This window comes from Aethalodelphis obliquidens, unplaced genomic scaffold (assembly GCF_003676395.1).
Source record: "Aethalodelphis obliquidens isolate GAN/ISIS:26980383/991018 unplaced genomic scaffold, ASM367639v1 scaffold4, whole genome shotgun sequence".
NCBI classification, from domain to species: Eukaryota; Metazoa; Chordata; class Mammalia; order Artiodactyla; family Delphinidae; genus Aethalodelphis; species Aethalodelphis obliquidens.
The window spans coordinates 28,381,388-28,525,566 of record NW_020837948.1 but is presented as its reverse complement, the minus strand read 5'-3'; the positions used below and the strand labels follow the sequence as shown (position 1 = coordinate 28,525,566).

The 144,179-nt window shown below is 41.4% G+C and overlaps 2 protein-coding genes and 1 long non-coding RNA gene across 12 annotated transcripts in view; 1 reads left to right on the top strand and 2 right to left on the bottom strand.

Annotated features, from left to right (window-relative positions):
• The window catches only part of FER (FER tyrosine kinase), a 457,443-nt gene extending 454,046 nt beyond the window's left edge, over positions 1-3,397 (top strand). For all 9 annotated transcript variants that reach the window (XM_027100276.1, XM_027100269.1, XM_027100299.1 and 6 more), the window contains one exon: positions 1-3,397. This exon is cut by the window's left edge and continues 872 nt beyond it. The gene's annotated coding sequence lies outside the window, so the exon portion shown is untranslated.
• A 75,243-nt stretch (positions 3,398-78,640) lies between these two features.
• On the bottom strand, positions 78,641-128,274 carry LOC113616901 (uncharacterized). Its single transcript, XR_003431448.1, has 4 exons — positions 126,880-128,274; positions 93,033-93,200; positions 83,734-83,835; positions 78,641-82,993 (listed from the first exon to the last, which is right to left on the bottom strand). It is a non-coding gene; the product is annotated as an uncharacterized LOC113616901 (long non-coding RNA).
• Positions 128,275-136,741: 8,467 nt separating this feature from the next.
• Positions 136,742-144,179, bottom strand: part of PJA2 (praja ring finger ubiquitin ligase 2) — a 79,085-nt gene continuing 71,647 nt past the window's right edge. For both annotated transcript variants that reach the window (XM_027100257.1, XM_027100263.1), the window contains 3 exons: positions 143,394-143,508; positions 142,899-143,020; positions 136,742-139,908 (listed from right to left, as the gene is read on the bottom strand). In XM_027100257.1, coding sequence (XP_026956058.1) covers positions 139,783-139,908; positions 142,899-143,020; positions 143,394-143,508 — 363 coding nt within the window. In that variant the 3' untranslated portion in view covers positions 136,742-139,782. The remainder of the gene's footprint in view (positions 139,909-142,898; positions 143,021-143,393; positions 143,509-144,179) is intronic.

Here is a 144,179-nt window from a genome sequence, read left to right as displayed (position 1 = left end):
GGTCTGGAGAAAGGGGCAGCTAAAGTCATCATCAAAGAGAAGGAAAGGAAAATAGAAAATCTGCCTTCTTACCAGAGTTATGCCTTTACACACACACACGCTTTATTTTAAGGTCTGATTCATGAAAAAGGTTCTAAGAAATGTTTTCAGGAGTACACAGATAGAGCCTTCTTGTCAACAAAAAATTCTTTAGAGAAATTCCAAAGCACGAGGCTACAGAAATAACAGCATAATTTTAAGTACCTTCATTTGAGAGGAGACATCCCAGAATTTAATTCTGTTCATTTGTGCCAGTTTCCAGAGCTGTCAGAATTTCATGATTCTAGTTCATAAACACGTCCATGTGTGTACACACATGGGCCTGTGCCCCCCACACAGACACACAGACACACACACACACACATAATACCGAGAAACCTGGCAGGTATGAATGGAGTAAATTGGTTAAGAAGTCAAATGAACATTATTAAGGAAAAAGCTATAGAGATAGCCCTCCTTTGTCCACCTTCCCCCTTCATGTACTCTTATACTGCTACCTGAAAATTCTTATCATTAGCCGACCCATATATGAGCACAGTCTGGAGATGCTTCATATGAATAAAATGGAACAGAGTTTAAACTAAGATTGTCTTTAGCTGAATCTTAGCTTCATCCAGGGAACTTACCCCATGGTCTGTATATAGTTGCCTCTCAGGATAAATATGTGTGTAAGAGATGGTCACGCTCAGGGGTAAATGTGGCCTGGGAGCTTTTAATAAGTGCTCAGGCCTGTGTCCAAATAGCACAGTAGTGATTATTTGGTCTACAGTCATTGGAAGAGCTTATGGGATAGAAAATTCCTCCTGCCCCCTCCACCTATTTGCTGCCTAGGAATATCACTGCACACAACTCACACCCAGTACTACTTTCAAGAGTAAACAGGATAATACTGAGGAGAAAACTGGCTTGTGTCTACCACTTCAATCTCCTTGAAGTTTCATACACATTTAATGATTACCACATCCAGACGAAAATGAAAGCGTAATAAACTTGCCCGCAAAAATATTGCAATATACAAAGTAACTCTTTTTTAATCAGCATTGTTTCCCTTCTGTCAAATATTATGAGTAAAAGGAAACCTTCTTTTGATGGCATATACTGTGGTAAATCAAAGCACAGACTCATGAATTAAGATTAAGAGCTCTGGTCTTCAGGCACTTGTCAGCCTTCAAAAGCAAGAATAAAATGGGGACATTTCCACCCTTTGCCAGTATTTCCAAGTGCATCTCTCTGTAATATTCTTTGTTTAAAGAAAACAGCCTCCCATCACTTAGCAGCCGCACTGCTAAGCTCTCAGCAAAGAGAGAGAATGATAGTTTGGGCTTTAATTTTGTGAACAAGACCTGAAGCTTAATCATTGCATTCTGGTGTAAAGAACGAACATGGCATTGATATTTCACTCACCCAGGCTGTTAGAATTTGCAGTTCACATCGTAACTGTGTGCTTAAAGAAGCTTTTCAAAACATCGTGACATCTGCAGCATTTAAATTCTGTCTTATTCTTTGTCCCAAAGCAGGCAGTGGTACAGTTCAGGATTAATAACTCATCGGGAGTCTTTCAGGATCATATCAGTTATATAGAATATTAAATTTAATATAGGCACATGCATTAAGAAAAACTTATGCAGACTGTTTTTTACTGTTAACTTTGTTGTGCTTGAAGCATAATTTATTCATCCTTTCTGTCACAGATAATTATTGGAATTATGTACTTTAGGAGGCTAATCCGTACCCAGAAAGCATACACACAAATTCTCCTCTGAATTTGCAAGTTGATATAGGGAAAGAAGGATTCGGAAACACATAAAATCCTATGACTTGTTTAGTAAGAAAACAGTAACCAAAATTTGAGTAACCAAAATTTGAGTAACCAAAATTGCCACTGGTCTGAATGTAATTCAGCCAGGTCACAAATCTTTGTGTTGTTAATAGATTTTTTCACGTGTTGCATCTGTTACTCCTATGTAGTTTCTGTCATAATTCCTTAAATTTATGAATATGGAGTCGCGGGGGGGGGCAGGTAAGCCCAGGCAGCCTGACTCTCACTTGCATTTTTCTATCTTGAATCACCAAGGAGCCTTTATGAGAAGTATTTAAGCAGCTCATCATTTTTCAAGGAATCTTTTATTGTCAAATTAACATTTATTACCGACATGTGAAACCTAAAATTATTTTGCACTCCATATAATCTAAGGTTACTTTCCAAAGCCAACATATTCTTTCTCTTCTAGGAGATAATAATAAAGGATGAATAGGTTTTGTTTAGACTTTCAAAACCAGAGGTTTCGTTTTAGTCCATCCTGCCACTAGGTCCCCAGTGCAAGGTCTTATGTAATCATTTCTCTCTTATCTCCCAAATTTAATATAGTCAATAAAATTCTTCATCCATAATTCACCATTTTATCACAGATACGATATTACTGAAACCTGTTACTGGCACACCAGTGTAGAGCATGAGTCTGATTGCTTCAGCCAATTTTCAGCACACATTTCACAACTGTTTTTCATTTGAGGGTTGTTTTAAAAGAAAAGAAAATGTTTAGTCATTGAAATAGTCTTAATTTCCTTTAAACCATGGTATGGTTTTCTTGTCTGTGTTATACTCATTGTTTCAGTTTTGCCATATAGTTTTATATAAAGTTTGGCTAATACCACTAAAATAACCGTGGCTTCACAATACTGGTATGACTTGTGTCAAGAAGAAAGTGTTTTAATTATAATATACGCCACACACTGAGGATCTTGTAGTGGGATAAACATAAAAATGAGAACGCAAAAATACATGTCTAGGTCGTATGTTACTGTCGTTCGGTTACCTCAGTCACACTACTTTCCAGTTCACTCATCAGATGTTCTAAAAATGTACCTGAAAACCTTCCTTAGGATACCCTATGGACACTGTTCTGTGGCTGTGTGTCTTTTGACGTGAGATCAGTTGATAACTTTCTGAAAAGAGGGTTTGTTTGTTTGCCTCAACCCTCTTTTTACATACACGTACCACCCCCCCCAGCACACCACTGGTATTTTAGTTGTTTCTTATCAACAGAATTGATTGTCCATAAACACTATTCTGAGTCATGTAAAGACTGACTTTTGTATTTAGGAGGTCAGAGCCCTCACACAAAACAGAATAATGCAAAATACAAAGAACAAAAATGGACAATTGAAAAAGACATGGTTTATGTATTAATGTTAATTAAAACAAAGATTTTATATGAAAATGAGTGTATATTACAGTTCCATTACTCTATTAAGTTAGCATGAAAGTTTACCATTAAAATAAAGTGTTACCTCTTTTATTACTAACTCTGATTTGCTTATACGTACCAGAAATTTTTTATTAAATATTTTAGTTTTATTTAGTTTTCTCTGTTTTGATTAGTTTCATATCAAGTCTGAATAATATATTATTTGGGAAGATCCAGAACTACATATTAATTTCTGCCAAAGAAAATATTCTAATTAAGTCAATATTTCATGTACCAAGATGACCTACTTGAAGGAGATACTGCTACAGTTGTAGAGTCCCATAAAATTCTCCTTTAAAAAATAATGCTATAATACAGAAGGTGTAAAACTATATATCTTAGTCATAATTCAATTTAAGGAAATATTTGTAACCCCTTGAAGACCATCCTACTGCCTCATACTGATTCAAAGATTAAATTCTGAATTGTTAAGTGTAGACATTAAAGACTGCCTAATAAAGACTGAGATTCTTAGGTGGTAGAAAAATCCTACTGAACTAAATTCCTAGTCACTTTAAACTGGGGAGATATAATGAGCATAGGCTTCACACATCTGTTAATAAGGCACTGAGGCAAACGTCTACCAAGGCAAAAGAGGAGAGCACCAGTTATTCTAAGGCAGGATGATGCAGCCCCTACAGAGAGTGTAGGATAATTAAAGTGGAACGAAGACTTGGACAACGTCACTAGGAGGCCTGAGGAGAACAGTGCCACCAGGCCAGATCCTTTCCTACAGAAAATGTAAAAGGTATTGGAGTCAAAAGAAGCAAAAGAGGTCACCTGCCAGTGTGTGGGCCTTCCTGTGAGCAAACCAAAGACCTCTCCCTTGCATGTGTAGCAGTCTCTTATCCCCAGCTCAGAGGCGATGCTGTGCTGGGCGACACATGCTCATCGTCCTCCCAACTAATGGGTTTGGCCATATATGCTTAGACTTTTAACAGAGACTTCTCTAAGTCTCTTTGTATTTGAGTTAGTGATACTATTTCTTAAACTAAATCACTGATTATTCACACCTCATTAGAAATCTGGTTGCAATGGGGCTGGTCTCCTAAGTGAGAGCACGCTGAGATCAGCCATTTCACCTTTTGACTGATGTTGACTAACTGGCTCCTAGAGGTACCCCAGAGGGACCTTCCTCTGATGAGCTCAGCTCTGGGGAAACATGGAATCCAGCAGGGAAGGAGGGGAATACCAATTAAATAGCAATGCTCCTTGTCTTTATACTAATAACATGTGAGGGAAAGGAATCATAGAAGCATCCTAAAGCCAGTCACAGTGCAGCATGGCTAAGGTCAGACATGGAAGGTAGAGAAAGAGACATCCAAAAAGGAAGACTGAAGGACAGGAAGGGCAAAAACAAAGTACCGATGCAAAGTGACTCAAGGGCTCACCTTCCAACAAATAAATGCGGTATCAATGAGGGAAAGCGAATCCTCAAAAGGGAATTTTGAGGTGCTTCCCGCTGCATGGTATTAAACATTACGTACCTCTCAAGTTTCTACAACACTTCTTAAAGGGCATTGAGTGGGGTATCGATTTGATTTTCTTTATGCTCCCTATAATCTCAAGAGGAAGCCACTGTTGAATGAGAATTACTCTTGCTTGGTTTTTCTGGAAGGCTGCAGGTATGACAGTGGTTCAGCCCACTTCCTAAGCAGTAAGGAACTGAGGGTGGCACACATATGTCTGGGGCAGCCAGCATTGGAGGAAAACTGCTGTGAAATTTCCTTCTTCTTATTTTATGAAAGAAAAGATACCTTGCGGGCGTCTCTGCCTGCAACATAAAGACAGATTGAGCTTCCCTCCTTGCCAGCAAACTTTGCAAGGGCTCCCAAAGAAGAATATTTAGAATTCACTCTAAAAAGATTCAAATCTTGAATTTCTAAATTATCTTCCCAAACATTACCACTGAAGTCAGAAGAGGTGAGTGTTCTACAAAGTAATAAAATGTTCTAAGTGATGGTAATGACCCTGGTAGCAGGATTTTGTAATGCTTGCCCTCAGCTCTATTCATTCAGAAGCTTTTTCTCGATATCTGCCATGTCAGGTTCAGGGAACCCTACTGGGTGCTAGTTTTTCTGGATTTTTTTTTTTTTTTTTTCTGGTTGGTATTTCTTTTTCTCATGTTGTTTCTTAATCTTTACCAAAACAGAAACGCCTTTTCTCATCAGCTTTTATCAGACAGTGTCTTAACTGGCCTAGACCAAACAGTTTCTCCTCACGTGCTCAGGAGGCCCTTGCCTTATAGAGAGCTCCCAGGCATCCATTTACCAGGCCAGCTGCATACCCTCTGTGTGAGAGGCCCCGTGGCTTAGAACACAGAGAGGCCTCATTGTAGTCTTTGTGGTGAGGATAGGACGACTAGGTGGCAGATGTGTCTGATGAGTTATACTATCAATAGAGGTTCTTGGGAGATTTTGCCAGGATGGAAAGATCATTGTGAGCAGATGTGCCCAGGGAAGCAGCCTGTTGACTTGGCCGAGTAAGCTCACTAGGTGACCTGCCTCCAAAGAAATGTTAAAACACTAACAATGATTATCTTAAAACCCCGGACATTTTCAATTTTTCCATTCCACTCTTCTCTACCAGTATTTTTTATTGTTTCCTTCACACTCCTCTTGTCAGTAAATGTCTAAAAGTATTTCAGTTGCACAATGTCAAAGTTTTTCCACAGCTTCAGAAAAGAGGGTAGCAAATACAAAGACTCAAGTTTAAAATAAGGCAATCTACCTAGAGACACAGACCCCAAAGCACTACTGTGCTGAAACACAAACTCTACTCTACAGTTTCCCCCAGAGCGGTACCCTGCCTACAAAGCCAAACATCACTCTTTCTCCTGTCTGTTAAGAACATCTTTAGTGTCAGAATAAGCACCTTCTAGATGCTATCCAAAGCAGATTCTAAAATGACATACGAAGAAGCCAGATTTCAACCATTAAAGCAACAACAGAAACACTACTTTCGTCCCTTTGTACTCAGTTAAAACATCCATGCAAAAACTATCAATAGGGCTTCCCTGGTGGCACAGTGGTTGAGAGTCCGCCTGCCGATGCAGGGGACAGGGGTTCGTGCCCCAGTCCGGGAAGATCCCACATGCCGCAGAGCAGCTGGGCCCGTGAGCCATGGCCGCTGAGCCTGTGCGTCCAGAACCTGTGCTCCGCGACGGGAGAGACCACAACAGTGAGAGGCCAGTGTACCGCGAAAAAAAAAAAAAACCTATCAATAGAACCATCCAGGCAGTTCATCTAATGAGGAGCTAGTACCTTATTTTGAAAGCATAGGATGGATGTCAATGGGAAATAGCAATGTTTTGAGCAACACAGGGTAAGTATAAGAAGGCCAATAAAAAAAAAAATCCCAATTCCCACATTGAAGCAGCAAAAATCTGAGAATGAAAACTGGAGTTGTATATGAGTCCAAACTTAATATTTTCTTCATGCAGCTCTTGTCAAATTGTACAACCTTGGGGGTCCTCTTTTGAGTTGCCTGAAAAATCCTTATGAAGCAAAAAACTAAATCCACCCCCCAACCCCCAATGGGAGCTTGAATTTCTAAGTGCCCTGGATTCAGAAACTTAGCGGCTGAGAGGGAATCTGTAATGTTATTACCGAGATCCCAGGCAAAAGGCCCATCTTGGCAGTCTTTGCAAGCTTGCTAATCCATGCTTTTGTTAATTTTTAAACATGGAAGATGGCAGAGTGGTGGGGGTGAGGAAAACACCCTATTATCTAGAAATTTTTTACAAATAATTTTACTTAGTAGAAATAAACTTGCCTCCTTGCTCTTAAGAAATGCCAGACTGTTGTAAGCAAATGCAGAGGGCATGGTGCCCAGAGCCATGCTTAATATACCGTGAAGTTTTCTCCTAACCCAAAGCATAACGGTTCTTATATTTAGATGATAGGTTGCTAGGGAGGCCCATCCCCTGCCGGTCTAATTGCTTTGCTTCAGCTGCAAGTGGAAGACCAATTCCAACAGAAATGAACTTATTTGCCATAATTCCTCCTCAGATGCTAGGCCTTTCACACTTGGAATGCACGGAAAATATACATGTTTTAATGGAATTCACTATTTTTGGCTTTAGTGTCAAAGAGATTGGTTCCACAAGGTTCACCTGATTCCCCATAACAAGTATATGTTATAACCCTATGATTCTAAATCCAATCCCAGCTATAGGTTCTGAGCATCAAGTCAAAATCAAAGATAAAGGGGAACTGGTAGAGAGGGGTTTTGTTTGTTTCAGACTCATGACCAAAGTGGCCAAAAACGTGAAACTCCCTTTCACTTGACGAACATTTCACCATATGAAATGCCAGTCACCCCACAGCATCCTGTGACATAATCAGACTCTCGACATGGACCAGTGGCCAGGAGCACACTTTTCATGGGCCACTTCTGTTTATCATTTTCCTTCATAAATCATTGAGATTTCTCACTAAGACAGCTTTATTAGAGGTGTATAGGTTTTATGTTTAATTTATGTTAAATACATTAAATCACATGGCCTACTTAAGCAACATATGAGTATAGCAGGGGTTGGTGGCAGTATGAGTTCTGCTGACTTTATGTTATGGTTTCTTTGTGTTTCTCTTGGTATGGTCTGGTGAGTGCCCTAAAAGATTAGAACTCTCTGAAGTCGTAGCCATACAACCACATAGGGTTAGGAAAAGCCAGATAAATGCAGGAGAATAAAATCAAGTTGTCAAAGTTCCGGGAACAGCCCTGACTTTTTCAGGAACGCAAGCAAATGGAAAGCAAAGACAAAATGTACAAATGGCGCCCAAGCCATTTGACGGTGGGCAGCCCACTGGCCTAAGGCACTGCATGCTCCTGGCACAGACCCACGGTGAGTGGTTGCAGAAATGTGACTTTCTGGGTTGCCTCCACTTCCCTTTGTTAGAAGATGAGTGTGGGATGATGGGGTGGGAATGGGGTGTGCCCTCAGCCCCCCATGGTCCAGATGTTCCATCTGCAAGCCTCATGTTGAGCGAAGCACTCCTGTGGTTTACAGTTTCCTTTTAGTGCCAATATTGTCAGGTTAAAGCACCTTTAATCTTCTTTTGTTGTTATTTTAAGATAATATATTTGTTAAGTGGATTAAAGAAACACTGGAAATAGGGTGCTTCTTATAAAAAGCTAAAGTGTAAAACACAGAAGCAAGTCCTTTGGTGAGTTTATCTGGCTTTGTAAACAAGTCTGAAAATGAATGAGAGAGAAATATCTAAGCAGTTAGTTGTCTGTCTTTTACCATTTTTAACTCGGATCTGTATTTAACACTTATTTATTTGTTAGTTTTACATTCAGAAGAAATACACTTTGAACTTCAGCTAACATTGTAGGATGTTTTTAAATTGTTTTCTACTTTTTTAAAACATGATTTCATCATTTTTGTAAACTTAGATCATTTTTGAATAGCCCTTTTTTCTTTCCCAATAGACCGATTACCATGCATAGGTCTGTGGAACTTTTTTTTTTAACTGTATTCTTATAATAAATGTAAATATTTGTAGCAAACTGTGTCTTGTCTTGTTTAATCTTTCTATCGTGTTTATATTGCTTTCTTTTCCATATAAATATTCTCTAAGCAGAAGAAAAGGAAGGAGAGATTTCCATGGTAACTGGCCTCCTAGGGATGTAACAGTGTATAAAACATCATTAGCTTTCAGTTTCTCTGTAATTAAGCTTCTAAGTTCTGATGATAATGGGTGTGTGTTGCTTACAGTCCAATCACTGCTTCCTCTGTTTAGAAATCAAAACTGAAATATAGTTCAAAACGGAAATACAGTTCAAGTCCCATTTCTCTGTGCGGACTGCCTGTTTGCCAGGGTTTCTGTTGTTGTTGTTTCATAACAGGATTTGTTTAGACATAACAAAAGGATTTAGGGGAGAAAGGTGGCTGAGAGGGATGTTTAGAAAGAGAAGCTGAAAGCTGCTGTTGCACGGCAGTTACAGGCATGCATCCTTGCCTGGCTGGTGTACAGGGCTGAGCTGGTCACAGAGCCAAGATGCTGCTGGACTACTGTTTACCCTTCAGTCAGCAAATCGATAACATTTCTAAAACGGCATGCTGTTATTTACACAGTTTCCCCTGCGTCAAACCAAGCCCTCTCCCCCTCCCCGATCTTGGATTGGAAGAGGTAACCACTCCCCTCTCAAAAACATGTTTCCTGTTTGTGGGGCAGCCGCCAAGCTTCTTAGGACAAGCAAAATGCATCCATAGAACTCTTTCCAACCTTCCTGCTCCTGCAGCACTCTGGCTGACCAGAGCTGGGTGTTTCTGGCCCTTGGTGAATCCTTTCACCATAACTCTTAATTGTCTGTCTGAGATTGCATCCTCATCTCTGGCAGTTTTGATTTCTGATACAGCATCCCAGACAACCTGTGCTTTTACTGACTTCAATTAATTAGGACCAGGCGCCTCCAGCCAACCAGGGAAGGTTGGCTATTGGACTGAAGTTCCAGTCCCCAGGATGGATGAACAGCATCTCTGAAATTCCCTGGAGTTCTCGTGGCATTTAAAGTCCTAGACTTCACTGTACATCCCCCTCTGGCTAGTGATTTCTTTAGGCAGACGGCAGTGATGTTGCTTGCAAAAAACCATGGATGTAAGAACTAGTTTCCATTAATTAAAAGCATCAGTGGTTGTTCCTGCAGGTAAAAACAGTGTAAATGCAGTGTATTTTGAAACTCCCCAAATCTGCTACAATTGGACTGACCCAGCACACTTAGGCCAAAGTCGTGACTACAACTGAATCAGGCTGTTGGTGCTACTTCCAAAGGCATCTGATATCGAAACAAGCATCAAACTGGGAGCTAGGAAACCTATGTTCTCATCCCTGGTTGGACTCTCACTAGTTCGTAAACTTGAACAAGCCACCTCACTATCTAGGCCACAGTTTCCTCAACTGTAAACGGGTTGGACTAAATAATTAACTAGTATTAAAACTTTTTTTTAAAATTTTGCTTCTCTAAAAGCATCCTGATTCCTTCTTCAGTATTTAATGTAGTCCAGGTGGTGCCCTCCCACTATGGAAGCCAAAGGACCAATCCGTAATCTTTATTTACCCAATTGGATACTTCCTCCCAAAACTGAGTCTTGAAGGACAGAAGAAAGAGTTGGAAGGCACTGTTCCTAGGAGAATACTGCTGTAAATTTACCCTAGTCCTCCAGAGCACCCTTGGTGTCTTCCCATCCCCAAGCCTCATTCTCTAGCCTCCTATGGACCTTGGAGCCTCCAGCTCATTCCCTTTTACTAAGCTATCCATAGAGCGGTTCTGTTGCCTGCAGCCAAGGATCCTGGCTGATGCAGTGATCTCTACGGCGAGGCCCCCTTCCAGCCTTGGGATTCTGTGATCTCTCAAGTCTTCTCGGGGTCACTTTAGAATCTCTGAACACCAGCACTGTGCAGGATGGGTTCTGTTCTCTTGCTTTCACAGTGTAGCTGTCAGAATTCCAAAGTGATGAGAAAAAGGAAAATTCCTTAAAGGTTCAGTCATCTAACGTGCTGATTATCTAAACTCAGCCTTTTAACGTCTCCCCGGCTCGGGACCCAGGTAATTCAAAATTATAAATGTTTCTTTTGCAGCCTCCCTGTGGTGACAGTTGGCACCATAGGGTAGTTAAATGATAAGGTCAATGGACTAGAACATTGCGAGAGGCTAATTGATCTATCACAGCAATACAAATGCCAAGAATTAATAGAAAAATAAATGTCATAGGAAGTGGAGATATTGACAACCTTAGAAGCTAGTCTCTCCTGGCCTCTTCCCACCTTTCATTAGGGCTTGGTCTTGTTCCATATTCAGAGGATCTTTCCCTTTCATGCAAACACATCCAGCCCCCAAACGTTTTGTTCTAGCCCTGGGTAAAAGCCAATGAATAATTTAAGCCTGTTGGGTTTTTATCCCAATTTAATTTTCCAAGCAGCCTCTGGAAGCCTTCCCTCTGCCCCCCTGCCAAATGTCAAGGAATGAGTATGACACAGTAATACAGCACAGCAGGACTCGAAGGAACACACTGAGGATGTATGTGCGTTATGAAAGGGAGTGAGTGGGCAAAGTGGGAGGATTTACTCACTGATGTCCCTCACTGAAGCTCCTGTTGCAGCAGCCAAAATCCCAGAAACCAGGCTTTTTCTATTCCAGAACTGTATACTTCATTAGTCTTCCAGGGAATACCAATCAGAGACGGGAACATCTCATCTGCTATGGTTGAACCTTTAATCTCAATCAAATCAGGGGACAGGCAGCCATCTGCCCCAGCCAGTTTCACTCCTGAATTTCTTTTTATATCAAACTAAGTCCAGCCTCTCTTCTACATCACTCTGATGCATATAGAAAGTTAGAAATGGGAGACCAGCAGATTCACAAGAGCATATCTCCTCTCTTTGCTTCATTGTTCTCTTTCTCAAACCCTTTCTTGTGGCTTGAAATCAGTCCTATATCAGGATACCCTCAGTTTTTTACCCCAAAGTAGATGTTCCATAAATAATCATTGGTGTATATTAAAGTATATTCCTCAAGTACAAATTTGGGAAGACCAGAAGTCATCTACAAGGTTAAACATATGGTAAAAGAGGAAAATTATAAATAAGAACAAAGTCCAATTATAAAGAGAAAAGAGAGGAAACCAGATATCTAAAATCTGTTAATTACAACGAGGCAATAAATTTTACTGAATTTCCTGACAACCAAAAAAAAAAAAAAAAGGCTGAAAATTCATGCACTAAGCATTCAACTTAAAAGATTAGAAATAAAGTGATTCTAGAACTTTGTTTTCTAAGATTAAACATAAGAGTCATGGCAGTGGTTTTCAACTGGAAGCAATATTGCCCCCCAGGGGATATTTAACAATGTCTGCAGATATTTTTGGTTCGTCACAACTGGTAAGTGCTACTGGCATCCCATAGGTAGAGGCCAGGGTGTTGCTAACCATCCTACAATGCCCAAGACAGACCTTCACACTAAAGAATTCTCTGGCCCCAAATGTTAATAGTGCCATGGGTGAGACACCCTGAGTTATGAGGCTTCTCTGCATTTCCATCCAGTGGAAATGGAAGGCTTTCTTTAACTGGATAAATTTTAAAGGAACAATGAAAGACAAAAATGAAAGCTGCTTTTTAATTTCTTTCCCTACGCTGATATGTTTGAAATACAGCTTACATAGAAAAACAAAGCCAAGACTTTGTTCTTCAATGAGATTCACCAAGAAAAAAAGAATAAACTATCTTAGGAGTGAAATAGTAGACATACATAACTACAGAAACAGCAGGGATTGAAAAGGTAATAAGTGAATACTGTGAACTCTCTGATAATAAATTTGAAAATAACCTAAATTAAACAAACTTGATGAATTCCTAGAAACAATATAACTTGCCAAATCTTACTCAAGAAAAAATAGCATTCAAAATAGTTCTGTAACTATTAAAGAGCTGAAATCAGTAATTTAAAATCGTCTTGTAGCATTTAACCCAGATAACTGAAGGTTTATTTCATGCATAAACTTTTACATACATGTTCATAGCAGCTTTTTTGGTTTGTTTTTTGGTTTTTTACTATTTTAAATGAAGCTGGAGGAATTTAATAATGATACCCTTTAATATGATTCAGTTCACTGCAGGGCTGTTAGAAAATCAGAGGTGAAGTTCTTAGGCTTAGGAGAGAGATGTTAGAAGTACATTAGCAAGATATATTATTACATCTTTAAAACCATTTACTTTAAAACTTGTAAGGTCACAAAAGCATTTAAAATAACTTTTAGATGAGATCATGTGTGTTCAGGGTGGTACAGCTGTAGACTACAGCCAACATCATACTCAATGCTGAAAAGCTGAAAGCATTTCCTCTAAGATCAGGAACAAGACAAGGATGTCCACTCTCACCACTTTTATTCAACACTTTTTAGGAAGTCCTAGCTACAGCAATAAGAGAAGAAAAAAAATAAATAAAAGGAATCCAAATTGGAAAAGAAGAAGTAAAACTGTCACTGTTTCCAGATGACATGATACTATACATAGAAAATCCTAAAGATGCTACCAGAAAACTACTAGAGCTCATCAATGAATCTGGTAAAGTTGCAGGACTTTGTTGCAGGACAAAATTAATACACAGAAGTCTGTTGCATTTCTATATACTAACAACAAAAGATCAGAAAGAGAAATTAAAGAAACAATCCCATTTACCATCGTATCAAAAAGAATAAAATACCTAGGGATAAACCTACCTAAGGAGGCAAAAGACCTGTACTCAGAAAACTATAAGATGCTGATTAAAGAAATCAAAAATGACACAAACAGATGGAAAGATATACCATGTTCTTGGATTGGAAGAATCAACATCGTGCAAATGACTATAGGCAATCTACAGATGCAATGCAATCCCTATCAAATTACCAATGGCATTTTTCACAGAACTAGACAAAAAAAAATCTTTAAATTTGTATGGAGACACAAAAGACCCCAAATAGCTAAAACAATCCTGAGAAAGAAAAATGGAGCTGGAGGAATCAGGCTCCCAAACTTCAGACTATACTACAAAGCTACACTTATCAAAACACTATGGTCCTACACAAAAGCAGACATTTAGATCAATGGAACAGGATAGAAAGCCCAGAAATAAACCCCTACACCTATGGTCAATTAATCTACAACAAAGGAGGCCTAGAATACACAATGGATAAAAGACAGTCTCTTCAGTAAGTGGTGCTGGGAAAACTGGACAGCTACATGTAAAAGAATGAATTAGAACATTCTCTAACACCATACACAAAAATAAACTCAAAATGGATTAAGGACCTAAATGTAAGACCAGGTACTATAAAACTCTTAGGGGAAAACATAGGCAGAACACACTTCGACATAAATTGCAGCAGTATCTTTTGGATCCATCTCCTAGGGTAATGAAAATAAAAACAAAAATAAACAAGTGGGACCTAATTAAACTAAAAAGCTTTTGTACAGCAAAGGAAACTGTAAACAAAATGAAAAGACAACCCACAGTATGGGAAAAAATATTTGCAAATGATGTGACCGACAAGGGATTATTCTCCAAAATTTACAAACAGCTCATGAGGCTCAGTATCAAAAAAACAACCCAATCAAAAAAATAGGCAGAAGACCTAAATAAACATTTCTGCAAAGAAGACATACAGATGGCCAAGCAGCACATAAAAAGATTCTCAACATTGCTAATTATTTATTAGAGGAATGAAAATCATAACTACAGTGAGATATCACCTCACACCAGTCAAAATGGCTATCATCAAAAAATCCATAAATAATAAATCCTGGAGAGGGTGTGGAGAGAAGGGAACCCTCCTACGCTGTTGGTGGGAATGTAAATTGGTGCAGCCACTATGTAGAACAGTATGGAGGTTCCTTAAAAAACTAAAACTAGACACTACCATATGATCCAGCAATCCCACTCCTGGGCATATATCCAGAGAAAACCATAATTTGAAAAGATACATGCACCCCAATATTCACTGCAACACCGTCTACAAGAGCCAGGACATGGAAACAACCTAAATGTCCATTGATAGATGAATGGATAAATAGGATGTGGTACATATCTACAATGGAATATTACTCAGCCATAAAAAAGAGTGAAATAATGGCATTTGCAGCAACATGGATGGACCTAGAGATTGCCATACTGACTGAAGTCAGTCAGACAAAGACAAATATCATATGATATCACTTATATGTGGAATCTAAAAAAAATGGTACAAATAAACTTATTTACAAAACAGAAATAGAGGGCTTCCCTGGTGGCACAGTGGTTGAGAGTCTGCCTGCTGATGCAGGGGACACGGGTTCCTGCCCCAGTCCGGGAAGATCCCACATGCCACGGAGCGGCTGGGCCCATGAGCCAAGGCCGCTGAGCCTGTGTGTCCAGAGCCTGTGCTCCATAACGGGAGAGGCCACAACAGTGAGAGGCCCGAATACCACAAAAAAAAACAGAAATAGAGTCATAGTTGTAGAAAACAAACTTATGGTTACCAGAGGGGAAAGGGGCAGGAGAGGGATATATTGGGAGTTCAGGATTGATATATACACACTACTATATTTAAAATAGATAACCAAAAAGGACCTACTGTATAGCACAGGGAACTCTGCTCAACATTCTGTAATAACCTAAATGGGAAAAGAATTTGAAAACGAATAGATATATGTATAACTGAATCGCTTTGCTGTACACCTGAAACACAATGTTGTAAATCAACTATACTCCAATTAAAAATTTTTAAAAAATAACTTTTAACCATGTGCAGTTAATTTGATAGCAGCTTTTGTCTAACAGCCCAAAACTGGAAAATACCCAAATGTTCTTCAATAGGAAACTGTGGTACACCCATACCATGAAATACTACTCAGCAATAAAAATGAGTGAACTATTTTTTCTTCTTGAAAACGTCTAATTACTTTTTTCTTTTTTTAGCCACGAGCAACAACTAAAACAATAGGCAAAGATTTTCTTTTTTTTTTAAACTTTTTATTTTATATGGCCAATTAACAATGTTGTGATAGTTTCAGGTGCACAGCAAAGGGGCTCAGCCATACATATACATGTATCCATTCTCCCCCAAATTCCCCTCCCATCCAGGCTGCTACATAACACTGATCAGAGTTCCCTGTGCTATACAGTAGGTCCTTGTTGGTTATCCATTTTAAATATGGCAGTGTGTACATGTTGATCCCAAACCCCCTGACTATCCCTTCCCCCCGTCCTTCCCCCTGGTAACCAAAAGTTCGTTCTCTAAGCCTGTGAGTCTGTTTCTGTTTTGTAAATAAGTTCATTTGTATCATTTCTTTTTAAATTCCGCATATAAGGGATATCATACAATATTTCTCTTTCTCTGTCTGACTTACTTCACTCAGTATGACAATCTCTAGGTGTATCCATGTTGCTGCAAATGGCATTATTTCATCCTTTTTAATGGCTGAGTAATATTCCACTGTATATATGTACCACATCTTCCTTAACCATTCCTCTGTCGATGGACGTTTAGGTTGCTTCCATGTCTTGGCTATTGTAAACAGTGCTACAATGAACATTGGGATGCATGTATCCTTTCGGACCATGTTTTTCTCCAGATATATGCCCAGCAGTGGGATTGCAGGGTCATATGGTAACTCTGTTTTTAGTTTTTTAAGGAACTTCCATACTGTTCTCCATAGTGGCTGTAACAGTTTACTTTCCCACCGACACTGCAGGAGGGTTCCCTTCTTCTCCACAACCCTCTCCAGCATTTATTGTTTATGGATTTTTTGATGATGGCCATTTTGACTGGTGTGAGGTGGTATCAAAAATGAGTGAACTGGACTTCCCTGGTGGCACAGTGGTTAAGAATCCACCTGCCCTTCCCTGGTGGCGCAGTGGTTGAGAATCTGCCTGCCAATGCAGGGGACACGGGTTCGAGCCCTGGTCTGGGAAGATCCCACATGCTGTGGAGCAACTAGGCCCGTGAGCCACAATTACTGAGCCTGCACATCTGGAGACTGTGCTCTGCAACAAGAGAGGCCGCGACAGTGAGAGGCCCGCGCACCACGATGAAGAGTGGCCCCCACTAGCCACAACTAGAGAAAGCCCTCGCACAGAAACAAAGACCCAACACAGCCAAAAATAAATAAATTAAAAAAAAAAATAGAATCTGCCTGCCAATGCAGGGGACACAGCTTGGAGCCCTGGTCCGGGAAGATCCCACATGCCATGGAGCAACTAAGCCCATGTGCCACAACTACTGAGCCTGTGCTCTAGAGCCTGTGAGCCACAACTACTGAAACCTGCGTGCCTAGAGCCTGTGCTCCACAACAAAGATAAACCACCACAATGAGAAGCCCATGCACCACAATGAAGAGTAGCCCCTGCTCGCCACAACTAGAGAAAGCCTGCGCGCAGCTACGAAGATCCAACGCAGCCAAAAAATAAAATAAAACAAACAAACAAAAAATGAGTGAACTATTGATTCACACAACTTGAATGAACCTCAAGAAAATTATGCTGAGTGAAAAACTTCAATCTTAAAAGGATACACACTGCCTGATTTCATTTGTGTTGCATTCATTAAATAACATCACAGAGAGAAAACAGATCAGTGATTGCCAGGAGCTCGGGATAGAGAAAGGGGATGGATGTGGCTATAAAGGAGAAACATAAGGGAGACTTGTGGTTACACAAGGCTACACACATGATAAAACTGCATAGAGCTACACACACACAAACATGAACGTGTATATAGATAACTGGTGAAATCTGAGTAAACCCTATGGATTGTACCAATGTCAAAATTGTGGGAAAGGCTGGGGAAACATGCTCAGGATTTCCCTGTACAGTTCCTGGTAAACTCTTCTATATCTATAATTATTCAAAGTTAAAAGTTAAGAAAATAAATATAACAAAATAAAAATCTTTTCACAAAGACAATACCAGGCCTAGAGGTATAGGGTTTAGAGGGGATCAACCAAGCTTTCAAGGAACAGATAATTCCTTCTTACAAACTCCTCCAGAGAGAGGAAAATAAAGTAATAAGACTCTCCAATACATTTAATGAACTAATATAACTTTGAAAACAAAGAGCAAAAAACTACAAGACAAGAAAATTTCAAGCCAATCTTCATCATGAATATGGACAAACCTCCTCCAAAGTAAAGGCAAACTTAATCCAGCAATGAATAAAATATTTAAAATATCAATTTTGAATTAGATTTATTCCAAGAATGAAATAATGGTTTGATTTTATAAGATCTTTTTAATGCAAGTTACCATACAAAAAGAGAAAATAGGAAAAAAAAGAACACATAAAATTCTATGAGACAGTCAAAAATCCAGTAAACTGGGCTTCCCTGGTGGCACAGTGGTTGAGAGTTCTCCTGCCGATGCAGGGGACACGGGTTCGTGCCCTGGTCCGGGAAGATCCCACATGCCGCGGAGCGGCTGGGCCCGTGAGCCATGGCTGCTGAGCCTGCACGTCCGGAGCCTGTACTCCACAACAGGAGACGCCACAGCAGTGAGAGGCCCGCGTATCGCAAAAAAAAAAAAAACAAAAACAAAAAAAACAATCCAGTAAACTGGGGAGAATAATATAACTTCTTTAAAATCAGAATGGAATCTTCAAAAAACCCTACAGTAAACATTGGTAAAACATTAGCAGCTTTAAAAAAAACTCCTTTAAAAATCAGGAATAAATCAAGAGAACATCTATCACCATTTCTATTCAACCTTGTACTGGATGCCCTAACAGAAAGTTAAGAAAAAGAAATATACAGTGCTATTCATAGATGATATATGATTGTTTACATTCTAAACCCAAACACATTGTTTTAATGAATAAGAGAACTACCTAAATTTCGATATATAAGATCAACATGAAAAAATATCAACTACATTTCTTCACCAGTCAAAGAATTAGAGTAAGAACAATATTTTTTAAATACTATTACAACAGCAACAAAAACTATAAAACACCCAGGAGTAAACAAATGAGAGATGTGTAAGCCCTTTATGGAGAGTGTTTTCAAAGCATCCACTAAGACAACTAAATAAATGGAGAGTTACGTCTTTTAATGGAAAGGGGCACTCAGTATTGTAAACATATCAATACTTTCTAAATTATTTACTACAATCAAATCCAATTCTTATTTAATATTCAATAGAAATCCTTATACAAATTAACAAGATGAATCTAAAGGTATGTGAAAAAAGGGTCAAGAACAGCAAAGATATTTTTAAAGAAAGATCAAGGATTACAAGGTATAGAGGTTTCTCCTATTATACAAGACTTATCTTAATGCTATAATATGGTATTAGCACAGAGAAACAAACAGAAAAATAGACCAGAATAACGAGACTGAAAATAAACCCAAAAACAAACAACTGATACATTGCAAAGGTGGTACTGCAGATGAGTGGGGGAAAGATGGACTAGTCATTATATGGTACAGGGAGATTAGGTTATACACATGGGGGGAAAATGATAATAAATCCCTACTTCACACTTTATGTACAAAAATTTTTAAAAATTTAAAAACTGACAAGTGGATTAAAAACTTAAATGTAAAAAGCAAAACATTAAAAATTTTAGAAGAAAACACTGGAGATATCTTTACAACTTTGGAGCCCAAAAATGCTCCTTAAACAAGACATAAAAGGAAAAAATTACTAAATGCAATTATATTAAAATTAAACACTTCAATTCAGCAAAGGACATCATAAAAGACAAATTATAAACTGTAAGACAATATTTATAATACATGTAACTTACAAAGAATAATCAACAATACATAAAACACTCCTACTACAGATCAAAAAGAAAGGACAACCCAAAAGAAAAATGGAACCCATTCTACAAAAGAAGAAAGATGAATGACCCATAAACACATGGAAAAAGAAAACCTCATTAGTAATCAGGGAAATGTAGACTGAAACTATGATTACATATAACTTCATACCTACAAAGCTGGTAAAATTTTAAAGGTGGATAATCCCAAGCATAGGTGAAGATGTAAAGAGTAATAGTATCTGTACATGGCATCTTACCCAGTAACCTAGCAATTCCTTTCCTAGGTACATGTCTGAGAGAAATACTTGTGCTGGTGTACCAGGAGACATTTTTTTAAAACATTTATAATAGCATCACTTGTAATAGAAAAAAAAAACCCTGAAAAGTTCATCAATAGGAAAGTGGAAAATGAACTGTGCTATGTTCTTACCATGAAATACTATGCAGCAGCCAAAATTAATGAGCTGCGTTCACTAGCATCTACATGAATGAATCTCAAAAATAAAATTCAGGATGCTTCTACTTCTGCTTAGGATGTAGAAAGTCACAGAAAAATGTCACTCCCACCCTAAACAATGAGAAAGAAAGCTGAATAATCTACAAAATCATAATTTTTTTTAACCATCAGAGAGCTGATGTCACAAGATAACCAAGTAAAGTAAACTGCAAAGAGTGACAAGTCCTTTGAGGAGACACGGGGCACACAAATTGTTTCACCATTGACTGAGCACAGGAAAGAGTGACAGCCACCATAAAAGCAGTTAAATAGAAAACTACAGAAAATAACAAATTAAAGCCTAAGTGGGAGAGAGTGTAACAGCGAGACATCGGCACCCACTTGCCATCTCTCTTCCATGGGTATCCACCACATACTCATGAGGGTGGGAAACCTGAAAATGTCCTTCTTGGTGGCTGAGACATGAGGAAACTGCCAAGATTTGAGAGTGCAGCAAGAGTATTATGAGGAGTCTTAGCCCTGCAATCTTAGCCCAGCTGAGGTGCAGGGTAACCGTTGGTTGCTGCTAGAGGACAAACAAGAAGCCAGCCCATGCCCTTGATTCAAGCGTTTCTGTGCTAAGAAACAAAAACCATCTGCCTCTGAGGCAGAAAATCCTCTGAGCCCTAGAACCTACACACTGATTAAGAGGATGTAGAAGTGGTCTGCCATCAGGGTGGGGACAGGTATGCTGAGAAAACCCCATCTCTAAACTCAAAGAAAATAGAAAAATAAAATAATAAATTTTCTGGAACGCAGCTAAAGCAATGCTTAGAAGGAAACTTATACCATCCAAAGCTTTTACTAAAAAAGAAGAAAGGTTTCAAATTAATGACCTAAAGAAGTTACAAAAAGAAGAGCAAATTAAACCCAAAATAAAAAGATGGAAGGAAATAATAAAAAGCAGAACTCAATGAAATAGATAACAGGAAAACAAAAGAGAAAAATTAGTGAGCGTAAATACTAATTTCTTGAAAAAAATCAATAAAAACAACAAAGTTCTACCAGGTTGATCAAGGGGAAAAAAAAGAAAGAAGTTACAGATGACTAATATCAAGAATGAAATAGGGTGACAATCAGACTGACTCTGCATACAGTAAAAGGAAAATAAAGAAATATCATTAATAACTTTATGCCAATAAGTTTGCCAACTTACTAAAATCAACAGATTCTTCAAAAGACACAACGTACAAAAACTCAGTCAAGAAGAAATAGATAACCTGAATAGCAAAACTGTTTTTGACCCTTGAACAACATGGAGGTTAGGGATGCTGACCCTCCGTGCAGTGGAAAATTTGCGTATAATGTGTAGTTGGCCCTCTGTATAGGAGGTTCCTCCATATCCGCAGTACCCCTGCACCCATGGTTCTGCATCTGTAGATTCAACCAGCCAGGGTAGTACTACTGTATTTACTATTGAAAAAAATCCACCTATAAGTGAACCTGCTTTGTTCAAACCCATATTGTTCAAGGGTCAATTAAATAAAGTGAATTTGTAGTTAAAAACCCAACCACAAAGAAAACTGCAGGACCATATGGTTCCATTGATGAATTCTACCAGTGATGGTTGAAATAACAATGATATTACACACTTCTAGAATGTAGAAAGGAGGAAATACTTCAAGACATCTTATGAGACCAGCATCACACTAATACCAAAACCACACAAGGACATCTTAAGAAAAGAAAACTCCAGACCAATATGACTCAAGAACATAGATACAAAAATCTGTAACAAAATATTAAGAAATCAAATCCACTAATATGTAAAAAGGAAAATAAAGCATGAACAAATGGGTTTAAATCCAGGACTGTAAGGGTTGGTTCAACAATCAAAATAATAATAGTAATAACAAACCATGTCAACAGACTAATAAAGAAAATTTATATGATCATCTTATTGGGTGGAGAAAAACATTTGACAAAATTCAATAGCTTCTGATGATTGAAATTCTTAACACAACAGAAATAGAAAGGAATATCCTCAAATGATAAAAGGTTATCTGTGAAAGATCTATAGCTAGGAGTTTGGGATTAACATATATGCACTATTATATATAAAATAGATAAAAAAACAAGGACATATGGTATAGCACAGGGAATTATATTCAATATCTTGTAATAAACTATAATGGAAAAGAATCTGAAAAAGAATAGGTATATAGATAGATAGATATGTATGGCTGAATCACTTTGCTGTACACCTGAAACTAGCACAACACTATAAATTAGCTACATTTCAATAAAAAAGATAGATGTATAGTTGTCATATTTAATGATTTTTAAAAGTAATGTTTTTTCCCCTAAAACTGGGAACAAGGCAAGGATATCCACTCTCATCGTGTTTATTCAGCACTGCCCTGGAGGTTATAGCAAGTATAATATTGTAAGAAAAAGAAAAAAAAGTAATAAAATCTGAGAAGAACAAAGTAAACTCATCTTTATTTGCAGCAACATGACCCTCCATGTAAAATACCCTAAGGAATTACCAAAAAAGCTGCTAGAACTCAATAAGTGAGTTTATTTAGCAAGGTCACAGGATAAAATGTCAACATACAAAATCAGTCTGGTTCTATATACTAGCAACAAACAACTGAAAACTGAAATTTCAAAAAACCATTTACAATAGTATCCAAAAAATGTAATATTTAGGATAAATTTAATAAAAGGTATGTAAAATCTGTACACTAAAAAATACAAATGATTGATAACAGAAATTAGTGAAGAGAGACATCACGGTCACGGATTGAAAAACTCAGTATTAACTTTTCAATTCTCCCCAGATGATGCACAGATTTGACGTAATTCCAATCAAAATTCCAGCAGGCCACTTTTAAATACTGCTGAGTCGATTCTATAATTTATGTGTAAAGGCCAAAATTTTTGAAAAAAACAGAGAAAGAAAACACCACCTAATTCACTATAAAAGCTACTGAAATCAAACAGCATAGTATTTGCATAAAAATAGACATAGAGATCAATGAAACCAAATTGTGATTCCAGAATAGATCCATACATGGTATATAAGATCAATTGATTTTCACCAGAGTGCCAAAACATTAAATATCTCTATGCAAAAAAGAACCTTTGCATTACCTCTCACCAAATAAAAATTAACTCTAAATGGATCATAAACATGAACATAAAAAATAAAACTACAAAACTTCTAAAAGAAAACACAGGAGAAAATCTTTATGACCTTAAGTTAGGCAAAGAATTTTTAAATAGAATATAAAAGGCACAAACCGTAAAAGAAAATGATAATAAATTGGACTTTCTCAAAATTTTTTAAAAATTGCTCTATAAAAGATACTCTTGTCTCGGGACCTTGAAGATGGCGGAAGAGTAAGACGCGGAGATCACCTTCCTCCCCACAGATACACCAGAAATACATCTACACGTGGAACAACTCCTACAGAACACCTACTGAACGCTGGCAGAAGACCTCAGACCTCTCAAAGGCAAGAAACTCCCCACGTACCTGGGCAGGGCAAAAGAAAAAAAAGAAAAAACAGAGACAAAAGAATAGGGACGGCACCTGCACCAGTGGGAGGGAGCTGTGAAGGAGGAAAAGTTTCCACACACTAGGAAGCCCCTTCGCGGGCGGAGACTGCGGGGGGCGGAGGGGGGAGCTTCGAAGCCGCGGAGGAGTGCGCAGCAACGGGTGCGGAGGGCAAAGCGGGGAGATTCCCGCACAGAGGATCGGTGCCGACCGGCACTCACCAGCCCGAGAGGCTTGTCTGCTCACCCGCCGCCGGGGCGGGCGGGGCTGCGAGCTGAGGCCGGAGCGCGGGGAGAGGACTGGGGTTGGCGGCTTGAACATAGCCTGAAGGGGTTAGTGCACCACGGCTAGCTGGGAGGGAGTCCGGGGAAAAGTCTGCACCTGCCGAAGAGGCAAGAGACTTTTTCTTCCCTCTTTGTTTCCTGGTGCGTAAGGAGAGGGGTTTAAGAACGCTGCTTAAAGGAGCTCCAGAGACGGGCGCGAGCCGCGGCTAAAAGCGCGAACCCCAGAGACGGGCGCGAGCCGCGGCTGAAAGCGCGGACCTCAGAGACGGGCGGGAGACGATAAGGCTGCTGCTGCCGCCACCAAGGGGCTTGTGTGCGAGCACAGGTCACTCTCCACACCCCTCTTCCGCGGAGCCTGTGCAGCCCGCCACTGCCAGGTTCCCGGGATCCAGGGACAACTTCCCCGGGAGAACGCACAGCGGGCCTCAGGCTGGTGCAAAGTCACGCCGGCCTTTGCCGCCGCAGGCCCGCCCCGCACGCCGTGCCCCTCCCGCCCCACCGGCCTGAGTGCGCCAGAGCCCCCGAATCAGCGGCTCTTTTAACCCCGCCCTGTCTGAGCAAAAAACAGACGCCCTCCAGCGACCTACACGCAGAGGCAGGGCCAAATCCAAAGCTGAGCCCCTGGAAGCTGTGAGAACAAAGAAGAGAAAGGGAAATCTCTCCCAGCAGCCTCAGAAGCAGCGGATTAAAGCTCCACAATCAACTTGATATACCCTGCATCTGTGGAATACCTGAATAGACAACCAATCATCCCAAATTAAGGAAGTGGACTTTAGGAGCAAGATCTATGATTTTTTTCCCTTTTCCTCTTTTTGTGAATGTATATGTGTATACTTCTGTGTGAGATCTTGTCTGTATAGTCTTGCTTCCACCATTTGTCCTAGGGTTCTATCCGTCCATGGTTTTTAAAAAAAATTTTTTTTCTTAATAATCAATTTTAATAACGTTATTATACTTTACCTTCGTTCTTTCTTTCTTTCCTTCCTTCCTTCCCTCCTTTAGACAACGAATCATCCCAAATTGAGGAGGTGGTCTCTGACAGCAAGATTTATGATTTTTCCCCCTTTACCTCTTTTAGTGAGGGTGTATGTGTATGCTTCTGTGTAAGATTTTGTCTGTATAGCTTTGCTTCCAACATTTGTCCTAAGGTTCTATCCGTCCCTTTTTTTTTTCTAAATAAGAATTTTTTAATTCAATAATTTTATTATACTTTATTCTATTTTTACTGTATCTTCTTTCTTTCTGTCTTTTTTCCTTCTTTCCCTCCTTCCTTCCTTCCTCCCTCCCTCCCTCCTTTCTTTCCTTCTTTGCTTCTTTCTTTCTTTCTTCCTTCCTTCCTTCCCTCCTTTCCTTCTTTCTTTCCTCATACTTCTACTAATTCCCTCTACTTTTTCTCCCTTTTATTCTGAGCCGTGTGGATGAAAAGCTCTTGGTGCTCCAGCCAGGAGTCAGGGCTCTGCCTCTGAGGTAGGAGAGCCAACTTCAGGACACTGGTCAACAAGAGACCTCCCAGCTCCACATAATATCAAACGGCGAAAATCTCCCAGAGACCTCCATCTTAACACCAGAACCCAGCTTCACTCAACGACCAGCAAGCCACAGTGCTGGACAACCTATGCCAAACAACTAGCAAGACAGGAACACAACCCCACCCATTAGCAGAGAGGCTGCCTAAAATCATAATAAGGCCACAGACACCCCAAACACACCACCAGACGTGAACCTGCCCACTAGAGAGACAAGATCCAGCCTCATCCACCACAACACAGGCACTAGTCCCCTCCACCAGGAAACCTACACAACCCACTGAACCAACCTTAGCCACTGGGGACAGACATCAAAAACAGCAGGAACTACGAACCTGCAGCCTGCAAAAAGGAGACCCCAAACACAGTAAGATAAGCAAAATGAGAAGACAGAAAAACACACAGCAGATAAAGGAGCAAGATAAAAATGCACCAGACCTAACAAATGAAGAGGAAATAGGCAGCTTACCTGAAAAAGAATTCAGAATAATGATAGTAAGGATGATCCGAAATCTTGGAGATAGAATGGACAATAGAATGGACAAAATGCAAGAATCAGTTAACAAGGACCTAGAAGAACTAAAGATGAAACAAGCAATGATGAACAACACAATAAATGAAATTAAAAGTACTCTAGATGGGATCAATAGCAGAATAACTGAGGCAGAAGAACGGATAAGTGACCTGGAAGATAAAATAGTGGAAATAACTACTGCAGAGCAGAATAAAGAAAAAAGAATGAAAAGAACTGAGGACAGTCTCAGAGACCTCTGGGACAACATTAAACGCACCAACATTCGAATTATAGGGGTTCCAGAAGAAGAAGAGAAAAAGAAAGGGACTGAGAAGATATTTGAAGAGATTATAGTTGAAAACTTCCCTAATATGGGAAAGGAAATAGTTAATCAAGTCCAGGAAGCACAGAGAGTCCCATACAGGATAAATACAAGGAGAAATACGCCAAGACACATATTAATCAAACTGTCAAAAATTAAATACAAAGAAAGCATATTAAAAGCAGCAAGGGAAAAACAACAAATAACACACAAGGGAATCCCCATAAGGTTAACACCTGATCTCTCAGCAGAAACCCTACAAGCCCGAAGGGAGTGGCAGGACATACTGAAAGTGATGAAGGAGAAAAACCTGCAGCCAAGACTACTCTACCCAGCAAGGATCTCATTCAGATTTGATGGGGAAATTAAAACCTTTACAGACAAGCAAAAGCTGAGAGAGTTCAGCACCACCAAACCAGCTTTACAACAAATGCTAAAGGATCTTCTCTAGGCAAGAAACACAAGAGAAGGAAAAGACCTACAATAACGAACCCAAAACAATTAAGAAAATGGGAATAGGAACATACATATCAATAATTACCTGAAATGTAAATGGATTAAATGCTCCCACCAAAAGACACAGATTAGCTGAATGGATACAAAAACAAGACCCATATATATGCTGTCTACAAGAGACCCACTTCAGACCTAGAGACACATACAGACTGAAAGTAAGGGGATGGAAAAAGATATTCCATGCAAATGGAAACCAAAAGAAAGCTGGAGTAGCAATTCTCATATCAGACAAAATAGACTTTAAAATAAGGACTATTAAAAGAGACAAAGAAAGACACTACATAATGATCAAGAGATCGATCCAAGAAGAAGATATAACAATTGTAAATATTTATGCACCCAACATAGGAGCACTGCACTACATATGCTAACAGCCATAAAAGGGGAAATCAACAGTAACACATTCATAGTAGGGGACTTAAACACTCCACTTTCACCTATGGACAGATCATCCAAAATGAAAATAAATAAGGAAACACAAGCTTTAAATGATACATTAAACAAGATGGACTTAATTAATATTTATAGGACACTCCATCCAAAAACAACAGAATACACATTTTTCTCAAGTGCTTATGGAACATTCTCCAGGATAGATCATATCTTGGGTCACAAATCAAGCCTTGGTAAATTTAAGAAAATTGAAATTGTATCAAATATCTTTTCTGACCACAATGCCATGAGACTAGATATCAATTACAGGAAAAGATCTGTAAAAAATACAAACACATGGAGGCTAAACAATACACTACTTAATAATGAAGTGATCACTGAAGAAATCAAAGAGGAAATCAAAAAATACCTAGAAACAAATGACAATGGAGACACAACGACCCAAAACTTGTGGGATGCAGCAAAAGCAGTTCTAAGGGGGAAGTTTATAGCAATACAAGCCCACCTTAAGAAGCAGGAAACATCTAGAATAAACAACCTAACCTTGCACCTCAAGCAATTAGAGAAAGAAGAACAAAAAAACCCCAAAGCTAGCAGAAGGAAAGAAATCATAAAAATCAGATCAGAAATAAATGAAAAAGAAATGAAGGAAACAATAGCAAAGATCAATAAAACTAAAAGCTGGTTCTTTGAGAAGATAAACAAAATAGATAAACCACTAGCCAGACTCATCAAGAAAAAAAGGGAGAAGACTCAAATCAATAGAATTAGAAATGTAAAAGGAGAGGTAACAACTGACACTGCAGAAATAAAAGAGATCATGTGAGATTACTACAAGCAACTCTATGCCAATAAAATGGACAACCTGGAAGAAATGGACAAATTCTTAGAAATGCACAACCTGCCAAGACTGAATCAGGAAGAAATAGAAAATATGAACAGACCAATCACAAGCACTGAAATTGAAACTGTGATTAAAAATCTTCCAACAAAGAAAAACCCAGGACCAGATGGCTTCACAGGCGAATTCTATCAAACATTTAGAGAAGAGCTAACACCTATCCTTCTCAAACTCTTCCAAAATATAGCAGAGGGAGGAACACTCCCAAACTCCTTCTACGAGGCCACCATCACCTTGATACCAAAACCAGACAAGGATGTCACAAAGAAAGAAAACTACAGGCCAATATCACTGATGAACACAGATGCAAAAATCCTCAACAAAATACTAGCAAACAGAATCCAACAGCACATTAAAAGGATCATACACCATGATCAAGTGGGGTTTATTCCAGGAATGCAAGGATTCTTCAATATACGCAAATCTATCTTGTGATAAACCATATTAACAAACTGAAGAAGAAAAACCACATGATCATCTCAATAGATGCAGAGAAAGCTTTTGACAAAATTCAACACCCATTTATGATAAAAACCCTGCAGAAAGTAGGCATAGAGGGAACTTTCCTCAACATAATAAAGGCCATATATGACAAGCCCATAGCAAACATCATCCTCAATGGTGAAAAACTGAAAGCATTTCCACTAAGATCAGGAACAAGACAAGGTTGCCCACTCTCACCACTCTTATTCAACATAGTTTTGGAAGTTTTAGCCACAGCAATCAGAGAAGAAAAGGAAATAAAAGGAATCCAAATCGGAAAAGAAGAAGTAAAGCTGTCACTGTTTGCAGATGACATGATCCTATACATAGAGAATCCTAAAGATGCTACCAGAAAACTACTAGAGCTAATCAATGAATTTGGTAAAGTGGCAGGATACAAAATTAATGCAAAGAAATCTCTGGCATTCCTATATACTAATGATGAAAAATATGAAAGTGAAATCAAGAAAACACTCCCATTTACCATTGCAACAAAAAGAATAAAATATCTAGGAATAAACCTACCTAAGGAGACAAAAGACCTGTATGCAGAAAATTATAAGACACTGATGAAAGAAATTAAAGATGATACAAATAGATGGAGAGATATACCATGTTCTTGGATTGGAAGAATCAACATTGTGAAAATGACTCTACTACCCAAAGCAATCTATAGATTCAATGCAATCCCTATCAAACTACCACTGGCATTTTTCACAGAACTAGAACAAAAAATTTTGCAATTTGTATGGAAACACAAAAGACCCCGAATAGCCAAAGCAATCTTGAGAACGAAAAAAGGAACTGGAGGAATCAGGCTCCCTGACTTCAGACTATACTACAAAGCTACAGTTATCAAGACGGTATGGTACTGGCACAAAAACAGAAAGATAGATCAATGGAACAGGATAGAAAGCCCAGAGATAAACCCATGCACATATGGACACCTTATCTTTGATAAAGGTGGCAGGAATGTACAGTGGAGAAAGGACAGCCTCTTCAATAAGTGGTGCTGGGAAAACTGGACTGCTACATGTAAAAGTATGAGATTAGATCACTCCCTAACACCATGCACAAAAATAAACTCAAAATGGATTAAAGACCTAAATATAAGGCCAGAAACTATCAAACTCTTAGAGGAAAACATAGGCAGAACACTCTATGACATAAATCACAGCAAGATCCTTTCTGACCCACCTCCTAGAGTAATGGAAATAAAAACAAAAATAAAAAAATGGACCTAATGAAACTTCAAAGCTTTTGCACAGCAAAGGAAACCATAAACAAGACCAAAAGACAACCCTCAGAATGGGAGAAAATATTTGCAAATGAAGTAACCGACAAAGGATTAATCTCCAAAATTTACAAGCAGCTCATGCAGCTGAATAACAAAAAAACAAACAAGCCAATCCAAAAATGGGCAGAAGCCCTAAATAGACATTTCTCCAAAGAAGATATACAGACTGCCAACAAACACATGAAAGAATGCTCAACATCATTAATCATTAGAGAAATGCAAATCAAAACTACAATGAGATATCATCTCACACCAGTCAGAATGGCCATCATCAAAAAATCTACAAACAATAAATGCTGGAGAGGGTGTGGAGAAAAGGGAACACTCTTGCACTGCTGGTGGGAATGTGAATTGGTTTAGCCACTATGGAGAACAGTATGGAGGTTCCTTAAAAAGCTACAAATAGAACTACCATATGACCCAGCAATCCCACTACTGGGCATATACCCTGAGAAAACCGAAATTCAAAAAGAGTTATGTACCAAAATGTTCATTGCAGCTCTATTTACAATAGCCTGGAGATGGAAACAACCTAAGTGCCCATCATCGGACGAATGGATAAAGAAGATGTGGCACATATATACAATGGAATATTACTCAGCCATAAAAAGGAATGAAATTGAGCTATTTGTAATGAGGTGGATAGACCTAGAGTCTGTCATACAGAGTGAAGTAAGTCAGAAAGGAAAAGACAGATACCATATGCTAACACATATATATGGAATTTAAGAAAAAAAAAATGTCATGAAGAACCTAGGGGTAAGGCAGGAATAAAGACGCAGACCTCCTAGAGAACGGACTTGAGGTTATGGGGAGGGGGAAGGGTGAGCTGTGACAGGGCGAGAGAGAGTCATGGACATATACACACTAACAAACGTAGTAAGGTAGATAGCTAGTTGGAAGCAGCCGCATGGCACAGGGAGATTGGCTTGGTGCTTTGTGACAGCCTGGAGGGGTGGGATAGGGAGGGAGGGAGGGAGGGAGACGCAAGAGGGAAGAGATATGGGAACATATGTATATGTATAACTGATTCACTTTGTTATAAAGCAGAAACTAACACACCATTGTAAAGCAATTATACCCCAATAAAGATGTTAAAAAAAAAAAAAAGATACTCTTAATAAAATGAAAAGACAAGTGAAACCTAGGTGAAAATAAAATATTTGAACCACCATTTTACCAAAGAAAAATGAAAAATAACACATAAAAAGATGTTTAATGTTGTCATCATGTAAATAAAAATTAAAACCTATACCACTGCACAGCCAGCAGAATGGCTAAGCCTATAAAGATTGACATTACCACCACTGGCAAGGTTGTTGAACAAGTGAAAAATCTCATATATTACTGGCAGGGATGCAAAATGGCATAGAAAACACTTTGGCCTCTTCTTTTCTTTCTTTTTTTTTTCTTTTGGCTGTACAGCTTCCAGGATCTTAGTTCTCCGACCAGGAATTGAACCGGGTCCCCTGCAGTGGAAGCACAGAGTCCTAACCACTGGACCACCTGGGAAGTCCTGGCCTTTTCTTATAAATTTAAACATATACCTATCATATCAAGTGGAAAAAAAAAACCACTTCTAGGTATTTACCCAACAGAAAGGAAAGCAAAAGACCACACAAAAACCTGTTTTCAAAAGCCTTTATGCTAAGTGAAAAAAAAAAAAAGCCTAATACAAAACACTTTATAGTGAAGGACTGATATCACCAAGATGTTGACAAAGGTTGTTCCTGACTTTTCTCTCCCTCACAAGAACAACTAACAACTGCTCATGGACAAGACACCAATGAGAGAATCCTAGAACACAGGGGTGAGGCTGAAGCACCCTCTGCACGACAGGGAGCAAGACAGACTGCATTTAGAAGAGTGGGGAGAGGCCTGCCCCAGGCCAGTGCAGCACCATGCTGAGAGGCCTCCCCTGAGCCCATGGGTTCCTCCAGGGGGGAAAGAGAGCTTACGGTGGATATCTAACTCCCCCAGCCTTGAGGGTCACTTCTTGGGAGCCCCATTCCCTCCAGTCTTGCCCCATGGGGATTGCAGGGGAAATCTGTGGGGCTTGACCACTAGGAAACTGATTTTGAAGGAGAAGGGGGTAGGGACTTGCAACAACTGGCACTCTGACCTTGGCAGATCAAGTAAGTTCCTACCTGCAGTATCCAAGTAGTAGTCCCAACCAGCTGCTTTGCTTATCTGCAGAGCCAGGACGGTGGCACAGTTTGACCAGAGAACTTGGTGAGGTACACATCTGCCTGATTCAGGTCTTCTTCCTGGCCCTGAAGCCTGTTCTTCCCCCACCAAGGCAGGAGGGCTGAGTGATAGCTCCCCGCCACACCTGGCCAGAAAGCCAGGCTAGAACACCTGGAAGCTGCAGAGCCCGGCAACACTCAGGAACAAAATACGGCAGGTAGAGCTGATCTTCTGCAAAGCAAAACCAGTGGCTCTGTTTGGCCAAGAAAATTGGGGAGTGGGTCAGCTTGAGTCAAAACCACAGAAAGCCTTACTGGACTTACAGAATTCCCTTGCTTCACACAGGCATGTGAGCTAATTCATAGCCTGGCCCACTGTTGAGTGTAGCTTGTGGCCCCTCCTGACCAGAAAGCCTGATTGGGAATACTTGGAAAGCTTCTTGGAGCAGGCCTTCCTGATCTTCCCAAACAAGAGACCTGATTCAGAGCCTGACCCGTTGCCGAGTGTAGCTCCTGGCTCCTCCCAGCCAGAAAGCCTGATTGGGAATACCTGGAAGGCGCACAGCCCAGCAACACTCAAGCAGAGAGTATGGCAGGCAGAGCTGATCATCCACAGAGCAAAACTAGTGGCACTGTTCAGCCAGGGAACTTGGGCATGAGTCAACTTGAGTCAAGACTACAAACAGCCTTGCCAGCCCTGGAGCTGGTTCTCCCACTACACCTTTGCAGGAAAACTAATTCATAGTTCTGCCTATTGCTTCAATCCACTCAACCAGGGAACCTAACCACAGCATGCAGGAAGTTGCATGACCCATCCAACAGCGTGGTTTACGATAGAACTTGAACAAAGAGCATAGCCCGTGACTTTCCACTTCTGCAGAGCAAAACCAGTGGCTCCATCTGGGCAAGGAATTCAGCACACAGTCTTGACTGATTGGTTCCCCAAGCAATGAGCCATGCAAGCCCTGGGTCCTATGCTGCTGTCCTGGAATGGCAGGGAAGGTTTCATAGCCTCACCTACTGCTCAGTATAGTACCCAGTCCCAGGCATCTGGTAAGCTTGACCAGAGAACTCGGGTACTGTGGAGCTCATCCTACAGCCTTACTTGGGCAGGGAACCAAGCCAGCAGTCCTATCCAACTGATCTCAGCCAGCAGCATCCCATCCCTACTTGACCTCAGAGCTCAGGCAATGGCTTCTCACAAAAACAGACCCTAATAGCAAGCCCCACTGCCCAAGGACATGACTAGCAGACAGGTCCAGAAACCCAGACTGAGATGACGGGTGAAGAACTATTTCTGCCAGCATGAACCTGTAAAGTCTGGAAGAAGAGACTGCTTACTCAAATGTGCAGATGCCAATATAAGGAATAAAGAATCACACACAAAAAAGGTATACATGATACCACCAAATGAAACTAATAAAGCTCCCATGACTGACCCTAAAGAAATGGATCTCTCTGAAATGTTAGAAAAGGAATCCAGAATAATCCTCTTAAAGAAGTTTGTTGAACTACAAGAACACACATATAAGCAGCTAAACAAAATTGGGAAAACAACAAATTAACAAAACAAGTTCAACAAAAAAATATAGAAACCATAAAAAAAAAAACCCAGATGTCCTAGAACTCAAAAATACAATGACAGAACTAAAAAAACCAAGGAAAAAAGTGAGAGAACCCAAATCAACACTATTTTCGATGAAAAAGGAGACATTATAACTAATACCACAGATATATAAAGGATCGTAAGATGGTACTATGAACAGCTATATACCAAACAAACTGGAAAACCTAGAAGAAATGGAAAAATTCTTAGAAACATACAACCTACCAAGATTGAATCAGGAAAAAAGAGAAAATTTGAACAGGCTAATTACTAGTAAGGAGATTGAATCAATAAGAAAAAAAATTTCCCAATGGAGAAAAGCCTAGGAACAGAGGGCTTCACTGGTGAATTTTACTAAACATTTAAAGAAGAATTAATGCCAATCCTTCCTAAACTCTTCCAAAAAATCAAAGAGGAGGGAATGCTCCCAAACTTATAAGGTCAGCATTACCCTGATACCAAAGCCAGAAAAGGACACCACCAGAAAAGAAAACTACCAATATTCTTGATGAATAGAGATGCAACAATTTTCAGTAAAGTACTAGCAAACTGAATTCAGCAGCATATTAAAAGGAGAATTTATCCCTAAGATGCAAGGATGGTTCAATATACACAAATCAATCAATGTGATACATCACATTAATAGAATGACAGAAAAAATATATAATCATCTCAATAGATGCTGAAAATGCATTTGACCAAATTCAACATTTAATTATGATAAAGTCTTAAATTAGGCATAGAAGGAACATACCTCAACATCATAAAGGCCATATATGACAAGCCCACAGCTAACATCATATTTAATGGTGAAAGGCTGAAAGCTTTGACTCTAAGATCAGGAACAAAACAAGGGTGCCCACTCTCACCAGTGCTATTAAACATAGTACTGGAAGTCCTAGCCAGAACAAACAGACAAGAAAATAAGTAAAAGGTATCAGAATTGGAAAGGAAGAAGTAAAATTGTCTCTATTTGCAGATGACACAATTCTACATGTAGAAAACCCCAAAGACTCCACCAAAAGCTGTTAGATCTAATCAACAAATTCAATAAAGTTGCAGGATACAAAATTCACATACAAAAAATTAGTAGCATTTCCAGAGATTGGTTCAAGATGGCGGAGTAGAAGGATGTGCTCTACTCCCTCTTGCGAGAACACTGGAATCACAACTAACTGCTGAACAGTCACTGACAGGAAGACACTGGAACTCACCAAAAAAAATGCCCACATCCAAAGACAAAGGAGAAGGCACAATGAGGTGGTAGGAGGGGCACAATCACAATAAAATCAAATCCCGTAACTGCTGGGTGGGTGACTCACAAACTGGAGAACACTTATACCACAGAAGTCCACCCACTGGAGTGAAGGTTCTGAGCTCCACGTCAGGCTTCCTAACCAGGGGTCTGGCAACGGTAGGAGGAATTCCTAGAGAATCACACTTTGAAGGCTAGCGGGATTTGATTGCAGGACTTCGACAGGACTGGGAGAAACAGAGACTCCATTCTTGAAGGGCACACACAAAGTAGTGTGCGCATCAGGACCCAGGGGAAGGAGCAGTGACCCTATAAGAGACTGAACCAGACCCACCTGTTAGTGTTGGAGGGTCTCCTGCAGAGGCAGGGGGTGGCTGTGTCTCATAATGAGGACAAGGACACTGGCAGCAGAAGTTCTGGAAGTACTCTTGGCATGAGCCCTCCCAGAGTCTGCCATTAGGCTCACCAAAGAGCCTGGGTAGGATCCAGTGTTGGATCACCTCAGACCAAACAACCAACAGGGAGAGAACCCAGCCCCACCCATCAGCAGACAAGCGGATTAAAGTTCTACTGAGCTCTGCCGAACAGAGCAACAGCCAGCTCTACCCATCACCAGTCCCTCCCATCAGGAAACATGCATAAGCCTCTTAGATAGCCTCATCCACCAGAGGGCAGACAGCAGAAGCAAGAAGAACTACAATCCTGCAGCCTGTGGAACACAAACTACATTCACAGAAAAACAGACAAGATAAAGAGGCAGAGAGCTATGTATCAGATGAAGGAACAACAAAAAACCCCGAAAAAAAACTAAATGAAGTGGAGGTAGGCAACCTTCCAGAAAAAGAATTCATAATAATGATAGTGAAGATGATCTAGGACATCGGATAAAAAAAGGAGGCAAATATCAAGAAGATGTAAGAAATGTTTAACAAAGACCTAGAAGAATTAAAGAACAAACAAACAGAGTTTAACAATACAATAACTGAAATGAAAACTACACTAGAAGGAATCAATAGCAGAATAACTGAGGCAGAAAAATGGATAAATGACCTGGAAGACAGAATGGGGGAATTCTCTGCTGTGGAACAGAATAAAGAAAAAAGAATGAAAAGAAATGAAGACAGCCTAAGAGACCTCTGGGACAACATTAAATGCAACAACATTCGCATTATAGGGGTCCCAGAAGGAGAAGAGAGAAAGGACCAGAGAAAATATTTGAAGAGATTATAGTTGAAAACTTCCCTAACATGGGAAAGGAAATAGCCACCCAAGTCCAGGAAGTGCAGTGAGTCCCATACACGATAAACCCAAGGAGAAACACACCAACATAGTAATCAAATTGGCAAAAAAATAAAAACAAAGATAAATTATTGAAAGCTGCAAGGGAAAAACGATAAATAACATACAAGAGAACTCCCATAAGGTTAAAAGCTGATTTCTCAGCAGAAACTCTACAAGCCAGAAGGGAGTGGCATGATATACTTAAAGTGATGAAAGGGAAGAACATACAACCAAGATTACTCTACCGGGAGAGAATCTCATTCAGATTTGATGGAGAAATCAAAAGCTTTACAGACAACCAAAAGCTAAGAGAATTCAGTACCACCAAACCAGCTCCACAACAAATGCTAAAGGAACTTCCCTAAGTGGGAAACACAAGAGAAGAAAAGGACCTACAAAAACAAACCCAAAACAATTAAGAAAATGGTAATAGGAACATATGTATCAATAATTACCTTAAACGTGAATGGATTAAATGTTCCAACCAAAAGACACAGGCTCGCTGAATGGATAGAAAAACAAGGCCCATATATATGCTGTCTACAAGAGACCCACTTCAGACCTAGGGACACATACAGACTGAAAGTGAGGGGATGGAAAAAGATATTCCATGCAAATGGAAATCAAAAGAAAGCTGGAGTAGCAATATTCATATCAGAGACAATAGATTTTAAAATAAAGAATGTTACAAGAGACAAGGAAGGACACTACATAATGATCAAGCGATAAATCCAAGAAGAAGATATAACAATTATAAATACATATGTACTCAATATAGGAGCACCTCCATACATAAGGCAACTGCTAACAGCTATAAAAGAGGAAATCAACAACAGCACAATAATAGTGGGGGACCTCAATACCTCACTTACACCAATGGACAGATCATCCAGACAGAATATTAACAAGGAAACACAAGCTTTGAATGACACAATAGACCAGATAGATTTAACTGATATTTATAGGACATTCCATCCAAAAATATCATTTTCCACTTTCTTCTCAAGTGCACATGGAACATTCTCCAGGACTGATCATATCTTGGGTCACAGATGAAGCCTCAGTAAATTTAAGAAAACTGAAATCATATCCAGCATCTTTTCTGACCACAACACTATGAGATTAGATACCAATTACAGGGGAATAAAATGTAAAAAACAAAAACACATGGAGGGTAACCAATACATTACTAAATAACCAAGAGGTCACTGAGGAAATCTAAAAATACCTAGAGACAAATGACAATGAAAATACGACAATCCAAAACGTATGGGATGCAGCAAAAGCAGTTCTAAGAGGGAAGTTTATAGCTATTCAAGCCTACCTCAAGAAACAAGAAAAACCCCAAATAAACAATCTAGCCTTACACCGAAAGGAACTAGAGAAAGAAGAACAAACAAAACCCCAAGTTAGCAGAAGGAAAGAAATCATAAAGATCAGAGCAGAAATAAATGAAATAGATACAAAGAAAACAATAGCAAAGATCAATAAAACTAAAAGCTGGTTCTTTGAGAAGATAAACAAAACTGAGAAACCATTAGCCAGACTCATCAAGAAAAAGAGGGAGAGGACTCAAATCAATAAAATTAGAAATGAAAAAGGAGAAGTTACAACAGACACCACAGCAATACAAAGCATCCTAAGAGATTACTACAAGCAACTCTATGCCAATAAAATGGATAACCTGGAAGAAATGGAAAAATTCTTAGAAAGGTATAACCTTCTAAGACTGAACCAGGAAGAAATGTAAAATATGAACAGACAAACCACAAGTAATGAAATTGAAACTGTGATTTAAAATCTTCCAACAAATAAAAGAAGAGGACCAGATGGCTTCACAAGTGAATTCTATCAAACACTTAAAGAAGAGCTAACACCCATCCTTCTCAAACTCTTCCAAAAAATTGTAGAGGAAGGAAAACTTCCCAACTCATTCTATGAGGCCACCATCACCCTGATACCAAAACCAGACAAAGATACTACAAAAAAAAAAAAAAAAAAGAAAAGAAAATTACAGACCAATATCACTGATGAACATAGATGCAAAAATCCTCAACAAAATACTAGCAAACAGAATCCAACAACACACTAAAAGGATCATACACCATGATCCAGTAGGATTTATCCCAGGGATGCAAGGATTCTTCAATATAAGGAGATAAATCAATGGGATACACCATATTAACAAAACGAAGAATAAAAACCACATTATCATCTCAATAGATGTGGAAAAAACTTTTGACAACATTCAACACCCATTTATGATAAAAACTCTCCACAAAGTGGGCATAGAGGGAAACTACCTCAACATACTAAAGGCCATATACGACAAACCCACAGCAAACATCATTCTCAATGGTGAAAAACTGAAAGCATTTCCTCTAAGATCAGGAACAAGACAAGGATGCCCACTCTCATCTCTGTTAATCAACATAGTTGCTGAAGTCCCAGCCACAGCAATCAGAGAAGGGAGAGAAATAAAAGGAATCCAAATTGGAAAAGAAGAAGTAAAACTGTTACTGTTTGCAAATGACATGAGACTATACATAGTAAATCCTAAAGATGCCACCAGAATACTAGAGCCAATCAATGAATTTGGTAAAATTGCAGGATACAAAATTAATGCACAGAAATGTCTTGCATTCCTATATACTAACAATGAAAGAACAGAAAGAGAAATTAAAGAAACAATCTCATGTACCATTGCAGCAAAAAGAATAAAATACCTAGGAATAAACCTACCTAAGGAGGTAAAACACCTGTACTCAGAAAACTATAAGACACTGATGAAAGAAATCAGAGATGACACAAACAGATGGAGAGATATACCATGTTCTTGGATTGGAAGAATCAATAATGTGAAAATGAATATACTACCAAAGCAATCTACAGATTCAATACAATCCCCATCAAGTTACCAATGGCATTTTTTACAGAACTAGAACAAAAAAATCTTAAAATTTGTATGGAGACACAAAAGACTCGGAATAGCCAAAGCAGTCTTGAGGGAAAAAAACGGAGCTGGAGGAATCAGATGCCCTGACTTCAAACTATACTACAAAGCTACAGTCATCAAGACAATATGGTACTGGCACAAAAACAGAAACATAGATCAGTGGAACATGATAGAAAGCCCAGAGATAAACCCACACACCTATGGTCAACTAATCTATGACAAAGGAGGCAAGGATATACAATGGAGAAAAGACAGTCTCTTCAATAAGTGATGCTGGGAAAACTGGACAGCTACATGTAAAAGAATGAAATTAGAACACTCCCTAACACCATACACAAAAATAAACTCAAAATAGATTAGAGACCTAAATGTAAGACTGGACATTATAAAACTCTTAGAGGAAAACATAGGAAGAACACTCTGACATAAATCACAGCAAGATCTTTTTTGATCTACCTCCTAGAGTAATGGAAATAAAAACAAAGATAAACAATGGCAACCTAATGAAACGTAAAAGCTTTTGCAAAGCAAAGGAAACTACAAACAAGACGAAAAGACAACCCTCAGAATGGGAGAAAATATTTGCAACTGAGTCAACGGACAAAGGATTAATCTCCAAAATATATAAACAGCTCATGCAGTAAAAAAACAAACAACCCAATCCAAAAATGGGCCAAAGACCTAAATAGACATTTCTCCTAAGAGGACATACAGATGGCCAATAAGCACATGAAAAGCTTCTCAACATCACTAATTATTAGGGAAATGCAAATCAAAACTACAATGAGGTATCACCTCACACCAGTTAGAATAGGCATCATCAGAAATTCTACAAACAACAAATTCTGGAGAGGATGTGGAGAAAATGGAACCCTCTTGCACTGCTGATGGGAATGTAAATTGATGCAGCCACTATGGAGAATAGTATGGAGGTTCCTTAAAAAACTAAAAATAGAATTATCATATGACCCAGCAATCCCACTGCTGGGCATATACCCAGAGAAAACCATAAATTAAAAAGACACATGCACCCCAATGTTCCTTGCAGAACTATTTACAATAGCCAGGTCATGGAAGCAACCTAAATGCCCATCAACAGACGAATGGATAAACAAGATGTGGTACATATATACAGTGGAATATTACTCAGCCATAAAAAGGAACGAAACTGGGTCATTTGTAGAGACGTGGATGTATCTAGAGACTGTCATACAGAGTGCAGTAAGTCAGAAAAAGAAAAACAAATATCGTATATTAGCACATATATGTGGAACCCAGCAAAATGGTACAGATGAACTGGTTTGCAGGGCAGAAATTGAGACACAGATGTAGAGAACGTATGGACACCAAGGGGGGAAAGTGGCAGGGGGGGGGGGGGGGATTGACATGTATACACTGATGTGTATAAAATGGATGAGTAATAAGAACCTGTTGTATAAAAAATAAATAAAATTCAAAGAAAAATTAGTAGCATTTCTATACACCAACAATAAATTATCTGAAAAAGAAAATGATCCCTTTTACAATTGCATCAAAAACAATAAAACACTTAGGAATCAATTTAGCCAAGGAGGTAAAAGATCTCTACACCGAAAACTACAAGATATTGATGCACGAAATTGAAGAAGACACAAATAAATGGAAAGTTATCCTACATTCACGTATCGGAAGAATATTATTAAAATGTCCATACTACCCAATGCCATTCACAGATTCAATGCGATCCCTATCAAAATTCCAATGGCATTTTTTACAGAAGTAGAAAAATCAATCCTAAAATGTATATGGGAACACAAAAGACCCTGAACAGCCAAAGAAAAACTGAAAAAGAACAACAAATCAGGAGGCATCATGATTCCAGATTTCAAGCTATATTATAAAGCTGTAGTAACCAAAATAGTAAGGTACTGGCATAAAAACACACACACAGACCCACAGAACAGAATTGAGGGCCCAGAAATAAACCAATGCATATATGGTCAACTAATATTTGACAGTGGGGCAAGAATACTCAAATAGAGAAAAGAACATCTCTTCAATAAGTGGTGCTGGGAAATTGAATATGTAAAAGAATGAAACTAGACCCCTATCTTACACCTCACAAAAATTAACTTGAAATGGATTAAAGAGGTAAATGTAAGATTGGAAACCATAAAACTCCTAGAAGGAAACATCGGGAAAAGCTTCTTGACATAGGTCTTGGGAATGATTTTTTGGACATGAGATACAACTCCTAAATCACAAGCAACAAAATAAAAAATGAACAAGTTGACTATGTCAAAGTATTTTAAATTCTTCTGTACAGCAAAAGAAATGAAAAATACAATTAAAAGACAACCTACAGAATGCCAAAAAATAGGTGTAAACCGTATATCTGATAAGGAGTTAATACCTAAAATATACAAAGAACTCATACAACTCAATAGCAAAACCACAACCCAAATAATCCAGTTTCAAAATAGAGAAAGGACCAAACTCATAGAAAAAGATATCAGACTTGCGGTTATTAGAGGTGGGAATTGGGGGGAGGTGATATTAGATGAAGGTGGTTAAAAAGCACAAACTTCCAGTTATAAGATAAATAAGTACTAGGAATGTAATATACAACATCATGACTATAGTAGTTAATACCACTGTACATTATATATGAAAACTGTTAAGTGAATAAATCCTAAGAGTTCTCATCACAAGGAAAAACAAAACATTTCTTCATTCTTTTTTGTATGTATGAGATGACGGGTGTTAACTAAACTTATTGTGGGTAATCACTTCACAATAAATGTGAATCAAATTATGCTGTTCACCTTAAACTCAGACAGTGCTGTATGTCAATTATATCTCAATAAAACTAGAAAAAAAAAAGACTTTATACTGTAACATTCCATTTCTTTGATATTCTGGAAAAGGAAAAAAATCATAGTGACAGAAAACAGATCATTGGTTGCCAGAGGGAGGGACTGACTATTAGGGATAAGAGGAAACTTTATGATGTGATGGAAATACTATTTATCTTGGTTGTGGGGGGGGTTATTATGCAGCTATATACATTTATCAGAACATTTCAACTGTGCTTTTAAAAGGTGAAATTTATTGTATGTAAATATACCTCAGTAAACCTAACTTAAAAAAATTTGAGTGTGAAAGCAAATCATAGAAGAATCTATATAGTATGAGCCCATTTACATAAAGATCAAAACTTTATATACAATTTATATTGTTTTGAGATAAATAAGTATTCAGTTAACATTATAACATAATAAACACAAAATTCTAAATAGCGCTTTTCTATGGGGGAAGAGAAGAGGTATAGGATCAGGAGAGGTAGGTAAGGTCTTCAAAAGTCTTCTTCATCCTCTATGTCTCAGGGTGGATGATCTCTACATTATATCTATATTATTATTCTTTATTTCTTGTATACTATATATATATATCTGTATATAACATAATAAAAATTTATTGGTTTAATATTTCTCCTATAGGGAAAAAATGCTTGTAGTATCTTGTTTCTCTAATAAATGTGTCATATGTGCAGACAGCAGAGTTTTCTGCTGAAATGGGACAGCGGACCCATGGAATCACATGCTCTAGTTCTAAAATGTCTTTCAGGAAATCATCTCAAGACTTCCATCCATGTTAAAGAGGACGATCTCTACCTGGCAGGCCTGGGGGACAGAGAGGACACTTGGAAAGGCTGTCCTCTAATTTGAAAATAATTCCATCTTCTTGTTTTCTCTCAATAATGGCCAGAACTTTGCTTAAACATCTAGGTTCGGGAAAGATGATGGAAGAGTAAGACGGGGAGATCACCTTCCTCCCCACAGATACATCAGAAATACATCTACATGTGGAACAACTCCTACAGAACACCTACTGAACGCTGGCAGAAGACCTCAGACCTCCCAAAAGGCAAGAAAGTCCCCACGTACCTGGGTAGGGCAAAAGAAAAAAGAATAAACAGAGACAAAAGGATAGGGACGGGACCTGCACCAGTGGGAGGGAGCTGTGAAGGAGGAAAGGTTTCCACACACTAGGAAGCCCCTTTGCAGGTGGAGACTGCGGGTGGCGGAGGGGGAAAGCTTCAGAGCTGCGGAGGAGAGCACAGCAACAGGGGTGCGCAGGGCAAAATGGCGAGATTCCCGCAAAGAGGATCGGTGCTGACGGGCGGGGCTGGGAGCTGAGGCTCGGGCTTCAGTCAGATCCCAGGAAGAGGACTGGGGTTGGAAGCGAGAACACAGCCTGCAGGGGGTTAGTGTACAACGGCTAGCCGGGAGGGAGTCCGGGGAAAAGTCTGGACCTGCCAAAGAGGCAAGAGACTTTTTCTTCCCTCTTTGTTTCCTGGTGCACGAGGAGAGGGGATTAAGAGTGCTCCTTAAAGGAGCTCCAGAGACGGGCGCAAGCCGCGGCTAAAAGCACGGACCCCAGAGACGGGCATAAGATGCTAAAGCTCTTGCTGCCGCCACCAAGAAGCCTGTGTGCGAGCACAGGTCACTCTCCACACCTCCCTTCTGGGGAGCCTGTGCAGCCCGCCACTGCCAGGGTCCCGGGATCCAGGGACAACTTCCCCAGGAGAACGCACGGCGCGTCTCAGGCTGGTGCAACGTCACGCCGGCCTCTGCCGCTGCAGGTTCATCTTACACTCCATACCCCTCCCTCCCCCCGGCCTGAGTAGGCCAGAGCCCCCGAAGCAGCTGCTTCTTTAACCCCGTCCTGTCTGAGCAAAGAACAGATACCCTCCGGTGACCTACATGCAGAGGCGGGGCCAAATGCAAAGATGAGCCCCGGGAGCTGTGAGAACAAAGAAGAGAAGGGGAAATCTCTCCCAGCAGCCTCAGAAGCATCGGATTAAAGCTCCACAATCAACTTGATGTACCCTGCAACTGTGGAATACATGAATAGACAACGAATCATCCCAAATTGAAGAGGTGGACGTTGAAAGCAAGATTTATGATTTTTTCCCCTTTTCTTCTTTTTGTGAGTGTGTATGTGTATGCTTCTGTGCGAGATTCTGTCTGTATAGCTTTGCTTCCACCATTTGTCCTAGAGTTCTGTCTGTTTTTTTTTAATAATTATTTTTTTATTTTAATAATTTTATTATATTTTATCTTACTTTATCTTCTTTCTTTCTTTCTTTCCATCCTTCCCTCCATCCTTCCTTCTTCCCTCCCTTCTTTCTCTCTTTCTTTCTACTTCAACTAATTCTTTCATTCTACTTTTTCTCCCTTTTATTCTGAGCCGTGTGGATGAAAGGCTCTTGGTGCACCAGCCAGGAGTCAGTGCTGTGCCTCTGAGGTGGGAGAGACAACTTCACGACACTGGTCCACAAGAGACCTCCCAGCTCCACATAATATCAAATGGCAAAAATCTCCCAGAGATCTCCATCTCAACACCAGCACCCAGCTTCACTCAATGACCAGCAAGCTACAGTGCTGGACACCCTATGCCAAACAACTAGCAAGACAGGAACACAACCCCACCCATTAGCAGAGAGGCTGCCTAAAATCATAATAAGTCCACAGACACCCCAGAACACACCACCAGACGTGGACCTGCCCACCAGAAAGACAAGATGCAGCCTCATCCACCAGAACACAGGCACTAGTCCCCTCCACCAGGAAGCCTACACAACCCACTGAACCAACCTTAGCCACTGGGGACAGACACCAAGAACAGCGGGAACTACAAACCTGCAGCCTGCAAAGAGGAGACCCCAAACACAGTAAGATAAGCAAAATGAGAAGACAGAAAAACACACAGCAGATGAAGGAGCAAAATAAAAACCCACCAGAGCTAACAAATGAGGAGGAAATAGGCAGTCTACCTGAAAAAGAATTCAGAATAATGATAGTAAAGATGATCCAAAATCTTGGAAATAGAATAGACAAAATGCAAGAAACATTTAACAAGGACCAAGAAGAAATAAAGATGAAACAAACAACGATGAACAACACAATAAATGAAATTAAAAATACTCTAGAAGGGATCAATAGCAGAATAACTGAGGCAGAACAGCGGATAAGTGACCTGGGAGATAAAATAGTGGAAATAACTACTGCAGAGCAGAATAAAGGAAAAAGAATGAAAAGAACTGAGGACTCTCTCAGAGAGCTCTGGGATGATATTAAATGCACCAACATTCAAATTATAGGGTTTCCAGAAGAAAAAGAGAAACAGAAACGGACTAAGAAAATATTTGAAGAGATTATAGTTGAAAACTTCCCTAATATGGGAAAGGAAATAGTTAATCAAGTCCAGGAAGCACAGAGAGTCCCATATAGGATAAATCCAAGGAGAAATACGCCAAGACACATATTAATCAAACTGTCAAAAATTAAATACAAAGAAAACATATTAAAAGCAGGAAGGGAAAAACAACAAATAACACACAAGGGAATCCCCATAAGGTTAACAGCTGATCTTTCAGCAGAAACTCTGCAAGCCAGAAGGGACTGGCAGGACATATTTAAAGTGATAAAGGAGAAAAACCTGCAACCAAGGTTACTCTACCCAGCAAGGATCTCATTCAGATTTGTTGAAGAAATTAAAACCTTTACCGACAAGCAAAAGCTGAGAGAGTTCAGCACCACCAAGCTTTACAACAAATGCTAAAGGAACTTCTCTAGGCAAGAAACACAAGAGAAGGAAAAGGCCTACAATAACGAAGCCAAAACAATTAAGAAAATGGGAATAGGAACATACATATTGATAATTACCTTAAATGTAAATGGACTAAATGCTCCCACCAAAAGACACAGATTGGCTAAATGGATACAAAAACAAGACCCATATATATGCTGTCTACAAGAGACCCACTTCAGACCTAGAGACACATACAGACTGAAAGTAAGGGGATGGAAAAAGATATTCCATGCAAATGGATATCAAAAGAAAGCTGGAGTAGCAATTCTCATATCAGACAAAATAGACTTTAAAATAAAGACTATTAGAAGAGACAAAGAAAGACACTACATAATGATCAAGGGATCGATCCAAGAAGAAGATATAACAATTGTAAATATTTATGCACCCAACATAGGAGCACCTCAGTACATAAGGCAAATACTAACAGCCATAAAAAGGGAAATCGACAGTAACACATTCATAGTAGGGGACTTTACACTTTCACCAATGGACAGATCATCCAAAATGAAAATAAATAAGGAAACACAAGCTTTAAATGATACATTAAACAAGATGGACTTAATTAATATTTATAGGACATTCCATCCAAAAACAACAGAATACACTCTCTTCTCAAGTGCTCATGAAACATTCTCCAAGATAGATCATATCTTGGGTCACAGATCAAGCCTTGGTAAATGTAAGAATATTGAAATCATGTCAAGTATCCTTTCCAACCACAACACTATGAGACTAGATATCAATTACAGGAAAAGATCTGTAAAAAAATACAAACACATGGAGGCTAAGAAATACACTACTTAATAATGACGTGATCACTGAAGAAATCAAAGAGGTAATTAAAAAAATACCTAGAAGCAAATGACAATGGAGACACAACGACCCCAAACCTATGGGATGCAGCAAAAGCAGTTCTAAGAGGGAAGTTTATAGCAATAAAATCCTACCTTAAGAAACACGAAACATCTCGAATAAACAACCTAACCTTGCACCTAAAGCAATTAGAGAAAGAAGAACAACAAAACCCCAAAGTTAGCAGAAGGAAAGAGATCATAAAAATCAGATCAGAAATAAATGAAAAAGAAATGAGGGAAATGTTACCAAAGATCAATAAAACGAAAAGCTGGTTCTTTGAGAAGATAAACAATATTGATAAACTATTAGCCAGACTCATCAAGAAAAAAAGGGAAAAGAGTCAAATCAATAGAATTAGAAATGAAAAAGGAGAAGTAACAACTGACACTGCAGAAATACAAAAGATCATAAGAGATTACAACAAGCAACTCTATGCCAATAAAATGGACAACCTGGAAGAAATGGACAAATTCTTAGAAATGCACAACCTGCCAAGACTGAATCAGGAAGAAATAGAAAATATGAACAGACCAATCACAAGCACTGAAATTGAAACTGTGATTAAAAATCTTCCAACAAAGAAAAGCCCAGGACCAGATGGCTTCACAGGCAAATTCTATCAAACATTTAGAGAAGAGCTAACACCTATCCTTCTCAAACTCTTCCAAAATATAGCAGAGGGAGGAACACTCCCAAACTCCTTCTACGAGGCCACCATAACCCTGACACCAAAACCAGAGAAGGATGTCACAAAGAAAGAAAACTACAGGCCAATATCACTGATGCACATAGATGCAAAAAACCTCAACAATATACTAGCAAACAGAATCCAACAGCACATTAAAAGGATCAAACACCACGATCAAGTGGAGTTTATTCCAGGAATGCAAGGATTCTTCAATATACACAAATCAACCAACGTGATACACCATATTAACAAATTGAAGGAGAAAAACCATATGATCATCTCAATAGATGCAGAGAAAGCTTTTGACAAAATTCAATACCCATTTATATAAAAACCCAGCAGAAAGTAGGCATAGAGGGAACTTTCCTTAACATAATAAATGCCATATATGACAAACCCACAGCCGACATCATTCTCTATGGTGAAAAACTGAAAGTATTTCCACTAAGATCAGGAACAAGACAAGGTTGCCCACTCTCACAAATCTTATTCAACATAGTTTTGGAAGTTTTAGCCACAGCAATCAGAGAAGAAAAGGAAATAAAAGGAATCCAAATCGGAAAAGAAGAAGTAAAGCTGTCACTGTTTGTAAATGACATGATACTTTACATAGAGAATCCTAAAGATACTACCAGAAAACTACTACAGCTAATCAATAAATTTGGTAAAGTAGCAGGATACAAAATTAATGCACAGAAATCTGGCATTCCTACACACTAATGATGAAAAATATGAAAGTGAAGTTAAGAAAACACTCCCATTTACCATTGCAACAAAAGGAATAAAATATCTAGGAATAAACCTACCTAAGGAGACAAAAGACCTGTATGCAGAAAATTATAAGATACTGATGAAAGTAATTAAAGATGATACAAATAGATGGAGAGATATACCATGTTCTTGGATTGGAAGAATCAACATTGTGAAAATGACTCTACTACCCAAAGCAATCTACAGATTCAATGCATCCCTATCAAACTACCACTGGTGTTTTTCACAGAACTAGAACAAGAAATTTCACAATTTGTATGGAAACATAAAAGACCCCGAATAGCCAAAGCAATCTTGAGAACGAGAAACGGAGCTGTAGGAATCAGGCTCCCTGACTTCAGACTATAGTACAAAGCTACAGTAATCAAGACAGTATGGTACTGGCACAAAAACAGATATATAGATCAATGGAACAGGATAGAAAGCCCAGAGATAAACCCATGCACATATGGCCACCTTATCTTTGACAAAGGAGGCAGGAATGTACAGTGGAGAATGGACAGCCTCTTCAATAAGTGGTGCTGGGAAAACTGGACAGGTACATGTAAAAGTATGAGATTAGATCATTCCCTAACACCATACACAAAAATAAACTCAAAATGGATTAAAGACCTAAATGTAAGGCCAGACACTATCAAACTCTTAGAGGAAAATATAGGCAGAACACTCTATGACATAAACCACAGCAAGATCCTTTTTGACCCACCTCCTAGAGAAATGGAAATAAAAAACAAAAATAAACAAATGGGACCTAATGAAACTTCAAAGCTTTTGCACAGTGAAAGAAACCATAAACAAGACGAAAAGACATCCCTCAGAATGGGAGAAAGTATTTGCAAATGAAGCAACTGACAAAGGATTAATTTCCAAAATTTACAAGCAGCTCATGCAGCTGAATAACAAAAAAACAAACAACCCAATCCAAAAATGGGCAGAAGACCTAAATAGACATTTCTCCAAAGAAGATATAGACTGCCAACAAACACATGAAAGAATGCTCAACATCATTAATCATTAGAGAAATGCAAATCAAAACTACAATGAGATATCATCTCACAACAGTCAGAATGGCCATCATCAAAAAATCTAGAAACAATAAATGCTGGAGAGGGTGTGGAGAAAAGGGAACCCTCTTGCACTGTTGGTGGGAATGTAAATTGATACAGCCACTATGTAGAACAGTATGGAGGTTCCTTAGAAAACTACAAATAGAACTACCATATGACCCAGCAATCCCACTACTGGGCATATACCCTGAGAAAACCATAATTCAGAAAGAGTCATGTACCAAAATGTTCATTGCAGCTCTATTTACAATAGCCCGGAGATGGAAACAACCTAAGTGTCCATCATCGGATGAATGGATAAAGATGATGTGGCACATATATACAATGGAATATTACTCAGCCATAAAAAGAAACAAAATTGAGCTATTTGTAATGAGGTGGATAGACCTAGAGTCTGTCATACAGAGTGAAGTAAGTCAGAAAGAGAAAGACAAATACCGTATGCCAACACATATATATGGAATTTAAGAAAAAAAAATGTCATGAAGAACCTAGGGGTAAGACAGGAATAAAGACATAGACCTCCTAGAGAACGGACTTGAGGATATGGGGAGGGGGAAGGGTGAGCTGTGACAAAGCGAGAGAGAGGCATGAACATATATATACTACCAAACGTAAGGTAGATAGCTAGTGGGAAGCAGCCGCATAGCACAGGGAGATCAGCTCGGTGCTTTGTGACCACCTGGAGGGGTGGGATAGGGAGGGAGGGAGGGAGGGAGACGCAAGAGGGAAGAGATATGGGAACATATGTATATGTGTAACTGATTCACTTTGTTATAAAGCAGAAACTAACACACCATTGTAAAGCAATTATACCCCAATAAAGATGTTAAAAAAAAATAAAAACATCTAGGTTCAAAGTGTTGAGCATGATACTTTGTTGACCTTAATTCCAGCACTTAGGCTACAACATGCTTGGCTACCTTGGTCCAGGCAAATCGAGGGACCAAAGGAGCTGTTGAGAGAGTGCACAGAGCACTGGGGAGTACTAAGCAGATGTCCCAGCTTGGACAGCTTGTAGGGAAGTTTTGGCATGGAGCTTTCGTTCCCACTTCCAAATCCCCTGCCCAAAAGTCTGGACTGTGTCACCTGCTCAATCCTCCTGAATTTGTCAATCTTTCTACATTTATTCTTTTTTTTTTTTTTTTTTGCGGTACACAGGCCTCTCACTCTTGTGGCCTCTCCCGTCGTGGAGCACAGGCTCCGGACGCACAGGCTCAGCGGCCATGGCTCACGGGCCAGCCGCTCCGCGGCATGTGGGATCTTCCCGGACCAGGGCATGAACTCGTGTCCCCTGCATCGGCAGGCGGACTCTCAACCACTGCGCCACCAGGGAAGCCTTCCACATTTATTCTTAAACTGCCTGTTGGCTGAGCTATCATACAGCCTCCTCTGTCCCTTGGAATAGATCAGATGCTTCATAAGTGTGGACTATGACAGCACAAACAGAAATGAAAGTCATGAAAATGGTCCAGTGACCTCAGGACTGGCCAGGCAACAGAGTGGAAGCTGGGCAGTCACTGGTCCTCTCATAAATACTTCTGTCATGAGTTTGTCTGACCCAGCTCTCTTCCCTCTATTGAAGCATTAGGCCACTGCTGTTAAAAACGTCTGTGCAATACTCAAACTCCCGCCTAATAAGAGAAATGAAAATGAAGGCTACATTGAAATACCATTTCTTTCCTTTCAGATCAGCAAAATTCAACACTTCAAAACCATTTAAAGAAGAAACAAGCAGATTCTAAAATATATATGAAAGTTTAAATGGCCTAGAATATCCAAAGCAATCCTATAAAAGAACAAAAGTAGGAGGACTTATACTAAGATGTCTATACTGGCATAAGGACTGACAAAAAGATAAATGGAACATAATGGAACCCAGAAATTGACCTCAAATTATATACTCAATTGTTGACAAAGGCATCAAAGTAATACAACGGGAGAAAGAAAGTGTTCTCAACAAACTGCCCTGAACTAGCAGGATACGGAAAAACAAAGAACTTCTACCCCTACCTCAAATGATACTCAAAAATTGAGATGATACATAGACCCAAAATAATAGCTAAAGCCATAAACTTTTTAGAGGAAAATGTAAGAGTTTGTGACTCAGTGAGGAGGTAGTCAAAAGTTTCTAGGACAGAAAAAGCAAAAACCTTAAAAAAGTTTGTTAACTTGACTTCAAAATTAAAAACTTACACTCATCAAAAAGAGATAATGGGGCTTCCCTGGTGGCGCAGTGGTTGAGAGTCCGCCTGCCGATGCAGGGGACATGGGTTCGTGTCCCGGTCCGGGAAGATCCCACATGCCGCGGAGCGGCTGGGCCCGTGAGCCATGGCCGCTGAGCGTGCGCATCCGGAGCCTGTGCTCCGCAACGGGAGAGGCCACAACAGTGAGAGGCCCGCGTACCGCAAAAAAAAAAAAAAAAAAGAGAGAGAGATAATGAATAGGCAAACCTCAAACCAAGAGAAAATAATCACAAAACACTTATCTAACAGAACTTCTGCAACTCAATAATAAAAGACAACTCAATTTTTTTAATGGGTAAAAGATCTTTTTAAAATAAAAATCTTTTTGTTTATAAATGGGCAAAAGAAACAGACCATTCACAAAAGAAGATGTGTGAATGGTGAATAGGTACTGAAAAGGCACCCAACATCATTAGTTATCAGGAAAATCAAAGTTAAAGTTGTAATTAAATACCAGAACACATCTACCAGAATGACTAAAATTATAGGCTGACTATACCAACTATTGACAAAGATGTGAAGCAACTGGAATTCTCATACACTGCTGGTAGCATGTAAAATGGTGCAACATACCCCTACCCTACAACCTGCCAATTCTACTCCTAAGTATTCACGCAAGAGAAATGAAAACATATGTCATAGGTTAACAAAAAATAGAATATTTATAGAGTGTTAGTAACCAAACACTAGAAAGAGACTAGGTGTCCATCAATAGGAGAATGAATAAACTGTCGTCTTTGGGGTAAGATATCCCAATACAAAGGGATCCTATTCAGCAATAAAAAAGAATGAATTACTGATCAACACAACATGAATGAACCTTAAGAGCATTATGCTACATGGAGAAAGCTTTATATAAGGAGTATATACTATATGATTCCATTTATGTGAAGTTAAGCAAAACTTCTCTATGGTAGAAAAAAAAAATCAGAACAGTGGCTGCCTCTGGGGTGGGAACAGGGATTGACTAAAAGTCATGTAGGAACATGGTTGGGAAATCATAATGTTCTATATCGTGGTAGGGGGTTGGGTTTCACAGGGACATCCATTGCTCACAATCAGTAGGTGTACACTTAAGCTTTGTGCACTTCACTGTTTGTAAATTTTATATCAAAAGAGAAAAGTCAACAAATACTGAACTCTAATAATATTCATGCTGAACTATACAGGAGTGTGATGATGTCTGTGGTTTATTTTGAAATATTTTTTTTAAAGATGAACTGAAGGGTAGAGGAATGAAAAAAGGAATAGGTATGTGATAAAACAAGTATAGAAAAGTGTTAATTATAGAATATAAATGATGGGCATACGGTTGATCTTACAACTGTTAAAAATCTTCCAACTTTGCTGTTTGTTAGAAATCTGTCATAATAAATGTTTTCTTAAAAGCAAGATGAAGAACTTTAGATATAGTATGTGGTCTTTTATTTCAGAAAGAGGAAGAAATAAGAATACATATAGTCTCTCCTTGCCTATATTTGTCTAGAGTAACACTAGAAAGATAAATGAGGAGGTTGACGAGGGCATGTCAGTGCACACCTTTAATATTATTTCACTGTTTGAAACATGAAAATATATAACCTATTCAAGACAATGAAACTTTTAAAAAGAAGACAGTTTGTCCATAGAAGGAATAAAGGCTTCGGGGATCTAGCTGATCAGCTCCTCATTTCTCCTGCCCTCACATGTTTGAAATCCACTCCTAAGGTCTTTAGGAGGAAAGAGAAAAGGCAGGTGGTTGAATTCTTGGACGTTCACCTTGAAATTTGGAAAGAGTGAGATTTCTGTCTTAGCTACACCTTTATCCTCCCTTCTGCCCTACATATACACTCACATCCACTCACACATACCCAAACACACACACTCACCCACACTCACTCACTCATCGAGGAGTGTGCATGAATAGTACCAAGGAGCCATCTCCAGTGTCCCTGTGGCCTTCTCCCCCTGCCCATCCCCACACACCCCCGTTCTTTTCCTCCCCGCTCCCCACCCGCCAGCCTCCTCTCCTCGGGGCAAAGTTTTTCAGCCAGGCACACAGGCTGGCGATGGTGGAGAAGAAGGGGTGCTGCTGTGAAATGCTTGGCTCAGAAATGTGCCTGAGCTGAAGTGATAACACGACCCTGGGGAAAGGAATCCCCAGCTCCTACCAGAGTTTTCCGAAGGCTCAGTAACCTAAAATTGATACACTGTTCAGCTGAATCCTGCCGCACATTTTCCCTCCCCTTCAAAAGTAAGTGCAGGGGACACGGGTTCGAGCCCTGGTCCAGGAAAATCCCACATGCCGCAGAGCAACTAAGCCCGTGCGCCACAACTACTGCGCCTGCGCTCTAGAGCTCGCGAGCCACAACTACTGAAGCCCACACGCCTAGAGCCCGTGCTCCGCAACAAGAGAAGCCACCACAATGAGAAGCCCGCGCACCACAATGAAGAGTAGACCCCGCTCGCCGCAACTAGAGAAAGCCCGCGTACAGCAACAAAGATCCAAGGCAGCCAAAAATAAATAAATACATTTATTTTTTTAAAAAAAAAAGTAAGCGCCTTGTCCAGCTGGCCCCAAACTGCCAGAGGAAAGAGAACACCCACCAGCAGGACAAGGAACTCGAGAGCAACCACCTCCTGTGCAGGTGGCTCTATACGCAGGGCCCTGGTCTACCAGATGCCAGCAGCAAAGTGAACCAGAGGGGTAAGGAATTTATGAGAGGACAGAATATTTGGAGAGATGAGAGAGAGAAAGCATTTTTCTTTGGTAGGTAGAACGCTTGTTAAGACTGATTATTCTGGGGAAAGGCCAGGGAAGGGCAAATACGTCGACCCCAGAGCTAAAAATTAGGACTGTGAACAGCCGCCAAGAAAACCCAGCTGATTACACTGCCTCTAAAGGAGACGCATCAGAGAAGAGATTAAGCTCGAGCCGCGAATTTTAAATCGTGGATGGGCTGTCTGTCAGGATCGGCTGACACCGCTAATGAAATCCGAATCTCTGTGGAAAGCCGCGGGGGATAATACAGAAGTAGAAAGAACGTCAAGAGGAGGCTGGCTTGAGAAACGAGTGTCCTGGGAGAAGCGAGATGTTAATTAATCAGCGAGCCTGCGGGAACCACCCGTGATCTTCCGCTTCCCCTTCCTGGAGCTGAGCCCGGCTCTGGGAGAGCCTGAGCCCTGAGGGCTAAATCTGGGGGAAGAGAAATCGCCGGAAGGAAAGAAAGGAATTAAAGAACGCAAACAAAAATAAAAGGGGCTGCTCTGGAGATCATTTTGCACACAAGGGGCGTGGCCTCAGACGCTGCGGACAAGCTGCCCAGTGCAGTGCCCAGGACGCACCTGGGGGCGCGTACGCCCTGCAGGGCCTCCACCTTTGGGTCCTCTCTGGCTTTCAGCCCGGGCTTTGCCTGTTGTGGGGTACACAATCCTACACTAGATGGGGCTGGCAAGATGCTGGCTCTCCGGCACGTACAGCCAAGCCTCAGTGGGATTCCCCTCCCCCTGCATTCGGGAACTAGGAATGATCCCATTTGCGCCAGAACAGGAGACATGTCCATCCTTACTTCTGCCAAGAAGACACTGCTCAGTGGGGCTCAGCAATATTATAGCCCCAGAGAGTGGTTATTTACCCAGTTCCCCATAGGCTGTCCTTGGAAGTGGCTACAGGGGCCTTCTTGACATAACCAGAACATCATGGAAAGGAACAGAAGAGACCGCAGGAACCCTACCCACTTTGCTCTGGTAAGTCTCCTCTTCCACCTCCCAAGCAGGCCAGCTCTGGGCAAAATTACTATGGGGAAGAGTGGGGCGACAGGGTGATCAGCGTTTCACTCTCCTGAAACCTTCCCCTGAGCTCTAGAAGCCTGGCACTCTCTTTCTTCATCTTGGCAATGGCTTGTGTTAGGGGAAGTTCTGCTATCAATTATTGTCACCTCAAAGTAAATGAGACAGTGGAGTCTCTTAACAATTACGTGAGCTTTGGCATCAAATGATCTAGGTTCAAATCCCGGTGCCACCACACACTGTGAAGCGCTAAACAGATAACAGTCTCTTTAAACCTTGGGTCCTCCACCTGCAAAATAAAGATAATAACACCCACACCCCGTTGGTGTGCACTTTAATTAAGAGCAGTATGTGTAAAGGGGCCTAAAGTAGCACTTACTACCCAGAAGGGCTCCATAAAGGGCTCCCTTTACCTTTCCTCAACGTTCTCCAAAGATCTCCACTTCAAAATGCTTATAGAGATAACAGTAACTTACAGGTAAAAAAATCCATTGTATTCCAACTAGATTTAAAAATGTCTTGAGTTAGGATGAGTTTTGGTGGACTCTGTGTTCTCTAAGTATACTAGAGCCCATTTTCTTAAGCACCTCTATCTAACTGCTCTGACCTAACGACACCTCACAAAGGCGCCTTAGGACATCCTCTGCCTCTCATTTCTTCATCTTAAATCTGCTCTGTGACCAGTACAGCCCCGGTATCTGTGAGGCCTTGGCCTTTTTGGAAGGCTGAGAATTGCCTTTCAACATATGTTATGGGCTGAATTCTGTCCCACCGAATTCACATGTTAAAGTCCCAACCCCCAGACCCTCCAAATATGACTGTATTTGGAGAAAGTGTCTTTAAAAGGGCAATTAAATTAAAATGAGAGTATTAGGGTGAACCCTACTCCAATAGGACTGGTGTCCTTATAGGAAGAGGAAACTTGGACATAGATATGCTTGGAGGGAGAATGCTGTGTGAACATGAAGAAAACTCAGAAGAAGCCAAGCCTGCCAACACTTTGATTTTGGACTTCTAGCTTCCAGAACTGTGAGAAAATAAATTTCTGTTGTTTAAGCCACTCAGTCCTGTGGAACTTTGTCATGACAGCCCTAGCAGACTAATACAGTATCTATTCTCCCCTTCTTCATTTTAGAAATAGAGTTCCTCTAGTTTTAGCTAAACATATGGCTGCCCAGCTAGCGACTACATTTCCCAGCCTTCCTTGCAGCAAGGTTGAGCCTTATGATTAAGTCTGAGCCTGTGGGATGTGACTAGAAGTGATGTGGCAACTTCCAGGTCCCGACTTTAAAGGGAAAGCTGCTTGCACTCCACTTCCATTTGTCCACTTCCTGTTGGCAGGGGGATAGCTACAAGCAGAGCAGCTTCCGTGGTCAAAGAGATGGAAAGCACAGCTAAGCTGTCCTCCAGTACTAGACCACCCCCCATCTATCCCCAGAACTTGATAGAGAAATACATTGCTACCTTATCCATGCCTCTGTTGGGTACTTTGGGCCACCTGATCATGGCAGCTTAGCCTGCCTTTGGGCTAATATGGCTGTTCTCCTTCCAACACCCAGATGCTCTAGTTCCCAGGTTCCCTAGAAACACCCGGCTGTAGGAAGAACAGAGACCACTAGTGCTGCTCAAAGTAGAGACTCTCAGAAATCAGGTGGATGGAGGCCCGGGATCCCCGGATCTTAGAGGGACCTTGGTAACCCTCTGGCTTCCCTTCCCACCTAAGGCAGGTATAGAAATCTCCTCATCTGTGTGGCCCACAAGTTCTTATCCAGCCTTTGTTGGAATGAGTCCCTCGACACAGATCTCACCCCCTAGGAGGCCACCTTTAACACAGGTGTGGTCCAAGTGGGTGTGGGACCACACCTGTAGTCAGACAGTCCATCCTTCTGTGATCTGAAATCAGCCTCCTATAACTTTGCCCTCTGCTTCTAGTCCCAGCCTCTAGGGTGAAATGGAATTAGCCCTGCAAGCATCTAGAAGACCGGATTGCTGAACATAGGGCTTCCCAATTCTCAGGGTCCTGAGAGTCATAGGTAACTTTATTCACAACATCTAGGCCAAAAGAAATACTAGGAAGTTCCATTTAATAAGGAGTTACTCCAAACTAACTTAATAAGTATATCTTAACAACTTAGTAGCTTGAAATAGTACACATAAACTGAAAGAAAAAAAAATTTTGATTTTGTTCTTAAATAACCACAATTACTTACTAATGGGACATGTGCCCTGTTGGGCACTGCACAGCTTCTCAGACCTTGGAATCAGATTGGACTTAACCACCCCTCATTCTCTGTTCCACACCAATTTTTATTCAGTACTTGCTTTTTCTTGTAGCAACCACTGGAAATCCAGCTTCACAAAGATATGACATCATCAAATAGACTGTAATATGATCTAATGTTGAAAATGTAAGGTACATGGAGCTGGTAATTAACCTAATAGTCAAAAGATGTTTCCCTCAAATTTTTAAAATATCCTGTGGGGTGCCTGTGAATTTCTATGGTACTTTGGGGTGCCTCAGTGCACAGTTTGGGAACCATGGGCCTAGTCATAATTATTTAGTTATTGGAAGTCTACTTGGGTTTAAATCTTGTCAGTTTCCACATCTATAACATTTGTAAAATTATGGTGCCTACTTCATATGGGTCTTGTGAAAATTAAATGTGAGTATACATTTGAAAATGGCTAGCATAGGATCTGACAAAGAGAAGTCCTTTGTATTCAGTTTCTATTGCTGCATAACAAATTATCGTAAACTTAGAGGCTTTAAACAATACGTATTTATCATCTCACAGTTTCCATCAGGAGACATGGCTTAGCTGGGTCCTTTGCACCAGGACCTTACCAGACTGCAGTCAGGCATTGGCCAGGGCACAGTGTCGTTAGAGATTCAAATGAAAAAAGCATCACTTCCAAGCTCCTTCAGGTTGGTGGCAGAATTCATGTCCTCAAAACTGTAGGACTGAGGTCCCCGTTTTATTACTGGCTGTTGGCCAGGGGCTGATTTCAGCTTTTTATGGCTATACTCAGTTTCCTGTCATGTGACCCCCTTCACAGGTAGTTTTATGTGACAGCAGCTTGCTTCTTCAAGGCCAATGGAAGAATTTCTCTTTCCAGTCTTCAAAGACAAGAGTCTTATGTAATGAAACATAATCACGGGAGCAGCATTTGCCATGTAAATAATCTCATCAAGAGAGTGACCTATCATCACTTTTGCATCACATGTTCTGTTCAACAGAAGAAACCCACAGGTTCCGCCCACACTCACGGAAAGTTACCCTAAGAGGGAATGACTCATTGGGGGCCACCTTAGGTTAGGTCTACCGCAGCCTTGAAAATACTGTCATGCCCCCTTCTTTTCTCCAGGCTCAATAGGCACAAGTGCGTCAACTCTACCCTGCGTGGCTCTACCCCCCGTGCTGACATCAAAAGACTTGCCTTGGGAGGAAACTGGCTGGGGGGGTGGTGTCCAGCACCACTTTGTTGTGTAGGGGAACTGGGTCCCATGAAGAGTGGTAGACGACACAGTGGAGGCGCTTTCCATTTCCATTTAATTTACTCACCCTTCCACTCATTTATTCAACCATTTTGGGGGAACAATTTCTATGATACAGGCCCCGGTCTGGCACTGAAGGCAAACAAGGATTAAGGAAAATCCTCATGGTCCTTGTACACAGGGTCCCATCCCCCCATATTGGACACAGACCCCACCGTTTGAATCCATTCAAATGGTACCTTTAGCACATTTCCTAGCCTTGTGACTCCTTTGAGGTCACGGAATTGATACTCCCTGGGAAGAGCTGTGGCCATTCGTTTAATACAGATGTGGTCGAGAGCCATTGGCCCTGGGGAGAAAGAGAGGGAAGTGGCAGAGGTGGGTGACACAGAGCAAAGAGAATATGACCAGGTCAGGGTACTTGAGTTTCAGGGCCCTCTCGTTGTGTGTTCCTGGAGTTCCCCAGAGCTCAGTTTCTTCATCTAAACAGAGTAGGGGTGATCTGAACCAGTGTCTACTGAACTTTCCACCACTAAACACTCACCTTTATTATCCTCCCAACATGCACATCTTGAAAAATTGTGTCTATCCAGATCAGTTGCACACATTAAAAAGTAGTCACTAGGTTTTCCCATGAAGTCAGCAGTGCTATGCCTGAGGTGCTATCATTCCAGTCAAACACTGAGAAGCTAATGCTTTTGGAAGACACAGATAGCCAGGGGGCATGCAACTAACTGCAAGACGTTAGAAACTGAAAAATGCTCGTAGCACCCAATATTACTGCTGTGGCCCTCTGTGCATACAGGGGCCCAGCCTACCTGATATTTCCTCAGAGTGGTATGTGAGCCACTAGGTAATCCTAGAGATGATTTAGGTGGCATATCATATTTATAGGTACATATTTATTTTAATATGCAAATATAAAAATTATAAGTAGCCCATCAAACCAATGAGATAACATCCATTTTAAATAAACCAAGTGAAAAAAAAATTATACAGAATAAAATAAGTACCAATCCAGGTGGTACATGACTCAGTAACACCACGTGCAAATGACCAGCATTTGAGAAACTGGCTTCCCTCACTCCCAAGAACCCTCACCCCACGTTGTGTGATGCTGTTTGAGTGCACTTCCTTTCTCAGGGCAGCTCCCACATACCACCCCAACTCCTCTCAGCCTCTACAAGAATGGGGCTCGTAGACACACTAGGAAGATGGTGCTCCGAATAGCCAAACTGGCTAGCCAGCTCTCTGGTTTCTGTGTTTTGAACTGCTGATCAGTTGTTTTACAAGAGCCCTAGCTTTTCCATCCCTATAATTTGCTGTCAAATATCAGACAGCAAAGCAAAACATGACAACGGTCAGGGATGTTTCTGTCTTGAGATTTAAAAAAATAATGGTATCGTTCCCACTAAAGATCAAATGCAAGGCTGTTTCACTCAGAAGCACATCAAGAATTGTGTTGCCTTGATGCTTCCCCTGACCCTCCTCTGTGTGATACATTAGGAGGCCTGCTTTAAAAATCCTTTTCTTTTTTCTTTTTATTCCCCAGCATTTTTCCTGGCAAGAAGTTGACAGTGAAGAGGTGAAAACTAAGCCTAGAGCCTCGACACTGGAGATTACCAGGAGACTAAATGAGAGGTCTGTCGTCTGTCTCGGGTACGTCCACAGGTCCCCACCTCCTCGCCAGCTAAGCACTGTGGACAGAGAGCCATGGCACACTCTCTGGATTTATTTGTGCTCGCTATATTCCTCAGAAACACATCTTCTAAAGGGAGGAAATTGGTATTTTTGTATCCCTTATGGACGGGATACTTTCTCCCTATCTATAGTAGTTTGGAAATGCTTTTAAGAAACCCAGATGATGAGGTTAGGAATAAATCTTTCTTCTGGCCTTGGAGTTCCCTGAGAGGGGAAGAATGAACAAGGGCCTCTGCAAGGCCAGCAGAGCAACAACACCATCTCATGTGTCTAGAAGAATCATGCTGCTCCACTGTCATACCCACCCCTCCATGAGGCAGGAGTGGGAAAGAGGGGCTTAGCCTCAGTGTAGGGAGTAAGGGCAGGAGGGAGATTTGCCTTGTATTGAATACAAAGGCCAATGTGCTGAGAACGGCTTATAGGATGGTTGCAATTGACATCTACCTATTTATCAGAGCAAAATATGCTCCTAGTTTGAGGAAAATAGAATGGGCAGCAGGAAAGCCACCTGGCTTAGTTCTTTGAAAAATTTTAAATGCTTTTGCCTCTTCCAGTGGTGTATGTCATGCTGGATACTTCCCCCATCCTCTTCTCCCCTTCCATCTGCCCTTCTAAGATCTGCTGCCCCAATTCTGAGCTCCCTGCAGCAGCCCTGGAATCCATTATCTGTCTGTCTCCTAATGTGACTCAGCCCTTGGGCTCACCACTCTTTGGTTTCATGGTGCTCAGAAGCCCAGGAAAGTAAGAGAGCATCACAGCTCACAGAGGGAATATTCTACAAGTGCTGGGAGGAGGGAGAAGAGAGGAGGAGGAGAAAGTGGTTGTCACATGTTTTTTCTTGGGATCCTGTTAATTTACATCACTGTCGGAATTGAGGGAACATATTCACCTTATGAACATATTTAAAGCTCTTTTATGCTAGTTATAACGATAACAGCCACTCACATAAGTAAAGCTCGAGTTACGTTTCAAGGACCTATCCTATCTATTGCCTCATTCATCCCCAAAGCAATGCTAGCTCAGGACACTCTCAAGGACCTGCTATGTTTGAACATCTACAAGGAAGGGTGCTGACTGACAGAATTCACTAGAATCACCCAACCTTCTTGCCCACAAAGTGAAGCAATGCCTTCAGATCTCTGGCCCACAGATGCCAAAGGGGGGTTGGAAGTGTCAAAGGTTGGGGGCCATAAAAGTTTGAGATTATCTTGACAGTGAAAGAGGATTCTCTTAATAACTGGGACCACAGGACAATCCTAGGCAAGCTGGGAGGTGCAGTCACCAATTCTAAGGGACCCTGCTGGACACTGCCTCCCTATCTGCCACATAGAGCCCCTCCCCCTCCTTTTGTTTTTTGCAAAATTAACTTTGTAATGTTGAACTCGTACAAACTGAGATTTATTTAGGATGCATGCAATGCACTGGGGATGAAGAGAGGTAGATTTCCAGAAAATACATCTAAAAGGGAATATAGGGAAAATAAAAAATTATTGCTCATTGGAATTGAACTATAAGGAAAGATACTAGCAATGTAATTCAGAGCTAGAAATGTGACTCTGCTCAAATACAGAGATATTTCACTATAAACTGCTTTCCTTTCATTATCTCATCAGCCCAAGTTCAGCCATCTTGTGCTACTTTGTCCAGTTGATTATAAAGGCAGTGGGGTGCTTACAGGACTCAGTGAAGCTGGCTGCTGGGGATTGGGGGAGAGCAAAGCAGGTGAAGAGATTGGCCTGGCACATGAGAAAGCAAGCTTCCCCAGCTGTGGGGCCATGAGTAAGTGATGACATCCTTCCAAATTTCAGTTATCTAATCTGTATGTGGCAGGGGTACAGCTCAAGCCTAAAACACATTCCCTGCAGGATTCAGGCATTGGCTCCAGTTGAAATCATGTCCCTGGAGGATTCAGGCCTATCTGGGGATAATTAGAGGACTGGTGGGCAACGCTCTAGGGCCTATAGTTAGATAAATGATTAAGGAGTCATGGTCAGTATGGGAGGATGGACAGATTTCAGGCACACAAAGTCTGCCAGTCATGATTCCCAACTGATATAGCCCATCCAGAGGGGCCAATTTACATGCTTTTGTCTCTTTTTAAGAATACCAACCCCAAGGCCAACATGACCCCGATACCAAAACCAGACAAGGACACCACAAGAAAAGAAAATTACAGGCCAATATTGCTAATGAACATAGATGCAAAAATCCTCAGTAAAATATTAGCAAACCAAATTCAGCAGGATTGCTGAAAAGGGTACTTTTAAAAGGATTATACATCATGACCAAGTGGGATTTATTCCAGGGATATAAGGATAGTTCAGCATCCACAAATCGATCAATGTGATTCACCATGTTAACAAAATGAAGGATAAAAATCATATGATGATCTTAATAGATGCAGAAAAAGCATCTGACCAAATTCAGCATCGATTTATGATGAAAACTCTCAACAAAGTGGGCATAGAGGAAACGTACCTCAACATAATAAAGGCCATATATGACAAACCCACAGCTAAATACACACTCAATGATCAGAAGCTGAGAGCTTTTCCTCTAAGATCAGGAATAAAACAAGGATGCCCACTCTTACCACTTTTATTCAACATAGTATTGGAAGCCCTGGCCAGAGCAATTAGGCAAGAAAAAGAAACAAAAGGCATCCAAATCAGAGAAGTAAAACTGTCAGTACTTGCAGATGACATGACATTTTACATAGAAAACCCTAAAGACTCCACCAAAAAACTGTCAGAACTAATCAAAGAATTCAGGATACAAAATTAATATACAAAAATTGGTTGCATTTCTATACACTAATAACAAGCTATCCAAAAGGGAAGTGAAAAAAACAATCCTATTTACAATTGCATCAAAAAGAATAAAATACCTAGGAATAAATTCAACCAAGGAGATCCAAGACCTGTACACTAAAGACTATAACACGTTGATGAAAAAAATTGAAGATGCAAATAAATGGAAAAATAACCACGCTTATGGATTTAAAGAATATTGTTAAAATGTCCATATACCCAAAGAAATCTAGAGATTCAGTGCAATCTTTATCAAAATTCTAATGGCATTTTTCACGGAAACACAACAAGCCTAAAATGTGTATGGAATCACAAAAGATCCCAAGAATCCAAAGCAATCTTGAGAAAGAAGAACAAAGCTAGAGGCATCATGCTCCCAGATTTCAAACTACACTACAAAGCTATAGTAATCAAAATGGTATGATATTGGCATAAAAACAGACACATAGATCAATGGGACAGAATAGACAGCCCAGAGATAAACCCACGCATATATGGCCAATTAATTTATGACAAAGGAGACAAGAATATACAATGAGGAAAGAATAGTCTCTTCAATAAATGTTGTTGGGAAAACTGGACAGCCATATGCAAAAGAATGTAACTGGGCCACTATCTTACACCACACGCAAAAATTAACTCAAAATGGATTAATGACTTATATGAAGACCTGATGACATAAAACTAGAAAAAAAACAGTCAGTAAGCACCTTAATATTGGTTATGGTGATGATTTTTTAGATTTGACAACAAAAGCAAAAATAAACAAGTGGGGTTTTATCAAACTAAAAAGCTTCTACAAAGCAAAGGAAACCATCAACAAAATGAAAAGGCAGCCTACTGAATGGGAGAAAATATTTGCAAATCATGAACCTGATAAGGGGTTAATATCCAAAATATAGAGAGAACTCATGCAACTCAATAGCGAATAATAATAATGATTCAGTTAAAAATGGGCAGAAAATCTGAATAGACATTTTTCCAAAGATGACATAGACAGGGCCAATGGGTACATGAAAAGGGGCTCAACATTGCTAATCATCAGGGAAATGCAAATGAAAACCACAGTGAAATATCACCTCACACCTGTCAGAATGGCTACTATCAAAAAGATAAGAAATAATAAATGTTGGCAAGGATGTGGAGAAAAGGAAACACTTGTTCACTGTTGGTGGGAATGTAAATTGCTGCAGCCACTATGGAAAGAAAGCATGGAGGTTCTTCAAAAAAATTAAAAGTAGGACTACCAGCAATTCCACTTCTGGGTATTTATCCAAAGAATACAAAAAAACATTAACTCAAAAAGATGTATGCACCCCCATGTTCATTGCAGCATTACTTACAATAGCCAAGACATGGAAGTAACCTAAGTATCCAAACGATAGATGAATGAATAAAGAAAACGTGGTATTTATATGCAATGGCATATTAGTCATAAAAATGAAATCTTGTCATTTGTGACAACATGGATAGAACTTGAGGACATTATTCTAAGTGAAATAAGTCAGAGGAGGACAAATACTGTGTGATCTTGCTTACATGTGGGAAGGAAGGAAGGGAGGGAGGGAGGGAGGGAAGGAAAGAAGGGAGGAAGGAAGGGAGCACCAAAAAATGAACTCATAGAAAACAGATTAGTGGTTGCCAAAGGCCGAGTCGGGGGTAGAGGGGGGTCTTAGAAATAGGTGAAGGGGGTCAAAAGGAACAAATTTCCAGTTAAGTCATGGGGATGTAATGTTCAGCAATGGGGACTATAGTTAATAATACTATATTGCATATTTGAAAGTTGCTGAGAGCAAATCTTAAAAGTTCTCATCTCAAGAAAAAAATTTCTGTAACTATGTGTGCTGTCAGATGTTAACTAGAATTGTCGTGGTGATCATTCTGCAATACATACAAATACCAAATCATTATGTTGTACACCTGAAACTAATATAATGTTATGTGTTAATTATAGCTCAATTAAAAAACAAAGACAAAAAACCCTCTTACAGCAATAGTAGTAGGCAGAGTAATATCTTGCACCTGCTCTCCAAACCCCGATTCCCACAGAGCGAAAAGATCAGGCCAAGTGTTGCCTGCACAGGCAGTGGGGTGCATGCAGGCCTGAGATTAGCAAGCCCCAATCTCATATAAGTGTTTCTGGAAAACCTGCCCATCCTCATTTCCAGAGAGAGAGATTACCCTGGAATGCAAACAAATCTGCTCTGAGGAGGGGAGGGGCATGTCTCCATCTTTATTAACCTGTAACGTAATAGACACTGCTATCTTTCCAAGGCTGCTTGTTTAAACAAACATTCTCGAAAACATAGTAACTGGCTCTTACGCCTCATCATCTAGAAACCTGAGAGACTCATGGAGAATCATCTCCCGATTTGTACGCCAACACTGTAAACTTTGACTGGCAGAGGAGGTAGCCAAGGAAGTTATTATCTGATGGCCTCAATTTTTCTCTTTTCAGTCGAGTACCAAGTAAGATTATCTGTCAAGAAGAAAGGGTGGTGTGGTGGAGGAGCGGAGTTTTAAAAGGCAACTGAGAATGAAAAAGCACCTGAGCAAAGTGGAGAGATAATTGGCTCAGACCCAGCGAAGGCTTTTCTGGCATCAAGAGCCCAGCTAAGGCTGGTGATCATGAATGTGGAGCACAGAGCAGTGCTCAGTGTGGGGCAGGAGCAGAGACCACAGCCTGGAAGATGGATAAAGGGGTGGGAGATGGCAGGGCAAGCACAGTGGAAGCCAAGAGAGTTTGGAGCGAAAGCTAGAGGGATTGAAGTGAAGGACCGTGAGATCTAGGCAGTATTTCCTAACTCTTTGCACCTGGTGGCACATGGGGGTGAATGGAGACTGCCTGCACTTGGACACAACTGACCAGGGGCTCCAGCCTCAGGAGACCAAGGGGATTGGGATTGCTACATACCTGTTGCTCCAACAGGACACGCTGGAAGGAAGCTCAGAGCTAGAGAAGGAAATAAACTCAGGGGGAGTTACTATACGGGGAAGATATCCAAGGTTAACAGAAGGCTGAAGAGTCTGTATTAGGGGTGAGTGAGGGAGACAGCTGGAAGGACTCAAGGTTATAGTTAGAATCAGTACCTTAATAATATTGAGTCTTCTGGATCATACTTGGAATACTTCTCCATTCACGTAGGATCCACACCTTGATACACCACGAGTTCCTCTCATTCTGTCCGAAAAGGCGCCTGCAGACCCAGTGATGTCCCTCTCAGTCTGCTCTCCTACACACCCTGGCTGGTCTGCTCAGCCACACAGGGCCACTAATGTTGCTCTGAGGGCAAGGGGCCCTGTGTTCCCAAATGCCCCTAGCTGGTGTGGGTTTCTGCCCTTGTGGGTCTTGGAAGGAGTGAAGACACAGCAGGACTCGCCTCTGCTCCCACCAGCATCTACCCACTAATCACTCTCCTTTTGGGCTCCCAGTCTCCGCGCAGGCTCAGAGTTGGGAAGCATTGTCCTTGTCTTTCACACATTTAAAAGGTTTCTTGATTACCTGCAGGGCCCAGGTTTTTGAAATGTAGAAGTTTCTTTTCCTTCGTTTCTGCAGTAATTACCCTTCTCTGAGGAAAAGACTCCCAAGTGGTCCAGCTGCTGTCTGAATGAGGATAAGGGGCAGGTGTAAAGGAAATACGAGGGCGGAGGGGCCAATGGGGGAGGGCTCCAGCAATATTTTGTCACTTTATTACCCCTACAATATCCAACCCACGTGGCACAATGCCTGGCATCTAGCAGCCATGGTAACTCTAGGGCCCTTCTCCCCAGCCGCCGTCAATATAAATTCCTTTCCAGATCTAACATTATCTGTTTCTCCACAACTGTGTGCCTCCCACCCCAGGTGCCTCTTTTCTTCCTTGCCTTGCCTGGGAGTTCCCTGGGGGCTCTTCACAGGCACTTACAAATACAGAGCAGCTAGAAAATGCTTCTCCCCGTCGGGCCCCAGTGCTGCAGTCAGTGTTTCTGGCTTGACCATCCATCTTGTATAATTACCACTAAATTCTGGGCTCAAGTTCTTGTGTGGGTCCCCTAAATAAATCTGAACAAAGCCCCGAGGAAAAATAATGACCTCAAGATGAATCAGACCTGACTGCTTTTGCTGAGTGTATCAGCTTGTTAATGTCATTTGGCTTCTTTCAAAATAAACGATTCAGTCACAATTGAATTGGTAGCTGGAGGGCAGAAAGCTGCTCAGTCCCTGAGTCTCACCCACAGGGAAGCCAAACGCTGCTCTGTCTAGAGAACCACTTCTCCAAGACGTCATTTGTGAATCCAATATTTCCTCTTTAAAATTCTCCATCAGTTCTGAAATGCTGAGACTTGAGTTTTGTATATAGCACAGGTTTGAAATTTGAGTCTAAATTAATTTATTTGAAGAGTATTATTCAAGGATTGCTCTATATTCAATAAATTGTCCAACTTGGCCTTTAAGCCTAGAATGATTTCCTAGCTGATGAAATAACCAGGTGCCCAAGAAGCAGCATTTAGCCGAGAAGAAGTGAGAGCAGGAGGGTAGCAAAAGCCTGAACATTTACCTCTGTATAAGAGAGCATATGATGCCACCACGAGACACAGATGTGGTAGGTTAGAAAGAAGAGAGTCTGAGGTTTATAGAGACCTTTACAGTTTATAGAGGGCTTTCCCATATGTCATGGCATTTGTTTTGTGGGTTGACTCTGGCATTAGTTCAGAAGTTTCGGTGTTCTAGAAAGATGCTGAGCTGGGGGCCAGAGCCTGGGTTCTGCTCTTAGCTGTGCCACTGATTAGTTACCAACAAGAGCAGAGAGCCGGGGTCCTGATCCCAACCCCACCAATGGTGAGAAACCATCCCCTCCTGCGGGGCTGCAAGAGGGAGGAGTGGGTGGGAGCTGGGTCATGCCCGCCCCCCAGTGGCCTTGGAATCTTTTGAGAAGATATCTTTCAGGCCCCCTTTATTCTGCAGATGAGACCAGTCAGCCAACAGGCTGGGCCTTTTCCAAAGCCCAAGAGTGAGGACCACGAGTCTGACCACAGTGAGCTCCCCTACCGCCTGCCCTCGGGAGACCATTTGATGATGTCCCTTCTCATCCACCACGCTGCTCGCCCTGGCCACACGCTGTGAGTGAGAAGTGGAGGAGAAGGGGAAGGGAGCGGGATTCTTCCCAACAGCCGCAGGAAGACCATCATTGAGTGCATTCAGATCTGACCCTCATGCTTCGGAAAGCACCCATCCTGTCAGCCAACAGGTTCCAGGAGCACAAGAGAGCCTGACATAGATGTGCTCAAACGCTCTGAGGCCGTAGAGAGACACACGGCCCGTCGGGCTGTGGTGCTCACATAACAATCCGCTCTCATGTGGGGGGAGCCCCGCGTGCCTGAGCATCCAGCAGCTGCCCAAGAATCTCTTTGGGGGCCACCTTCTCCAGGGCAGCTTTCAGGAATACTGGCTGGAGCCTTGGGCCCCAAAACAAAGGTGTAAATTGATCCTGGGCCTGCTGGGTTTGGGAGGCTGAACCACACTCTGTCATGTCAATCAACAGATGCTGGTTTGGGAAAGACAATTCGGGGATCCCAGCAGCTCAGAGGCACACTTGCACACATGACCAAGTGGCCCCATTCCTTCAGACCTTGCATGATCCCAGGTATCAGCACTCAGAACTCCCACATGTCAGTACTCCGGAGGCATGCTGGGTTATCCAGTGTCAGCCAGAAACGAAAGAGGAGCCTCTGTTCAACCCAAGGGAAAGAAACAGCTCGGCTCAACCTGGCCTTTTTCTTTATTTTTTAAAACCTTTCGTCTAGGGCTTCCCTGGTGGCGCAGTGGTTGAGAGTCCGCCTGCCGATGCAGGGGACACGGGTTCCAGCCCTGGTCTGGGAGGATCCCACATGCCGCGGAGCGGCTGGGCCCATGAGCCACAACTACTGAGCCTGCGCGTCTGGAGTCTGTGCTCCACAACAAGAGAGGCCGCGACAGTGAGAGGCCTGTGCGCCGCGATGAAGAGTGGCCCCCGCTCGCCGCAACTAGAGAAAGCCCTCGCACAGAAACAAAGATCCAACACAGCCAAAAATAAATAAATAAATTAATTAATTAATTAAAAAAAAAAACCTTTCGTCTACCTCTCAGAAGTCTCCACAGATGCAGAAAATAAGTGCTGACTCCAGCTGTTCTTAATCCCCCTTTTCAGTTTATTGGCTTTGAGTCTGATGCTTCTGCCTCTCTTAGACGCTAACCTTTTTCAGGACTTTTTGGTTTCTCTTGGCTGATTATATTGTTCTAAGGTGCTTTACCTACCTTAGAAGAATGTATTCACATCTAGCTTTCTGGATAAGATTTCTCCTCTAACAGCCCAGGGCCAGGATTTGGAGTGTCTCACACTTATTCTTCCTTCAAACGTATTGTTGCCCATACCGAGTGGATCGCTGCTGTTGAGGCCTCTTCTGGAATTGTTGAGCTGCCTTAACCAAGTCTTCTTGCCTACAGTGATCTCGATGACATTCACGGGAGTTTGTCCTCCTCCTGATCCTTTGGGAAATGGTGATAAAATCTCGGCCCAGAAATGCATCAGGAGACTTGTGTGGCTGTGAAATGCCACCTCTCCCAAGCAGCCAGCAATTGGTAGCCTTTTTTATTCCCAAAGTCAGGTTGCTTTGCCAGGAAAGGGAGACTTACTTGCCTCCCTTCGCAGGGGTGTGAAAGTCATGAGAACAGCCAGGGAGGAGAAGGGGCCAGTGGGCAGAGCTGGAAATAAGCCTTAGACTTAAAGGGGAGAAGGAGGGTAAAGCTGCTCTGAGGCCCTAGGAGTCCTCATCTATCACAGAGATTGACTTTGAGGATCTGCTCCCCAGCCCCCAAGGTGCCTGGTCTGAGAGAGGGAACTCACTACCAGCAGGGAAGAAATAAGCAGCAAGTGGGGAGAGGGTTTCAATTCCCAAGAGGCAAACATAGCTCAGGAAATGCACAAATAATCCAAGCCTCTCACCTGAACCAATGATTTCAAGTGCTTCTGCTACCTCGGGTTTAACAAACATTGCACAAGAGGGAAGGACAGAGACCATGAAGCATAAGAGCACTGACCATGCTAGGTCTTAGGTAATTAATTTAGGGGAGACTAGGACTCAGGGAAATGGTTCTCAAAATGCTTGGAAAAGGTTGCAACCGGTTGAGCAATGAGATGGCGTGTGAACCTTCAGAGAGTGAAAGAGATAAAACTTTGGGCCTGCAGAACAGCCTTCTTTGAACACCTGCCAGCACTGAACCTCAGGAGACTCCACGGATTCAGTTCTGGCCCCAAAGTCTCCTCTGACCGCCTGATCAAAGGAGATTCTCCCCCAGGCATGCTGTGAGGTTTCTGTGAGTAAGCACTCGTTGGAAACCATGGCAGTTGGCCAGGCCTCCAGCGTTTTGCTGGGGTTAATATTGGTCCCACTTGCGGTTTACTTTCCTTTGTGCCTCCTTTTCCTTCCCTCTCCACTTCCCTTTCCCTTGCAGTGTTGGTGTCGATGGGGTAATACTCTGCTGGTAAGGTCGGTTGGCAAACAGCTTCAGAAGGTTTGTGTTTACACACAGCCTCTGGTCTGTCTCCCCCAGGTGCTGATTCAGTGGCTCTGGGACGTCCTCACAGCCATGAAGCAGGTGTCAGGTAGAGGCAAGGGTATTTTGAGGTAGAATGGTGGTTTTCCCACACTCAAATAAAAATTAAAATGACTAGGGCTTCCCTGGTGGCGCAGCGGTTGAGGGTCCGCCTGCAGATGCAGGGGACGCGGGTTCGTGCCCGGGTCCGAGAAGATCCCACATGCCGCGGAGTTGCTGGGCCCGTGAGCCATGGCCGCTGAGCCTGTGCGTCCGGAGCCTGTGCTCCGCAACGGGAGAGGCCGCAGCGGTGAGAGGCCCGCGTACCGCAAAAAAAAAAAAAAAAAAAAAAAAAAATTAAAATGACTAAAATAGCTGAACATAACCTACTAAGTATTGCTAATCACTTAATAAGTACTGCCATCTTGTCCCAGACTTCCTGGGTTACTTTAACCCTCTAGATTCACCTAGAAGCCTGAAGAAGCATCCAGAACATTTTTTGTGGCCTCTTCCTCTCCAGCAGCCTTTTTCCTTTCATCAGCTTTGAAGATCCAGCCACCTTAGTCCACGCTGACGTTTCAGGGAAAATAAGGGGCCTCAGGGCATAGTTCGGCTAAATTTTACTCAACTCAACACTCTTAGGTTTCCATAAAGCCTTTGCATTTGTAATAGACTGAATTAGCCTTCTCCAGGCACCACTGGAATTCGTTCTCTTTCAAATGCTTGCCATCCCTTCTAGACTCGGTCAGGCTCTTTGGAGGATTTAAGGTATCAAAAAACGAAACAATGTGCAGCTTGTTGCTTTTTATCTGATGACTGGGTGTTACAGTCATTACTAATTCTTGCACTATTTTTTTCCTTAGTTCTGAGCAAGGTCTGATCACCTTGATTTAGGAGGATAATTTAGGGAGCCTTTATAATCAGTAGCATTATTTGTAAAGGTGGCACTTTCTTTTTTAAAAAATTTATTTATTTATTTATTTAGTTTTGGCCGCGTTGGGTCTTCGTTGCTGCACGCGGGCTACAACGAGCGAGCGGCGGCTACTCTTTGTTGTGGTGCATGGACTTCTCATTGCGGTGGCTTCTCTTGTTGTGGAGCATGGGCTCTAGGTGCGTGGGCTTCAGTAGTTGTGGCACGTCGGCTCAGTAGTTGCGGCTCACGGGCTCTAGAGTGCAGGCTCAGTAATTCTAGCACACGGGCTTAGCTGCTCCGCGGCATGTGGGATCTTCCCGGACCAGGGATCAAACCTGTGTCCCCTGCATTGGCAGGCAGATTCTTAACCACTGCACCACCAGGGAAGCCCCAAAGGTGGCATTTTCTAAGGAAAGTTGTTTGCATATTTTGACTCACTGAGCCCCTGTAATAGTCTGACAGGGAAACCTGAGACTTCATGGAGAGAGGAAAAGCATAGACGGAGGAGACTGCCTATACCCAGACTTGGCACTAAGAGTTACAGGAATGATGTGATTTTGCATCAGGTCCCCCTGAGTGCAAAATGCACGCTGACTCCAAATGCATTTGAGTCCCTCAAGCGCTAACTTCAAGGGGCTCTGCAACCCCTCCCCCCCCCACCTCCGCCATTCACTCCTCAGAGCCCTACCAGGGACGGAGGCCAGACACCCCAGAGCCACAGTGTTCTTTCTCCTCTCTGTGGTCATGAGAGTCTATGAGACTATTTAGTTTTTGTTTTTGTGGGGCTTTATTTTTGTATTTTTAAGCAACCTCCTGATTGTGATAGGTAAAAGAGGTACCTGATATCGGGCAGATCATGGTCACCCCGAAGCAGTACTGTTAAACAATCTCATGCCATCTCCCTTGTATGATTAAGATGTGGTTTCAAAAGCCCCAAATGCAGTGGCTTAAACGAGACAGAAGTTCATTTTTCTCCATACATATGTCCAAAATTAGGGGGACAAGAACGTGCATGAGGCCTCGGCAGGGGGAGGGGAGGGGAGGGCGGGGCTTCCTCTACCTCGCTGCTCAGCCACGTGGAGCTCCCATTCCCCAGGCCACCTCGTGGCTAAGGTGGCTGTCCCAGCTCCAGCTGTCATGTTCACACTCCAGTCAGAGAGAAGGAAGGAAAGCGTGGACAAGAAAGATGCTTCTCAGAAATGCCAAACACCGTTTCTGCTTCCACCTCATTGACTAGAACTTTCTCACATTTTCATGCCAGCTTCAAGAGGGTAGAAAATAGTCCTTTTTTTTTTCCTGGAAACCCTATGCCTAGCTACAAAATGGGCCTTCTATTATTCCAGAAGAAGGGGGAATGGATACTTCTGAGAACAGCCCGCAGGGTCTGCCACACAGCCTCGGTTTCATTCCCCTGAACGCACATATTTTTACATGACCACGTTAAATTATCTTTAATCTTATTCTGTGCTCAAATCCACCCCGGACGTTGCCAACAGACTCCAAAACTTCAGACTAATTTGGATCAAAGTCTCTTGAAACTTCCTCCAGTAGCTACTTTGCATTTCCTACTGAAAACCCACTGGCCTTTCTTGATCATGCAGTTGTACTAGCATCCTCGTCCTTAACTCCTTGACCCCCATGCAGAAACACACACACGGGATCCCAAACTCTTATTTTTCCATTCATCCAGAAAGAAATTAGAATCACAGATGTTGTCTGTTGATAGAAGCCCTATGGCTTTCTTTTGCAGCTAAAAGCTGGTAGTTTTCTAATCTCTTGTTTAAGAAGAGACAGAGGGTCCTCCTCTAAACAGGAGTCACCAGAGCCGTGTGCCTTAACATCTTCGGGCTATCTAAGAACAACACCTTTGTACTCTTTTTAAGGGAAACTGTTTTTTAATCATAAAAGTAACATTATAGATAGAAAATGGTCAAATGGGTAAAAGAAAAAATATGTATTATGTATCATCTATAACCTCATTACTCTCACACAGGCACTGCTGTCACTGGGGCAATTTCCTTCCAGCCTTTTTTGTAATGGGCATCATTTTATAAAATATACACATACATCTTTATTTGACATTATTTCCTAACATTTTTCATATCTCTACCTTAGTTTTCAATAAGCCCATTATTCTAATAACTGCATAATGGAGTAGATGTATCATAACTTATGTAACCGTTCCCTGTCATGGGCATGCAGCTTGCACCCACCTCTCTTCCTTTCCCTGAAATAATAAACAATAAGAACTCTTATACAGATTCATTTCATATTCAGAGTCACAGGGATTCAGAATTTTACTTTTTAAATGGATATTTTTCAGCTATTATGATTTTATTACACAAATAATACATTCACATGTTTTTTTAAAAAGCTAACCAGAGTGGGCAGAGTCAGGATTGCGGACTAGGAGGACACGGAATTCGTGTCTATGCACGACTAGGGCACCTACTAGGCACCAGTGGGGGAACACGGACACCTAAGGGGGTGGGAGGAACCCACAGCGACCGCCTTGCGGGATCTTGGTTCCCAGGCTGGAAGTCAGGCCCGAGCTCTTGTGGTGGGAGCCCCGAGCTCTCTCAGCTCAGGGGCTGAGAGAAAACACATCTGATAAAGCAGAGAGAAAAGGATCTGAAAAGTGCTGGGGGATTTTTATTCCTTTTCTCACATTCCCTGCTTTTCTAATATAAATGTAAATTTTTTTAGCAAGAAAAAGGGGGGCTCTGACTAATTAAATCAGTGTGTATTAATTATGCATTAGTAAAAAATTCATTGCAGTTCTCACAGTCTTCAAGCAGAAGGTAAGTGTAGAATATAATTTTTCATGATAATAATAAGATCTGTTAAAGAAGACAAGTCCTCAGCACCATTCTTGATAGAAATTGAATCAGGAGTAAAGTACTTGACAAACTGTCTGCCGGGGGTTGACAAACAGGCAGCCTCTGTGGCCAAACAGCATGGCTGTGCAGAGGCTGGGCTAAGGAAAGCTGTCTGAGTGTGCTAGAGATGCCATAACAAAATACCACAGACTGGGTGGCTTAAACAGCGAAATTTACTTTCTCACTGTTCTGAAGGCTAGACGTCCAAGATCAAGGTTCTGGTCCATTTGGTTTCTGGTGAGAGCTCTCTTCCTGGCTTGCAGTTGGCCATCTTCTCGCTATGTCCTCACATGGCCTTTCAGTGGTGTGTCTGTGGGGAGAGCGAGCTCTGGCGTCTCTTCCTCTTATAAAGGCACCAGTTCTATTCGATTAGAGCCCCACCCTTATGACCTCACTTAACCTTTATTGTCTCCTTACAGCCCCATCTCCAAGTACAGTCACATTGGGGTAAGGCTCCAACATGAATTTTGCTGAAGACATGATTCGGCCTCTAACAGGAAATCTGCCACAATACAAGTAGTTTTCACTGGAGGCTACCTCATTTCTAGAATTTCTGAGATTACCTGAGCTGACATAGAAGGTGATAGCCGAGTGGCCATAACTAATATGATACCCAGTGCTCTTCCATCCTGTTCCAAGTCTCCCTTGCTATTCATCGTCCAGCCTCGGGGACACAGACAGCAGAGGTGGCCAGCATTTTCTCTGAAGCCCCCTGCCACTCCCAACACCCAGTTCCACAGCCTTGAACATTTATGATATGGGGAAGTGGAAATGGGGCCACAGTGGGCCAGACAACAACCTTGGGGTAGCAAAGGCCTGGAACTGAGAAACGGAGGTTTTTCTAGGAACACGTTCTTCAATCTCTCTGCAGCTCAGGTTTCTCATGTATAAGATGATGCTAATGATGCCAGTTTCACAGGGTGGTCAGCACATTAGATAAAATGATGCATGTAAATAGCTGGCCTTTGAGAATTCATGCTTTTGGTTTTCTATTTTGGTACAATGGGAACTATTCCAAGGGTTTTTACTCTCCTTGCCTAAAAAATAAACCTTGCTCCACAGGACAGAGAGCCAATAGAGAGATTCTGCCAGTTGCTAATTTCATCTTTTCTAATTACACCCTCAAGTGCCTGGGAAGTAGAATGGAGCCATCAGACACATTTTGAGGTGGACATGGACCAAAACATGAACTTGTACCAAAACACCATTTCCAGGTTGACCTCACATTCTGTCTAGTAGACCACACTGGCATTTTAAGAGCCAAGACCAATGAGCCCCTAAACGGCTGGGCATTTTCCTCCACCAGTATACAGTTACCCTGGTGAAAGTCTGCAGGTCCCTTAGAGAAGGCTAAAAGGGAGAATTACAGGACATTTTTGTGACTTTGTCATCAGGTCCTTCCTCAAGGTTATGCCACACCCCTTCACTCAGGGGGCTTCAGATCTGCAAACCATCTCAGGCTTGGGAATTAGGGGAGGGGGCTTGATCCTCTACGATAATTCAAGCTAGCTTTTATTCTGAGGTGCAGACTTTTTTCAGCTACACAGTTTCAGGAGTGCCTTAGTGGGCCACCCATCCATCCTAGTTCTAGGGACTCTGTGACTAATCAGTCGCCAACAAAGGTCCTTGAGGGTCAAACCATTCTGGTATGCCATCTGGCCATTTGCCCATGACAGAAACCATGCCAACCTTGCCCCTGGCAGATAACGGCTGCTCCTTGGCCTCTCCTACCCAGGAATCTAAACATCCGCGCGGAAACCAGGGAGGCTATTTCAACGTCAGCATCTCCACCTTCATCCTGGTCCTCGGACGATAGCCATCTCTGTACTTTTCAAAGTTGTGAGCTGTCATAGCTCAGATTACCTAGAATCAGAGCCTGGCCAGGGTTTATTTGTGAAAATAATTTATTGGTGAGTGGTCTCAGGAGAAGGGAAGTGAGAGAAGCAGGATAGAGCAGGGGAAGAAAACTAAGCAAGGAGGTCTTGGCTGGACACTAGTTTCAGCCTGGTCCCCGGTGCTGAAGTATGGATTGCGCCACAGAGCTGGTAGCACCCGGGGGCAAGGGGACCTGCCTTAGATTCTTTGTGTCCATCAGTCTTTGGCCTCTGCCTGCTTAGGAGAGCAACGGGGGTGGGGTAAGCTCTCAGTCGAATGGCTTCTGTTTGGTGGAGGGGAATTCTATGGAGAAGGCAGTAGCCAGGACTCAGAGCAGCTGACGATAGATGTTCCAGCTTCATGAAGGGGATTTGGCACCGACAGTATCCATCATGCAAACATTCCCTTACCCACGTATCAGTCAACACTGTGGTGAAGGAGGTGTCCTCTGGATCTTTCAGGGGACATAGGGGCAAGTAAGCCAGTAGCACATGATTAAGTTACTGGAACATTTCTTCCTATATCCCCAAGTCTTTGAAATCCTTCTTCTACACTACCCCAAGGAAGTTCTGACATCTCACCTTTGCTTACTGTCAACCTAGACCACTACACTAAATGGAAGGAAGGGAGGCAGTGTTCCAAACAGAGGAAACAACGACTGTACATACAAAGACTCAGACCCAGCACAGAGCATGGCAAGTTCAAGGACATGGAAGAAGTTCAGACAACCGGTGTGAAGAGAGTGAGGGAGGAATGACCAAAGACAAGTTAGAGAGGTAAGTGGAGGCCATGTGATATGGGGACTGGGGTGTAGTAAAGGAGCTGAACTTTATACAGCAGCAACAAGTGTTCTGACCATGGAAATAGCATGATCACACTTTGTCTCCAGAAAATTTCACTCTGGCTATGTGTCAAGATTGGGAGTGGGTTGAAGGAGAGTAAGAGTGATCAAGGGGCAAACAGTTTGGAGGCTGCTGGGGTCACCCACGCAGCAGATGATGGGACATTGGGCTTAGGTGTTACTGGTGGCAATGGAGAGAGGGATTAGATCCGAGAGATTGTTAGGATGGTAGTTTTCAAACTACGGGTCTTGACTATTAGTGGGCATAAATTTAGTCATGACTAGAATTGTTTTAATGAAATAGAACTAAATAAAAACTACCAGAGGGGAGTTTTACCCAGTTTTCCTGGGTAGCTCCCATGTATACAGGAGGTATAAATGTTAATAAACTTGTTTTTTCCTCCCGTTAAAGTAAATAAATAGATAAATAAATACAAATAAATGCTACCAGAGGACTTTGCATCTAAGATGGGTAGGTATTGCTTCCTGAAACGGTTGTTTCAGGTATGTGTGTGTGTGTGATTGGGTTGTACGGTACGCTGAGCTGCCACATACAATTCATGCCTTCCTGTGGGCCACAAGAAGCATTTGAGACCACAGATGTAGAAGCAAGACCTACTGAATTTGATGACTGATGAGATGCGTAGACTGACGGAGGGGCAGGAGCTGGGAGTGACTCCGTTTTCAGGTGCCACCTCCCCCAACTGGGGGGTAGAAGTCACTGAGGTAGGGATGGACGCTACTGAATGAGGAGATGGGATAAACAATGTTTCTTTACCATTTGAGGTGGACCAAAATAGGTTACAAACCCGGTGGGGATGGAGGGTCCTTGGAATACACAGTGCTTCCAAAAAAGGCCTCTTGGCGGGAGTAAGCTGGCTCCTCTGCAGCACTTCCTGCCCGTCAGAAACGGTACCAGCAGCTGCTAGGCTGTGGGCAAGGTCTCAGACCTGGGCCTGGACCCTAGTCCCCTCCCAGGGGCATCTCCTGCGCGGGTGCGGAGAGGCCCACACGCCCATCACAGACTCTGCAAGGGAGGCTGTCCTCAGAGTCGGCGCTGGGATTTCGGCCTCGTATAACTCACAGCCTGCTCCTGGGGTGACGGATGGCCTCTGCGTGGCTGGCCATTGATCCGGGTCCTCGAGGAGGAGTAAAACAGCAGTGGCCCAACAGTTACATCGCGCGCTGACACGTGCCTCCCGGGCTGCGCCGAGGCCCGCGGGACTGTGCCCGCGACATCAGCGAGGCAGCACACGGCTCCATTGCTCCTTCTCTCGCCCCTTCGTAAATTGCCTTTGTCAGCTTCTCCTAGTGGAAGCTACTCTCTTCATCAATCAGAACCAATGGCCTGCTGGAATGAAAAATCCCCCTTCCCAGCCGGCTGAAGAAAAGGGTTTCAGGCCTGGGTGCTCCCACTTGGCTGTCAGGCACCACCAACACACCCAGTAAACACACACACACACACACACACACACACACACACACACACACACACACACACACACACACACACACACACACACACACACACATCCTGACATCCTGCCTGCAGCCCAGGCACTCATTTCCTACCTGATGGTTTTGGTGCCTGAGCAGAATTCAGATTTTGTCCCTTGATTGTAGGGATCAGACCTGCCCAATTTCTAGTCCTAATAAAGGCAGCATCTAATTATATGATTTTAGCACTTTATGTATCCATTAAATGTTTCGTTAAGCCTTCCTTTATGAAACACATGCTAAATGCCTGCCTTCTGGAGGCAAGAGATTTCCAAGATAGTTGTTACACATAGATTATCTTGGAAAAGTTACAGCATGAGGTGATGAGAGGAGGCCCTGAGGCCAGGCTGCGCAGGGTTCAGTTCTGCTTTGCTACTACCACTGGCTAGCTGTACAGCTGTGGGCAGGTAAGTCACTCAACCCGTTATTTCTGTAAAACGAGGATCATATGGGTACCTATCTCATAGGAGGGATATGAGGGCTAAAAGAACTAATAGATGTCTTACAACACTGCCTGGAACATGGTAGGTGCTATGTAGGTGACACCTATTACTTACTATCATCATTGTCATCAACAACACCATCATCATCACCATGTTCATCAATATCTGAGTCATCCTGTGACAGAAGAAGATTAAGCATTATTAATGCCCATTTTCTAGACGGAGAAATTGAGCCTCAAAAACTTAAAGATGTTAAGTGACTAACTCACAGCTCTGATGTCCGCAAGTATGTCCCAACTCCAAATCTAACGCTCTTTCCACCTCAGTTATGTAGGTCTATAGAGTTAAGAAGTCTCTTTTATGCACTTTATTACAATTCTAAGAAAGCTTCCAATATGATTTGAACATCCTTCTCTATGCACCCTCTCCTCCTTGTGGGCAGGATAAAGTACCCCCCCACACACCCAAATGATACTCCCGTTGGGGTGTCTCCAAAGACATGGCTTCCAAAGGCTGCTGCCATCTGTTACCAGGGGAATGGCGGGGGGCAGACAAAGTGTCACTGTCCTGAGGGCCACCACCACCATCCCTTTATGTCATCTGGGAACAAGTGTGCCCTGGAAAAGGTAGTCATCCAGTAAGCTGCGAATCGTTTCCCAGGTTGCTGGTGATACACAGATCTATGGGTGTTAACATCACTCCTCGTCTTCCAGCAGCTGGTTAGCCACCAGCACTCCAGCACTGCAGGGCGCACTGCTCCACAGCCAGGGAGAGAAGTGGCTTGGCTTCTGCCTTCTGTTTGGCCGGAGGTGGGAGCACAGTGTGGACCCAAGGGGATCACTTGATGGGGGGAGCTGTTCAACAAGGTCCACACCGACACGGGGCTCCCACAGGGGAGAGGCTCCCAGGTCCTGAATGTCGCCTTCTCTGGACAGACAGCCCAGTCGGCGCTGCAGCACCCTTACCTAGGCCCCTCTTTGCTGCCTCCCTTCCTCTCTGTCCTCTCTCTGACATAGTCCCATGTCTCCAACAGCCAGCCGCAGCTTCCCGAGGGCTCTCAGTGGTCAGCACTTTGGGTTCTGGCTCCTGACTTGACATCAGCCCCTCCTTACCCCAGCCTTGGGCCCAGTGGGCTTCCTCACTCCGCTAGGAAGTAGGAGCCTTTCTTCAAGGGTGCTCCTGCCTAACTGCACTGAACAATGATGGCCCACAGAGCTGGTTTCTGCTTGCGGCTTCCCTCTGCTGCTATTAGCCATCCATTTCCTTTCATGCCTATCTCCTGAGCGACAGAGCTAATCAATCTCCACTAGCCCACCTCGGAGGCATGAATGCAGTTGATTGCCTACTGACAACAGCTAGTGGAAATACATGAGTCTCTTGTTTCGAGGTGGGAGAATGTTTATGTAAACAGAGTAGCCCCCAATTTTAACCTAGCAGAAGAATGGATGCCAGTATTGGAAGTTGGAATGAAAACCCTTATCTGTACTTACAACTTGCATCTTCCTGCCTTTTATACAAATTCTTCCTACGAAATTCTATGTCTCACACTGCTAGAATCCTGAATATTCCAAAAGCGAAACAGCAGCAACCCAAGCAAGAAAAGGGCATTTGCTGTAATTTACACTCACTGCTGGGACGCTCATTAAATATGCCTGTTGCGTGCTGTGAAGGCTAAACCCGTAGAGGGCAGAGGTTCCTTCGTGAGACACTAAAAACACTTAGACAAGGCTTCAGAGCTCATTTCCAAGCTCCTCAAGGTTAATGGAGGTGCCCCAAGAGCTTCTGCTTATTGTTGAAGGAGGTTGGAGTGTGTTGGGAAGACAGCGCTGTTTGTGATGTGACGGCTTAGCTCTTCTGCATCTACATTCCTCTCTGCAGCTTTAGAGGTGGATTTGGTGGTGGTCGCAGTGAGCAGAGGCGGGGACATGGCTGCTGTCACCTGTGCACATAGAGAAACGTGTCCACGAGCACAGCTGTGCAACCACACACTCTGGAGAAGCCACAAATGTGGCAAATGCCTGAGGATGTCTCCCCGAGCGCAGGCAAATCACTGCGTGTCTGGGGTCAGTGAAGACTGGACGAACAGTGGTGTGGAGAAAGGGGATGGTGACTGTGGACTCAGTACTCATGAAGACTCAGAACTTTTGGGTCCAGGAATTGTCGAACCTCTCTCCCAGCTGCATTCAAATAAGGAGGTCCTTTGTAAAAACCAAGTGCTACACTTGCAATACGTTTTGTTCTGGTTGGCATTAAACCCACAAAGAAACAACCTAGTAAAGCCCCCCCTGATTTACCTGTTTATTTATTTTTTGCCATCTCCATCCCAATTCTTCTATTAGAATAAAATGTTATTGTTTTAGGTTTTATCAACCTTGGAGCTGCCTCTGTTCTCTGGACCAAACCAAGCTGATTCTGGTTTTACTGCCATGAGCTAGAAGTCACAGGACACTGAGAGAGAGATACTGTCAACGTGCTTTCCACATTCTGCATTCCCTGTCAGATGCCATGTCATGTCCAGATTGAGTATCTGCTCTGTTCCCGGCTTCCTGCCCTCAGTGAGACTCTTCACCTGTGTAATCAGGGCCCCCAACACTGGTGCTGCTTCTTCAACAGTGGGGGGCTGTGGGAGGGAAAGACCCAGGGGGTTGCCCACATCTTCAGCTGGCTCACTGCAGGTCTGCAGGGGCTCTGTTCTAAGGCAGGAGGCGGAGGGACCCACATTTTCCCAGTGCCCTCAGGTCTCAGCTGTGGACCCACGTCCATACGCAGTCTCAGCTCTCCAACCTTCTCCGGGACAACTATGGGCAGGTTTTCCCCTGTTCTTTAACGGGCACATAAAAAGTAAGGGAATTTACAGATGTTACCTCTGTCTACCCATTCTGCGGTGAGGTGCCCTGTCCTCATGGAAGAGGGAGCACGGGCCTGGGTGTATTTTGCTTCAAGAAGAGGGAGAGAATTCCCAATGTATCAATCCCGTCAGCTTCCCAGAGGACGTGCCTCGGGTGTCAGGTCCCTGTGGAGGAACTGTCCTGAGAGCCCCTGTGGCACGGCAGCTGAGTGACAGGTTTCTTGATATCAGAAAGCTTTCTCTTTCTCGACACATTTGCTCCCAGCAGAAATCACTTCAGAGCAGAACACGGAGCCACAGATCCAACACTGAAGCTTCAGTGTAAAGCTGTGTTGAATTCTACTGTACAGTGTTCAAGGGGTAGAGACACTCTTTGCCTGGGACAGAAATCCTGCCACTTTCTCATTACCAGGTTTCCCCAAACAACAGCCAAAGCTCCCGATTTATAAACACCTTCTCTTTCTCCACAGCCCCTCACTGAGCTATTTTCGGCCACTTGCTGAGGAAGGGAAGCAAAATTACATTAGAACCAACCATTAGTTTACTGATGCTGAGAAGGTTTGTTAATCAATTCAGACTTTTTCCTTTCTTGATCAATACAGATCTGGCTTGTCCTGCGAACAGACAGTTACCCAATTACCCGCCTTCTAATCGGCAGCCTCTACATCCTTTAACAATTCAGCTGGTTCCACTGATCAGGTAACAGCTAAATTGGCACCGGGTCTCTTGCAGAACAGATTTCATCTGGCCCGCATTTGATTAAAACGCCTCACCAAAACCAGTGCCAGATGTGATTTTATCACTTGTTACAGTGCCCTCAGGAATTTCCACAGCACAACATGTAACAAGGCCTAGCATGGGGAAATTGAAGTTCTAAGTCCACTCACCAGTCCTTGGAGGCTCCCAAATATACGAAGGGATAAATGTGTCCTAGAAACACCAAATTCCTTGAGAAAAATTTCTAGAAGTGGAATTCTCAAGTCAAAGGGGCAGTTCCTTACACATCTGATGATCTGCTGACTGCAGAACAAAAAAAATCAGAATATAAATATCACCAAAATATAACTATGGGAAAATAGTGTTCCCTTTGTAAATTGATTTAATAAAAGATAAATTTTGTGAGAATCACAGTGTGATACACTAATAATTTTATAGAAATCTTTAAAACAATTCCTATGTCCTCAAGCATTTGTGTTGCTAAAATTTACTGAACAAATCTCTCATATGGTGAAAATTTTTTAATTAAAATGCAACTGTAGACTGCAATTCATTCATACAGAGTAATCACTTACCCTGTCCTTGGGGATTAAATAATGAAGCTAAAGGCTTTCTAATTACCAAAGGAAAATAATCTGTTATTTGTGTCATTAGTTTTCACCTCAACCTTGCAAAAGGAGAAGGGGCAATTAATTCATTTGCAATAAGAATCCTAAAATTGTAAGTAGAAAGCCAAAATATATCCAGTATTTTATAATGTGTGATGTAAGTATAAATTATTTATAAATGGATTACATTGTACTTGCAACAGAGGAACAATGAACTCCTTGTCCAGGATGAGGCAAATAAGGAACACGGTGACTCATTGTAAGATGCCTTAGAAGCCATGGGGGAAAGTTAGTGTCAGGATTCCTGCCTTGACTCCACATAAACGATCCAGGCAGCTGTGCAAAGGGAGCTCAAACCCAAAATATGTGCTCAAAAATGTAGAATTATAAAATATTTAAAAATATTAAAATGTTTTTTAAAATCTGCTTTCTCACCTGAGAGGAGAGAATTAAGTTCGTTGTTATGGAGTAATGCTTTATAGTCTTGTTTAAATAATATTAGAGTTGAATTCAGATGAAATGCCTGCACTTCCTTATCTGAAACCAGAAATAATAACAATAACAATACACCGTTAATATTTACAGAATTACAATATTATTTACAAAAAAACCATCAGGTGACAATTTTCTTTCTGTAAGTCAGTGCTATACAATAAAGTGGAGGCAAACATAAGGGCAACAGATTAAAAAGAATACCTGCACAAAACAAATTGTGGGATTTCTAGATTTTACCTTTCTAAATGAGTCATACTGCTCTGAGAAAAAACTACCCTGAAACAATGGACACTGGAACCTGGAGCTTCACAGAACAGGAACCAAGATGGGAAATCTTCAGTTTGCTGGCGGCCACACTTCTCTGGCTATTTCCCAAATACCAGAAACCCACCCTGTCTTGCTAGGTTAAGCAAGATCCAGCTTGTCATTTTCTAGGACATCGTGTGAAGTACATTCTTGGATGGAATAGCTATTAATAGAACGTCTCTAGGAGTCCACAAGAGACTCTGCTTTTCCTTCCTTCTCCGGGTCCTTCACAATTGCCTTAACCCTAGTTCCATCTTTCCTTCCGACAAGGGGATTTGACTGAAGATTATCAATACGGCCAAGCACCTCAGCTATTCTCAGGGGACAAATTGGTAGGTTCTCCCCTGTTTTGACTTGGCTTTAGCTATTGCTTTCTGAGGGAGCAGAATAGCTTTATCCTTTCTTCTGAGGAAATGTCTGAAACTGTTTCTGTTGTAAAGTCCTAGGTGGTGCTATCTTTCAAGGTTGAGAGCACCTTCAAACGGGGTGGAAGTGGGACCATTGAGTGCTTCCCTAAATTGTCCCCAGGCCTCCAGATTGGCATATAACCTGGGGGCCCTCAAGTGGAAATAACTCTCTTTGTGGAGATGATGCTGAGAAAGAGTAAAGGTGGTGATTAAAGTGTTTCCTGCTAATGAGGAACTGGAGCCAGCTTCCCCTGGGTTTGTCATGTCACGTAGTGGGTGCCTAGGCCTGGCACACAGTAGGTCCTCAAAGAGTGTTGCCTGAATAAGTCTACAGTGCAGAAGAGTCTCTCGGGGTCAGGCACCTAGGGACCAGGGCTCCAAGGAACCAGGGTGGCTATAGACCCAGGCTAGTCTACTCAACACCGTTTGGAAGAGTCTATTCACTACAAGGTTCCCGTGTCCAGTGGGGCTTAGGAATCTTCTTACTGTTTACATTCTTCCTCCTATGCCACGACCTCTTCCTTTTTCTGTCCCTACTTCATTCACTCCAGTTTGCTTCCCCTCCAATCTCAGCTTTCTTAGTCTCCTTTCCCTTAATGCAGCCCCAAATCATAGACATTAAGAGACAAAAGAAGCATTTGTGATTTTCTATTCCAGTGCTTTCATTTTACCCATGAAGAAATCAAGGATTGGACAAATTACATGATTTGCTCAAAGCCACGTAGCTAGTAATAGTTATGATAGTTAACACTTGGGTGTTTACTGTGCTCCAGACACTGGTAAGTGATTTACAGCCGTCACTTAAGCTTTACAAATGACCTGTGATGTAGGTACTTGTGGTGGGTCAACTTGACTAGGCTACAGTCAAGCATAATACAATTAAATGCTAATCTACGTGTTGCTATGAAGACATTTGTAGATTTAATTAAAGTCCATAATCAGTTGGCTTTAGTAAAGGAGATTGTCTTGGAAAATCGGGATGGGTTTAAAAGCAGAGGTTTCCATGGCTATGTGTGCGAAGCATTTTGTTGGAGGCTACATTTGAAGGAAACTTCTGAGCCCTAGGTCAGCCCTAGAAGCCAGGGATGGTGGTTCCTTCCTCCTTCCTGTTCAACTGAAAGCAAGGGTGCTGGGCTTTCATCAGAAAGGGTAATACTCTCCCCCTGCAGTTTGGGGGTGGGGGGGTAGTCACAGTGGACTGGCATCTAACTTTGGCTATCAAATTTATTTGTCTGCACCGGGTCTTAGTTGTGGCATGCAGGATCTAGTTCCCTGACCAGGGATCGAACCTGGGCCCCCTGGGAGCCCAGAGTCTTAGCCATAGGACCACCAGGGAAGTCCGGCTATCAAATTTAAATGGCAAAATATGACTGCTCTGCTGGTAGAAAGAGGGGTGAGGGGCAGCTACAAAGGAAAGGCCTCATCCTGCAGCGCCTACCCACCAGGCTTCCCATGGACCAGCTGTGAGTCGTGGGCAGAGGCAACTTCAGCCCTGCTCAAGAGGGCCACCTGGAGGGGCAAAGTTCCCTCAGGATAACGGAGCTACAGGTGAACCTCCGAAGTTCAAGACACATCATGAGAGTAAATTACCCACATCAAGGGGACTGCAAGGGGCAGTTCCAGGCAAAGGGGTCAGGGAGGAAGGGTCTCTAGCCCCCATGAGAGAGTCAGCAGTAATACATGCCAGGCTATGTACGAAAGGGTGACACTCATGACAGTGAGTTATGGCCCAAGCTTGGTGTGGGGAGATGCCTCAATTTTAAATCAAGTTCATAGTTTTGATTATTACAGGGACTGGGCTTGTAATTTCTAAATACCGTGCCGAAATTTAGAATACCTTGAGGATTTGTATGACATGAGAGTGACCAGGAAATTCATGTGATACCCAGCTCCAGGGAAGGAATTGGCCCTACCAAATAAATTTAAATGGAAACAGAAAAAAGTTTTTGTTTTTTTAATACAGTGAGACACTTGTATGAGACAAGTCTGCTCTATGTACCATTTACATGAGTTGCATATTTCCATAAAGATTGCCACCCTCAATGCCCTAGAACTGGACGCCTTCTTCTCCAGAGAACATAGCACTGTTTTATCTTCTTTGAGGGTTCTTTGCAGTCTTAGGTGCTTGTGCTGCAAACTCAGATATCTGTGTCTTTCTTTGAAGTTACTCATTGTCTTGTGAGTGACTCTGTTGATTGTCATTATGAAAGGAGAAAAATGCAAGCAAACAACTCATCCTTATTTATCCTTCTACTTCTGACAAATCATTAGTCTTTGAAAATTCTTCAGCTGTCATACTTCTCAACTATTGCTACATTTTAAGCCTCCTAATTTCAAATTTTATTTTTAGGCCCCCAATTCTGAAATCAGTACTTCTCTACTCTGCGGGATCTGACGCCACAGTGGGTCTTAACATATATTGTTTTTACTCTGTTCCATGAGGAGGTAAGAGAGTGGGAGATTTTTTTTTTATTATTAACACACACATACCCACACATTTAAAGGGAGATTTTCATGTATTTGTACTCAAGCATAGAAGATTATGAAGGAAGAATGCTACTCTCCAAAGCTGTAACTCCAAATAAAATTTACTTGTGGTCGTACCTCAGATGTTTGGATCTCATCTCCCTCAAAATTTGTTCTTCCCTTTCCTTCCTTTTCTCTCTTCCTTCCTTCTTTCTCTCCTTCTAAAGCAAGCCTCTGTCGTAATGTGAGAAGTTACATATCTTTTCCTTTCCTCTGTGCAAGAACACTTCTGCCCATCTCCTGTGATGATGCACCTATCCCACAAATGGAAGTTTCACAGGATCACTTGCTGAGAAGGATGGGCTCTCCCCCTCTCTAATCCATACAGGGAGATTAATTGTCAAATGTGTGAACACAGTGAACCGGGCAGAGCTGCTGCCAGACCAGTGATCTTGGATCTTCAGTGTGCACGGTTTTAAATACCTTGTCTCACTCACCTTCATGAAAGACTGAAAGAAAGATAAAGCAAGACAAACCCCAAATCCTACAGAAAGCAAAATAGTTTTCTATTAACTTAAGCAGCAAAAGAAAGCAATTGTACAGGGTTGTATATTTGGAAAAGCCTCTTTGCATTTCAATATTGTGCTACCTACAAATATAACCAGCAAAACTGAGTTTAGGTTAAATAGATAAGATGCAACATCTAACTGAAGGGTTACAATGCATGAAAAACGCGTATTCATTAGGAGATTACATTTATAATCTCTGCTTGTTATGAGAAGATAACACAAAGGTGCAGATAAGAAATGCGATGCCCAGAGCCATATAGAGGTTTACATGCAATCATCCTTTTGGAATTCCACTAAATTCTCCCAAATTGCCTCCTTTCTAAGAAAATTGTGTTGCTGTTTACAGGAGCTCTTTTCTCCTCTTGACATTTCCCTGTTGGCAATCACTGTCACAGACTATTACGTTTTCCTCCCTCGACTCAAGTCCAGGTCAGAGGCAGGATGGAAATAAGTGACACAGTCATTCAAGACAAACGTTCCGGCTGAGTTTCCTGGCTCACAGCAACCTAAGAATATCTGTGACCCTAAAAAATGACGTTTGACTCTTGACCAGAGACCCCCATTTCCACTCATTTTGAGTTTTCCCAGGTTTTTCAGTCTATGACATGAATGACCACGTGAGTAGGTGGAAATCACTACAAAGAACCTGAAACAAGCCGATTTCCATGTCCACAGCCAACCTGGAGTCACCCTGAAAGATGCCATCCAGCACAAGAATTGCACGTGTTGCCATGAGGACACAGGCTCCATGGGTAAAGAGACTAAGGGACTGGAAGTTTGCTGGGCGGAGCTGGAGCTGGAACACTGGTCAGCAGTCCTCCCGGCACCCTCCCTAGACTGGCTCAGTTTGCCCGTCGGAGGTTTTGTGGACACACAGCCCCAGGAATCTCAGGAGCACTTGGAGCGCCCATCCCATCTCTGTAAGGTGGGCAACTGTCTAGAAAGAGACAATTGTGAGAGGAGAGCGTCTCTGAGGATCCCACTCAGTACTCCGTATCCACTCTAGAAAGGGGGTCTCCCCTTTATCTTCTCTGATTCCCCTGAGGCGGGAATGGATCCAGTAACTCTCCTGCCACTGTCTGGCTATCCACCCCACCCCCAAATCTTCAGTTTTTATTAAGGCAAGTTTACTGAAGTATAATTTGCACACAGTAAAGTTCACTGCACTCCCACTCCCAGCTCCTGGCAAATTCTTATCTGCCTTCTGTTGCTATAATTTTGCCTTTTTCAGAACGTCATTTTGTATCTAACTTCTTTCACTTAACAGAATGCTTGTAAGACTCATCCATGCTGTTGTACTTATCGGTATTTCATTTCTTCTTATGGCTGAGACGTGTTTCATTGAATCGCTGTTCTACAATTTGTTTATTAGTTTACAGTTGATGAACATTTTGGTTCTTTCCAGGGTGGGGAGATTATGACTAAAGCTGCCTTGCAGGTCTTTTTGTGGACGTGTATCTTTAGGTCTTTTCTCTCGGGTAATAACTTAGGAGTAGAGTTGCTGGGTCATACGGTAAGTGTAGGTTAATTTTATAAGAACTTGCTAATTGGCTTCCGAAGTGGCTGTACCATTTTGCATTCCCATCAGTAATGTAAGAGAATCCTGGTTACTTCACATGCTTGCCAGAACATGGTACTGTCCATTTCAAAACGTTTAGACGTGAGTGGATGTACAGTGGGATAGAGGAATAAGAAGAAGGCGGAGGAGGGTGAGAAGGACCGTCTCCTTAGCTTTCCCCAGTTGAGACAGTTTACTTGGGGTCGGTCTGCTACGGTCTGAATGTTTGTGTCCTCCCACAATTTATATATTGAAATCTCAATGCCCAGTCTGATGGTATTAGGAGGTAGTATTGAGAGGTAGAGCCCCCATGAATGGGATTTGTGCTCTTATAAAAGAGACCCCACAGAGCGCCCTAGCCCCTTCTGCCCTGCGCAGACCCGGAGAGAAGTAGCGGTCTGCAGCATGGAAGAGGGCCTTCACCAGAATCCCACTGGGCTGGTGCCGTGACCTTGGACTCCCAACCTCCAGAACTGTCAGAAATCAATGCTTGTTGTTTATAATCCACCCAGTTTATGGTACTTTCGTTACCGCCGCCTGAACAGACTAAAACAGGGTCTTTTCTCTCCATACAGGGACCCGGTTCCTGCTCATCTGGTGGCCCAAGATGCAGACACACTCTTTGTCCACACCCCCCAGCACCTCCTCTGCACGCCAAGGCTGCCTGGCTGCCTGAGCGCTTCCTTTTCCTTCTTGCAGCCACCTGTGCACCAGGAAGCAGCCCTTAGCCAATGAAAGATGGGGAGCTGATGGATCAATATCCCAGCTTCCTCACTGCCCTCCTCCCAAGGTGAAGTGACTGATGTGTGTTCCACACTGTCCCCAAAAGCCCAGGCAGGACTGAGCCCTGGTTTCCCCAGTGGCAATAGGCCTGAGGCACACCCTTTATTGGCCTCTTTCTTCTCCCTATCTCACTTCCCCACTTCCTACCTGGGCTCCTAGTGTCAGCCGTCAAATAACCTACTTGCATTTAAATTTGTCTCAGGGTCAGCTTCTGGAAGAACCCAAATCAAGATAAATTTTTGCATTCTTTTGGACAGCTTTGCCCTCAGGTCTAAAATACAAGCCAAATCCTTTTCAGAGAAAGCCCTGGCCAATGCTGGAGAGGCAGAAGGATGGATTCTGGCAGTCTGGGATCAGGGTCTTCTGAGTAGTCCACTTGGAACCCTCTGGGCTGCCTCTTTATCCTCCATGCTTCCAGTAGATTCCAGGTCCAGTTGTTTCTAAAATTCAGAGCTAAGTATAGTTGCACTTAAGAGAATCCAGTGGGTCTGGCACGATGTGCTTCACACCAAGTCAGGCAGCTTCTGAGTCTCCAACATGAGTGGCTGTGGACGGACCACATTTAGATCAAACCATCAATGACCTTCACTGAAGTGCAAAGCAAAGCAACAGTTTACGTACGAGAGATTCATCCAAGTACTTCCCTAAACCAAATAGCTGGGAGTATTTTATCTAACAGACCGGCAAAATGCTTTCAGAAAATTAGAAAAGCATCTTGCAATAAGAGTTGGTCTAGTCTCAGATCAAGCCTATTCTGAAGTATCCACCTTATGAGCCCAGGCCACTTTTAATACAATGAAACTGCCTTCTTTATTGGCCTATATCATGTTTGAACCCATAAAGCAACATGACCCAGTTTTGACATTATTTGTAGGTATAAAAACATGGTGTTCTGAAAAGAATTATAAATGCTTCACTGAGCTTTAGGAGGAAAGCCTTCTCTTGAAAAATGGAAATCAATATCTAGTGTAACATGTAACACACTTAGAATAAGGCAGATTCTATACAAGCGACAGAAGCTTGCCGGAAACAACAAGCTTGAGTGCGCTCAATCCAGCCATTGCTGTTATTCCTCACAGTAGCTGAAGCAGGTTCTTAACAGGAGAGATGGGAATGCTGGATCCACAGCGCAATGAGAACCACATGGGACACACCGTAGTGTCAGTGTCGACAGCTCTACTCACCATCCAGCGGGGTCTCATGTCAATGTCTAAAGCACTGTCACTAAGGAATGATTGAGAATATCCGGTCCACTGTGACCAGGGACTTGCACCTCTTCTGGTCTGTTCTGGTTGGGTCTGGGAGTCTCTTAAACTTGCCAGGTTCTACTGGTGTTCATCTGTGTGCCATGAATGATTTTATTATCTTCTTTATTGCCAGACTCTTTATTAATTTTCAGAAAATCCTTAGCTCCTGTGTATGCAGTTGTTCAATGCTCACTTTAGTACTGAATCTTTACTTGATTGCTAAGAGGCCTCTACCTTCCATCACTGTGCCCCACATCGCTGGCTGCTGGTTACTCACAGCCTGGAATGGCATCTCTCCACCGCACTGCAGGGCAGGGCTCTGATTCCGAGCGTCCCCATGCAGCTGCCCAGGCTGCCATCGTGCGAGGGTTATTTATTATGCATGCTTACTTTTAGGTGGGAGGTAACGAGCATCCAAAGCACACAAGGTTTAAACAACATATGGGAATATGAATCCCAGGACTAATTAGAGTCCCCATTTGGATGGTTCCAGGAGATTCTTTCCCACCTGCATTTTCTGTGAGATTCTCTTTGAAAATTAAACTGTTAACACTGATATAACTAAACAGCAATGCTGACCAGTATATCTCTTTAGCTCAGGTCTTTGTTGGTCAGAGCTGAGCTCTCTCGAAATCACATAGAGCTCTGGGTTTGGGCCAAACTAATTTATGTCTCTGTAAACATCTTGCTTGGAGATGACGTTTGTTTTTAAAACAATTAAAGGTAGAGCAGATGCAATAGATCTTTAGAGGAAAAAAAATGTTCCCAAGATAATGAAAATCAATTGGATAATGTTAATGTGGAAATGGCTTTCAGAAATCGTTAGAGTTGTTTATCATAATATTAGTCACAGACCTCCGAGAACATTAAGAAAATGTTACACACGTAGTAGAGCACAGGGAGTCTTTTCACAATCACGTAACTTTAGATGCAGACGACCTGCCATTTCTCTTAGATTTGTTTAATGGCTCCAGTGCTCAAGATCCTACTTAATGATGATGTTTAAGATTCTTGAATGTGAGGGGGCAGCCAGAAACCTTTCCCCGCATGCATGTGTTTGCTGGATCTCAGCAACAGGCCAAACACCAGGGCAGGACCATTAATCATCTTGTATTAAAATCCCAGCCAGGTTCAGGGCCTTGTGCTATTGATTGTTCCCTTCCTCTGGGGTACCATCAACCTGTTCCCCGCAACTAGCTCCTTTCCAGTAACATTTAACATTTAAATATGCTCCATGTGCTCCTGTCTTAAAATTCAAATGCCTCCTCTTATGCCTTTCTTTTCACATTTGGATTCCTTCCATTTACTGGCTTCAACTCCTCACCTCTCTCATTCGTCCCTCAACCCAAACGCAGCCGGACATGAGCTCCGTGAACACTACTCTCGCTCCTTGTCATTGAGTCCAATGGACACCTTTCAACCTACATCTCCCTTGACCTCTTGTCAACTCCTCATGTTGTTGACCTCCTGGGGATTCGGCTGGGACGGGGCAGAGGCTGACAGGCTGAGGAGGCAGCTCCCTGTGATGCTGCGTGAGATCATAAGAGGTGGGAGTGTTAAGGAAGTGGGAACTGGGAGAGTGTAAAGTTTCAGGACACACATCACCCCTTCACAGTTCTGCCCACACTGATGCTAGAAATATGACCTAGCACCCTGTGCTATTTGTTGCAGGAAGGAAGAACCAAGACTGGCTTTGCAGCACTTTTTTTTCTCCTCCTTAAAATTCACCCATTCAAGTAAGGATGACAGTTTCCAAGCAACCTGGCAAAAGAAGGGCATCAGCCTTCTCTCTGAATTTCTGGTTAGTTTACCAAGCATAATATGCTAAATTGTAAGCAAACTTTTTTTTTTTTAACTGATGGAACTGGGCAGGTTACCTGTCATCTATGTTTTCCCCTTTTACCTTCAGTCACATGTCCTTCGTCCACATCACCTCACTGTTAGCTTCATTAATTTCTATGAGTAGTCATAACTTCCTGGTTTCCAAACCACACCTTCATGCTTGCCAATATATTTGTCTCCACCATGATTCTGTAGCCATGACTTCTATCCAGGTAGCTTTCTGTAATACCTGGAATGACAGTCATGAATTTGTTTTCTTTACAGGTTGCTTTCTTTATTTCCTAGACAGAGCTCTGGAACATTGACACATGAGGCCATAAATGCTGGTCTTTGTGACCTCCTTCTCATTCCCTCCTAAGCACTTAGGTAACCATTTTGTGACTGTGCCTTTTTTGTGCAACATCTCTTGTTGAACAGCTCTCTCTGCTAGAAAGCCCTTTTTGCACATTGTGGTACTTAATAAATGTTTTGCTAGACTTGAAAATCTCTCTCCACCTCCAGCAACTTTCATTCTTCTTTCCTGTGTCTAACTTCTGGGGTTACCTGAGGATACCTGTGTGTTGGGTTAAAGCATGGTGTGTTTGCAGGACCGGCCATTCTACATGACAGTCGTTACACTGAGTGAAGATAGATGTCCTGTGTTTGGTTAGGGCAGGCACCTCAAAGCACTCCCTCTTTTCTACTACAGTAAAGGAAAATGGTTTTTACTCTGATAAAAATAAAAATCCCTAAATCTTTACAGTGGTGTACAAGGCCATACTCCTGTTATCATCATGCAAACCTCCATCTACTCTCCCGGCTCACTGCTCTCCAGCCTCACGGCTTCCCTGCTCTTCCTCAAACACTCCAGGGACATCCTGCCTGAAGTTCTTGCTCTCCATTCCCTCTGCTTGTGCCGCTCTTCCTCCCCGCTTCCCACTGGGCTCTCCCGCCACCTCCATCAAATCTGCCCTCACTAGCTGCACAGTTTGTCACAGAGTTCTCAATACCCCGAATTCTTGCTCCATCCTCTGGTCCACGGCAAATGATGTAATTTACTTATTTACTAAGTTCATTGCTTATTGTCTGTCAACCCTAAGCCTCGCCATGAGGGCAGGATGTTTGCCTCTTCGTGTCTCTTCACCGTGTATTCCAACTACTGAGAAAATGCCGGGCACATAGTAGGTGCTCAACTTATTCATTACTGTATGAATAAATTAATGTAAGCAAGGTGGATATAAAAAAGTAAAAGTGTATTAATTATAAGCAAGTTTCAGCTGGTTGTCTTTTCCTGATAAAATGTCTACAGCTCTATTTACTATCTTCATGCTTTTTCACAGCTCAGTGGAAAATTAGCCCTTAGAAAAGAGATTAAAGAGGTTCAGTTGCCAGAAGCCATAATTTTGACAAAGGATCATGTGGTGGGGTGGGTTTGGAGAGGAGTTGGAGGGTTACGTTCAAGAGATGGTGGTGAAGGGGGCAAGCAGCGGCCTCACACCCAGAGCTACTGAACAACTGCACAACGGGGAGCGACCAGTTCAAATGAACTCATGGTTTCCTGCAAGAAAGAAGCCCCACAGAGACGTTTGCCGTTGCTGCTGTATTTCACCTGAGTTGCGGTAGGCTTTAATCATGCTTGCAGAGCTAGAGGAGGAAGACCAGGAGACCTTGTAAACTGCCTCAGTCCAGGGAACAGCTGGCCTCAGAAAGAAAATCACAGGAATAACTTGTGAGTGTAGCAAGGGTGTGTGGCTGGCGACACCGTGGCGCCCCCTAGAGGTGTGTCTGCATTACAGTATCAACAGGCACTCTTCCAAGAGCTGCTCTCACCCCTGAGCACTCTCTACGCTAGAACTCCTCATCTCAACTTCCCCAAACTGGGAACAGGAACTTTACTGGACAGTGGATTGAGCCAACCTTTCCAGAGCAGCTTCCCTATGCCAGGACTGTGTTGGGTCATGAGAAACATGAGAAGACAATAGATGTAGCAATTGCCCTCAAGATGCTCCTCACTGAGGGAGAAGACAGGTGTGCACACAGATGACCAATACAATGGCCACGACCGACGTTAAAAAAGGGCCTTTAGGGGGCTTCCCTGGTGGCGCAGTGGTTGAGAGTCTGCCTGCCGATGCAGGGGACATGGGTTCTTGCCCCGTTCCAGGAAGATCCCCACATGCCGCGGAGCGGCTGGGCCTGTGAGCCATGGCTGCTGAGCCTGCGCGTCCGGAGCCTGTGCTCCGCAACGGGAGAGGCCACAGCAGTGAGAGGCCTGTGTACCGCAAAAAAAAAAAAAAATGGGCCTTTAGTCTGAGAGACTGTTTCTGTTTGGAAGAATCAGAGAAGCTTTTATAGAGGAGGTGGAGGCTAAGCTGGAATGCGAGAATAGGTAGGATCTTAGTGGGGTGCAGGGAGCCCCTTCCTGGCAGAGGGGACTGCATAGGAAGAAACATGGGGATGCTGAGAAGGGAAACTGTGGCAGATTTTCCACTCAGCAAAATGCATGGAACCCTTCAGGAGCAGTACAGGGAAATAAGCACAGAGAGGAAAGTCACGTTCAAATGGGGTAGGACCCCAGAGTCCGGTCTCAGGGATGAGCTTTACTCTGGCAGTGACAAGTCACTGGATGTTTCTGAGCAGGTATTTAAATGGATCAGAGGCAGTCTTTCCTTAGATGTCGAGAAGTGAAGACTAAAAGGAACCCATTGAGGGGCTTCCTTGGTGGCGCAGTGGTTAAGAATCCACCTGCCAATGCAGGGGACACGGGTCCTATCCCTGGTTTGGGAAGATCCCACATGCCGCAGAGCAACTAAGCCCGTGTGCCACAACTACTGAGCCTGCAGTCTAGAGCCCGTGCTCCGCAACAAGAGAAGCCACCGCAATGAGAAGCCCGCGCACCGCAACAAAGAGCAGCCCCTGCTCGCCGCGACTGGAGAAAGCCCGAGCACAGCAATGAAGACCCAACGCCGCCAGAAATAAATAAATAAATAATTTTAAAAATAAATAAACAAAAGTAGTATGACCAATATTCAGCAAATATTTAGAAAAAATAAATAAATAAAAGGAACCTATTGGGAAGGAGGCTGCACACTTCTGGACTATTGTCGGGTCCAGCTACCATGACAGATGTTAGAGATCGGATGGCCAAATGGAATATTACAGAAGCTCAGGGGACTGCTCCTCTGCTCCAGACTCTGGGTCACGACATCCAGGTCTCTCTCTGGACCTCCCTAAGGCAGGTGGCCCCAGGCCACAGAAATGAAGAAAGTATATCCAGGCCCAGGAGCAATAGCAGTCATGTATCTGAAATCTACGTCCCCTAAATAAATTCTCCACCTCAAATTGTTTCTGCCAGCCTGCCAGTTTCTTTTTCTGGTTTTAAATTAAGTCAATTTTTTTTTTTAAATACAACCTTTAAAAGGAAACATAATAGACATACCGAGTGAAAAATAAGCAGAAGAGAGCTGTAAATCATATTCCTAAAAGTAGTAAGATGGAATAGTCACATCCATTTCAGAATCTTGGCCACAAAGGCAACATCTAACACCTGATTAGATAGTCCTCTTCAAGAAATAAATATAGATGATGACAATTTTGTTGCTCTTTGTGTATGTCATCATAGGCCTGACTTCTTCAGAGGTTACAGGGCAGGAGTAGAAAAACTGCTTTAAAATAATCCTCTGTCATTTGTCAATTTCCAAATAAAATTGGTTACTTGGCTCAGAAGGTACTGCACAAGAGACAAATTATTTTTAAGAAATATTGAACTCTATTAAATTTTGTTCTTTATGTGGTAGACATTCTCACTTTAAAGATAAATATGTACTTTACAAATTAAAGTATAGCAGGAGCATTTGTTCTACCAAAGTTGACAAGAAAACATGTCGAAAGGAGCGTGCCATCTGTTTCCCTGCCTTATGTTGATATGCCCCATTCCTTCGTATGTATCTACACACCTCGATGTACATCACGTACTAATAACAGGCAGTGTGACAGATGCTCCTGTTTCTGCTGCTTTTGGAAAAATTTAACAGATTGTATTTAGCTATTCCGTGATTATACTGTCTCATGTTGAACAACCACCGTAGACTTATGCTGTTCTGTAAGTAGCCAAAGCTAAGTAGCAGCCATGTCTTTTTACTTTACTCGAGGGCACTGGCTATGGAGCTGTATTTTAAAACCAGGAAGGTTGTCTTAGTTCAGGACTCTATAACAGAACACCACAGACTGGGTGGCTTACAGACAAGAGAAATTTACTTCTCACAGTTCTGGAGGCTGGAAAGTCTAAGATCAGGGCACTGGCAGATTTGGTGTCTGGTGAGAGCCTGTTTCCTGGTTCATAAACAGCCTCTTCTCTCTGTGTCCTCACATGGAGGAAGGCGGAAGAGAGCTCTGTGGGGTCTCTTTTATAAGAGCACTAATCCCACTCATGAGGGTGCCAACCTCATGCATGCAGCACCTCCCAAAGCCCTCATCTCCAAATACCATCACACTGGTGATTAGGTTTCAACCTATGAATTTAGGAAAGATACAACCATTCTGTCTATAGCAAAGGTATTTTGCTATTGTCTTCCTTCCTCAACTTCTTTGTTCCCTCTTCTATAACAGGTAATGCCGGCCATAAAAAAAGCATCTTTATTTTTAAAATTTCTATGTATTTTGATTAACGTGTGCAGAAATACTTCATTCTTAATTAAAAATAAAACATTGTGTGCCTATGGGCACGTGTGCACACTCATGCACACACACACAGAAACACTCACGAGGATGTTGAGATTGCACTTTTCACTAAAGATATTTAGCTAAGGTTCACAGAATCTTCCCAGCGCTTGAGGTGAAATCCAGTTTGGGTGTGCCTTCACTCAACCTCCACATTTGTTTCAGTAACTCCATTCCATTCCACTCACACACATCTTTGTCTTTTCACAGTACATCTTTGGAGTATTTTCAATTAGTTGAAAAGCAATGCTAAAAAGCTTTATTGTTTTAATGCAATTACCAGGTAAAAGCACAGGATGTGTCTGTTGCTGAAAATTTACAGACTTGGTTTGACAACTCTGTCTCTCCACAATGTGGAGGAGATATTTTATTATGTGTTATTGGATTCAGGCTTATCACGCAGCATTAATGTATTTATTAGCTTACATTGAGGGTTCTCTATTTACATGCAGTCATAGTTTTATTTTCCTTTTAGTATAAACACCTCTGATGAACATAATGTATCCTGCAGTTAAGTGTGACATTTCCCTGCTTCTCTTCCACCCTGTCTGACCTTTTATGCATTTGCTGAATACCTTTCTGCTGTAGGACTTGAACAGCCCTTCCTGTGGCATGATGAATCCAATCAAAAGTGTGCCCTGGAGAAGATGGAAGTATTGACATTCAAGGAGAGGAGAAGAAGGAATTAAGGAGCACAGGCCATTCTGAGGTGTGGGTGTCACTAGGAATATTACCGAAGAAACTTACAGTTCCAACAAACATGGCATCCAGGGGACCATATTCCAAACACTTTTACCATTCTGAGCACTGTCCCGAAGAGTACAGAAACTCTTCTATGTAAAGAATAAAGAAGCTGCTGAGGAGCTTTCTCTCCTCCCTCCCTCCAGTCACAATAAGAAATGGCTAAGGGAAAAGGAGGGAGAAAACTGGTACTGTGTTGTTCCTGGGAACAGAGTCAGGGTCAGAGTGGGGAAGTCAGAAAGGACTGATTTTAGCATTCCAATATTAAGATGTAATCTGTACCTAGATTTGTCCTCTAGAGGAATGAACGGCCTTATGAACTCCATGGCACTGGAGTTTCCATGGGGAACCACAGATATTCTTCTCTGTTGGAGGGTGAAGTTGGCCCCAATCAGTGGTTCTTGGTGCTGACTGTACTTTAAACTCATCGGAAGAAATTTTTTTAAACTGAAGATTCCTGGGCCCTATACTTACTAATCAGAATACTCAAGGGGAGGTCCTAAATATTTGTCTTTTTATAAACTCCCCAGGTGGTTCAGGTGTGCAACCAGCACTGGGAGCTACTTGTAACAAATAACTCTTAAGATGTCATTCCAAATCAAACTTCTACTCAAATATCCACAACAATATGATAGCAGTAACAATACTAACACTTTGGAATCAGATATCTGCTTCTCTTTCCATGCCTAAATTTTGCTTTCCTTGGCCTTGGATCAGCCAGGATCTCTCCAAGGGGTGGTAAACTGACAATTTCACATACTCCCTTCCAAATAATACTTATTTACCAAAAATCTTATATATCCCCTAATATGAATAGAGGCATGAAATGAAGCAGGAAGGAATTTTTAAGGAATTGTGTGCTGTTAACCTACACTCATATGAAAGTTTTTTTCCCTTTTATTTATTTATTTTTAAACATCTTTGTTGGAGTATAATTGCTTTACAATGGTGTGTTAGTTTCTACTTTATAACAAAGTGAGTCAGCTGTACATATACAAATATCCCCATATCCCCTCCCTCTTGCGTCTCCCTCCCACCCTCCCTACCCCACCCCTCTAGGTGGTCACAAAGCACCGAGCTGATCTCCCTGTGCTATGCAGCTGTTTCCCACTAGCTATCTATTTTATATTTGGTAGTGTGTATATGTCCAGGCCACTCACTCACTTCGTCCCAGCTTACCCTTACCCTCCCCGTGTCCTCAAGTCCATTCTCTACATCCGCATCATTATTCCTGTCCTGCCCCTAGGTTCTTCATAACCATTTTTTTTCCTTTTAGATTCCATATCTATGTGTTAGCACATGGTATTTGTTTTTCTCTTCCTGACTTACTTCACTCTGTATGACAGACTCTAGGTCCATCCACCTCGTGACAAATAACTCAATTTCATTTAGTTTTATGGCTGAGTAATATTCCATTGTATATATGTGTCACATCTTCTTTACCTATTCATCTGTCGATGGACAGTTAGGTTGCTTCCATGTACTGGCTATGGTAAATAGGGCTGCAATGAACATTGTGGTACATGACTCTTTTTGAATTATGGTTTTCTCAGGGTATATGCCCAGTAGTGGGATTTCTAGGTCATTTGGTAGTTCTATTTTTAGTTTTTTAAGTACCCTCCATACTGTTCTCCACAGTGGCTGTATCACTTTACATTCCCAGCAACAGTGCAAGAGGGTTCCCTTTTCTCCACACCCTCTCCAGCATTTACTGTTTGTAGATTTTTTGATGATAGCTATTCTGACTGGTGTGAGGTGATACCTCATTGTAGTTTTGATTGGCATTTCTTTAATGATTAGTGATGTTGAGCATTTTTTCATGTGTTTGTTGGCAGTCTGTCTTCTTTAGAGAAATGTCTATTTAGGTCTTCTGCCCAATTTTACATTGGGTTGTTTATTTGATATTGAGCTGCATGAGATGCTTATAAATTTTGGAGATTAGTCCTTTGTCACTTGCTTCATTTGCAAATATTTTCTCCCATTCTGAGGGTTGTCTTTTCATCTTGTTTATAGTTTCCTTTGCTGTGCAAAAGCTTTTAAGTTTCATTAGGTCCCATTTGTTTATTTTTGTTTTTAACTTCCATTTCTCTAGGAGGTGGGTCAAAAAGGATCTTGCTGTGATTTATATCATTGAGTGCTCTGCCTATGTTTTCCTCTAAGAGTTTGATAGTGTCTGGCCTTACATTTAGGTCTTTAATCAATTTTGAGTTTATTTTTGTGTATGGTGTTAGTGAATGTTCTAGTTTCATTCTTTTACATGTAGCTGTCCAGTTTTCCCAGCACCACTTATTGAAGAGGCTGTCTTTTCTCCATTGTTTACTCTTGCCTCCTTTATCAAAAATAAGGTGACCATATGTGCATGGGTTTATATGGGCTTTCTATCCTGTTCCATTGATCCATATTTCTGTTTTTGTGCCAGTACCATACTGTCTTAATGACTGTAGCTTTGTAGTATAGTCTGAAGTCAGGGAGCCTGATTCCTCCAGCTCCATTTTTCTTTCTCAAGATTGCTTTGGCTATTCGGGTTATTTTGTGTTTCCATACAAATTGTGCAATTTTTTGCTCTAGTACTGTGAAAAATGCCATTGGTAGTTTGATAGGGATTGCACTGAATCTGTAGATTGCTTTGGGTAGTACAGTTGTTTCCACAATGTTGATTCTTCCAATCCAAGAACATGGTATGTCTCTCCAACTGTTTGTATCATCTTTAATCTCTTTCATCAGTGTCTTATAGTTTTCGGCATACAGGTCTTTTGTCTCCTTAGGTAGGTTTATTCCCAGGTATTTTATTCTTTTTGTTGCAATGGTAAATGGGACTGTTTCCTTAACTTCTCTTTCAGATTTTTCATCATTGGTGTATAGGAATGCAAGGGGTTTCTGTGCATTAATTTTGTATCCTGCTACTTACCAAATTCATTGATTAGCTGTAGTAGTTTTCTGGTAGCATCTTTAGGATTCTCTATGTATAGTATCATGTCATCTGCAAACAGTGACAGCTTTACTTCTACTTTCCGATTTGAATTCCTTTTATTTCTTTTTCTTCTCTGATTGCTGTGGCTAAAACTTCCAAAACAATGTTGAATAACACTGGTGAGAGTGGGCAACCTTGTCTTGCTCCTGATCATAGTGGAAATGGTTTCAGTTTTTCACCATTGAGAACAATGTTGGCTGTGGGTTTGTCATATATGGCCTTTATTATGTTGAGGTAAGTTCCCTCTATGTTTACTTTCTGGAGGGTTTTTTATAATAAATGGGTGTTGAATTTTGTCAAAAGCTTTTTCTGCATCTATTGAGATGATCATATTTTTTTTGTTTTGTTTTTTGTTTTTTTGCGGTACGAGGGCCTCTCACTGCTGTGGCCTCTCCCGTTGCGGAGCACAGGCTCCGGACGTGCAGGCTCAGCGGCCATGGCTCACGGGCCCAGCCACTCCACGGCATGTGGGATCTTCCCAGACTGGGGCACGAACCCGTGTCCCCTGCATCGGCAGGTGGACTCTCAACCACTGCGCCACCAGGGAAGCCCATTCATATGGTTTTTATCCTTCCATTTGTTAATGTGGTGTATCACATTGATTTGCGTATATTGAAGAATCCTTGCATTCCTGGGATAAACCCCACTTGATCATGGTGTATGATCCTTCTAATGTGCTGTTGGATTCTGTTTGCTAGTATTATGTTGAGGATTTTTGCATCGATGTTCATCAGTGATATTGGCCTGTAGTTTTCTTTCTTTGTGACAACTTCGTCTGATTTTGGTATCAGGGTGATGGTGGCCTCGTAGAATGAGTTGGGGAGTGTTCCTCCCTCTGCTATATTTTGGAAGAGTTTGGGAAGGAAAGGTGTTTGCTCTTCTCTGAACGTTTGATTGAATTCACCAGTGAAGCCATCTGGTCCTGGCCTTTTGTTTGTTGGAAGATTTTTAATCACAGTCTCAATTTCAGTGCTTGTGATTGGTCTGTTTATATTTCCTATTTCTTTCTGGTTCAGTATCACAAGGTTGTGCTTTTCTAAGAATGTGTCCATTTCTTCCAGGTTGTCCATTTTATTGGCATATAGTTGCTTGTAGTAATCTCTCATGATCCTTTGTATTTCTGCAGTGTCACTTTTTACTTCACCTTTTTCATTTCTAACTCTATTGATTTGAGTCTTCTCCCTTTTTTTCTTCATGAGTCTGGCTAATGGTTTATCAATTTTGTTTATATTCTCAAAGAACCAGCTTTTAATTTTATTGATCTTTGCTATTGTTTTCTTCATTTCTTTTTTATTTATATCTGGTCTGACCTTTATGATTTCTTTCCTTCTGCTAACTTTGGGGTTATTTTGTTCTTCTTTGTCTAATTGCTTTAGGTGTAAGGTTAGGTTTTTTATTTGAGATGCTTCTTGTTTCTTGAGGTAGGATTGTATTGATATAAACTTCCTTCTTAGAACTGCTTTTGCTTCATCCCATAGTTTTTGGGTCATCGTGTTTTCATTGTCATTTGTTTCTACGTATTTTTTGATTTCCTCTTTGATTTCTTCATTGATCTCTTGGTTATTCAGTAGCATATTGTTTAGCCTCCATGTATTTGTATTTTTTACAGATTTTTTCCTGTAATTGATATCTAGTTTCCTAGCGTTGTGGTTGGAAAAGATATTTGATACAATTTCAATTTTCTTAAATTTACCAAGTTTTGATTTGTGACCCAAGATATGATCTATCCTGGAGAATGTTCCATGAGCACTTGAGAAGAAAGAGTATTCTGTTGTTTTTGGATGGAATGTCCTATAAATATCAATTAAGTCCATCTTGTTAAATGTGTCATTTAAAGCTTGTGTTTCATTATTTCATTTTGGATGATCTGTCCATTGGTGAAAGTGGGGTGGTAAAGTCCCCTACTATGATTGTGTTACTGTTGATTTCCCCTTTTATGGCTGTTAGCATATGTAGTGCAGTACTCCTATGTTGGGTGCATAAATATTTACAATTGTTATATCTTCTTCTTGGATCAATCCCTTGATCATTATGTAGTCTCCTTCTTTGTCTCTTGTAATAGTGTTTATTTTAAAGTCTATTTTGTCTGATATGAGAACTGCTACTCCAGCTTTCTTTTGATTTCCATTTGCAAGGAATATCTTTTCCATCCCCTCACTTTCAGTCTGTATGTGTACCTATGTGTGAAGTGGGTCTCTTGTAGACAGCATATGTACTGGTCTTGTTTTTATATCCATTCAGCCAGTCTATGTCTTTTGGTTGGAGCATTTAATCCATTTACATTTCAGGTAATTATTGATATGTATGTTCCTATTACCATTTTCTTAATTGTTTTGGGTTTGTTATTGTAGGCCTTTTCCTTCTCTTGTGTTTCCTGCCTAGAGAAGTTCCTTTAGCATTTGTTGTAAAGCTGGTTTGGTGGTGCTGAATCCTCTTAGCTTTTGCTTGTCTGTAAAGGTTGTAATTTCTCTGTCAAATCTGAATGAGATCCTTGCTGTGTAGGGTAATCTTGTTTGTAGGTTTTTGCCTTTCATCACTTTAAATATGTCCTGCCACTCCCTTCTGGCTTGCAGAGTTTCTGCTGATAGATCAGCTGTTAACCTTACTGGGATTCCCTTGTATGTTATTTGTTGTTTTTCCCTTGTTGCTTTTAAACTTTTTTCTTTGTATTTAATTTTTGATAGTTTGATTAATATCTTTCTTGGCATGTTTCTCCTTGGATTTATCCTGTATGGGACTCTCAGTGCTTCCTGGACTTGATTAACTATTTCCCCTCCCATATTAGGGAAGTTTTCATCTATAATCTCTTCAAATATTTTCTCAGTCCTTTTCTTTTTCTCTTCCTCTTCTGGGACCCCTATAATTCAAATGTTGGTGTGTTTAATGTTGTCCCAGAGGTCTCTGAGACTGTCCTCAATTCTTTTCATTCTTTTTTCTTTATTCTGCTCTGCAGTATTTATTTCCACTATTTTATCTTCCAGGTCACTTATCCATTCTTCTGCCTCAGTTATTCTGCTGTTGATTCCTTCTAGAGAATTTTTAATTTCATTTATTGTGTTGTTCATCATTGTTTGTTTGCTCTTTTGTTCTTCTAGGTCCTTGTTAAAAGTTTCTTGTATTTTCTCTATTCTCTTTCCAAGATTTTGGATCATCTTTACTATCATTACTCTGAATTCTTTTTCAGGCAGACTGTCTATTCCTTCTTCACATTTTTGGGCTGGTGGGTTTTTACCTTGCTCCTTCATCAGCTGTGTGTTTCTCTGTCTTCTCATTTTGCTTAACTTACTGTGTTTGGGGTCTCCTTTTCACAGGCTGCAGGTTCGTAGATCCCATTGTTTTTGTTATCTGCACCCAGTGGCTAAGGTTGGTTCAGTGGGTTGTGTAGGCTTCTTGGTGGAGGGGACTGGTGCCTGTGTTCTGGAGGATGAGGCTGGATCTTGTCTTCCTGGTAGGCAGGACCACGTCCGGTTGTGTGTTTTTGGGTGTCTGTGACCTTATTATGATTTTAGGCAGACTCTCTGCTAATGGGTGGATTTGTGTTCCTGTCTTGCTAGTTGTTTGGCATAGGGTGTCCAGCACTGTAGCTTGCTGGTTGTTGAGGGGAGTTGGGTATTAGCATTGAGATGGCAATCTCTGGGAGAGCTTTTGCTGTTTAATATTACATGGAGCTGGGAGGTCTCTGGTGGACCAATGTCCTGAATTTGGCTCTCCCACCTCAGAGCAAAGGCCTGTCACCTGGCCGGAGCACCAAGACCCTGCCAGCCACATGGCTTGCTTCCCCCTCTTGCAATCCTATCTCCATCTCAATTTCTATTCCTGTGGCAGACACCTGACATTTGAAAGAGCAGAAGGGTTTAAAGTCAGAAGAACTGGATGAAGTGATGCCTCAGTCACTTGCTGGTTGTTGAACCCAGGTACAGCCCAAATGTCCCCGAGCCTGTTTCTCACCAATATTAATGGAAGTTTGGAAGAAGTTAATTCCAATCCTCATGGATGACTTTGAGGGGTTCAAGACTTCAGTGGAGGAAGTACATCCACTCAGCCCCAGGGCCGTTCCAACGTCGTCAGGGTTCCGCCTGTCCCTCGTGGCTGGTGCACCTCCCCAGTGTCTGGTTCTCAGGTGACCTGGAAAGTTTATTTTCTTATAGAAGGTGAACCACTGGTCTCAATTCCTCCTGAGAATAGTGTAAGATAAAACGAGTTTGGTTTAGACACGAAGACAAGCACCTTTTCACTGAAGGTCATCACACCTGTAATATGTTACTGATGGTACATGCATTCCTTGTAGGAATCTCTGGAAACTACATGGGCTCCTATGTGCCCAAGAGGACTGAGTTCTATCAACAGATTAGAGGCTCTTGCAGCCCTAAATTCTGTAATAACTTTCAGCCCCCAAATGCATCTGCAGTTTTGACTGCTTTCTCAGGTGTAGCTTCAGTGTCTCTCTGGGAGAAGGTATGTCTGCATCTGGTGGCAGGGGTTGTAGTATTGGCGTGGCCCAGGGCCTGGCTTTAATTTTCACAAACTTTAGTTTCATCGTTTCTCTTTGAAACTAGGGCACAAGAAGGTGATTGGACTTTTGTAGTTGTTTTGTTTATTCATTTATTATCTAACTCTCCTTTTCATAATGAGAGAAATTTGTTTGATTGGCTCAAGGATGTTATCACCAATGCCTAGAACTTCTATTGAATGAATTAATCAGAAAAATAGTTTGTTTGGAAGCTGGGAGATCAGTGGCCAACTTATAGGTGCTTCTTACTTTTTTTTTTTTTTTTTGCATTACGCGGGCCTCTCACTGCTGTGGCCTCTCCCATTGCGGAGCACAGGCTCCGGATGTGCAGGCTCAGCGGCCGTGGCTCACGGGCCCAGCCGCTCCGCCGGCATGTGGGATATTCCCAGACCGCGACACGAACCTGCGTCTCCTGCATCGGCAGGCGGACCCTCAACCACTGCGCCACCAGGGAAGCCCTAGGTGCTTCTTACTTTATTTGCAGACTTTGCATGCTCTTGGTCCACCTGACCAAACACAATGTCCCCTCCCCTCTGGGGAGTGAAACCCTGGCCAGGGTACTCCCAGAGTGATGAGGGCCACAGAGAGTTTGTAGTCTATGAGCTGTACTTGCCTTGGGGAGAGGTCACTTGGTGGAGGTCATTAGCCACAGACCACTAAGTACCATCCTGCAGGAAGCTGGAAAAGTGGTAGGGAAGCATGGGTGGTGTGCAAAGTGTAGAAGGGCTGTTCACTGTGCAGAATATCTAGGTGCTCCATGGGAGTGTCCAAGAAGCTCCATGTTGTGAAAACAGGGAACTGAGGATAGATGTTTACTGAGCTGGTGTCAATGGAAAGCAATATCTCAGGTCAACCAATCAGAAATCTTTTCATCTCCTCATTTTGTTTTTTTCATTTAACTTTATTGGTAAACATCCTCCTCTTTGGATATGTCAATGTTGCAAATGAAAAATATTTTACTGCTTTTTTCTTATAGAAATTCCAATTTATTGAGCCTACTTTGGCCACTTCTAAGATTGTATTTGATAGAGAACACCCTGTCTTCATGTGAATTAGTGCAAGAGTGATCAAGGTGGTGGCCTGAAAGCCAGGAGGGGGATGCTTTGGACATGCCATTCCACAGGAAACCTGTCTTCCGTGGGAGCCACCAACTGGCCTTGACTGTGCCAGCTCATATTATTTTTGGATCCAACATTCTACAATTCACACTTAAACAAGAGGTAATGTAGTGAATGTCTTGTATTCTTTTTTAACCTAGAATTTCTTTTGCCACCCACCATCTAAACATGACAGACCAAATCTTCTGAAGAGTTTTCAACACCCACAGCCTGGCAACTCAGAATAGGAAAAAATCACGCACAATATACACTTTAGAAGTATTTTTAGTTTTTTCCATGAAGTGACATTTTATCTTACTCTTCTTAAAAACATTTAACTGTCAGCAATGGCTCATGTCTGCTAAGTTCTGCAATTTCTCTGAACAACTTGCTTAGTTCCTCAAGACAATGGACAGCTTCATCATAACTTGTTTGCCCAAGTTACAGCAGGCTCAGAGCAATTTGGTGTGATTGTGAAACAATAGAAGTTTACTAAGGGAAGTGGTAGGATCTGCTCTCCCAAAACCATAAATGTCCAAGTTTTAATCTAGAATAGAATACATTTAGATCTACCTGACATGATATATATGAGCTATATCAGTGTCCTTGGGGAAAAAATGGCCAATCCAAAGCAGATAATTTGAGGGGATTTTTTTTGAAATGGACTACTTGCAATGGTGTGGGCAGGGTGATGGGAAGTGGTACAGAAATTTGTAGGACTAGCAACAGCAGGGAGTCACCACCTCTAGGCCTTAGATGGATGGAGCAGTTATAGGACCCCAGAAACAGTAGTTGTACAGAAAGCACTTCCTAGTCCAGACCTCACTCTCTGCCTATCCTCCCGTCTCCTGCCAGTGGTTCCCATCAGCTAAACCTGTCGGAAGGCAGATGACAAGGGAGCCTGTTGATTTAGCCGCCTAGGTCACAGGGAGGATGGAGAAAGATGGACAATGGATCCCAGGGCAAGTGGAAGAAACGCAGTAAATGGGGATTTAGAGAAGCAGAGGTGACTAACCAAATGCTCAAATTCAGCTCTTTGTTCATTCATTTACTCATCAAACACGTATTTGTTAAGCACTCTCTATATATTATTAAGCACCTTGTAAAACATTGGTGAAGAATGATCAATAGTTCCTTCTCTCAAGGAGCTCTTAACTGAACAGGGGAAAGAAGGCATCACCATGTGGAATGTCGTAAAACAAAAGCTCAGCTCAAAGTAGTAGCATGGCAGAGAGTCAGAGGAGGGGGTAGTCAGCATGATCCCTGAGGGAAGGGCGTGGGTGGAAGAATAAGAGGATTTTAACAGGATTTACGGAGTGGGGTGGGGGTGGGGAGAGGAGTCCTGAAGGCTTCAGTCTCTACCTCAGCACCTCTGGAGTGACAAGCTAACCTAGTGACTTCTCAATGAATCCTAAGACCATACAAAAACTAAATATATATACTGCTTTTTATTGAGTACTTACAATGTATCAGGCATTTTACACACAATATCTCACTAAAGCCTTATAATGACATTGCTGAGATGGATGTTATTTTCCACATTTTATGGATGTGGATAAATGAAACTCCAAGAGGTAGTGTGTCTTATCTAAGATAACCTATCTAGTGGTAGAAAAGATGTGATTCAAAGCCAAGTGTTTCTGACATCAAATTCTATTATTTATTAACTATAAATAATAATGACAGTAAAGGACTTAGCAATGGTGCCTGACTTGGGTTTAAACATTTCTCTTGATAACACCCCCGTGTGTTCTCAGATGACTAGTAGCTAGAACTAGCTATTCCCCTATTTTAAGAAGCTGCTTGACATGTAAAATAGGTATTAGCTGCCTGCATTTAGTTGTAGCATTGGCATCTGAGGAAGTCTGAGGTGCTGCTGTCTTCGTATCACCCCTATTCAAAGCCCTCTAATGATATTTCATTGGGCTTGGAATTAATTCCATGAGCTGTATGAACAAATGATCCAGCCTCTCCTACCTCTGACTTGTTCTCTTACTAACCGCCATTTTCTCACTCTGCTCTAGCCACACCGGCTTTCTTTCTAGTCTTTGAATAAGTTATGCTCTTCCCACCATGGTTGTTGCTCTACATGTTCCCTCTGTCTAGAATCCTTGCCCGCCAAGTCTTCACAAACAGGCTTCTTTGGTTACTCAGTCTCAACAGAAATGTAAGAGAGTCCTTTCTGCCCATGTCCCATAATGGCGCCCCAATCAATCTCTAAAACATTACTCTTCTCCTAGAGTAATGGAAATAAAAACAAAAATAAACAAATGGGACCTAATTAAACTCAAAAGCTTTTGCACAGCAAAGGAAACCATAAACAAAATGAAAAGATAGCCCACAGAATTCGAGAAAATATTTGCAAATGATGAGAGTGACAAGGGATTAATCTCCAAAATATACAAACAGCTCATGTGGCTCAACATAAAAAAAACAACTCAATTAAAAAATGGGCAGAAGACCTAAGCAGACATTTCTCCAAAGAAGACACACAGATGGCCAAGAGGCACATGAAATAATTAGCACATGAATAATTAGCTCAACATTGCTAATTATTTAGAGAAATGCAAATCAAAACCACAATGAGATATCACCTCACACCAGTTAGAATGGCCATGATCAAAAAGTCTACAAGCAATAAACCCTGGAGAGGGTGTGGAGAAAAGAAAACCAGGGAACCCTCACATACTGTTTGTAGGAATGTAAATTGGTACAGCCACTATGGAGAACAGTATGGAAGTTCCTTAAAAAACTAAAAATAGAGCTACCATACGATCCAGCAATCCTGCTACTGGCATATATCCAGAGAAAACCATAATTCAAAAAGATACATGCTCCCTAATGTTCATTGCAGCACTATTTACAATAGCCAGGACATGGAAGCAAACTAAATGTCCATTGACAGAGGAATGGATACAGAAGACGTGGTCCATATATACAATGAAATATTAAACAGCCATAAAAAGAATGAAATATTGCCATTTGCAGCAACATGGATGGACATAGAGATTATCATACTAAGTGAAGTATGTCAGACAGAGAAAGACAAATATCATATGATATTGCTTATATGCTGAATCTAAAAAAAATAATACAAATGAACTTATTTACAAAACAGACTCACAGACTTAGAAAACATACATATGGTTACCAAAGGGGAAAGGTGGAGGGGGAGAGATAAATTAGGAGTTTGGGATTAACATATACACACTACTACTTTATTTTATTTTATTTATTTTTTTTGCGGTACACAGGCCTCTCACTGTTGTGGCCTCTCCCGTTGCAGAGCACAGGCTCCGGATGTGCAGGCTCAGCGGCCATGGCTCACGGGCCCAGCCGCTCTGCAGCATGTGGGATCTTCCCGGACCAGGGCACAAACCCGTGTCCCCTGCATCAGCAGGCGGACTCTCAACCACTGCGCCACCAGGGAAGCCTCACACTACTATTTTAAAATAGATAACAATAAGAACCTACTGTATAGCACAGAGAACTCTATTCAATACTCTGTAATAACCTAAATGGGAATAGAATTCAAAAAAGAATAGATATATGTATACGTATAACTGAATCACTTTACTGTACACCTGAAACTAACACAACATTGTAAGTCAACTATACTCCAATACAAAATAAAAATTTTTTAAAAAAACAAGAAAAAAACAAACATCTGTAATATTTTTCAAAATTTTTTAAATAAATAAAACATCACCTTGTCTTACATAACACTCATCACTACATAATGTTTCCTGTTGGTCTATTTACTCTCCGTCCACAAGAAGACTACAGACTTTCAGCATCTTATGCAATGCTAGATAACCCGTGTCTTGGTTAGTGCTGGACTCCTTAAAAGTTTGCCAAATGAATGAATGAATTCATGGAGATGAACCCTGGTTCAGAAAGAAAAGTAATCAGCATGTTGTGTTTATCTATTATTTAATAGTCACCTACCTTTGTATTATTTCTCCTTATATTTCATGATGAGAAAATTAAAGTTTAGGGATGCTCAAGACATGCAAACAACAGAGCAGGACCACAACACACACCTTCTGACCCCAAGCCTATTGAGCTTTCGAACTCACTACTGCTGCTTAATAAGTGTTGGCTGTGATTATGAGGCCCCCATGTACAGTGGCTTAACTAAGATAAACTGATTTTTCTCCATGTAAGTGTAGAAGTCAGTGTCTCTGCCAGGTGGAAGGTGTAGCCTCCCTCTATGGGTCTAGGCTGGCTGTTCCAGTTGTTGCCATTTCCTAGCCCGTGGAAAGGGGGAAAGAGGGAGGGGAGGGGAGAGGAGGACCCGCAGTGCCTTGTGAAGACACGACGGGAAGTTGCACACTTCACCTTCACCAGAGCTGCATGAGAACCTGGTAGATGTCATGGCTGGTTTGGAGAATGTGTCCAATTAACACTTGGTGAATTCTATTACTAAGAGGAAGAAGGGGAAACTAGACGTGGGGACAATAAGCAGACCTTTAGGCCTTATAACAATCACATCAGATAGAGATTAGTATCATTTCCATTTTACATATGGAGAAACTGGGGCTTAAAGAGGTCAGAGATCACACCATTAGTCAGTAAAAAGGCAGGACTCATAACAAGATTACATTTTAGTTTGCTGTTTAACATTTTTGTCTGTCTCTCACACACACACACCCCACATACACAAATACACACACAGAGCTCAGTGTTCTGTGCTTAGATGGGATTTATCCCATTTTCATGCTTGGAATGTCATTCAGCCTTGACCTCTTAGAAAGAATTCAACCAACGAGGACAAGGAAGGAAGTAGAGGTGAGTGTCCGGAGGGCCAGGACCCTCTCTGACCCTCTGACAGCAAAGCTTGCCTTCTGGGGAAGCTGCCTCTGGGGGCAGCATGTACTGATGAGTCAGGACCTGGGTCTCAGGTGGAGGGGACTGAATGTAAACTGGGAGCTTTGTAAATAATGAAAGGCCGGGGTCCCTGACTCTTTAGCAACAATAGCAAACAGGCCATCAGTAGGTATGGTGGCCATATGTCCTTGTGAACTGAGACAATCCTTGTGCACAGCTGTTGTCCCAGTGTATTTATTAGAAGTACCCCTCTCAAAAGTGCCCCAGTTTGGATAAATTATATGGTCACCCTATGTTACCACTGGTACTCAGCCTTGAAAGTGTCAGGGTAAAAACTAGGGAGATCTTAACAGCTTGGAGAGATGCCTAAATATGAGTCCTAAATTTAATTGCCATTGTTAAGTCCCAATAAGAAATTGATCAGCTGTTCAAATTAACAGTAATTCCGCCCTGCTGGATAAACCCGAACAATCTAATTATAAAGGTTAATTTTATAATTCATACTTAGATTACTGAACAGAGTAAAAATGTCTTGGAGAGTGTTTTATGCTGCAGAATCATTAATGATTAAAATGTCTGGGAACAGAAGCATGAATAGTTACAAATTATTCAAACCACACAGGACTTTATAAAATTCTATCTAGGAGAGGCATGCAATAAATAACCCAGAATTCATCTATTTCATGTCCATGCCCTTTGGTTTCAATGACATTCTCATTTTTCAAAACAATATTGAGTTACGCTGCACATGGAGTTTCAGAAAATTTCTTCCCAGTTAATCAAAATTTACTCAATTTGTAGCACAACAATTTTATTCCCCAGAGGTCATCATTCATAGACACTCCATATCTATGAACTTGACCAAAAAATCCTGGAAGGAGAATTGCAAAATGACAGTCCTCAAGGAACTTTGTGATTTGGAATCAGAAAAATGTAAAGATCAAGGCATAAGAGAAGTTTCTCCTTCTTGAAACATGTCCTTGAAATACAGGACATGTTCATTATCTAAGGATAATGGCTAAGAGAAAGAAAACAGCAATTTAAATTGAACTTACATAAAATAGGGACCAACATTTCACAGTAAATGATGAAAACAAAACAAGTTTCCATAGAAGTCAATGAAATTAAGAACCGTGCAGATTTTGCTGTAACTTTCCAACAAAATTGTACTTCAGCATATGCCATATTTCATTTGATGCTTGATTTTCACAACATGACCTCAAAGAGGATCATTTAACAAAAACGGGTGAGGGCTTCCTTGGTCTCCCCAGGGGATTCCTTTAACCCTTTCATATCCGAATATTTACTTGCGTGCTTAGCTAGTTGGCCTCCTTGTCCTCTTCTCCTCTCAGCTGTCAATTAGTCTGACTCTAACAGGGCTTCATTTATTAAAGTCTTAGCACACGTGGGCTTCCCTGGTGGCGCAGTGGTTGAGAGTCCGCCTGCCAATGCAGGGGACACAGGTTCGTGCCCCGGTCCAGGAAGATCCCACATGCCGCGGAGCGGCTGGGCCTGTGAGCCATGGCCGCTGAGCCTGCACGTCTGGAGCCTGTGCTCCACAATGGGAGAGGCCACAACAGTGAGAGGCCCGCTTACCGCAAAAAAAAAAAAAGTCTTAGCACATGGGCCTTTGAGCGGTTTTCACTTCCATCAACCTCAAGAAACCCTGCATCTTTCACAAGATGTGCACTTTCACTTTGCAATCAACGTGCATTGTACAATATTAACAATGCATTGTTGGATATTCCAAACAACCAATAATCCTGGAGTCTGAAAAACAAAGACATTGATGTGATCGGTGGGAATCAACCCTAAATGGAGCAGAATGTTTGAATGGGGAATAACTTTATGACTGTTTGGCCCATTAGATACCATTTTTCTTTTAAGCCCCCCTGGCCAACTGTGTGAACTCTGGGGCAGTCAGGACTCCCTAGTATTTCAGGCTCAAGTCACAACTCCATCAACTTGTTCTACGGTCTTGAGCAAGTCACTTTATTTCAATGACAGTCCAAGCCCAAGAAACCCAGATTCATCTTCTGGGATCCAAGGAGTTCTGCATATATGTTTTAATGTGCATGCTCTCAGGGAGTTAGCACATGTGTTTCCTCAAATTCTCAAAAAAAGTTAAACCATCAATCGTGAAGTTTCTCATATGATCTCTAAAGTTGCTTCTGGCATTCACATTCTCTGATTTCTGACTTTCCCTGGGTCAAACTATCTATAGGGAATACAAGTGGAGGATTGGATTAGGCCAGGGGAAAAATATTTGTGAACCTGTAATCAGTGTTGAAACATAGGTAGGTAACCCATCTGTTCTAACCAACAATCTGCTTCCCAGCAACCTCTTGAAACTTGTTTTGAGAAACTAAAGATTTTCAAGTTTGTTGTTTCAGGAGAGGCAGAATGCTATATAGACGATTTAATAATGCTTGCACAAATTGTTAGAGAAATACTGGGCACTCAGCTGAGTCTATTTCTAAGGATCTGATTAGAAACATCACTAATAACTACCATCCTGTATTAGTAATTAATTATGACTAAAATCATTGCAAGTATCAGAACCAGAAAGATAGAAAATAATACATAATATCTGATGTGGGCAGAGCAAGTAGGTTTTCTGAACTGGACTTTAATACAGTTATTCCAAACCTTGACAACATCATAGCTATAAGTTTATTAAATACTAAATGCTAAATTTATATTTAAAACTCTAAAGATGATCTCAATATGATATTCTTGTAACAGCAAATACAAGGGCAAAAAAAGAAACTGCTTTGATGACATCAGTTTCACTTTTAAAGTTCTTTAGAATCTCCTTTGTTGGACTCAAAGGATCTGAGTCTCATTTACTTATCTATTCATCAGGAATCGAAGGGACTCAAGATGGGGAAATCTGGTATGACACTATTGCACTATTACACTATAACTCATGAAATCTTAAACGACAATATTCAATAGTGGAAGGGCTAAGGCCCAAGACTTTAGGAAAATAGCCTATATATTTCTATTTAGCATTCATAGGCAAATAGAGCCCATCCCTTTGTAAGTGTGGGGTTGAGAAATTTATGGAAAAACTTATGGAAAAACTTGAAACAGGTTATAGAGACTGACTTAATTAAAATATAATGAGAAGCTAGGACACAGAAATTGCTACAGCGATTTACCATCTACTTTCTCAACCACAGAAAATGTTTGATTTTTAAAGGCCTCTGAGAGAACAAATATGTTGGACTCCTGATCAGACCATGCTTCCTTACAGATATGGAAAGACATATGAACAAAATGATTGAAACTGTATGGAGAAACAGAGAGCGTAGCTTACTAATTCAAGTATATGCCAGGATTTATATTGAAATTAGATAGAAGTATTGGGTAACTCACAATAAGAAGGAATTATTTTCTATTGCCAAACTGCCAAGCGCTTATTTAAATCACAGATCCTCAAAACTTGCACAATGGTGAAAGTCAATTAATAGTTTCAGAAGAGATTTGTAGGTTTTTATGACCACATAGTGGGTGACATTTCGGACATTTGTGGACATTTGCCTTCCCAGCATTCGTCACCCCTTCTTTCTTGCGGTTGCCCCTGTTTTCCACTGGCATCCACCCCTTCCCCACTATCAGTCTATAGGTCTAGGCAACTCCATCCAAGGCTCCAGCGGTGGTCTTGTGCTCAAACACATGACTCAGGCCTGACCAATTACAGCACCACTTCCTTCTGGTCACAGTGATTTGAAGAGTAATGGGTATGACCAACTTGGCTGCAATCATATTGCACCTCCGGGCTGCTGGGGAGGATACTGAAAAGACCTCTCTTGATTTAGACTCAAACGTAGGAGGATGTGAGGCTGTAGATGCCGTAGCGACTTTGTCAGGCACCACGCTGAGGAGCCTGAGGATGATGCACTGCTACCATCTAAGCCCCAGACCTCACTCCGGTTTATGCAAAAAGGTCCAGTTCTGCACCACGCATCGCATTTAATGATCATGTCTCTGAGGTCCTTTTTAGTCTGGAACAGTTTTTCAGCTTTTCTGACTTTCCTGACCTTGAACCTTTTGAAGATGACAGGCCAGTTGTCTTTGGAGTGTTTCTCAACTTGGGTTTTTCTGATGTTCCTTCATAGTTAGACTCCGGTTATGCATCTTTAGCAGGAATATCACAGAACTTCTGAAGGCCACCTATCAGGTGACACAGGATCTCAATTTGTCTCATTACTGATGATGTTTGTTCACTTTGACAACTTGGATAAGGTGGTGTCTGCCAGATGTTTCCACTGCAAAATTATCTTTTTGCAAAGTGTTTTATGGAAAAGTACTTTGAAATTATGTAATTATACTATTTTTTAATCAACCTTTCACTTATTTGTTTATTACCTGAATGGATTCATAGTTTCCTATTTTGGTTAATGGGTTCCTATTTTGGTCTTTCATGATCATTATTTAATTCGATGCACAAATTGTCCTCTATTTGGCCAGTGGGAGCTACTTCTAGCACCTTTTGAGACTTTGTGAACTGTCTCCATCATTCTCTGATCACTTCCTTTTCTGACTCAGGGTGTTTTAGGCTCAAGTTGTACTTCTCCTAGCCCAGCCCTAGAATCAGCCATTTCTCCAATAAGCCATTTCTCCAATTTCTGGTCCCTTTTAGTGGAAGATGGTTTTTAGAGACCAAGATCTGGGTATTAGGATTATCACTACTCCTGGCATCTCAGTGGACAGAGGTAAGCAATGCATGTTTGTATGCACACACACATACAAGCATTTGCATCTGTATTTCTATATCTGTGTATACTGAAAACCATGAATTCACACTGACATATCCAATTCCAATCAATACCAGAGGGTTCATTTTCTCCCTCTCCACATTTGTAACTCCCTTCACTGACAGTAAAAAATCTGGATTCCGTATCATTAGTATATTTATTTATTTTATCAGTCTCCTTGGATGTAACCAATCTCCTGTCTCTGCCACCACCATGTACACCCTGCACTCCCCTCATGGGCTCTGGCTCTCTACACAGGGCTACCTCTGCATGGATGCCCACCTCACCCAGCTTGGCCTTGACTCTCTCTGGCAGCCACCCCACTACTGCTTGCGATCTGATTACCCTGCTGGGCCCTTCTCTGTGGGGACGCTCTCCACACCTGTTGGGCTCCAGTACCCCACCCTGTGGCACTTGGACACACCATGATGAGCTGCTATGGAGGCATCTCCTCCCCCTTCTCAGACTTGGGCACCCACTCTGTGCCACATGGCTCCCCTCACCCCGGTGCCTATACCTCCCTCACTCTGCTCTACCTAATGGCTTTAGGACTGCAATTGTTCAGGAAGGAAAGAGGAAGAGGTAAGCTTTAGATTTTTTTAAGTAAATTTTTTGTGCTTTAAAGAATAGCTTTGGTACTGAAAAGTGAACCATTCTTTTTGATTGGAAAGAAAGAAAGAGAAGGAAGTTTTAAGGGTTTCCAGTGGTAGTCTGGTCCTCACTTAAGCTTTTTGCTGAGAGTAATGGATGAAGGGATTATGAATGTCTTTATAGAAGCAGGTCCCAGCACAGAGAAAGTGCTTTTCCCCTTAATGGCTAAGAGAGACAACAGGCCTAGGGAACCACTACCATTGGCCCAGCCTTGGGGGCACCTCAGCTGGGCTCTTCAACACTAATTCTACTCTATAGAGGATAACTGCATGCATACTTCAGAGGGCCTCCTGGCCCATGGGTCTGGCCTCCTTAGCTGCCCTAGCAACTTGACCCTCAAATATATTTTTCTTTTGCTACAGAAAAGCTTATGTCCTGGGAGGCTTCATACTTTATCTTCAAAGCTTTGAAAATAAATTTGGGCCTTTTATTCAGCACACTGCTTAATGCAACCCTTGCTATTTAGGAGAGTGGGTTATTGGTGGATTTGATTATTATTCATGAATTCTGTGAAAATCTGGATGATCATTTTATCCTGGACAGAAATTACAAATGATTATAAAGGAAAGCATGAGTTAATTTTTTTTTTTTTTTTTCGGTATGCAGGCCTCTCACTGTTGTGGCCTCTCCCGTTGCGGAGCACAGACTCCGGACGCACAGGGTCACGGGCCTAGCCCCTCCGCGGCATGTGGGATCTTCCCGGACCGGGGCACTAACCCGTGTCCCCTGCATCGGCAGGCGGACTCTCAACAACTGTGCCACCAGGGAAGCCCAAGCGTGAGTTTTTTAGTAACTCAGTAGGCTTATTTACACACACAGGAGGTGAGGGAAGTTTGAATTTTCTTGTTGGGAGCTCTATTTTAGCAGAACTTGGCAAGATGGGCACAGGGACCTCCTGACAATGCCACGTGGCACCAAATGGCTGGACCCCAGCCTGTGCGCCTGGCCCTTCTTCATGAGCAGAGCCCTCGAGGCCTATGGAGCCCACCCAAGAAATAGCAGTGAGGAAGGAGTTCATGCTAGAGCCATAAATCGCCAGGAAAAAGCCTCATCTGTCTTAGAAAACATGCTTGCTTACTTTTTATGTTTCCGAAAAAGATTAGGGAAATTCTTGCCCCTACAGAAGGTATCTTACCCTTCTTAAAAAGATAAAATACAATTTTGATTGGGTGAAACCTTGGGCTCTCAATTTCTGCCTTGAGTGAAATTCACTGTCTGAGTGAAGTCTCTAAAGTGTGAGGACATGCCCCACTTCAGCAGGGTTTCCTCTCTGTAGTGCTGCGGAGGCTCCGTGGTGACAGGGGACAGGCCCGCTCCTCTTGGCACCTCACTGCCTGGAGGCCCAGGACTGTTGGGACAGTGGAGGATCCCACCCTTAGTTTGAGGGCTGGAAGCAGTGGGATCATGACTGGGTATTTCATGGCACTATAATAATAGAGAATTAAGGACAACTGAAACACTTTGGCCAGTCTTAGGACTCCAGAGTCCTATGCTTTCTGTTTTGTTGTGATCAAGAACCAAGTGAAGCATGTCCTGAATAGTCAATCAGTCCTAACTATGGCAGGCAGGCCTCAAAGTGGAGGGAAAGCAAATGACAATCCTATGACAGGACAGCTTGCTTAAAAGATAATATTCTAAGCAGAAATTATTAGATTATAAATAAAAATTTCTAAAGAAAAGTCCTTGAGGATAAATAACACTCTGTTCACTGAGTTTTTAACTAAACACACACACATGGCATAATTTCACAGGATTCAGTTTGCTTTAAGAAATAATATAGATCACAGAAATCCCTGTGTGCTTTTCCTTGAGGGCTTTTGCCTAAAAAAAAGAAATTTTGCTCTAAACTTTAGTGAGCATGAGGATCACCCAGGAATCTGTTTACAAGGCAGATTCCTAAGCTCCATCCCCAAAGACTTTTAAATGATACAAAGAGCATACTTTGAGAAACAACAAATTAGAGAGAAGAGAGCAAGTCTTGTCATAGGAGACAAGATTGCTTAGTGTGACTCAGGCATAGGGACCCTGGGGCTGCAGATTGCTGGGAGAAAGGCAATGGCTGACCCTCCCTTAGAAAGAAGGCATTTATTAAATTATATTAAAGTAACATAACTATATTACATTTTTTAAAGCAGTAAGAAATAGAATCCAATTACTCTAACATATTCTCTATTATCACTTTATTCCCATCCTTTTTTCAGATGTTAAATTTTCCTTAGTTATAATCACAAGATATATGTTTATAAAGTTGTGTTGCCTCCTTTCCTCTTTATTTTATTTCACAGAAGGCTTATCCCCTGTCTCTCTCTGGCCTCCCTAACATAATGGCAAAGCACTCCATATTGGTTTATTGATTGGTTTAGCAATGACTTACTTTATCATGTCCTTCCTACTTTTAGTGAACATTTAGTTTGCTTCCAAGTTTGCTATGTTGAATACCTTCATTCCTATAACCCTTGACATTATGAATTAAATGCTTAAGGTAGATACACTTCTTTCTGGGCATCTTTTTTTTTAACCCATGAATACACCCCTCTTGTCATCTTTTCCTCAAGTCAGGGCCCAGGTACAGTCTATGGGGCTCAAGAGCACTGCAGTTGAGGGCTAGGAAGTAAAGAATTTTCATTCAGTCCAAACTACTGAAGGATATTAAGAAAGAAGGGGATTTCTTTCTGTGCTATTGTCCAGGTCTCCGGAATAATCATAAAAACAAACAACATCAACAAAAAATCCAGGGATCTTGCAGAGCTCAGAGAAGAGTTTGTAAGCTTTTGAGAATGGAAGGGAAGGAGAAAAATGAAACATAAAATGCAAACTGAGGAAGTGGTTCAAGACAGCAATGTAGGAAGACCCTGAACTCACCTCATCCCACAGACATACTGTATCTACAGCCACACATGGAACAATTTCCTCAGAAAAAGGTCTGAAAACTAGCTGAGCAACTCCTACACATGTGGCAAATGAGAAAAAGGCCACATTGAAGTGAGTCAGAGAGGCTGAGACACAATCTCACCATGAACTGCACTCCCAGTGTAGGGACCCACAATCAGGAGGGAACTCACAAACCCTGAGCTTCTCCTTGAGAAGTGAAAGCTTCATACCTCACACCAGACACCTCAGTTTTTAAGACATGCACCCGACCGACAAGCCCCTAAAACAGCTGACCAGTGGGGCTCGTTTCCATGAGAACCAAAGGGCTGTAATGAACTGAGAAACACCTCCTAAAGGGCTCGTGCATACTGTCACCCACCCCAGGTCCCAGGGCAGAAGCAGCCATTTGAAATGTGCCCAGACTTCATGTGAAAGAGATTCATTTGCTAATCTTAAAGTGTTAGCCAGAGGAGCAGAGGCTTGTTGGGATATTCTCTGGGGATGGAGGAGTTGGCAGGTGCCAGTTTTATACTCTCCCTCTGCCTTGCTAAAGCCAGCAGACATTACTATTTTTATTTTACTCTAGATCTTTGTTTTTTTCTCAGCAAGTGCCTTCTTTATCTTCCAACTGACAGACATCACCTTTGCACTCTCTGTCTGCATCTCCCAAAGGGGAGCTTTCACACATGTCTGATGCCCCAGTTCTTACATCTGGTGCCTCAGTTTTTACAGCTGCAGCCCAGGGGATGCCCTTTCATCACCAGGCTCTGGAGGTCAGGGGATCTTGCATTCCTGTGTCCAAGGGGACTGTAACAATCAGAAAGACAGTTCTTGGCAGTCTACCACCTCCAAGGTACTACACAGATAGCTGACTGAAATACACCCCCAGCCTCTCTAGGAAAGAGGCCTATTTGCTTACACTGGAGCGTCAGCCTGAAGGGCAGGCTTCAGGTTTGGCACACATCTAGGGGCCTAGGGAAGTGCTCTCAGGGAACACAGGCCAGAGGACACCATCTTTGTGCTTTCCCTCTGCCTCACTACACCTTGGTGGTACCTCCCAGAAAGGAGCCCATAGATCACATAAAGCCCTGGTTTCTGTGATTCTCATCCAGGGGACACTCCAGATTGCCTGCTCTGGTGGCTGGCAGGGCTTACAGTTGCAATTACACAGGACTGTATATATTTGTATACTTTAAATTTGCCACCTGAAGCTGTGGCTTCCAATCAGCCTGAATCTAGGTGCTGAAATTCCACCCCTCTGGGACACTGACAGGTCTTGGAACACCCTCAAAAACTGAGAGCTATTAAAAATAAAACAGACTACTTGGACAACCCCACAAGTTCAAGGGACAACAAAGAGCTAGGACAAGGTTGAACAAGGTTCACCTCCTACATGAGGTTACTCCTTCATGACTGGGAAAGGTGGCTGTTTTATCTACTACATAGAAACAAACACAGAGAGTCAAGCATAATGATAAAACAGAGGAATATGTTCCAACGAAAGAACAAGATAAAACCTCAGAAAAAAACCTTGGTGAAAAGGAGATAAGTAATCTACCTGAGAAGGGGTTCTAAGTAATGGTCATAAAGTTGTTTCCTGAACTTGAAAGAAGAATGGATGAACACAGTGAGAATTTCAATTAAGAGACAGAAAATATACGAAAGTACTAAATAGAAGTCACAGATCTGAAGAATACAATAATTGAGCTGTAAAACACACTAGAGGGATTCAGTGGAAGACTAGATAAAGCAGAATAAAGGATCAGTCAGCTTGAAGACAGGGCAATGGAACTCACCCAATCAGAGCAGCAAAAAAGAAAAAGAATTTTAAAAAGTGAAGATAGCTTAAGGGACTTATGGAACAACATCAGACAGATTAATATCTGCTTTATGGGGCTCCCAGCAGAAGAGAGAAAGGGGCAGAAAACTTATCTGAAAAAACAATGGCTGAAAAAGTCCCTAACCGGGGAAGGAAACATATCCAGATCCAGAAAGCCCACAGAGGTCCAAATAAGATGAATCCAAAGAGACCCAAGACAAATTATAATTAAAATTTAAAAAGTTAAAGACAAGAAGAGAATCTTAAAAGCTGCAAGAGGAAAGCAACTTGTTATGTGCAAGGGGACCCCCATAAGACTATTAACAGATTTTTCAGCAGAAACTTTGCAGACCAGAAAGCATGATATATTTAAAGTGCTGAAAGAAAAACACTTCCAACCAAGAATACTCTAGCTGGAAAAATTATTCAGAATTGAAGGACAGATAAAGAGTTTTCAGACTATCAAAAGCTAAAGGAGTTCATCACCACTAAACCTACCTGAAAAGAAATGTTAAAGTACTTCTCTAAGGTGAAAAGAAAGGACACTAATTAATAACAAGAAAACATATGAAACTATAAATCTGACTGGTAAAAGTAAATATATAGTGAAGGTAGTGGATTAATCACTTATAAAACTAGTATGAAAATTAAAAGACAAAGTAGTAAAAATAACTATAATAATTAAGGGATACATGAGATAAAAAGATGTAAAATCTGACATCTAAAACATCAAATGTGGTAGGGGAGAGAAAAATGTAGAGATTTGGAATGTGTTCAGACTTAAGCTGTTATCAATTTAAAATATACTGTTATAAATATATGTTGTTATATGTAAGCCTCATGGTAACCACGAAGCAAAAATCTATAGTAGATGCACAAAAGATAATGAGAAAGGAATCGAAGCATACCACTAAAGAAAGTCATCAAACCACAGGGGAAAAGAGCAAGAGAAGAATAAAAAAACAGAAAACAATTTTAAACATGGATAAGTACATATCTATCAATAATTACATTTAAAAAATGGATTAAATTCTTCAATCAAAAGACATAGAGTGGCTGAATGGATTAAAAAAATAAGACCCATCCATATGCTGCCTATAACAGTCTTATATCAGATGTAAGGGCACACACAGACTAAAAGCGAAGAGACGGAAAAGGATATTCCAAGAAAATGGAAGCCAAAAGAAAGTTGGGGTGGCTATACTTACATCTAACAAAACAGACTTTAAAACAAAGACTGTAATCACAGACAAAGGAGGGCATTACATATGATAAAGGGGTCAATCCAACAAGAGGATATAACATTTGCAAATATTTATGCACTCAATATATGAGCACTTAAATATATAAAGCAAATATTAATAGACCTAAAGGAAGAAATGGACAGCAATACAATAATAATAAGGGACTTTAATACCCCACTTACATCAATGAATAGATATCAGTCTTAAACGACACATTAAACTTAATAGATACATACAGAACATTTCAACCAAAAGAAGCAGATTTCATATTCTCAAGATTACATATTCTCAATCTAAACATGGAATATTCTCAAGGATAGATCATATGTTTGGCCACAAAACAAGTCTTAACATATTTAAAAAGACTGAAATTATATCAAGCATCTTTTCTGATCACAGTGACATGAAACAATAAATCAATTACAAGAAAAAACTGGAAATTTCACAAATATGTGGAGATTAAACAACATGCTACTGGGCAACTAATGGGTCAATGGAGAAATAAAAAAATACCTCTAGACAAATGAAAATGGAAATACAACATACCAAAATTTGTGGGATGCAGCAAAAGCAGTTCTAAGAGAGTTCACGGCAGTAAGTATCTACCTTAAGAAATAAAAATAACCTCAAATAAATGAAGTTTACATCTCAGGTAACTAGAAAAAAAAGAACAAAGACCTAAATTAGTAGAAGGAAGGATATAACAGAGTGAAAATAAATGAAATAGGGACTAAAAAGACAAGAGAAAAGATCAATGAAACTAAGAACTGGTTCTTTTAACGATAAACAAAATTGACAAACCTTTAGCTAGACTCATCAAGAGAAAAAGGCAGAGGACTCAAATAAGTAAAAATCACATACAAAACAGGAGATGTTACAACTGATACACAGAAATACAAGGAATCATAAGAGACTTCTATAAATAATTATATGTCAACAAATTGGACAACCTGGAAGAAATGGATAAATTCCTAGAAACATACAACCTTCCAAGACTGAATTATAAGGAAATGGAAAAGCTAAATAGAATGATTACTAGAAAGGAAACTGAATTGATAAACAAAAATCTCTCAACAAACAAAAGTCCAGAACCTGATGGCTTCACTGGGGGATTCCACCAAACATTCAAGGTAGAATTAATACCAAACCTTCTCAAACTCTTCCAAGAAAAAAAAAAAGAGAGAGAAAAGAAAACACTTCCAAACTCATTTAATGAAAACAGCATTATCCTGATACCAAAACCAGAAAAAAAATACAAGAAAAGACAATTATAGGCCAATATCCCAAATGAATATAGACACCAAAATTCTCAACAAAATATTAGCAAACCAAATTCAACAGTACATTAAAAGAATCATGCACCATGATCAAATGAGATTTATTCCAGGGATACAAGGATGGTTCAACATTCATAAATCAATCAACATGACACACCACATTAACAAAATGAAGGCTTAAAACCCATATAATCATCTCAATTGATGAAGAAAAAGCATTTGACAAAATTCAATATTCACTTATGATAAAAACTCTCAGTAAGGTAGTTATAGAGGGAATGTATCTCAACATAATAAAGGCCATTTTTGACAAGCCCACAGCTAACACCTTACTCAATGGTAAAAAGCTGCAAGCTTTTCTTCTAAAATCAGAAATAAGACAAGGATGCCCATTCTCGCTACTGTTACTCAACATAGTACTGAAAGTCCTAGCCAGAGCAATTAGGCAAGAAAAAGAAATAAAAGGCATCCAAATCAGAAAGGAAAAAGTAAAACTGTCATTATTTACAGATTACATAATAATACATATAGAAAACCTTATAGACTTCACCAAAAACTGTTAGAACTAATCAATGATAAAGTTGCAAGATACAAAATCAATATACAAAGACTATCAGGAGGAAAAATTAGGAAAATAATGCCATCTAGAATTGCATTGAAAAGAATAAAATAGCTAGGAATAAATTTAACCAAGGAGGTGTACACTAAAAACTATAAACATTGATGAAAAAAGTTGAAGAAGACACAAATAAATGAAAAGACATCCATGATCATGAATAGTAAGAATCAATAGTGTTATATATATGGAATCTAAAAAAAAAAATAGTTCTGAAGAACATAGGGGCAGGACAGGAAAAAACATGCAGATGTAGAGAATGGACTTAAGGACACAGGGAGGGGAAGGGTAAACTGGGACGAAGTGAGAGAGTGGCACTGACATATATACACTATCAAATGTAAAACAGATAGCTAGTGGAAAGCAGCCACATAGCACAGGGAGATCAGCTCGGTGCTTTGTGACCACCTAGAGGGGTGGGATAGGGATGGTGGGAGGGAGACGCAAGAGGGAGGGGATATGGGGATATAAGTATACGTGTAGCTGATTTACTTTGTTATACAGCAGAAACTAACACAACAATGTAAAGCAATTATACTCCAATAAAGATGTTTAAAAAAAAGAATTAATAGTGTTAAAATGTCCACACTACTCAAAGAAATATAGAGATTCAATGCAATCCCTATCAAAATTCCAATGGCATTTTTCATAGAAATAGAACAAACAATCCTAAGATTTTTACGGAACCACAAAAGACCCTGAATAGCTAAAGCAATCTTGAGAAAGAAGAGCAAAGGAGGCAGCATAATGCTCCCTAACTTCAAACTATATTACAAAGCTAAAGTAATCAAAACTGTATTTTATTTGCATAAAAACACATGAATAGATCAATGGAACAGAATAGAGAGCCCAGAAATAAACTCATGCATACATGGTCAATTAATTTATGATAAAAGAGCCAAAAATATACAAATGGAAAGGACAGTCTCTTCAATAAATGGTGTTGGGAACACTGGACAGCCACATGCAAAAGAATGAAACTAGACCATTATCTTACACTGTACACAAAAATTAACTCAAAATGGATTAAAGACTTGAGTGTAAGAACTGGAACCATAAAACTCCTAGAAGAAACATAAGCGGTCAGCTCCTTGACTCAGTTTTAGCAATGATTTTTTAGATCTGACTCCAAAAGCAAAAGCAACAAAGCAAAAATAAACAAGTGGGACTATGTCAAACCAAAAAGCCGCCGCAAAAAAAAAAAAAGTCTTTGCATCAACAAAATGAAAAGACAATGTACTGAATGGGAGAAAATATTTGCAAACATTAAGAGTCCTCATCACAAGGAAAAAAATTTGTAACTATGTGTGATGACGGATGTTTAGACTTATTGTGGTGATCATTTTGTAATACATATATACACTGAATCATTATGTTGTATACCTGAAACTAATATAATGTTATACGTCAGTTTTACCTCAATATTAACAAAATGTAACCTGAATGCTTAAAAAATGATAATAACTAACTTGGAGTGCTTACTATTGAGGACTTTGAGAGGGCTTGAATAAATAGCACCCCTCTTTCCTGACCAAATTCTAAACAAACTGAGGAATAAGACAAAAGGGTTGCAGTTAGTGGCCAAAATAGCACCTTTGTTACTTATAAAGGTAAGACGGGGGAATAGGTTTTTTCTATGAGCAAATGCTTTTCTCCAGGACAACCCCTAAGGTGTGCAAGGCTCCAAAAATATTTTTGTTGGGCCCTTGTCTAGATAAATAATTTGATTAAAAATATATTATAAAACTCATGGACCCATGTGAGGTACTGTGATTCATCAATCAAGATTTAGAACCAATAATGAGAAAAGAAGATGTACTTACATATTTGTTTATTATCCATCAGTGCATGTGAATATTTTTCATACTATGCAGGCACGATTTCTTCCTGTCCAGGTTCAGGAGCCATTTATTCATGTTCTTTATTATCATATGAAACGTTCCTGGCTAATTTCATATCGCCCATAAGGAGGAAATGATAGCAATAGCATTATTACTCTTGAGGCCATGGCTTTCAGAACCTGTTTGTATTGAAACATAGGTCTTCTTGCCTCTACACGTTCCTCCTTCCATTATTTAATGCTGGTTACATCATTACTCCTGATGCCACTGTATTGCTCAAAGTGTGGCCTGTGGATACCGGCTTCCAAAGACTCCATCAAAGGTTGTTATTGTGCTTCATTGGTGATGACCACATATGCAAGTCTTATCCAGAGTAGGCAGGAAAATGGGAACAATAATTCATCTTCTAGATATGTTAAATGTACTGTTCTGAATTTTATGGCATAAACAGAACAGCGTATCTTCCAACTACATCCTCTTGAACTCCTTAGGCTGCAATCACTTCATTCCTCGAATGTGATCTCTTTCCATGTAGACCTCTTCCACACCATCAACAGGGAGAAGGGGTGTCAGATGGCGGGAGAGAGCAGCTCCTTCCGCACAAGAAATGCTGATCCCTCCCTCATCCAGCACAGTTTAAGACCAACCTGTGAGAGCACCACGAGGTCACCACAACTTGGAGGCAGGAGACACAGGTGGAAAGGGTCCCACTGGTGTGGTGGGGCAATGGTCTCCAGTGTCCTCAGAGGAGATGGCACTGCCACCCCAGAGACGACCTGCTGGGGGTGGGTGACTGCCCTGGGTGCCAGTGGTGGGAGTGGAACAGGGTGAAGGACACCTGCTGGCCCCCACCTTAAGTGCCATAGAACAGGCGGCTTCAGTGACACAGGTCCACACATGCAGCTCAAGCCAAGACTGAACTTGCTCCCTTTCTGATGTGAATGAGAAGCACTGCGGATCAGCATGATTCCGGCGGCCTAATCTTGTCCACTTTTCAAAAGAAATATTGTTAGCGGGAGAAAGTTGCTGGCCAGCTCATGCTCCTGGGACCAGAGCCGGGCCACGGCTCATTGTGCCCACTTGCATGTAGAGGGTGAGGGAGCAAATGCCGGGTCTGGGGTTCACAGGGATACCTGCCCAGACGTCACGGCCTGTCCAGCCAGACCCAGGCCCTGGAGGGGGACCAGGAACGCCTTGAGGAAGCAACGCCAAGGCGCAGGACCCTCACTTGCCGCAAAGCGCCGCGCTGCGCGTCTCACTAGGGAGTCTGGGATTAGCCTGATGGCGCCGCCGTTACAGCGCTGGGCCAGAGCCAGTCTCGTACGAGGACTGCCCTCGGAAGGGCAGAGGCGACTACTCACTTCCAAGAGATGAAGAGAAGCTGAGACAAGCACGCCGGTTTACTCGCCCTAATTCTAACCGGATTAAGCCACTGCCCAGCAAATGAGAGCGAGAGAGGTTGGGAGTGTCCCAGCAGCGGAGTTCCCGCCCCATGGAGGGAAACATGGGGAGTGGGGAAGAAGTGTTCCGCCCTAAAAGTTATTAGGGGCCTGACCAGACTCGAGTTATCACTGTACTGACTCAGTGAACTCTCATGACCACCTTACAAGAGAAATACTATCTATCCCTGATGTATAGATGAGGCAACACACGTGGAGGTCAAGTAAACTGCCCAAGATTGCGCAGCTGGTAAATGGTTGGATTTAGGATTTCAACTGAGCCAATCTGGCTGATGAAGTAAAAGAAGGAAGGGGAGGACGGAAGGAGGGAGAGAAAAGAGTAGAAAAAGCTAGTGCCTCTCACCTCAGGAGTAACAAGCAGGATTGAGGTGTTTTTCTCTTCCCTTGTAACTTGGATTATGTAAATATTCCCTCATCTTCCCTCTTCTCAGGGTCAAGAAAGTCTACACAGAACAACCTGAAATTTGTATTTCCATTTGAAAAGAAAAAATATTCTCCTTGGGTGCAATGAAGCTTATCCTCACTTCTGTGTACATCATCTCTTACTTTTAACACCAGAGAATGCTATTACTCAATTTACAAGACAGAGTGTTCCCTTCAATGTGATTTTTTTTTTTACCCAGCAGGTTTCCTACTTCAGGACCACGAAGCAATCACCAGTTCCTAGGGATGATTAATCAGTGTTATCCTTAAAAAGCTCAAAATTTCACCCTGTACTTTCATTGTAATAAAGGGCTTCCTGCAAAGCAAGCTGTCAGAAACGCAAAGGCAGGCTAGGCTCCAGTCTACAAGAGATGAAATGCACCTCACCTCCTGCCTGGAGCGGAAGAAACACTGCTTCCCATGCATGAGGTCTTCCACAGTCTTTCCAGGGAGGGACTACGGTGGAAAGCAGGCCAGAGGTTAGAGGTAGAATTTTCTGCAGAGGGAGTTAACCAGAGAAGGATAAACTAATTCCTTTAAGACATGTCTTCCTGAATGCAGTGCAGTTCAGCTTTTATTACAGTGATTTGAGAGCAGAGCATTACAACAGCGCAGTCTCTCAAAGCTCGCAGGGTAGGAAGCTTATCTAGCTGCTGGGCTGAACAGCTGTGGCACATCCCGCAGTGAACAGAGAGGGCTGTGGTGGACGGGGGGAGGTGGCGCAGGGCATAGTGGGGTAGAGCTAGGAGCAAGCACGGCTCTCAGCCCCTAAGCCTCCCCTCCCATACTGGAGCTGGACATACCTTCCCAGTCGTGGCACTCTCTCTCTCTGACCCTGGATTCAACTGTACTCTCTCCAGCAAACTGCTCAGAGTTGACAAGTTAGGCAAAGCCTGTTTATGATCCTTGATGGTGGGAGACATATGTGGTTTTAGAAGGGCCTCTGAGAATGAATCAGGTAGCGGAGGTTGAAGTCAAAACAACTTTCCCAGGGATGCAGCCCTTTTTTGAGGAAAAGGAACGACTACTATACATAAATATACATATGAGCATTTTTTGTCAATGTGGTAAAATGTTAATAGTTCTTAAGTTGTCAAATCCACTGCAGACAGATAATGGGTATATAGGGATTTGCTATATGTTCTTTCAATTTCTCGGGTATTTTTGCAATGTTATTAAAATTTATTTTTTAAACTCGTGACATTTGTATTTTAAACCCCCTTAGAAGTTTAACGTTTGTGCTCTGCAAGAGCGCGGAACACCTATTGCGAAATTCCCGCAGGTGCTGGAAGCCAGAGAACCACTGACATTGCTTTTATTTTTTGTCTCATTCTAGCTCCCCGCTCTGCCACTCTGTTTTCTCTCTCTCTCTCTCTCTCTCTCTCTCTCTCCCCCTACCTCCTCACCCCAAGTCTTTCCTAACTTAAAAAGGTCCACAAATGGAAGAATAAAAACAGGAATTCACAAGCAAAAGTCTTCATCTGCTTATTTGTCATTATTTTCTCACTTTGTCTGCTGGCAGATGAGGACCTACGCACGGAGCAGGTTTGGAGGTAAATACAACCTATTTCTGATCTAATCTTGCTGCTGCCCTGACTCACCAGAGGATGACACTGGGCCAGAAAGCAAGAGAAGTTTGGGGCATGGTCAGGAGGCGTGGCTTCAAGTCCTAGCTCCAGCATTTTCCGGTTGTACGATCATGGGCAAGCTGCTGCTTCCTCCTTAGGCGAGGTAATATTTGGTGATTTAATTGTTAAGTTTTCATTGATTCTAAGCACAGCAGTCTATGAATAGTAAAACACCTTCTGCCAAGTTGCTTGGGCAATGCTCTCCCAGCTTCCCGTGGTATCTGTAACTGGAGATGATGCGGCCATGGGTACTCATTAACCAAAAGGATTAGCTATCTGGGGCAGAGACTAATTAGGACAGAACAAGACCATGTGGAGTAGATTTAGGGTAAAGAATAGTAGGGACTTGACATTTATCCCCATTCAATCACAACCTGCTTTCTACCCAGGGCTTACTACCGGTGTGAAAAATAACAGGCTTCCTTGACCACATTATTGTTCTTACTTAGAGATGTGGGTAATGGTCACTGGTACTGTGGGGACCACAGGGACTGACAAGAGAATGATTGAGGCAGAATTCTCTCTGCAGTGGATTGGAAAGTAACATAAACTTCTGCAGCTGCTGAGATCTTTTGCTTTCTTCAGGTAGGAGACTAAAGCAATTTAATATGTTTAGGCTCCTCTCAGCCTCTTTGGGCTGATTGATAAAGGTAATTACCAACTTCAGAGTAGTTTTTGGTCCAAATGTTAGGTTAGGCTATTGAACTTGCAGGTCAGTCTGTGACAACTATCAGTGCTGAAGCTGAAATTTACTTCATTTATTCTTACCTTGAGTGTTAACTCACTTGCCTATGCAGGATGCAACAGAACAAAGCAGTGAAGAGCACTGGATTGGAATCCTGACTCCCCTACTTACTAGCTGTGTGACCGTGGGCAGCTACTCAACCTTTCGATGCCCTTTGGAGATTAGAAGTCTACATCTAAAAATTTTTGTTAGGATTAACTAAGATAATGCATGTAAAACTACCTACAAACGTTCCTGGCATATAGTATGCACTCAATAAATGTTAGCTAATTTACTGTCCTACGACATCTTTCTGCACCTCTTCTGTTCCTTATAACCTGAGTTCTTTTTCAGCTAAAGACTCACTCAAATTCTCTGCAGTAATGGCTTGTGTATGTGTTACTGTAATGGATGCCCATTTTTTTTTTTTTGCGGTACGCGGGCCTCTCACTGCTGTGACCTCTCCTCCCGTGGAGCACAGGCTCTGGACGCACAGGCCCAGTGGCCATGGCTCACGGGCCCAGCCGCTCCGCGGCATGTGGGAACTTCCCGGACTGGGGCACGAACCCATGTCCCCTGCATCGGCAGGCGGACTCTCAACCACCGCGCCACCAGGGAAGCCCACGGATGCCCATTTTGGTGTGGGGAGCAGATGAGGATGAAAAGTAAGGAGCTATGACTGCTTCTCCGTTCTAGTGTCCACAGTAACGAGGCTCCGCTTCCTGCCCTCCACTGCAGTTGCCTTCCTTCCCAATCCACTCTCGCATATCTTCTCCCACTTGTAGTTTCTAGTTGCTCTTACTTTCTGCTGCCTCATCGCTTCAGCATGATCGTGGCTACTCACAACTTTAATCCCTCCTCGTACAACCCTTTTGCTGAATTCATCTCCCATTTCCTACTGGGAATTGCCTATTTCCCAACCAAAATAGGCAAATTTAGTGAGAGGACCTGCTAGCCTGCGTAACCTTTAGCCCCTGGCCACTGGCCAACCTCTGAATGGATGGGCCTTGAGTCTGATGCCCCCACCAGTCAAATCAGCTGTGGCTGGGGTGAGTGGGATTTCTTGACCTGCAGTATCCCATCCCTTTAAGCAGGGTCTACAGGCGTTGGGAGACAATTCATGGGTTTCTTGTGTTTCTCATGTCTTCTGAGCAAGAGGCATTGACAGCTTTGCTCTGTACTGGAGTCTGTATAGAAAAATCCTAGAAAACAGATATATATTATCCCTCCCTCATCCCCCCAGGTCAGAGGACAGATTTGTTTCCTGACCAAGATAACATATAATGTCTTTCTCCAGGGCAAGGTTAGGCAGGCTTACCAGCAGTCCCTTTATAAGACTATGGTTTCCTAAGCTCGAGTTTTCTCATCTGTGCTACAGACTCACTGTGTGTCCAGCGTCCACCTGGGCCAAGCTCTGCATTGTCCGTGAGGGACATGGGGGCAACGGGAACTGTTTAGGCGATTATGTGGCTCATGCTGCCCACTGTACCATGAGAAATAAAACCCTTTGTCTCTGATCCAGGGGTCCCATAGATTCAGCTAGAACCTATGAAATGTGTTAGCTTACAAGCAGGGTCGGCAGCTCTGGACAATGAGAAGGGATGCTTCAAGTAGGGTGGCCGTGGCAGGCACCATCTAATGCAGCCTTCTACTCTGCTTCCTCTTTATAAAGTGTCACCTACAGAAGGATTAAATAAGCTCTAGGGGCTTCTCCAGGACCTGATTTGGGGGAGAAAAATGCGTTATACAGCAGTGGGGGTGGCGAGGAGACAAGAACCCAAAGGATTGTGCAGCATTTCCGCCCTCCCTGAGTGAGCCTTGGCATGCGTAGGTGTGGCACCTCTGTGTACCATGGTGCTGCTGCTGAGTCAGGCAGGTGCTGTCCTAACACGGCTGTGCATCTGCATAGCGTTTAGTGCCCTTGCTGCCCAGTTCATTCAGCTTCTATGGTAATCACAGTGTAGCAAATTTGACAGTGGTGCTTACTGCTTGTCCAGCCCTTAGTAAGACAGTTTTCAGGGTATGTTAGCCCTGGTTTTCCAGCATGGTTACAAAAGCCAGCAGGAAAGCAATGTCTCAGAATTCCCTGCGTTATGTTCCATTTTCTGGGGAAAAACACACTGGATGCTTATGTGTAAATGCCTTAGAGCACAGGGAGTAGGAAGCAAAGGTAATAATACAACACAAATAAGGTGAAACACTTTTAAGTTTTGCTTCTCTCCATTATGGCCAGCCCCATCTCTGGAAAAAAAAATATATGTTTCCAAATTCTCTGGTTGTGAGATATCATGACCTGCTGGGGGCCATAGGGCATATAACCTCCTAAGAGATCTTCAGCCTATAAATACAGTAACACAGCTATAGATCATTGGGGAATGAGGGTAGCTGCCGGTAGCTAGTCACCTTGGGGGGCTCGGCACGTGTTATTCTTTCTCCCTGCTTTGGTTGTTTCTTGTTTGGATAATCACAGGCACCCTCCAGGCCAAGATGAACTCCTTCCCATACAGTGAATCCAGCTGCTTTGGGAAGAAATGTGTAATAGAGTCTCCTCAATACAGGGAACACTCCAGGAGGCCAGGGAGTCTGACGATCTTGTTAACAGTTGTGCTAGATTAGGCACTTGATAAACATTTGTTAAACCGATAGCAGCTCAGCACATGGAGTTAATTTGTTGGCTTTGATGAAAGTGTTGTGTCCACAGATTCAGGGAGGACGTCAGCCTGATATGTTTATTATTTTATAAGACAACTAATTTTTATAAAAAAATTTAAGCATCTTCCTTCAGGTGCTCTTTACTCATTTAGATTGGGCTATAACCCCGGTTCACTTGTGAGTCATCATCATCCAATCTAGGCTAGAGCTTGCTTTCCAGACAAGGTTGATTTTGTAAGCTCCCCGATTCCTATCCTCATCTGCCTTAAATGTGAATTTAAACTAAAATAAAAACTCTGACATTCTTTAGTGGCACCAAACCTAGGGTACTGCAATACCAGGGTTGAAGGATCCTTGCTCCAGGTCAGGAGGAGGAATTGTTTGTGGAGGCCAAAGGCCGATCACAATGGTGGTACATAGTGAAGCCCCTTATAATATTTGCAACACTTGAGGTCTTTTAACAAGAAAATGGAAATAGAATAGACAAGAGAACTAGGGCATAGCTTAAATGCCTGGAAAGAATTTAAAATACCATTTAAGGACTGAAATCAAAAGGAAACCCTGTGTCAAATGTTTGTTTCTAATAATGAAGCAGTCTGGGGGTAAGTTCTCCACTCTGAGTGATTGCAATTGTGAGGGCAAATGTCCATGGCTTCTGAAGGAAGAAATCCAGAGACTTTTGGAAAGGGTAGGGCTAGTTGCTTATAGACAGATATCTGCATTAGTAAGGTCTCATTGAAGAGACAAGGGGATGCCACACACCTCTCAGGCCAGAGAGAGTTTCCGCAGAATAATTTAAGGATCCCAAATAGTACGGCCAAGGTAGGAAGTTCTCATCAGATCTTAATGGTGACTAAGAAACTTCACTAGTAGGACATTATAACTTTGGTCAGCAGTATATTACTTAAGGCAAAAATGTCTCTCTATAACAAATTAGCAAAATAATACAAAAAGGAAAAACTAACAAAATATTTTTCAGAATTTTAAAGACCCCCCACTTTTCCCATTTTTAAAACTCAGACTACATTTCAAACAACTTAGTAAATATTAACGTTGATCATACAGGTTGTTCCTACCCAGGAAGGTGGCATGAACTACACAGAACCCTCAGGCTCTTGTTTAAGAACCAGGACTCAATTTTTTCATTTGTAAAAGTTGGGGCAATATAAACTACGCTGCAGATTCATTATGAAGATTAGCTAAAACAGAAAGCCTAACACAATGTCTAATATTTAGTACTTCATAAATGGGAACTATTCTTATAATGTAAAAATGCATTTTTCTCAGTGAATCTTATTAAGAATTGCTGCTTTATAATCAAAGGAAAAGAAATAATGGTGGCTTGCATAATTTCTCTTACTGACAGTGAATGGCTAAAAGGTATTATCTTTCCAAAAAAAATAAGATAAAGACCTCCCCTCTCTTAATATTTACTAAAAAACTGCATATTGATTATATACTAAGAATACAAAATGGAATAAACTGCCACATCCAGGCATGTAGCCTTTTAGTAAAACTGACATTAATTACATTTTATTTCTTTTGATTTAATAAAGTTTCCGTGTCAAATTCTTTCCGCTCCTGAGAGGTGATTAAGATGCTTTTTTATTCCCCATGACTTTGCACATCAACAAAGAACATTTTTTTCAAACCTTTACGCATGCACAAACAGGAGTACTGAACCTTTAATTTAGTCTTTATAGAGAAAACAGAAGCAGAGTGAGTAAGTGACTTGTCAAGGTCATGTTACTTCAAATATCATTAATTTTTGAGAGGAAAAAAGGAAGATTCCAAAAATTAGAAAAATGAGGTTGACATTGATCACTTATCAAATTCTAGAGAAGATGAACAGATGGCATGTGAGCAGTTAGAAGAGGAGGTTGCATGGTTTCACTAAGAGTGAAGCATTTCCAGCTAACGTCATTTGCTTTCTTGATTTAATATACTAGCAGATTAGGCTACTTCCATAGTGCTTGTCGACCAAACAGGACAAAATTTCTTACGGTGTCCTTTTAGGAACCATGAAGAAACAAAAGCACTTAAGTGACTGGTAGTTGCTTCAACAACTGTACCCAGAGTACTGACTGGTGGATCAAAGTCATCTAGAGGGCAGTCTACAGTGGCATTCTGAAGAGGGTCTGTATTTCATCCTGTTCTATTCAGTATTTATCAGTAACTTGGACAAAGCCACTAAACACCAAAGGCATACTTCATCAAAATTGGGACTGATGCAGGATGAGAGAAGAATCAGAATTCATATGGACCTTTACAAGTTAAATTTAGTAAGGATGAATGTAGTCCAATTAGGTTAAGAAGAAATTGTGTAAGTAATTATTAGGAACAGACTTGGCTTACCAGCAATACCTTGAAGTTTAGCAAGAGACAACAACGTGCTACGCTTGCCTAATAATGATGGTAATGATAATACTATCAACATATACGAGTCATAACAGTCATATGAGAGTCACTTTGATGTTGGCAATAATGCTTCTGGACCTTGCTCTAGTCAGAGGAACTGTGTTTAGTTCTGAGCAACACATTTTAAGTGAGGGATGGGAATAGCCAATGCCAGGCTGGTCTAGAATAGATATCATGCAAGATCTGAGAAAAGTGTGAAGCCTGAGGGAAGACAGGAAGAGGTGGTCACACAGAAGAGACAGGACTTTTCTGCCTAGCTTCACATATGTGCTATTTATAGGAATATTTGGGTGATACTTTTCTAACGAAATCCAACCCTTGTAGGGGTGCTGAGTGGCTCCAACTCTGGAAGTCCATCAACCACTTCTGTACAGCTGAGGTCTCTTTTAGGGTTTTCCTTCTTAGATCACAGTTAAAGGAGTATAAAATCACGTGCTCAGGAGCCTATTCCAGACTTCCTCAGTAGCTGTGTACTTTGCTATAAACACTAAATCCTCCAGGGGGTTACATTATAGAAGTGATAAGGCTACACAATTAAATATTAGAAATGACCACTGAGTATATCCTGTTTATTGTTTATGATTTACACGAAAAATGATGGATTGGGGTTGTAGAACAATAAACCAATCATTACGTTTAGACCTGGGCTTTTGAAAAACTTGCATTCCATTTTAACAGTTCACATATATTTAACAGTTTATATATAAATGCAGATCACAAATAAGAGTTAATTAGCTTAGAGATAAACAATTAAGAAACACGAAAGAAAACCACATAGATCTACCTTTAAATATCAGCATTCAAATTACAAGAAAGAAGACGACGTTTAAAAAAATAAAATTATTAGGTCAAGTCACTTAACATATAATAGAGAAATAAGAGAAACAGTACTTTTATTAATATTTATATTTCTAATTTACCTTCATATATTCTTTACTTTTTCAAAAGGAGCCAAGATGTGATCAAACAATATTTAGGTGTCCTAACTTGTCAGCCTCAGCTTCTATCAGCTTGTTACAATGAAAATTCTAAAACCTCAATTTTCTTTTTAAAAGAATTTTTAAGCCAATTCTTATTCAACTTTTCTCCTTCATAGCAGCTGTTTACAGATAGTAGGGAGCCAAGAATGAAGGGCAGAAACAGATGGAAAGCAAAAAGTACAACAGCTATCTTAAGTTCAGCTCTCAACACTGCTGGTTGAATTTGGAACCAAAACCTCTTAACAACTGGCAGATAATAGTTAAATCTTAACAGCCAAAGAAGAAATATTTTCTTTGGGACAGCTGCTATCTAGGAAGAGAAAACCAAGGTCCCTTTACACTGCCTAAATATAATGTGTGTGGCTTATTACAGAGAAATCTGTAACAATGTCAGTTTAACCACTAAGTGTCACTGATCATAATTATTTAAAGGAAACAAACAACAACAATAAAAATCACACTAGCCACAGATTTCCACAATATACACATGAGAATTAATTTTAATTTGATTTGACTCCTTGACACTAACTGATCATCAATGAAATACGGTATGGAAAGATCACAGAGTAGAAAACAAGCAATGATTAGTTTATACAACAGTGACTATATACATCAGAAGGAAAACATGCTACCTAATGCAACATTAAGGCTTGAATGTAAGCATTTCCAAAGTCACAGAAGCCCCAAAGAACCCCTAAATTACAAAGTCACCACATTACATGCATGCAATGTTCAGTTTTGTTTTACCCATAAAACGATACACAGTATTTTGCTGTAAGTACCAGACACATTTACAATATATGCAAAAATTAGAATGCAAGTGTTATGTTCCTTATATTTAAGCCTCAAATGTGCCAACAGTGAAAATTCATTTATTTTTAAGAATGAAGAAAAGAGGTGGAATATAAATATGCAGAGAGATTACACAAATAAAATGTAATTTTGCATTTGGGAAGCCATATAAACATTCTTTTTATGTGTCTAAACTAAATCATCACTGTACTACTTGGATAGATGTACACTCACTATGTGTTTTACTATTTTACTTGCTCAAATGTGGCATTCTAACACCCATCATTCTCTGGTGTTGATACCTAATCACATCCGTAAATTAATATTATGTCCATGTTGATACATACTTGCCTACTGGGTGTGATCACCTAAACAGAAAGCTGTGCACTCTTAGTTTGGTTACATGATTACAAAGATGACCCTGTGGGTCAAATTTCCCATTAAAAAAGAGGTAAAGTAAGGAAAGCTGATTTCCTCACTTTTGTAAAAGCTTGTGAACAGATCTCTTTCACAGGATAAATGTGAGGTCAGCATCTTCTTTTCTCTTTTAGAGAAAGGAAATTAAGAACGGAACCTGTTCAGTTCTGTTCATACAATCACTAGGCAATCATACAATCTATTCCTTTTTCACCCATGGCTTAATTACTTGTTTTTATTTTAGTTCCAGGTGCATAATTTTCCCAAAATAAATTAGTGTAAAGAAACAAAGGCTGATAATGTAGTATGACTAATCCTTGTTCAACAATATTTTAAAATAATAAATTATAACACAGTAAGGTTTAGATATGTTGTAAAAAGGTATGGCCAAATCTGTCCTGGACCCCATCAGTTTTATGCTTTATACAAGACAGCACAATTAATTCTTCTAGTTTTTTAAGGATTCAGATTTTCCTTCGGGATACAACAGAATGAGTGTTTTAAAACACTTTATGCTTGTTTTCAGACTTTCCAAAATATTTCAGAGCCAAAATTACCTTTAACTATATCCAGTGTTTATTACACAAATGTGCCATGAGTGTTCTGGACCTTCAAGTATAATTTTAACCAAATAGAAAGGACTTCATAAGGCCATCTAATTCATCTCACTGTACCAAGCACTGAGCACAGGAGATTGTTTATATGCTTTACTAACCTTACTTTAAGCACATCCACCATTTCAAATATAATAACTTATTTTACTACCTAGCCATTTCAAGGAGATTACATTTAAGATTTTAAAATTTTGTGATGCTCTAGCCAGAAGTTTTGTTTGGCATTCTAAAAAGTCCTAATTTTAAACAAAGATGAAAGAGTAAGTTATCTTCTTACAAAACCACTCAGTATTATGAACCAAGAGGTTTTGATGAAGCAAAAGCAAAGGGACCAATGAAAAAGCATGCTTTAGAATTCTTTTTTATTTCCAACGAAACCAAATTTTACTACTGTTGTGATCACAATCTTCACATTTGATGCAAATAGGAAAACTTAATTATAATCACTTAGTGGCAGTACTTCAGACAAAACCAATAATGTGTGCCACACAGATGATTATTTCTTCTGGATCAAGTTAATCAATAAGCTTGACATTACAATTAATAACATATTAAACTAAAGAAAATGAACGCACTACTTCAACATTCAGCTTGAAAATGTTTAGTACTTTCTGCAAACCTAAACTTAGTTTAGAAAGGTTAATATTCTCTTTCTAAACTATGGCACAGACTATATATAGCATTTTAAATATATTTATATATAATTATTTGCACATCATATTTTAGAAGGATCTGCAGATTTACTTGGATAGACCGATCTCATTCAAGTGTTCAGGCTTAGGGGGCTTCTGCAGTACTGTCATTTGCAGGTGGGGCATCATGATCAGGCTCAGAGGAAGCAGCTGCAGGTGTTTCCATCACAGCAGGTGGGAAATGACGGCGGCACACAGGGCACGTCCCTGACTGGGGGGAGAAAAAAACAAGTTCACAGCCAATGGAAAGATCTTAACTGCTACAAAGTATCAGAGCAGTATCATTATCCTCAAAACAAGTCAAATAACTTAAAAACAAAACCAAATAAACTTCAAATCCACACAGTACAGAGAGGCAAAATTTTGATGCTATTTCCTCTTCATCCCAATCAGACTCAATTTCTCTGAGGGTAAACAGTGTCTCCTAATCATGTTTGCATCTTTTAGGTCACTCATCTTTCATGTAGTGAGTATTAATTAAGAGTCTACTACATGCTCCACTTGGCACTGGTGCTACAGGGGTGAGCAAGGAGTCACAGGGCATGTCTTCACCTGCACTGAATGCATATATTAGAGAAACCAGAGACCTAATTAATTCACATATTTATTACACCAAATTATCCCCCTAGGACCTTCCTCATATATACCAAAGCCTTACTTTAGTGTAGCACAGATATGTCAAAGCAGATGGACCGCAGACCTTCTTTATAAGCCATATACTTCCTTTTCAAAAAGATATGGAGAGTTAGGTGCCTTCTAAATGATAAAACAAATCAATGAGGGAAGGTGGAACAGGGAAAGCAGTTAGACTGGGAGTCCATTATTTTAGGACCAACGGAAGGTTATAGAGATGTGTCATCTGGCGATATGTTATCCCCTCCCAAATCTTGTCTTTTTCCCAGAGATCTCCCTGATAGAAAAAAGGTTGAAGAAATCAGGCTATTGAAGGTGACAAAGATTCAGAACCTGGAAACCTTCTCCCTAGAGGAAAGGCTTCACAATAAGCTGCTTCCTGACAGGAGACAGACTAAAGAGATTATTACCTTGGGTTAAAGCAAAATCAATGACAATTCAAGATGTACAACATACATAATATTTACAATTCAAGAATTTAACTCAGCAAACATTTATTGTGCACTTGCCATACAGATGGGGCCAAAAGAGCAACATTTTAGAGTCAAGTGTATGAGTACAGTCTCAATCAACCACACACTAGCTGTGTAACCTTGGATGAATAACAATGATTGGAAAATGAGAATAAGGATACCAATATGTCCCAGAGTTAGTGTTAGGATTAAATGGGAAAACACACATCAATCATCCAGTGATACCTGACACAGAGCAGGCACAGACAACACCAGATCCTTCTTAAGGCTCTGATACTATTGTGGGAGTTTAAGAAAGAGGATATTAAGGATAGAAAAGGTCGAATTTAAGCGGACCTACCTAGATCATCTATTCTTACAGTAAGGGGAAGATCACACCAGGCTAAGCAAACATGAGTAAATGTACAGAGGAGTAAATCTGATGAGATAGACTAGATCACAGAAGCCCTAGAAAGCCTAGACAGAAACTTTAGATTTTTTACTTTTTTTTTTTTTTTTTTTTTTTTATGGTACGCGGGCCTCTCACTGTTGTGGCCTCTCCCATTGCGGAGCACAGGCTCCGGACGCGCAGGCTCAGTGGCCATGGCTCACGGGCCCAGCCGCTCCGCGGCATGTGGGATCCTCCCGGACCGGGGCACGAACCCACGTCCCCTATATCGGCAGGCGGACTCTCAACCACTGCGCCACCAGGGAAGCCCGAAACTTTAGATTTTATAAAGGAATCATGAACATTTCTGCACTGGATTTTAGATATCAACTAGAGTTTTGACAAAGATGAAGTAGCAGTAGAGGGGGAGCAACAGCAAAGAAAGAGAAAGGAAAGAAAAGAAGGGAGAAAGGAGAGGGTAGGAAATAAGAGAAGAGAGAAGGAAGGGAGTGGTTATAGAGAAGAAAGGGAGCCATATCCGTAAGTAATTAAGCTGGGAATGTGATTTGGGAATTTCTACTGAACTGCATGTAAATATCTTTTATGCAAGAATAGAATTCACTGAGAAGATGTAAGTAAAACCTTTTCTTTCTTAAGTAATTCAAATATACTTAAAAATTATTGGGTAAACATTGAAAAACAGTATATAAAAATTTGAATAGGAGGTACTTGGTAGGTTATTAAATATTTATCATATACATTTTAATTTTTAAAATTATTTTCTTGTAGTATAGTTTATTTCCAATGTTGTGTTAATTTTTGCTATATAGAAAAGTGATTCAGTTATACATATATACTTTTTCATATTCTTTGCCATTACAGTTTATCCCAGGATATTAAATATAGTTCCCTGTGCTATATGGTAGGATCTTGTTGCTTTTCCTCATATACATTTTTTTTTTTTTTTAAGATTTTTTAAACTTTTTATTTTTTTTTTATTTTTATTTTTTTAACATCTTTATTGGGGTACAATTGCTTTACAATGGTGTGTTAGTTTCTGCTTTATAACAAAGTGAATCAGTTACACATACACATATGTCCCCATATCTCTTCCCTCTTGCGTCTCCCTCCCTCCCACCCTCCCTATCCCACCCCTCCAGGCTGTCACAAAGCACCGAGCCAATATCCCTGTGCCATGCGGCTGCTTCCCACTAGCTATCTACCTTACTGCGTTTGTTAGTGTGTATATGCCCATAACTCTCTCTCGCCCTGTCACGGCTCACCCTTCCCCCTCCCCATAACCTCAAGTCCGTTCTCTAGGAGGTTTGCGTCTTTATTCCTGCCTTCCCCCTAGGTTCTTCATGACATTTTTAAAGATACCATCTCATATTAGCAGAATACCTGTACACTGTTATAGTACTCTGAGTAGTCCTAAAGGCTTCTTTGCTTAAGATATTTTTGAAAACATCAAATTTCAGGGATATAATCAAAGATCTAATTAGCTTTATCCTAAAATCATTTGCCTATATTGTTTTTAGACAATGTTAGTAAGGTAAAATAGTTTGATATATCATTAATCTGTAATCATTAAAAGGTAACCAATTTTAAACACTGAATTAAAAATTACTACGAGTATGTAGCTAAATAAAATAGGCTTAAAAGACACTACTATCATCATTAACTCGTAGGAGAAACTATTAACTTTAAAAAAGTAAATCTGCAACTCACCTTCTGCAGCCAAATTGAGACACAAGGTTTGTGAAAGAAATGATGACAGGGTAACTCTGTTGCTATATCATCCTTAATATACTCACTGCAACAGATTGGACAGCATTGCTCCTGACCAATAGCTGAAAACAAATAATTTGATTTATCAATCCCATGAAGTTCAATTTTAATAAAATTGAAAACCAACATATTAACTCATAGACAACACCTATGAAAGACAAAAGAACCAGACTTTGGTGAATTAATTGGCAAAAGTGTTTCAGCTTAATACATGACAATTTGGAATTTAATAAACATTGCCTTTGTAGAAAAGTTGTCCCAGCCTATCACTTGATAAATTAAAAAATTCCACTAGGTAAAAGTCTGTCTGAATTAGGTTTCATACAAAATCTAATGAAAGTTTCTGACAGTCACTATTTTATCTTCTAGGTGCATTGGTAATATACTTGAATATGCAAAGTGTCGTTCAACATTAGAGATCAGCTTTGCCCTCACCAGTGTGATCTTCAAGAACAAGGGTCTCTGGAAGACCATCAATGCTCTCCTTACTGGCTGGTGGATTGGCCACCTCAACATCCACTGCAAGAGACTCTAAATGTGCCAGGGCAGTCTGAAAATGAAAAGTCACATTTCTTTGTTAGGAAACACTTTTTAAAACAGTAATGAAAAACTATTTTTAAAGGTATCTTCCAAAATTATATCCACCATTATCCTCTTCCTACTGGTTTCTTTTGCTTCAGTCCCTGCGCTTTTTGCCCCTTCCAAAAAGGAACCATCACCAAATCAAAAAATCAAAAAACACAGGAAAAAAAAATCCCTACTTTTCACAAGTACAACAAAAATCTATCTTGTCTCAATAACCATTTACTTGTCCATCATACTTATATTTTCAAGAGTGGTTACCTCTTCCAACTTATGAGCTTATATATGAGATCAATAACATGAAAGAAAATAAATACTTTGAACAGGTTCAACTCATGAAATATAAAATGTGGCCAAGGTTACAAGATGTTCAAGGCAGGGAAGCAAATAATGCATTTCTGAATGGCTGTATCTACTACTGGTATAGAGTCAGCACACCCACATTACTGGTTCACTAGTACTGGCACAATTCATTTTATTGCACTTTGCAGGTACTGCATGTCTTTACAAATTGAAGGTTTCTGGCAATCCTGGCTCAAACAAATCTATCAGTGCCACTTTTTCCAACAGCATTTCTCACTTCATGTCTCTGTGTCACATTCTGGTAATTCTCACAATATTTAAAACTTTTTCAATATT